Source organism: Lissotriton helveticus, chromosome 3_1 (genome assembly GCF_964261635.1).
Source record: "Lissotriton helveticus chromosome 3_1, aLisHel1.1, whole genome shotgun sequence".
NCBI classification, from domain to species: domain Eukaryota; kingdom Metazoa; phylum Chordata; class Amphibia; order Caudata; family Salamandridae; genus Lissotriton; species Lissotriton helveticus.
This window is the reverse complement of record NC_136061.1, coordinates 756,734,184-756,878,362: the sequence shown is the minus strand read 5'-3', so window position 1 is coordinate 756,878,362 and position 144,179 is coordinate 756,734,184. Positions and strand designations below refer to the sequence as shown.

Genomic DNA, 144,179 nt, shown 5'->3' with positions numbered 1-144,179 from the left:
GTAATAGACATCTTTGCCTTGAAACAACGCTCTGTGCAGAAGTCAGCGTGTTCCATTTATGTATGGATGATTGTGACACTTCATACTACATTTATGTGGAAGAAGGCTAAACCCACCGTTTCTAATTTGGCTTATGCGGTTTACAAGTGTACTCTAACAAAGCTCCAAACTAAACCCATAGGGCTTGACTGCATACCAAAACCATCTCTTGTAAAAAAAAATCGTCATGGCTGGTTCTTTTGATTGTTTATGGGTATTTCTATTTTGTGCACTACTAATGATGGTTAATATTTTCTTTTATACATTAATGCATACATAGGTTGTGTTGATATAAGTGCAAGTAAAATTAATTTCATATGATGTGTAGAAGTGATGTTTATTGATGTGTTTTTAGTTATGCCACATTTTCAAGTAAAACACCATTTTAGACAAGATGGATGCCAAACACTGTTACTCACTCCAGCTTTCTGCACGTCTTCTCCTCACAGGCTCAACAGAGCACAGCCAACTTGATGTGTAGTAGTTTATTTCGACTGGTATGATTACTTTGGTTTCAATTAATGTTTCCCAGTTTTCTATGCATTAAAACATTATTAAGGTCCTTCCCACTGTCTTTCGTTGTGAACATAAGTCTATTTAATCACTGAAAGTCTTATTGTTCAAAAGTTTCATATTAGTTTGAAAATCTCCGGATTACATTATCATTAAGAGTGTTGCATAATTTTTTCAGAAATTAGGTGGTGCCTATGTGTGAAGGTAATGACATATATTTTTTTTATATTCTGATTAGTTAGAGAAATTATACTTTTCCTCAAACCACATTGATTTCACAGATTTTCAGATTTGCTATGAAAGAAAGGTGTTTGAGAACTTCTTGATTTTAGGGCTGAGTATGTATTTTTTGGAACTTTTGAGAAGACTTCCCAATGCTGCTAGGGATGTTGTCCTATTTCTTTCTTATTTTTCTGCTCATTTGGAACTTAGAATAATTTCAGATGTTTACATACTCTGCATAACTTTGCATTTGAGAGCCTTCATGACATTGACCAAAGTGTCAATGTCACTTACTATTTAATTTTGTAACAAAAAAACCCTATTACATGTTTTGATCTAGAACTCAATTGAGTGGGCCACATTACTTAGTTGAACTGGTTTATCCTTCTAATTAATATTTAAGGGGTATCTTAACGCTCAGCTCAATCTAGGGGCCCACCATATGAGGTAACATTTTGGTGTGTCTAAAGTTTGGGGTAGGGTCTTGCTCCCATAGTCACAAGAGCTCATCCCTCTATGAAAGCAACCCACTTATCGGTAGCCACTGGAGAAATGCCAGGTGACCTGTTGCAGAGCACATTATAAGAGATATAAAGTGCGAGCCCTTAACTCTTGAACTATTTTTGAAAAAGCTAACCGAGCTGTTTGAAGCATATTCCAAATTAAAAAATATATATATACACACACGTTTTTGTGTTCATAGTTTACTCAAATAGTTATAATTTCGCACCATTCAAATATTAAAAATCACATAAATGTTTATATTTCCACTAAATTAAATGTCGCAATTACTAAAAAAAATAATGTCACGCGTCTCAGTCAGTTAATTGGAGCCTGGTTCCTTGTCGTCTACGCAGGGTGCAGTTGATGAACCGTTGCTGCCTTCAACTGTCTTTGTATCTTTTGATTCTATCATTGCCTAATTAGAGTCAGAAGCACATCTATTTTTAATTACCTCTGTTGATAAATGCATATGTTGGCCACTTTCTTCCAAATCATTAGTGCTAGTCAGTTAATACTTTTCTCCAGCTTGGCCCAGAAAAATATTCCACAACACCTTGCAGCCCAAGTTTTCCCTCAGTGTGTATTGTAATGTACTAGCATTGGAGCTGAGATATACTGGTACCAATCATTTCTTCAGCTTCTGTTTGGTCTGCTTGTGAGTATTTTTTCTGGTGGCTCGATATTAACTATGGGACCAACGCACCCTTGCTATAATGGTTCCTGGTGACCAAGGAGATACTGGCCTGCATGCTTGCTTAGGAATCTACACATTACTTCCAGAAGCAAGGGACAGTATTATATTTAGGAACAACTGCATGTTTTGTTCACCCTTTTTGTGCTTGATTGCTTCTCTTCTAGTCTACAAAGGTTGTTGCATTGCTTTCTCACGTTGTTTCACAGTAGACAGGAAGTGTCTCTTGTTGCCCAGATCCCATTGGCCTTGCTTGCGACCTGTAGCACTGTAATCAGCGGTAACCAGGGCTGTGGTACTACAAACATAGCCCTTACCTAAGCGCTTTTTTTCAGAGGGTGCTGGATTAATCTCTAGCTGCTCTTCTGCTGGCTCTGTACAGCTGGGTAAGGGGGAAAGACTAGAATACTTTCCATCCTGTCACTTTGAACAACTCTTACAGCTCGTTTCTTGATATGCTGGGTCTGGAAAAACATTGTGGGAATACTCTTGGTATTATGGCAGTGCTGCGGAACAGGGTCAAGACTGATTTGCATGTGGCTGGGTCTAAACTGGAATGGCATAGGGAGCAATAAAAAAGATTGATTTAGGCCCAGATCTCTGTACTGGGGTGAATGTATGACATTGTTCAGCATTCTGTCCATCAATTGTTTTTTTGCATTTGTCACCCGAGTGAGACGGGTATGCCCAGATGTGGGTCCCGAGCTCTCCATGCCACTGGAGTCAAGCTAGTTTGACTGATGTGTGGTTCTGAAAAATCTGGGTTCATATTATAGTTCTGGACTCGAGAATAAAAACTTCGTCGAAATAGGACGAAGTATTTATCAAAAGACCGAGAATGACGAGTACATCAAGTACATGTATTTTCGGCATATTCGAGTGACGATTTCACCTCGAAATCGTCATTTCTAAACCCTTAGCTGCATGTTGCCCTTTACATAGGCCTTAATCCAGTCGAATTTGATTCCACAAGGACACATACTCCTTAATCGACTTCTTCCTGACCCCAGTACAAGTTAGAACCATTGCCCCAGGCCGAGCTCGTTAGGTCAGTTCCCTCCCAGTGGCCGAGCAAGATAGCATCTAAGCCCAACCAGCCATAAAGCCATTTCAGCACGCACACCTGCCATATCTCGCTCACATCTTTCTCCACTCCTTCCTTCACTTGCTTTATGATGGGGAGGTGACCGTTTTTATTAGGGGTCCAGCGATATCTGATGAAATGTTGAGCCTTGCCGGATGATTTGTTATGAGCAGCACGACGTGAAATATGTACATGTCATCATGACTCTGCTTTTCTTTTGTAAACAGTGACCATAAATGAAATACCACGAATCCAAGGAATGTATTGCTCAAGGCTGAATATTAGGTATAAGAACAGAAGCCTGACTTTGTGAAAGTGTGCAGTCTCCTGAATATACTGGTATTGTACTTCTAGGACCCTGTCACCTTGGTTGCAGCCAATAAACTAATCTTTGACTTCACCTGGAAGACTCTGAAGTTTCTGTGGGTCTGACTCAGGAGAACCCGAGGTCTCTGGTGTGTTGATCCCCTGGCACCGCTGGGTTACCGGTTCTGTACCGGTTCTTAAAAACCCAGTACCTCATTTGGCGCCCAGCGTTGGGGCGATTCCAGTGGTACCAATCAGCCTGAAGATCGTGAGGAGCTTCGTGTGAAAATTCCGGAGGAGGGCCCACCACCTCATCGACCCCTGCATGTCGACGTGGTCCGAAGGTCTTTACTGCGAGGTTCCCCGCTTCTCGACGGCTACAAGGACTGCTGCCCTGGCTATCGCCCTGATGTTGGACCCTTGAAATTTTCGGTAGAGCGAAACGCTGAGACGAGTCTTCTGGTGAAGCCATCGATATTTTTCAGTTAAGTATAAGCGGAGCGTCTCCTAGTCCTTAGCTGGACTTACTTTTTGTTATCTTAGAGATACATAAAGGTTTTTATTGGTTCTTGCAAGCACCATAACCGAAGGATTCGTGTTTTCACGAGCAATATCGTAATCGATAACTCCTTCGAAGTTTTGGAACTAGACTAGAGAGAAAGGATGCCTAGTCTTAGACTCTGGAATTTGTTTTGTCTTGGTAATAATAATAGGGACTCCGGATTGGAGGACTCATGTCCGGTTCCTCCAGTTGGAACTCCGACTTACGAGCTATACGTTAAACATGGAGTAGGCCCCATCGTTTACAACAAGGTATGGATTAAATACACTAGGAAAGACAGTGTTTTAAAATGGCCCCAATATGGTAGCTTTGATTCTGAAATTTTAGACAACCTTGAAGTTAAACTCTTCAAAAAGAAAGCCCGGCCGGCGATGTTTGACTCTTTCCGCATATGGCGCAAAGAAGCCAAACAAAAAGAAATTAAATTAGCTAAGAAAAATAAGAGAGAAGAGGGACTTTCAGTAATGCAAGCTGCCGTGCAGTTTAAAGATAATGAGGAAGATCAGATAAATGAACAATTGCGCAGGCAACGTAAAATGGCAATAGATAAATGCTATCCAGTTTTGCCGTCTCTTCAGCAAGGGACAGTAAAAGAGCGTGAAAAAGACCAATTAATGTCGCAATTATTAACTTCACCACCGCCCTATGCGCAGAATGCTACAGCACCCCCGCAACCTTTAGTTGCACAAGCTGCGCCTCTGGCTTTTCCACAGCACCCACCAGCTGTTCTTCAGCTGGCTCCTACTTCTTCGGTGCAGCCTCCTCCAGGCCCACCGACCACTTCTGTTTCACCTGTGTTTTCTACGATTTTGCCTACTGTACTTTCTACAAATGCCCCTTCTATGATTTTGCCTAGTACCACATCTATTATTCCTCATACCTCTTCTGCCATCTCTGCATCCGCTTTATCTCACCCCGTTCTTTCATCTGTTTGTTCTTCCGTTTCACCTTCCTTTCGGCAGAAAATGGCCAGTACTGTTACTAATCTTCTTTTACCACTTTTTGGGTCGCCTGCCACGACCCCTAACATAGGAAGAAGACAGTTGCGAAGTCAACTGCCCGATTATCAGGAGAGAGATTCCCTGAATAGTTTAGCTCGGAAATGGGTCTTGGACACTGCAAAATATGATTTACAGTCTGTCATGGAAGTTTTCCATCAATGGGAAACAGCGACACAGAGATATGTGTTCGAACAAATGTGTGTCTTTTTTGGTGAAGATTTAGAGGACAATGATCAGGATTGCCTCCCACAAGAGATGTGTCGTATAAGGTTTAAGTTTAGTCTGGGCATGATTATAGGTCCCGATGTAGAAGAAGCAGTTGAAATGCTATTATCATATCGAAGTAAGGGAAGTACTTCTGGGTCACCATCGGAATCTAGTGCATCTAGTAGGAAAAAGGCACGACAATACCCTATGAGAGAAGTTCCCCCACAATGGAGAGAGGGTGACGCGACAGCTGTCTCACCTGTCCTGCCCCATTTTCACCGAGTATGGGTACATGTTCCATGGAAGCGAGCTGAAGTTTTAGCACTCAAACAAACACTACCAGATCCGCGTAAAAATCCTGCAGGGTACTATAAAGAATTGTCGCAAACTGCTGGGTCATGTATTATGAATTTAGCCGATATCGATATGTTATTCGGGAACGTTGTTCCACAGCCTTTATGGGGAAAAATTCGTCATGAAGATCATGATCAGGAATTAGGTGACACGTGGGCTAATATTACTACTGCAGACGCACGACAAATTGGTGGTGCCAAGCCTGAGCCTCTGATAGCGGAACTACCTGGTAGAATAGTAGATTACATGAAAACAATAATGCCTGCAATACGCGTAAATTGGGATAAGTTATCTGCATGCAAGCAAAAGAAAGAAGAAACTGTGTCAGATTTCTTCACCAGATTTGAAGAAACATTCATTGACCACAGCGGTCAAGACATGACCACAGAAGGTGGTCAGAGATTGTTTGTCGATAAATTTGTGCACAATCTACTTCCAGACTTGTGTAGAAAATTGAAAGATTCGGAAAGTTCTTGGGCAGTCTCATCTTCAGCCCAGATATTAGCTACCGCACAGTACTACGAGAATAGAGACAAGGATGAGAAAGATAAAGTAGAGAAGAAAACTAGAGAACTCAAAACGAAGGTTTTGCTACAGCAAGCCTATCCGCCACGAGGTGGTGGTAATAAAAATAACAATGGTCAGAATAACTACCGGAACACTTTTCAGCAGCCTCAGAGAAACTTGCAGAGATTCGAGTACGATCAAAACCGCGTAGGTCCCAATCAGTGTTTATACTGCAAACAAGAAGGTCATTACAAGTATGACTGTCCTGCCCTGCCGCAACGTACAAACGAGTTTTCTGGCGTAAGAGGTCGTGGTAGTCAGCAAGCGCCTAGAGGTAGAGGGCGTGGAAACACCCCTCAGGACGCACGTCCCCTTCCACCACAAAACTCTATGAACAGGTTTGACCAGCAAAATAACGTATCTGACAGGACAGCTCAATACTACGTCGATGAGTATTACACAGAAAATGAGCAGTGGGAGAGTAATGATTGCTAGGATAGCCTTAGACAAGGAGAGGGAGTTGTTTCAGTTCCAGTAGATCAGAGTGGACCTTACGTTGAGGTGATTACATCGGGTGTGTCAGAACCTTTTCTGTTGGATACTGGTGCTACAAAGAGTTCTATTATGCACTCCAAACTCCCTGGCGCACCTTTGTCTGGCGAAATGAACGTTTCCGTAGGTTTTTCTGGCGCCCCGGTTAGAAATCCGATTTCTGACCCTTTATCTCTTTCTGTTGGTCCTTGTGAATTCGAAGCACCCCTTATTTTGACAACAGGTTGTGGTGAAAATTTGCTAGGATTAGATTAGCTAAAAAGATTGTATGCGACTTTGTACTGTTCTCCCTCAGGAGTACAACTGACTTTAGGTAAGAAAGTGGTTTCTCCAATGTATTTGTCGAGAAATACGCTTCCAGCAGAATTGGCACTCCTTCCGGATATTCTTTGGGCTACTGGTCCAAATGATGTAGGTCTTTTAGAAATTCCACCATATGTTGTAACATTGAAGTCGAATGTCAAAATGCCACGAATTCCCCAATACAGAATATCCAATGAGGGCGAAAAAGCTTTGCTAGCGATTGTTCACGAGTTGATTGAAAAAGACGTAATTGAAGAAACACGAGGCAATGTTTGCAATAGTCCTGTTCTGCCTGTTTTGAAACGAACTGACCCTTCTCAGCCACCTGTGTATAGATTCGTGATTGATCTTAGGGAAGTAAATAAGATAGTGGTGCCACAATTCCCAGTTGTCCCCGACATTACAACATTATTGACTATGATTCCAGCCTCTGCATCCTGGTTTTCGGTGATTGACCTGAAGAATGCTTTCTTCAGTATCCCGATTGCTGAGGAAAGCAGGGATATTTTTTCCTTTAGTTTAGGTGGTCGCAGTTTCCGCTTTAAACGCGCTCCTCAAGGCTACTGTGAAAGCCCCTCAATATACAGTCAAGCTCTGAAAAGTCAGCTCGACGCAATGATTTTGCCCAAAGGTTCCACCCTCGTACAGTACGTGGACGATTTGCTCATAGCTGCGGATACTGAGAAAATATGTAAAATGGCCACGTTGGCACTACTGCGTCATCTATGTGATCTACATCACAAGGTGTCACTTTCCAAGCTTCAATATTGCCGACAAGAAGTGACCTACTTAGGTCATCTCTTATCGAAGGAGGGAAGGAAACTGACCCCAGAAAGAATTCAGGCAATAGCTAAATTAAATGTGCCAAGAACGCAGAGAGAAGTACGCGCTTTCTTGGGCATTACATCGTACTGTAGACAGTGGATTCCAAATTTTTCGTTATTAGCCAAACCCTTATTGGCACTAACGTGTACAAATACACCCAATCCCATTCCTTGGTCCGATGAGTGTCAGAAAAGTTTTCTCGAATTACGCACAGCATTATGTTCGGCCCCTGTGTTAGGTAACCCCAACTACAGTAAACCTTTCACATTGTATGTCCACGAGAAGGGGGGTTGTGCATTGTCCGTGCTGACTCAGTTATACAGAGATAGACAGCGGCCATGCGCCTATTTTTCGTCAACTTTGGATCCGGTAGCACGAGCATTGCCAAGTTGTCTAAGGGCCACAGCAGCAGCAGCTGTTTCTATTCGACAGTCTGCAGGGCTAGTAATGAATAATACACTAATCGTGATGGTCCCGCATGCAGTAGACACATTGTTAAATAGGACCAAGACACAGCACTTAACTAGTGCTCGACTGTCCAGTTATGAATTGACACTACTAGCAAGCCATGTGCACATCAAAAGGTGCAGTACTCTGAACATAGCCACCTTGTTACCAATTGCTGAGGAATCGGATGCTTCAGAACAGCACGATTGTTTCCTCAGAACGGAGGAGGAGACAAAAGGGAGAGTTGATCTATTCGATACTCCTCTCGCCGAATGTGATGGTACATTATGGGTGGATGGTTCATGCTTTAAACTCCCAAATGGTAACGTGACTACAGCGTATGCTGTCACAACTTTGCACACAATCGTTGAAACTGCGCGAATACCACATGGTTCAGCTCAAGCCGCCGAACTCGTGGCGTTAACGAGAGCGTGTGTGTTATCAAAAGGAATAAAAGTGACTGTCTATACCGACAGTCAGTATGCTTTTGGAGTGGCTCACAGTTTTGGACGACTGTGGAGAGAACGTGGGTTCCTGACGTCGCATGGAGCTAAGATTCAGCATGGTCAGTTGGTGAATGAGCTTCTTGAATCACTGACGTTGCCCCTGAAAGTAGCGGTCGTGAAATGTAGTGCACACAGGAAAGTGATTGATGATGTTGGTCGTGGAAATGCATTTGCTGATGAAACTGCTAAGGAAACGGCAAAGAATATGATGAGCCGAATGTATGTTGCGAGCCCAGAAAGATGGACTGGTGATGTTGGAATATGTGAAGACACGATAGAAAGTGTGAAGTCCATCCAAGCTGAGGCCACGGAGAAAGAGTTAAGCATGTGGAGAGAAAGTACAGGGAGAATGGATGCAAATGGTTGTTGGATTGAATCGACAGAGCAACAGAGATGGTTGTTACCTGATGCATATGTGCCTGCAGTGGTTACAATGGCTCATGGGATGGCCCATATCAGCGCAAAAGGGATTTGCGACTTGTTGGCCCCAGTGTGGAAGAATTCAGGGATTCCCAAGTGTGCAGAGAATGTTGTCAAGAATTGCATGGTATGTCTGAAGCACAATCCTGGTAGGGGGACCCCAACTCCAGCTGGTCATTTTGCACCTCCTACGTATCCGTTCGAGGTTTTGCAGCTAGATTTCATACACATGGAGAGGTGCAACAACTTAAAATATGTGCTCGTGGTTGTTTGCGCCTTCTCAAGGTGGGTAGAAGCCTATCCCCTAAGGGACAATACCGCCTTGTCCACAGCGAAAGCCCTTGTGAAAGAGTTCTTCCCCAGGTTCGGAATGCCTAGAATGGTCTGGTCGGACAACGGAAGTGAATTTGTGGGTTGTGTGATGAAAAGAGTGTGTGAAGGGCTAGGTATTAGTCAGAAGTTCCACGCTGCAAATCACCCCCAATCAGCTGGATTAGTGGAATGTTACAATGGCACGCTTAAACTTAAATTGGCCAAAATCCAAGCGAGCACGGGTCTTAAATGGCCTGACGCTCTACCCTTAGCACTCCTATCCACCAGAACGACTGTGCATTCGCGAATGAAACTCAGCCCCTATGAAATAATCTTTGGTCGGCCAGCCAACATATGGGGAGTGCCTAGGCCCACGAAGTTTAGCGAGCTACAACACCCCATTTTGCTCGACTATCTGTATGAATTGACGGCTAAATTGCGTGTTTTATATCAACAGGTCCACAACACCTTGCCTCCGGTTTCCGAGACACCGGGTCACTCCATTGACCCCGGCTCCTGGGTACTGGTCAAGAATTTCCAGAGGACAAGAAACGACCAGCCCAGATGGACCGGACCACACCTCATTCTCCTGTCTACAAGGTCGACCGTTAGAGTGGAGGGGAAGGCCAATTGGGTCCACGGGATCCATTGTAAGAAAATACCTTTCCCTCTGCCACATGACCAATGGGTCCGGACAGGAGGCACTGACTCAAAGCGCACAACTGATGAACGCGTAAAAGACGCCAAACGTGATTGTGAAAATGGGAACATTTTTCAAGAAACTACGCCGCCATCAGAACAATTGAACTCTGTGGAACCTGAGCTACTCTTTCCGGACCAGACAGCACCCGGGAAAAGACGCTATAATTTGCGACCGAGAAAAACAGACTAAAGTAAAAGTGATTTTTATGATTCGAGAGAAAAACCTGTGGACTAATAGAATACGTTTTTTTTTCCCCAAATCCTATTTTTAAAAGTGCAGATTCTCCCATCTAGGTAACTTGCTTATTTTTGTTTTTCTTGAACCGCCATCCGGGTTCCGCTGCTAGGGTCGCGGTTGATTAAAGACTTTTGGGTGCAGCTGACAACAATAGGTTGCTGGTTCCAGTTGGTCGAAGGGAGCCACCCTAGACTGACGGAAGCGCCCTTTAGCAGAAACAACCTACCGCCGCGGGCAGCACCTTAGAGAGGATGGAGTTTCCTGGTGTGGAGAGAACTGCCAAACAAATGAACTTTAAGCAGAGACTTTTGAAAACAATGAGAAAGAAATTTTTTATAATAATGTGTATTTTTATGCTATTTAGCGTAATGGTGTTTTTGATAAGCTATGTTTTATTCTCTTTTCATGTGACTTTCACGCCTACTGCATCGCCCATACCTCCCCCTACTGTTTCCTCTCATTCTTTCCACTCTTTGCCTGACCACGAATCAAGTAGGAGATTAGAGTTCATTAATAACTCCTTCGTTCAGCTATTACACCAACACCAACTTGTAATGAACACAACCAACTGTTGGGTGTGTGGTCTCATGCCCCACACCACGGATAGAGGTATCCCCTATTTGGTCCTGCCATTTAGTCGCAATGGGTCAGTATGGGCATATAGAACAATGTTCATATATGCACGAGAAATCCAACCCCTACGTTCTGTAAAAGACAACCTCAAGACTAGCGCCCTAGTCAAGGGTATAGTTGACATGATCAAGGAAGTAACTTCTTACGAAGATACCCCGGAGGATGAGATACTTGCATATGTAGGTTGGAATGTGACCGGATATGGCGCTACATTAAGTGAGAAGCAGCAAGCTAAGAGATCGTCCCCTATCTGGATCGTACCCCATCAAGGTCACCTGTGTCTACAAGGTATTGGTAGGAATCCCAGAGCTCAGCTAGGGAAGAGTGTCTGCACAGAAACGTACGTTTTTGGATCTCAGACTTCCCCTGCCTTTTCAGCCGCAAAGGGTACTTACTTTATCTGCCACGATAGAGCCTATACATGGTTGCCCCCTGACTTCTCGGGCTCATGTTTTGTTTCATTTCTGCTACCTCCCACCTACACAGCAGCGGCGGATTACCATCGGACAAGGGTAGTTAGAGGCGTTTTTAGTAAAGAAGACACTGCTGGTCAAGAGTTTGGTGACTTTGCAATGGGTATTCTGCCGTTCTGGGGAGCCATGGTTAACAGCAGAAACATCAGGCAATTGACAAGGGTAGTTGAATCCACCGTGATTGAAACTGCTGGTGCCCTTAGTAACCTGACTGCTGAACTCCAGTCGGATCGACTAATGACCCTTCAGAACCGGGTCGCTTTGGATGTAATACTTGCGGACCGGGGTGGAGTATGCAAATTGATCCAGTCCAGTTGTTGCATTTTTATTCCAGATAATGCTCCAACAGTGTACGGGGCCATCTCCAAACTGCATAAGATTTCTGAATCTATTCATGTGGATAAAGGAGATTGGTCATTAATGGGATGGTTCTGGGGACTGATATCTGCCTGGGGATGGAAAATTCTGATGGTCATTGGGATGGTCTTAGCCATTCTTTTCCTGTTCTGTCTATGTGTACAGTGTGCTCCTACAATATGTGGCCTCTGTGCTACATCATGTGTAAGGAAGCCTGTGTCAAGACACGAGCTCAGCACTAGAATGATGTTGCAGCAACATCTCAATGACTTTAGGAATATAGATCTGGACTCAGATTAACATGAGGATAGATTAATTGCCTATGTAAGGGCAAAAGGAGGGTCTGTGGTTCTGAAAAATCTGGGTTCATATTATAGTTCTGGACTCGAGAATAAAAACTTCGTCGAAATAGGACGAAGTTTTTATCAAAAGACCGAGAATGACGAGTACATCAAGTACATGTATTTTCGGCATATTCGAGTGACGATTTCACCTCGAAATCGTCATTTCTAAACCCTTAGCTGCATGTTGCCCTTTACATAGGCCTTAATCCAGTCGAATTTGATTCCACAAGGACACATACTCCTTAATCGACTTCTTCCTGACCCCAGTACAAGTTAGAACCATTGCCCCAGGCCGAGCTCGTTAGGTCAGTTCCCTCCCAGTGGCCGAGCAAGATAGCATCTGAGCCCAACCAGCCATAAAGCCATTTCAGCACGCACACCTGCCATATCTCGCTCACATCTTTCTCCACTCCTTCCTTCACTTGCTTTATGATGGGGAGGTGACCGTTTTTATTAGGGGTCCAGCGATATCTGATGAAATGTTGAGCCTTGCCGGATGATTTGTTATGAGCAGCACGACGTGAAATATGTACATGTCATCATGACTCTGCTTTTCTTTTGTAAACAGTAACCATAAATGAAATACCACGAATCCAAGGAATGTATTGCTCAAGGCTGAATATTAGGTATAAGAAGAGAAGCCTGACTTTGTGAAAGTGTGCAGTCTCCTGAATATACTGGTATTGTACTTCTAGGACCCTGTCACCTTGGTTGCAGCCAATAAACTAATCTTTGACTTCACCTGGAAGACTCTGAAGTTTCTGTGGGTCTGACTCAGGAGAACCCGAGGTCTCTGGTGTGTTGATCCCCTGGCACCGCTGGGTTACCGGTTCTGTACCGGTTCTTAAAAACCCAGTACCTCAGATGAGGGGTGATACCCTGAAACTGGTCCTAGGATGCTTGTACAGTTCGGGCTGGACGGTTCTCATGGGGAACAGCATAAAGACTGATTTGCATACAACTGGGTCTAAACTGGAATGGCATGGGGAGCAAAAAATTATGGATTTAGACCCAGATCTATTTACGGGGGTGAATGTATGACATTGTTCAGCTTTCTGTCCATCAATTGTTCTTTTTGCATTTGCTTTCTTGAGTGGGATGGTCATGCCCAGACGTGGGTCCCGTGTGCTCCATGCCACTGGAATCAAGCTAGCCTGTTTGATGAGGGGTGAAACTCTGAAACCGGTCCTAGGATGCTTGTTTCCAGTCCAGGGAGGACCTGGCCTGGCAATTCGGACTGGACTGGCTCCATGGGGAACAGGGTCAAGATTAATTTGAATATGGCTGGGTCTAAACTTGAATGGCATGGGGAGTAAAAAAAACTGTGGATTTAGGCCCAGATCTCTGCACTGGGGTGAATGTATGACATTGTTCAGCATTCTGTCCATCAATTGTTCTTTCTGCATTTGTCACCCCGAGTGGGACGGGTATGCTCAGACGTGGGTCCCGTGCTCTCCATGCCACTGGAGTCTACTAGCCTGGCTGATCAGTGGTGATAACCTGAAACCGGTCCTAGGATGCTTGTTTTCAGTCCAAGGAGGAACAGGCCTGGCAGATCTGAGATGGACTGTTCCCATGGGGAACAGGGTCAAGACTGATTTGCATATGGCTGGGTCTAAACTGAAATACCATGGGGAGCAAAATAACCTGTTGATTTAGGCCCAGATCTCTGAACTGGTGTGAATGTATGACATTGTTCAGCATTCTGTCCATCAATTGTTCTTTTTGCATTAGTGCTAATCTTCATAGCCAATGATGGGCTTGCTGTTCTATCTTTTGAAGCTGTTCCAGTTTAGGTTGCTAAGGAGGAGAAGTGTGGCTCACTGGTTCGAGGAGACAGACCCTGAAGCAGAGGTCAGACCCGGGACCAGGGTTCAATTCCCGACGCGGCAGGGTCTTGAGCCCAAATGTCCACGGACTCGATAATTCTCGCTTCGGTGCCCACTCGAATCATGGGTTCACACTCTGCAACTCTGGGCAATAGCTTGCTTAGTCTCCACTTCAGCCTCCCCGCGGCGGGATGCCTGGCTTTCACCTTGGGGATGCCCAGTACAGGTTATCTCACAGGGAAAAGCCAGGACGGGTTCCCAAAACAAGCGCCTTGAGACCTTGCTGTGAAAAGGCGCTATATAAGAACCTTTGACATTGACATTGCTGTAAGCTCCAATGTGTCACATCTAATGGCTCAAACCTAGGCAAGAGAACTGAGAATGCTCTCCCGCCGAGTCTGGCTTTTTTAAAATCCAGGATTCCTAGGAAGATGTTAAAGGACCACAAGGAACCAGATTGACAGAGCAACATTAGGGTTTTGTGCAACATTGGGAATTTTCCAAATAGAATTAGTATGATGTCAAAAAAGCTCTACTGGAAATTGTGACTCTATTAGGGAGCCAGTGTAGACTTTGTTCTCATAATAGGGGACTCGCAACTGAACATGGGAAGGAATTTGGGTGGTCCATCAACAACTCTGGCGGTATGGTTCCATAGAATCTTGAATCAGTTAGGCAAGCCTTTTGTCAAGGCAGTGTACACAGCAATTACACTACCCTGTGTGTATCCTAAGAGAGCTGGTGCTGTCTTACACCCTTTCTCCATAGTTTGACAAATTAAGGTTACTTAACTTACACCTCGATCCAATGGATATCATCAAACTTAACTTCCAAGGGCTTCACCACTCTAATGGGATATAACAGAAACCCTTCTCCGCTTCCATGGGTTAGATCTTTAGAACTCCTCACTTGCACCTGCTACCAGTGTCTCTGGCTTTTCTAAGTTCAGTTTCTACCATTTTACTCTATCCACTATCTTACTTTCGGTAAGCTACATTGGGAAGTGCCTGCAGATGAAGCTTTTACCTCAAGCTGGAAAATAAACTGCAGGAGAAATCGTAATAATGACTCTAGTTGTGCTCTGTTTATATTTAGCTAGATCACAGCAATTTAATTTCGAGCCTAAAGTTGAAAATATCCTTTCTGGCCGCTCCTTACTTGTATGTAAACATAGATAAATTGCAAGAATTTAAAGCCCTGGTTCATTTTTAGGTCCCGCCTTCACAGCACACGCTCTCTTCTGTGTGACGTATCATTTACAATTCAGCGGGTTTAAAACGGGCCCACAGCATTCCATTAGTTGTTTTCATTGTCACGCTCATTTGCAATCTTTGGATTACTTAGTTCCTGTAGGCTTCCCTTCCTTTCTTGAGTTAGTTCCTCACTGGAGCATGGATCACATACATGTGTTCTTCCTTGTCTTTTTGCAAAGCACTATATATTTTTTTAAGCATTTAAAGTATTATTCCTGGACATGCAATGTACTTTCCTACTTTTAACATAGGCATACACCTTTTAATTAATGTTACTTTCAACATATTTGTCATCTCTATTGACACTTTAGCTACTTACACCCACAGTTGTACTACTGTAGTGCACTCTACTCTATAGTACTCTACTCTTTGCCATTCCACTCCACTCTACTTCACTCTACACTATTTCACTCTATGTCATTTTACTCTATGTCACTCCATTCGACTCTATGCCTCTCCACTCTATGCACCTGTACTATGTGCCACTCTAAACTACTCTATACCACTTCCCTCTACTGTACCCCAATCAATGCCACTTCACTCTACTCTAAGCCACTCCACCCTACTATATGCCACCATACTCTATGCCAATACATGCCACATTATGCCACTCCACTCTATGCCACGCTATGGCACTCTATACCATTCTACTCAGTGCCACTCCAGGTTATGCCACTCTACACCACTCCACTTTATGCCACTATACTACCCCATACCTCTCTACTCTATGCATCTCTACGTCACCCAACGCCACACTACTCCACTTCACCCCACTCTGAGAGTCTTCTTTGTGCCACTCTACTTTATGCCACTTTACACCTGTTAGAAAGTGGCTCTATATATACTGGACCAGAATAAGGTACAGTGTGTATAGAGTCCACAAACCCCAGAGGTATAACAGAGGTTAAAGCCAGGTGTGACCTTACTCTCTAAAGTGGTAGCTTGGTCGAGCAGTAAGGCAGTACTAGAGGACAGTGTAAAGCATTTGTTGTACACACTCAGTCAGCAAAAGGTTTCACACACTCAAAGACTGAACTCCAGGCCAATTCTTTTTATATCAAAAGATATAGTTGTTTTGTTTCTAGAACCAACAGGCATCAAGAATATACTGTTCTCAATATGAGAGGTCTCAGATGAGTACTTTGCAGAGAGGCAATAAACTTTGTAGAGACAATAGGTACAGGGGTTGCAGTAGGCAACACAATTCTGCACACAATTTAGCATTGAGCTCAATGGATTTCCTTATATAAACACAGGTGATTACTTTGCAGATTACTTTGGTAATTCCAGGACTGGCTCCTAGGTTCAGTCCTGGGGTCTAAGCTGAAAACAGTTTAGCAAAAACGTTTTAGGTGTTGTAGTGATTTTTCAGGAATAAAAAGCTATTTTAAAAGTTCACACTTAGAAACTTTTCAACAGAAATCTGGCAATGTTATCCAATGGGAGAAAATTCAGGTTGCAGGTAAAGTACGATCTCGTTACTTTTGTAATCCAGTACTGGTCTCCTGGGGTCAGCACTGGGGTCTTAACTCAAAACAGGTAAGTAATTACCTTTCAGTATTTCGTATGATTTTTAAAGAATATTTCTAGTTTTCAAAAGTAGACACTTGGAAGAAATTTCATAGAAAAGCAGACAATGGATTCCTACGGAGAAAATACAAGTTACTTGTAAACCCGCTAGGGATTACTTTTGCGTTTAAGCACTGGGCTACAAGGTACAGTACTGGCTCCTCCCCAGATCACATGTGAGTATTTCGGATTTCGGAATTCGGATGATTTTATATAAATATTTCAAGTTTTCAAAAATAGACAGAAGATTTTTCGAGTCAAACCAGTCAATGTTATTCAATGGCAGGTAAGGGAGTTACCGGTTTCCTGGTGAATACTAGACTGGTGAAGTTGTGGTTCTGGGCATAGACTCAGAGGCCCCCCAGGGTCAGGTAGGTATCGTTGGTTCACCCTCAGCGGCGCAGGGGCCGCCGGGTGCAGAGGTAGGTAGGCCCAATGTTATCCAATAGGAGACGGGGGCCTCCGGTTGGCGGCTGCTGGCTAGCAGGCCACGCGGCTGTGGGAGCTGGGCTCCTGGTCACTTGCTTAGGGCAAAAGGGGAAGCAGGATAGGACAAAGGTGGCACAGCCAGCGGTACTCGGGTGGCTGGGTGCAGGGTGCTTTTGAGCCGTCGGGCGCTCAATGTTATCCAATGGAAAAGGTCAAAAGGGAACAAAGGCTGCTGGCTCAGGGGCGGAGACTCTCCAGGGGCGACTAGCATGTCGAGAGGTAAGTTGGGATCTTGGAGCACAGGTAGGTACCCCAAAAGGAGGCACGGGGGGCTGTAGGGCACCGGGTGCAGGGGTGTCTTTGGGTGTCGGAAAAGCTTACCCTCAGCTGGTCGCGGTTGGGGGGGGCCCTGGTTCTGAGTCTGCAGGCGTCATCTGGTTCATCGAGGAGGGTCTTTGGGCACTGGACTTTGGGTCCCAGTCACTGAGGGGACGTCCTCGTAGTCTTGGATCACTCGGGCACGGGCCGGGCTCAGCATGTGCAGAGTGAGCTGGTCCGGAGCTTCCTGGCTGGCACCAGGGGGGTTGTTGCAGCAGAGCCTCTGCTGATGGGAGTCCCAGTCTTTAAGAGGGTCAAGGCAGGCAGGTCCTCTGGGTGTCCCAAGGTTGCTGTCCGCAGGAGTCGCCGGGATTTAGGCAGGAGCAGATTCCAGGATCGGCAGGCCGGTAGGGCTGGGGCCAAGTCAGTTGTTGTCGTCCTGTTGTTAGCAGCTGCGCGGCGGGTCTTCTTCTTCTTGATCTTCTTTCTTCTTTTGGTATCGGTATCTGAGAAAGGAAGGTTCAGGGAGCCCCTAAATACTGAATTTAGGGGTGTTACAGGTAGGGCAAGGGCAGGGACCAATAGGTCCCTGTCCTGGGGTGGGTACACCCCCAGCCTGCTCCTCTCCTGTGGGAGGGGGCCAGGAGCCTAGCTGTGATTGGGCAGGGCTCCCTATCTTCAAGATGGCCGGAGCCTGGGGTCGTCCTTCAACTCGTCTCCCCCACCTGAGGGGTGGGGTTGGCATAGGCTGGCACACACCCCTTCCTGAGGTAGTTTTTCCCGCCAGTCTTCCCGCCAGAGTGGGGGTCAGAACTGGTGGGGGCCAGTTGCTGGGTACAGCAAATGGTCTGGAGAATCTCACAGAGGTGGCATGCCTTTGAAGCTTCCCCCTGCCCATCCTGGGGGAGGAGACCTAGCACCTTGCCCAGGATGTGCATTGTTGCAGGCCCAGGAGAGCGGGTGGCTCTCCACCCAGGGGTCCAGCAACCTGTCTGCTGTGTGGCAGCCTCTGCAGCCACTCAGCCCAGACATGGATTGTAGGTTAGGTTTTCAGGGGGCATCTCTAAGATGCCCTCGTGCATTTTACATTAAATACCACACTGGCATCAGTGCGTGTTTAATGTGCTGAGAAGTTTGGTACCAAACTTGTCAGTCTGCAGTGTAGCCATTATGGTGCTGTGGGGTTCATAATGAAAACCTCCCAGCACCATATACTCTTAATGGTATCTCTGCACTTACAGTGCCCAGGAATGGCCCTGGGTACTGTAGGGGCACAGGGCTCATGCACCTGTGCCCATACCTCTGGCATAGGGCACCCAGCTAGAGAGGTGACTGAGTATGCCAGGGCAGTGGGTTCTGTGGGCATGGCACACAGGGATGTGTGCCATGTCGACTCTTGGTTTGGTTCTGTACTTAGACACTTAGCCTGCAAAGGCAGTGTGTGGGTATCAGGGTACAGGGCCTCCGAGGGTGGCACAATAAGTGCTGCAGTCCTCATGGGTCTTCTCTGGTCACCATGCCCTGGGTACCTAGGGTACCATTTACTAGGGGCTGATAGGTGGCCAGAGATGTCAATTGGGTTTTAGTTTCAACACAGTTTTAGGGAAGGAACACGGGCCCTGGGTACCTGGTTGGCAGGAACCCAGGGCACACTCAGTCAAAGCACATCAGCAGTTCAGAAAAAAGTGGGGGCATACCAAGGCAAGAAAGGTGGCACTTTCTCACAACACCACTCTACTCTATGCCACTCCATTTCACTGTACTCCACTCTACACCAGTCTATTCCACTGTACTCCACTCTATGCCACTCTGTGCCATTTTATGCCACGCTACACCACTCTACTCTAAGTCACTTGCCGCCACTCCACAGAATGCCACTCTAAGGCGCTCCATGCCACTCCACTCTATTCTAGGTCACTCCATGTCACTCTAGGCCACTCTACTCTAGGTCATTCTGCTCTACTCTACTGCACTCCATGTCACTCTACTCCATGCCACTCTACTCCACTCCACCCCTCTCTCTGCTATTCTACGCCATCCCACACTACTATGTGCCACTTCATTCTGTGCCACTCCAATGTATGCCACTCCATACAATGCGACTCTACTCCATGCAATGCCACTCTACACCAATACATGCCACTGCACTCTACGCATTCTTCACCATTCCACTCTACGCAACGCCACTCTAGCCACTCTATGTCACTCCAGTCTATGATACTCCACTCTATGCCACTCTACTCCACGCCACCCCATCCCACTCTATGCCACCCCACTCTATAACACCCCACTCTATGCCACCCCACTGTACACCACTCTATTCGACACCACTATGCTCTACACCACTCCAGTCTACGCTACTCTGTATCAGTTTACTCTGTATTACTCTACGTCACTTTATGCCACTCCACTCTACTTTATGCCACTTTATTCTACCCACTCCACACAATGCACTCTACGCCTCTCTACTCTACCCCACTCCACTCCATTGTATGCCACTCTACCCTCTGCCACCCCACTCCACTCCACCCTGTACTCTATGACACTCTAATACAATACCACTCCTCTCTGTGCCTCTATATGCCACTCCACTCCACTCTATACCACTCCACTTTATGCCATTTACGCCACTCCAATGTACGCCACTCTACTTTACACCACTGCACTCCACTCTGTGCTAATATGGCACTCCACTCCACACCAATTTACGCCACTCCACTTTACTTTTCTCCACTCTCCTCTGTGTCACTTTCCTCTACACCACTCTTCCTCACACTGCGCCATGCCATTAACTCTTAGCCATGCTGAACAGCAGCTGCGCTGATGTAAAACATGGCGAAAATACATTGGCAAAGCCAATAGCTCACAGAGGTGAGACCTATTGGCTTTGCCAATGCTTGCTTCTGAGGGTGGCCAGGGAACAAGTGCAATCACCAAATATGCTGTCTTTTTCAAACTGTTCCTCCTCCCACCTCCTGAGAAGGAGCCCGATAGATGTTACTCATCCTGAGACAAAGTAACATGCATTTATGTAATTGGACTAATGAACACTGTGTTCTTAGCACCATGCTCATGTGCACGGCGATCCGCCCTTCCATTAATGGGTCCCGTTACGGATTTAAAAGCATTTTCGACATACAAACCATTCATTTTTTCCGATCAATATTATGAATATTCTCAATGGTTCCATTTGTAAGCTGATTTCAGGGAAGTGTATCACTGAACAAAAAAATAACATTACTTCACAGTTTAAAAGTGAGATAAATTGGTCAGTGGCTCTGCCTGTTAATTGACATGCTCTGAAGAGGAGCCATGTTCACGTGTCTGGGATTTTTACAGCGCTGCATATGACTAGATCCTTCAGGGCACAACAGAGAGACATGGTGTGCGCTATGGCAGGGTTACTTGAGGCTTATTCTCAACTTGCTCCAGCATAGCAAAATGTAACTCAGAGTGCGGGTAGACTTAAGAAACATTTCAATCAAGTATGTCAGTAATGCTTTCATGATTGATAGAGCAGAGGCTTTTCCTCTTACTAATTTGAAACAATTTAGAAAGAAAATGATTTGTGACACAACATCACATAGAGGATAACAAACGTGTGTTAAGCTCCACGTGGCTAGAAATGACAAAACGTAATTCTGATTTAGATATTGCATCGAGAAAGCATGCAGAATGCTAGAATGATTTTATATTGTATTTTATATTTACTGAATATGTGTGTATTAAAAAACTTTAATGACATTTGATCATGTGATTTGATAATGTGATAATAAGGATAATTAAGAAATGTATATATGAGCATCGAATGTTCCACGTGTTAGAGATAAATTGTACATTAAAATGTGTAACGTGTGCACCGAAAATGACAAAAGAAAAGTAAGTGCTATACGAGTTTTAGATAAAATGTTATTTTTTTTAATCTTTCTTTTGATGTGTCTTTAAACGTGTTTTGATAATATAAGTGCAAAGAAAACTTATATATCTATATGTGAGTGACAGTGACATTTTCAAAAATGTATGAGTACCCCTATACTTACGTGAATTAATTACGATACGAGTGAAATTATATTAATGCATTTAGTTGAAAGATTAATATTTCATGCTATGCAATGCGAGATTTATATTTTAGCATCATTTTACTGTGAACAAGCTGTGTTCCAAGTAGACCTCAAATCTTGCTTCTTTTTCCAATATGAACTTATGAACTGAATGGTCTGAAGCCTAAAGAACTTTTTGTAAATTTGACATTTGTGTTCTAACTATCATTTGTTTTCTTTGACATCGGTAGCATAGTCTGACTGAACTTTCAACAAAAATAGATACATGCTAGAACAGATGTTTGAGAACTAGCAGACAGAAAGATGAGAGTATAAACTCCCACCAAAGTGTCACATTGTTCATATAACTAAACTTGTAATAGATCAAGGCAGCTGTGTAACCTGGATCAATTAATTATTCTGAATTGTATACTTTTTGCCTACTACATCATCTCATCCTGTCGAAGACGACTAATGGGACAGAGTGGTCTGACAAATTTGATAATGTCAAGGGGTGTCACCCCGGAACTAATGAAGTAAAATTGTTCAAGACTTTAGAACGGGAGAGGAGACTTTTCGTATGATTTTTTGGTTCTCTCGCTCACCCATTTGCAGCATTGAGATTGATGACTTGGACATCTAAAGACAATGCAAACTGTGAAGAAATACTATGATCTGTAGCCAGCTGGCGTGCTAGCATGTGGAACCTTTTTGGCTGAAAGGTTTGTGCCATACTGCTGTGACTCTGATGTTACAGCAACAGCCTGAGACAGATTTCCTGTCTTAATGAACTGGACCTGGTCATTTGGAACACACTGAACTTTCCTAAGGGTTTGTATGAGGCTCAACTGATATCTCATTGATCTAAATATAGTAGATGCCCATGATCTTCCTCGGGTGGGGAAAATTCATACCACTGTCATCTCAGTGTTGGTTTCTTATTAAATCTTAACAATAATTAAGATTTTAGGATTCAAGATTTGTGTCATTTAAATGTTCTTTGCCCTTAAATCTGAAATACTAAACTATGACATTTAACCTAAATCTGCTGGGTTTTTCTCATTATTCCCTTATGGGTAAATCATTTGAGTAACATTTTTCCTTTTCGCTAAATTGAGTTTCTAAACTTTATGAACATAAAATTAGAATGTAGCAATTATCTTATTCCTGGACCCCTCATTTGATAATTGCTTATCCCCCGAATATTCTAGTCCCTTTCAGCACAGAACAAGATCCATCAGAGGACCAAGGAAATTTGACATGTAGCAAGAGGTTTAAGGAGAGAAGAGTAAGATAGTTAAATTATAGAAACTGAAAGGCTCAGCATGCCAACGCTACAACATGACAAAACCTGAATAATTCCTCAGAACATCTCTACTTAGTATGGTCATGTGGGGTAGCCCCCTAGAGAAGTAGCAACTTTCAGACATGTCCTCCTCTCGCCATTAGGAGTCTTTCCAAACCCCTGTATCTGAAGTGTCTTATAGAGCTTGCAGAGAGCACAAAATCTAGCTCTTGGATTTATCTTCAAACATAGGGAAGGAATCCGGCCCATGTTGGCTCTCCATGACTCTCGTCAGTTATCAACTTATTTTTAAACATAGTAACAGTCCTGTGAGTGTTCAATGATGTCATAGAGAAATCCTTCAGAAGATCCCAGTAATTCATATGGTGATCAGCTTGGGTTCATCTTCTCAGGGAAGATCTAGAGGTAAGTGGGCTGTGAATGGCTTGGACTATTGGTCTAAATAGTCTTTGAGGTGAAGTGGCAAGGAGCACCCATGGAGCTTGGCATGAAGGCCAACCACTATGATGTAAAATACCCATAATACCATGAGCCCCTAGAAATACCATCCATAAAAAACATTGTTCTCCGTCAAATCCAATGTCTGAAGACAAGTCATCCATGTACCTTGAGTCACCAACATGCAAAAAGTAGCAGAAGTGACATCAGGTGCACTTTCACTCTGCATGACATCACACAAAGTGACATCATATGACAGGAAATAATGTCACATGATCTTTGAATTCTCTAAACATAAAAAAACTAAAATAAGGATAAGAAAAAAAGGATATTAATATAGATAAAAGTGAAACATAGCCTCAAATGCCAAGTCACATTCTTAAATGCCCATACACAGCCATCATTTGCTAACTATAACCATCATTTCCGTAGTTATAACCACAATATGCCTAGATGTCGCTTCTAATGCACGTACACAGATGTAAAAGCCCAAGCAGAATCTCCACGTGCAAAGACATCATAAACCCAGGGCATAACCCCATATGACCAGTGCTATTCTATAAGAGCCTGTCCTTAAACAAAGGCTGTGGAAACAAACAAGGACCCCCTGAGAAGGATGAACTTCCTGGGTCAGGGTAAAGCAATTTGAAGCAAGAGTAAAAACTCAGGCAAGATATAGTATCTGGCAAAGTATAATACAAACAGGGAAACACAAACGGACTATGATACCAAAAAATGATTTCATTTAAATTGCTAAGAATTGCATAAACATATTCATTAGTACATTTTTCTTGTGATAAAAAGTATTTAAAAAAAGGGGATTTTTCATTCAAGTTGGTACACAAAATTCTGGGAATCTTGGAACATTGTTTCTTCCCAGAATTTGAAGAAGAAGCTGATTTTCGTCTACGCATTTCGACATGTACAATGTGTCTTCATCAGGACAGTGTCAGCATTTTTCTAAAATTGAACAGATAATATATAAAAATGCTATCTTTATATTTCCATAGTACAGTTGGTTTAATACATCATAATTGTATTCCAGTCTCTTGCCAGATGTCTAATAGTTAGTTAAACAAAGGCTGACCTTAGTACACATTTATGCTCTCTTGGTTATTTGGAACCAGGATGCATTCCAATGTCTGATGTACCTAAGTATGTATGGTGTCCTCCACAATGACACTGTTCTTTTCATGTACCGATCATGACAGAAGGAAGAAGAGGAACGTTAGCTTTCAGATAAGCCAAAGAAATAATATCCTTAACCCATTTACTCAAGGTAGAAGTAGAACAACGCTGACTCATATTGACTAAGTCAAAGGTAATAAATGAAAATTGTACCTAACTAAAGGAAGATGTTCAGCCCAGATACACAGAGTGTGCCCTATGGAGAACTAAACAATACCACAGTTTCCTGCTGCCAGGAAGGAGAGGGACAAAAAATCGGCAAGACCAGATCTTGAGAAAGATAAAAAGAAGATGCTACTTTTAGCAAAAAAGAGGGGTCGAGCCTTAAAACCTCCTTGTCCTGAAAAAAACCTAATAAAAGTATCACAGGACAAGAGAGTGCCAATCTCACTCAATGTGTATCCACAGCAAAGTGTCACCAGAAAAATACTTTTACGGTATGGAATTTCAAAGAAACTGATTTCAAGGGCTCAAATGGACCAACCTGCATACTATTTTGAACTAGTGGCAGAAAACAAGAAGGGACAGGAGAGTACAAAAAAACTTATAAGAAGGTGAAAAACAGATAATCAAAGGCTGAAATATTGTTCCTCTGATAGCTCCTATGGCCACCCGCTGACTACAAATGGGCATATTATCAAGCCCCAGCGATAATTATCGGTGAGAGCGCTTAGCGCACTTTTTATTATCGCCGGAATATATCGCCAAGCTAGCGCTGTATTATCAACGCTTAGCGCTATGGCGATAAATATTCCAGTGATAGCGGAAAAATGGCCAAACATCGCTGAAAAACCAATGATGTCCCTTTTAAAATGGTGATAAGCTTGGTGATAAGGCCCTGCGGCCTTAACCCAATAATCCACTGCCCATGTTAGGTATGCTTAGTCAGGAATTTAGCAGGCGTTAAATTCCTGCGTTAAGGCAGAGTTAGCACGATTATGATTATCGCTACACCTCGTTGTTAATATCGCGAAGCTGCCTTTGTGATATTTTCTTGTGTTGTTTTGACAGCCACGCCTACTTTGCATCTCATTATCGATGCGAGTCGTGACAAAAACTGGAGCTAAATCAAGGAAACACACGCTAGCGTGTCCTTGTTAATAATGCGATAAAATTATCGCCGCTTTACTCCCGAAAATGGATGCTAAAGCGGCGATAATTCTATCGCCAGCCCTTAATAATATGCCCCAAAGTGTAGAGAAAGCAATATTGAAAAGAGTGCCTTATCAAACAAATTCCAAGATCTTACCTTTATCACAAGCTTGGGGAGAAACACCTCTAGAACAATACCAAGAACTAAAGTTCCTCTTATGTCCAGCATACAGGCTAAAAATACTCTGTCTCCTGGAATTCTAGATGAACTGAGACACTTCTGAAGAACAACCCAAGGCTTCTAACCTCTGCCTCTGAATTTTTAAATCCCCTGGGACACACGGAGAAAGGACTATTCTGAAAGGGGAGAAAAGCTATGGGGCGATTGTTGAACAGGGTATATACAAGGAGGCTGAACTGCCAACTATTACAATGGAGGAAAACATGGTCTGTGGCATCAGGACTTATATCCTCCCAAACCTGATCATGAAGGAATCTACTCAGTAATGGAAAGGGGAGAAAGACATAAAGAAACACCTTTGGCCACTGGATACTTCCACAACAGAAAAAGACCAGGAAGTTCTGGGGTTCAGTCCTGCCATTATAGGTCATGACGCAGGAAGTGGTCATGAACAGCCACATTGGTGTTGGCAGAACGCTTCTCTTGTTTTCTAACATGGGTGAAAGCTGTGCCTTGTCTGTGACAGAGCTCAGTCTAGTAAGGACCTGAACAAGGAAGAAAGGCGAGGAAGGTGATGGTTTGTGCTTCCATCAATGTTTCAATATGGCAAAGCAGGCACAGTTATTCAGGACACAGCAACCACTGAGATCGTAGATGTCAACCTAACAGGGAATGTTATTAAAAAAAGGTGCATGCAATCAGACTGGGTTGAATGATAAAGGAAGTCCTTCCAGGGTACAGTACTGGTAGAGACACACAGAAGACACCAAGGAAGAGCAGACTGAAACCTAGAGATATTGGAATTTCCAATGTTGTGCCAGGTCTGGACTCGAAGCAAAGCACATCCAGAGTTCTCAGGGTGTACCGTGTCTGCTGCAAACAACTCACCCAATCTTTTGAACTGAGTTAGTGGAAGTCCTGCATTTATACGTGACTGTACAGAAGACAAAGAATAATTAAGTGGATTTGCTTCCTGTCATCTACAAGGGATAGCTTGGGAGCTCCGCATAAAGTGGTATATTGGGGACTGAAAGTTAGTAAGGGAGAGAAAGGGTCTAAGAGAGCCCCAGAAAACAGGGAAAGATTGTCTGGACTAGGATGCTTGGAGGCGTAGATACAGAGAACAAACAAGTCAAGTGAAAAGCAGAGTAGAATAAAGTAGTGTTTCCTGGAATACTACAGAACTCTCATGTTTCCGAGGACAATGCATGGGAGTTGGACTATAATCTATTCTAAAAACAGGACTACATGTCCCAGAATGCAAAGAAAAACTTGGACTGGGGGAGCTAGTTACTTGTGTAGCAGTGAAGCGATGTCTGCTACAAATCGGCTGGATGTAAGAGGTGCTTGTAAAACATGAAAGTGGGTCAAGAGCACAAGGAAAGTGCAGGTTGAGAAACTAGGAAGAATACAGGCTATGTGGAGTACATGGGGTGAACGTAAGCTTAAATGGACAGGGAACAGTTGTAATAGTAGCAGACAGAAGCAGAAGTACCCGGCTAACACAATAACAAAGCAAATTGGCTAGAGGCGAAAGGCAAACTAAAGTATGGTTAAGACCTGGCTTTTCAATAAATAATTCTCTGCAAGCCTTCCTGCGTAACTTCGTCCAGCAACATGTTGTCGGCGCCGGGAAACCCTTTTTGGGTAGCTGTGCGCCATATAAATGTAAAAAATAAATAAATATAAATAATAAATGGTTCCAATGTCTTGATCACGCATGGTGAACCTAGCTAAATAGCAACACAACTGCACCAAGCCAGTCAAGACCCTTTGTCCAGCTCATAGATGCAAGCAAAGAATGCCTGGGAAAATGTGCAGGGCTCTTAGGATGGCAAGATCTTAGCATACAGGACTTCCATTGGTGCCGAGGGCCCCCATGACATTCAGAGTGTGTGCCTCTGATGATTCCCTGACCCCCGGGGACTCAGCACGGGCTGACCAGATCCCATCTGCCTGACCCTAAGATGGCGGCTATTGTGCACAGAGATCATTGTGCCCAGTTACCTGGGTCTTGCCTGACTCTAAATGGTGACCAGCTTTCAACTAATGACTATGAGACCCCATCTAAGCGTGGGGCCTTTTATACTCTACCTTCTTGGACCCCCACAAGGTTTTTTACTCCCACTGCTGATCTGCCAGATATGACCCTCCTACCAGCCCCCTATGTCTGTATACCCTATGCCTCTGAGTCATTGAGAATTTTTTGGACTGACTGAACTTAACACCAAGGTCACAACCCCCTGCCTGAACTCAAGAGGGCTGCCTCAGTTGGTCTCTCCACGATGCTCCACCACTACTGGACAATAGAACTGGTCATCGACCTGATCTTAACCAGATCCCTCACCTGACCTTGATCCTGCTCTCCCTCTAGGACATGTACTCTTCAAACTTTTCCTCGACTGTGGAGACCCTGCCATTTGACCGATGCCCGGTGGAGCTACTTGTTAGCGGAAGAGAAGATGGGCTGTGGATCCCCACTCGGCCGTCACCTACCCAGCCGGACATTGGGCAGACATTACTTCGTCTCTCTTTCATATCTCCCTCCTACCCCTTCACCATACCTCCTTCCCCCTCTACGCTCCCTTCTTCTTGCCTTCTATCCCTTAAATGTTTTTCTGTTGATACCTAGCTATTTGACCGATGCCCGGTGGAGCTACCAGATAGCTGAAGAGGAGATAGGCTGCGGATTCCCCTCGGCCGTCACCTCCCCAGCCGGACCTTGGGCAGACTTTCCCTTCGTCTCTCCGTTGTATCTATACCCTACCCCTTTCTCCTCTACCCCCTTCCCCTTTTCATTCCATTTTCCTTTTCTGCTATGCTCCTTAAATGTTTTTACTGACATCATTGGTAACTCGTAACTGATGTAAGTTTGCAACCATGTGGAACCTTATATAAAGCGCTCTGATACCTTCAGGTCTAGCCAGCGCTATATAAAACTCTTTAAATAAATGATAAATAAATACAGCTAGAGAAGAAGTCCTGTGGTGAATGCTTGTGTATTTCAGAGTTTTCTATTAAAGGAGGTATCTGTTCACAGATGGCAAACTCTGCTAGATTAAGCGTTTTTTGCCCAATAACTAGGACAAGTGTGCTTCATTGGTCGTCGCTGAGATCAGGTGACTTGAAAACTAAGCTCTGCTCGTTAGAACCGCTGGAGGCATATCAGGATTGGACTCATTTGGTAACGGCGGACAGCGCCTGACATCACGTGGGCTGTTGCTAGTATGCCTTTAAAAAGTTCTTCCTGTAGTGACTTGCCCTGGCCTAATTAGCTCTTAAAAACAGGAGTCTACAAATGTAGCCAACTCTGTTTTTAATATTGTGAAATCTTTAGCTAATCCACCCACTCTTCAAATCTAGGTCACCCTGTTGAAGGAACTGTGCAATATGCCATCTGATTTCCAAATAAGATTGAAGCTATTAGTACTTCTATTCCACCTCGCTGACCTCTGCTACCCTTCAAGACCCCCACCTTACTTCTCTTACTTTCTTTACCCCACTGTGCCTCTAAGAGACTTCTGATCTGTGAAATGTTATCAAATCGAGCTGTCCATCGGACCCTTGTCCAGCTCACTTGTTTTTTTTACTCCTATTATTACGCCATCCCAACCCCCAAAAAACAACTAAGTGACCTGCAATGTGTTCCTAACCTCAGCTGAGGTCCCCATGGCCTGTGAAGTGTCTTATGTAGGGCCACTTCTTTAAAAAAAAAAAAGCCTATAGCAGACCCTTTTGTTCTTATCAAATTCAACTTTATCTCCTTTCTCCCATCACCCACTAAAACTCCTAAAAATAAATTAGAAGAAATAACTGTCTCATTTCCTTGAAATCATTAATATAATGTGTTCGATCCTTCCTGATGAGGATTTTGGCCCTTCGAAAGCACTGAATCTGCTTCTAGCAGCCGTCTCAGATGAACTGCGGATGACCATGGATCAGGGTAACATAGATGTTCTGATCCTCTTAGATCTTTCAGTCACATTTCACACAGTGTCCCATTCCACTACCGAATGATCCTCAGTTGGCGTCTAAGGCACTGCACTCAAATGACCCCAATCCCTCCCTCACTCATCGTTTTCAGTCTGTTTCTCTCTCCCATGTATCAGTACCTGCTAAGCTTCTCCTCTATGGTGTCCATCAGGGCTCCTCGCTTAGTCAATCGCTCTCAATGTTTTTGTCATCTACCTGACTCACCTGATTCGCTCTCATTGCCTTTCCCTCTTGTCTTATGCTGGTGATACTTAATTGATCATCAGCTTAGACACCAAGAGCTACAATGCCCCATCCAATTATTTTCCTGTCTTTCTGATGTAGCACGGGTGAGAAGTAATAATTCTTTTAAATTATTAATTAAAGTCAGACAAGAGAGAATTTCAATTTTAGGAGTCCTCCCCTTCTGTCTGGACAAATAGTCTGTACATGAGCCTCTTGCATCTATGACATTCACCTGGTATGGAAAAGCCGTCCTCTCCTCCCCCAAAACTGCAGGAAAATTATTTGTCAATCTATCATCATTTCTTGACTAGATTATGGCATTCACATCACCCGGGCCTCCCGAAGATTTCCAGGTCATTCAGAATGCTGCTCGCTTATTGTTTATCTAGGTGATCATCAGAGTCCCACCTACTGCCCAAAATGCCGTTCGGGAAACTGATCCTATTTATGACTGTCCATACCTTCCACCGAGCCTTCTATAAAACTGGGCCTTTCTACTTCCAGAATATTTTCTATTGTTACACTCCTGCAGCCACCATGGTTCCTCCAATCTCTACCTTCTATGTTTACCTAGTATAAAGAAGACTTGCCTTTGGGACTGCATATTTTCCTAGTTAGTACCCAAAAAATGAAATGTTCTTCCTGTGCCCATTAGGGCTCTTCCCACCCACACACAGTTTTGGACATTTTTAAAAGTCTGGTTGGTCGTCACCCGCTGTTATTAACACATAATTTTACCTCTTTTGTAACTATGTCTGCAAAGCATGAGGACAACCTTTGGGGTGACAGCCATGCTTTACAAATATCTATATACACAGACATAGAAATAATTTGGCCAGCACTAATGCATTATCCCCTTTTACTAGTCCTAACACTATGATTATTTCCTTACAAGGGGGGTCCAGGTGGCCTGGGCCCGTTGGGTACACCATGAGATCTACCATTTGGAAACCAAAAACGTGGTGATCCAGAATGACTGGTGCATCAGAGAAGCCTTCACCACTTCTACAAAATGCACTCATGTTTGTATTCTTTTTGACACTGTAGCAGGCTTTTTAAATATTTTACTCAGCACTCACAATGCAAGCCAGACCTATTTGCTTTGCCAATGATTGTTGGCTGCACATTTGACCGGGCCAACGTTCTAATTAATGTTAAATTCTCTGGCACATCTAGTGTGGGGAGCGGGTTCCTTAAAGGGGCATGGAAATAAACTCTGCCCGCACCCACCGAGACACTCCCCATTATATAGAGTACAACAGGACTGCACAGGTCTATGGGAAGCAGACTGCAGACTACCCTTGGGATGACCCTCTGAGGGAGGACCAGGAGGGCCCGTCGCACCTCTGGGTGGCTTGTTGAGGGTTGAGCTCCTAGGGACCAACACTTTGTCCCACTGCACTGGCGGGCGACGGGAGGCGGGATACCAAGGCCCTGCCCACCTGAACCACCGACTTCACTTCTACCAGCCTAACAGGAAACTTCGCTCAGCACACCTCGCCCTCGCAGAGATACGACGCAGTCGCACCTGGGGACGCTCATTCTCCCACCTCGCCGCCAAAGCCTGGAACACCCTACCTCTCCACCTCCACACTGCGCCTGGAACACCCTACCTCTCCACCTCCACACTGCACCATCGCTGACAGACTTCAGAGGGACTCAAGACCGGGCTCTTCGACTGAGACCAGCAGCAAGCGCCTGGATACCCCCGGGTGAATAGCCAAGCTCTACAAATGCGACTTGATTGATTGTTTCAGAGAAGAACTTTAGCTACCAGTAGGCAGAGAAGTCTCACTTCTGCACTAAGTGCACTTGGGCCTGAGCAGCACCACTAAATGTAACTAGGCGCCTTCCAGCGCTGACCCCTGAGTGCCTGGTGGTGGCTGTGTGGTGCGAAGGTGATGGGCATTGTCACAACATGAGCAGGTGATTGCAATTAGCAGGGCCTCTTGAAGTGCCTGAAATAATGGCTGTGGCACCGACATGTCTGACGGACACTTCTCTGCTCTCGTTGTCTCCCTGGGTGGCAGCTCTCGGCTGATAACGAGCGCATTAAAAGGGAGAGCGGCGTTCTCTCTGGTTTCAGCACTCTGCCGGGCACGCCTCGACGCGCTGCCAGCCTGGCTGGGTGCCCGCGCCACTGAAACCCGAGCTCGGGAGAGGTCCCCGGTGCGGCAGGCAGGGCAGGGCGGGGCGGTGCAGGTGTAACCCGACCCGCGCTGCAGGGGGACGCATTCCACCGAGGCCTGAGTGACTGAAGGAGCGGAGAGATCTCCAGGGGAAATCTACTGGAGAGATCTCGGGGGAAATCTGCAGGATCCCGGGCACGGACATTCAAGGTAAATCTTTCTGAGCAGACAAAGGCACAGCCTTCGAGGCGATCCCAGCGGCATGGAGCACAGGCGCTATTAGTCATGTTAATGATATAATATTAATAAGCTTCGGAAAGGCAGTCTCACAGTAGCAGGTTCCGGGCGCGTTTGTTACAGAAGCTCGCGCAGGTAGTTCATTCCTCGTAGTTAAATGCAATGTCACGTCTGGCATATTTACAATTAATAACAATGAATGCCTTTTTGTCTTCATTCGGCACTGAGGTTGTCGCAGAGGTGGGCCCGTTGATTGTTCGTGTATGTCCTTGGCTGCCAGCCCCTGGCCCTGGCATGATACGTCTCACTTTTGATGTTTACCACTAACACACAAGTACCTCTGTTTTGTTTCCTTGGGACCAAGTTGTAATATGATTCAAAGAAATCTACGGCGCTTCTTTGGCCTCTGAATGGAACTCTGCCGTCATCCGTGTGACGTGCACCGGAACCGGTTCCACCTCACGAGACACCGCATAGATGACGATTCTTCGAATGCCAGGGGAAGCACACGTTTCATCCGGTACCCTTTGACCTCAGATGACGTTAGGGTCGACACCTTGTCCTAGGCGCAGCTCTTCAGGAGTATCCTACTTCTTTCTTAGTGCAGGGGCATCTTAAGGATTTTGGGGGCCCTGTTCGGGGCAGCTTTGAATTAATGATCCAGTTTCAGCTCTTTCATGCCCTCTTTAACCAGGTCCCTGGCAGTGCACTGGCACTTGTCCAATTTCGAAGTGTGTTTACATATAATATTCCGGGATAGTGATGTGTGTTTTCAATATTGTAGCACAGCAGCAGCTCACTACTATTAATGCAAATAGTCTCAGTGACCCCATCCCATTTGTGTTTGGATCTAAAATAAGTTTTGTTTTAATGTTACATAAAAACAAAATTTCTCTGCAAAATGCCTATAAAAAAACTCTCACACATCAACCACATTAAAAATACATTGAGAAAAACAGTATTTAAAAAAACGTTTTAAAGAAGTATTCAAGGACTCCAGGGAAAGACTGCAGAAAAGAGCTGGCTCTATCCGGGGCCGCCCTGAAAGGCTGGGGCCCTGGGCCAGAGCCCACTTTGCCCATGCCTCAAAATGTCTGTGCCTGAGGTTCAGGGGAAGAGCAGTGAGTCGGGTGTAAGCAGGGCTTCTTTCTGTTCCTCCCTCTGGTTTTCTGTCCTCTGAGATCAGTGATACCAAGGCAATGCCAGGGGTGCCAAGCAGCTGCTACTCCTGGCTACCCCTTAATGATGCCCATGAGATCCAGGCACATCATTACCGCCCCAAGACCCCAGACTCTGGTCGCAGTCAGAAGCGCATTAAAACGCCAAGTTTTTGTAGAGAGGTAGCGTGGCACTCTTTGGGGTGTCAATAAGCACAGGGCACCCCAACGTATTTTAGGCGCCCCCCATCATTTTCGTAACGTCGCTGCCATTCCTGAATGTGCTGCTGAGGTTCTGGGTCAGGTGGTCTCTATCAAGATCAAGGGGTGGCCAGCTTGGATTTTCAGCCATAGTAATTGGAAGAGTCAGTGATTTCCCAATGCTTTCCCAAAGCCTTTTGAAAAAAACATGTACTTGTTGAGTGTGTGGAGAGCACACAATTCACAAGGCAACGCCTTGAGTGGGTCTTCATGCTCTTCTCCTCATCAACAATATTCATTAATAGCACATTACTCTCTGCACCTTTTTATATGTGGCTTACTCGATGCTGTTATTTCATGTTGTTATTAAACCAAGTTATTTAACCAAGACACAAGCGAATAAATAAGTGATGTGCGATAACATTATAGTGAATATGCCTAGTGGATATTAGCAGAGTTGTTTCCCTCCACAAAGTCATGATAACACACAACCCATAAGGCATATGAGGTGGTTTCTCACATCAATTAAACTGTACTTTGAGAATAATGCACCAATGCATAGTTATTAATGCACTTGCTCCTAAAAAAATGTTGTTTTGGGTCCTTCCCGTCATGCACAAAGAGTGCCAGCCAAACCCCCTCAAAAATAGTGCCACCCCAATACATATATAGCCTACGTAAAGGGTAACCATGTAATATGGTCAAATATTTCCTTCGAGGGTTTCTTGTGATATCATAAATCGTGAGGTTAAAAGCCAAGTGGTTTGTAAAAATCAGAAGAACTCAGAAATGGGAATATAGGGCTATATTACATGCGTTATCCATTTTGTATTTTTTACATTACCCAAAACGTTTGTGACGGTTGGAGTTGAAACACTGTTTTCCTCAAAGTGCTGCTAATAACTGACATTCATTGGAATTAGAATGTTTTGGTTTACCTTCCGTTAAAACATTGTTGCTAAAATAATCGACAATGGTGTGGCCAGTAGACAGATGCAAGTCTGTGACTGCAGAATTTACTGCACTATTTTAGCCTTATAGCCCGCCATAGTGGGCTATAAGGCTATTAAAGGCCCACTCCAGCGTTAAAGGCTCGAGCCAAAGGCGAGGGACTTTACCAAGGGAGCGGGACTTTAATAGCCAGTATAGCCCAGCTACGAAGGGCTATAAGGCTATAAGAACATTCTTCCACTAGAGGGCAAAATGTTCTAACAAATTGAACAAAGGCCTCTCAGAGTTTGAGAGGTTTTAAATCCCCTCGGGTGCTGAGAGGATTTTGTTTAAACAACATTGGAATGTTTCTCTGCGGGCCTTTACCGGCCTGTAGAACCACGGATCACACAATTGTCTGCAATGGAGTGCTCCACATTCCAATGTTCTAAAATTGATTTAATGCATTTGCCACATCATTTGTACTATTTGTAGATTCCAGAAAACCATGTTTCTAGCTCAAATGGATGGAACTTATACTGCCAGAGAATGTACTACATAACTTGCTTTTTGGTCACATAATTTAGATAACCTTGCTGCATAATTCTATTAGGCTTAATAATGGTAAAACTCTACAGAGTGGTTCAGGGACTGCCATTATGACGATAAAACATGTATTTTGCAGGAATTTGTGAAATATTTTCCACAGTTTAAAGTACCATGAAGGAGGCTCATAGCACAAGCTAAAACGCTTTGGGTATGCTCACTTAAGGAATTACAATAAATGTGATTTGCTTCAGCAGTAGAGTGTGCAAGAGTTACTACTGAGGTGTAATTTTTGTGTATATTTTATATATATATATATATATATATATATATATATATATATATATATATACACACATATATATATGTCTATATATATATACTTGTATATACACACACACACACACACACACACACACAGAGCAACAGTAGCAATAATTACACATTCACACACATATCACTATAGTCCATAGGAGCAATTCCAAGTAGTTACTATGTACAGGAATTGGACGCAAAAAAAGCTTGGTTTCCTCTCTTGCATTGCATTGCATGAAACAATTACTTTACACAGGGAAACAACTCTCCTAAAAGACAGCAGGCTTCTTCAAAGTAATTTTGCCGTTCAGCACAAAATAGACACCCTTGCATCCTGGTTTTGATTGAACACATTTTTTTAAATGTATACACAAAAAATTCCATGGCCTAAACTATACATGGAAATATGTTATTTATTACCATTGTTGAGGTGGGGAGGGGTGTAAAGATCCACTTGAGGCTTTGTCTCTCTTGAGTCATCACCCCTTCCCACCCTGAACAATGGTATAAATAGCATATTACACTCTGCACATCTGTATTTACACCACTTATATGTGACGGGATATCCTCACACACCACCAGGTGCCATGCTTCATCACAGGACTCCCCATGCTCTTCAAAAACCCGTTTTAATGAAGAGCAGCCTACACCTGAAGGCCAGGTAGGCACTTCGCAATAGGAATGAACTTGTGACATAAATAAATTAAAAACCAATATGATATGCCAGACTGGCCTTTATATTTACACGAAATACCACTTGATATTAAAAAGCAACATGGGTTAAAGGGGAGCTGGTACCCCATTACCACCCATACCGTCAACATGTTTCTGCCTGATGGTTCATGCGAGGCTGTGGCATTCTTCAGGATGGTAACACAGAAAGCCTGCTTGGCATACACCCCTGTGCACTCTTCTATCAGTGTAGGGTTGACCTTTGTCGACCCTCTCAATTCTTAGACCCACCCCAGGAACCCAAATGTACGGTCATCTGGGACCCATATAGAAAGGGCTCATGTACCCCTTTAGTCACACATTCGTCAAGGTGCGTTCCTCTCCGTAAACCTACTTCCGTCTGCTCCTTCGTCACAGTGAACGGACCTTGATGAATGTGTGACAAAGATCAGCCCTACACTGATAGTGACATGCACAGGGGAGTATGCCATGCAGGGATCCTGTGTTTCCATCCTGAAGAATGCCACAGACTTGCATGAGCCATCCGGCAGAAGCATGTTGACGGTGTGAGTGGTGATGAGGTACTTGTTCTCCTTTTCCCCACTTGGTTTTTAATATCAAGTGTTATTCCGTGTAAATATAAAGGTCAGTCTGGCATATCATATTGGTTTTTAATTTATCTATGTCACATGTACATTCCTATTTCGAAGTGTCTACCTGACCTTCAGGTGTACGTCTCCTCTTTATCAAACTGGGTTTTTGAAGAGCGCAGTGAGTCCTATTATGACGCATGATACCTGGTGGTGTGTGAGGACATCCATCACATTTTTATGTATGTTCAGAAATAGGCTGCTCCGAGGTGTAGCATTGAGTGAAATACATTCTCAGGTGCCTCAGTTCTGTTTAAAACGTTTGTGACTGGAGGCCAGCTCACCCTTGAGGCTCCATAGCCTCTGGTTCCCTACCGTGGAAAGAGTCCAGGGCTATTTGTGTTTTGATGATATACACCACTTATGCCATGACAGTGAAAATCAATGTGACTTCATAACATATTATGTAGAGCAAACCTAGTAACAAACACACCTCCACAAATGTATTACCACAGTGCAAAGGTCACATTTGAATAATTATCATAGTAGAGCACAATTGAGATTAAATAAAAGACTTTTGACCGTCTTGCAGGTAGCATGTAACAATTACTTTACTCAGGGACACACCTCTCCAAATAGTCACATGGTCTTGTCAATGTGATTTTACCGTAATGCACACATTTAATCCCTTTCATCCTGGCTGTGAATAAATACATTTTATTAAAGCAAGTAAAGACAAATAAAGGTGAAAAATTAGCATTGTGGAAACCATATATGCAGATGTGCTGAGTATATTACAATATTTATTACGAAGGGGAAGGACATCATGAGTCGGGCATCCCCACATTCAACAATGGAAATATATAACATAATGCACATAATATATGGATATATCTCCTACGTGTTTCGGCATTATTTTTTTATTTTTTTATTTATATGTAATACAATTGTTGCTATCCTTTAACCATTTTCAAACACACAAGTGAAATTACATCATTTCCGCTATACGGCCACTGCCACAGGACTTTCTGGAACATGTAGTGTGATACTCAGTGATACAGAATTGCATGGATCTTATTCTGGGGAATATTTACAATACAATTTACGATAAGATTGCGCTAAGATACTGAATTGTATTTGTACCACAATGTCTCGAATTTACATAGCAAACCGTCCCCACTTTTTTCACTTGTTTGTTTGAAAATGGTTAAAGGATAGCACCAATTGTATCACATTACCGTGAACAAGGCATTTGTAATGCCGAAACGCGTAGGAGATATCCAGTGCCTGTCTCCGTACATCTAAAATGATGCTCATTGAAGAAATGGAATAAAGAATTGAATTTTCACCCTGAGACGAGTGTGACCCGTTTACCTGGGAGACCGGGGAGCTTTGTAAAAATAATTATATATATATATATATATCTTCACACGCCGGTTCCTGGTTTCCCAGCCTTGCGAGCGCTCAGTGTGGGTGCGTGCCCTACGGCGGAACCTCGCCGTTCAATATTTCTCACTCCTCCGCAGAAACGAAAGTAATGGGCGCACTTGCGCTGATTTTCCACAATTTGATTTATTGATTATTTCAGCATGAAAACAAACAAACGATCTACGCGTTTCAGTGCTCCTGGCACCTTGCTCACGATCACTTTTCTCACATTTTTTCATGATATTTAAAGTAACCAATAGGATTGGATGTTACCTCACATCCTGTTTTTCTCTAGGCATTGTGGTATTTGTAGTTTTTATTAAAAAGAGTCTTTTAAGTGAAGTTAAACCATACAATTTCACATGGGCAGAAACCAGTGACCCTTCATTTATTCATTGCATCATGAACATCTGTCAGGTTTCTGTATTGGATGTTAATTATTGTCCATTTCTATCCCTCCAGTGGGATTAGTCACTTATGGATCAATTTCTTGGGGTTCAAAATGTTCATCTTTGCACCTTCTTATTTTTTTATATATATATGCTCTTTCCCTCAAGTGGGATTTGTCACTTAGAGTCTATTTGCCACTCCATTTGTTTTCTTGATGGTTATGTTTTTAAATCCAGTTTTGCACTTCACAAGCTCATTTTGATCTATTACAAGAGATGAATATACAACTCCTCCGACTGATTCAGGCCGTGTGGATTTAGGGTTCTGAAGTTTAGAATGTGGCGAGATTCTTTTTTGCGCATGATTTTCTCACGATCTCCTCCACGTATGTTCTTGGGTATCGTTTCTATGCCGAAGAATTTCAATTTCAGCCAGTCTCCATTATGTTTTAGCTCCATGTGTTTTGCCACCGCATTCGCTCTGTCTTTATGTGTTGTGGCTCTGACATGTTCCATTATTCGTTTTTTCAGTTCCCCTTTTGTGCTCCCCACATACATTAGGGGGCAAGGGCATACAATGCCGTAGATTGTAAATTCTGTTGTGCATGAAATTAGTTGTTTTATTTGCCATTTTTTGTTGTTCGGTAGGGGTATCTCCTTAATTGGTTTTGCAATCTGGCACATTTTGCAGTTGTAATATATATATATATAAAATTATCTGTTCATAAATATAAATTGCTGTACATATATATGTGTAGTTCCACTGCAGGTGGTGGAAGTCTCAGGAGCCTTCATCAGAGGGTCCCTTGCACTCTTGAGTTACTCTTGACTCGTAGCCATCAGTGAGAAGGGCCACATCCTGCCCTGAGCTCCCATCATTCCTTGGGCATCCTCGCCCTGGCTCCCAACCCATCCCATCCTCTGCACTCCATGCTGTGACGTCACGCGCTCCCACCCTGGGTGATGGGATGCGGACTGCACCAGCTCTCTACAGTGCAGGCCAGTGCCGAGGATGAGACAGCAGTTAATCTGCTCTAAAAATAACTCCCTTTCCTTGGGAGTGATAGTAATCTGCGCATCCTCGCCAGGACCCGGTGCGCGTGGATGTTCCGGGTGTTTGGGGCATGAGCTGTCCGAGGTGCACATGTGGGAGTGCGCCAGATGAAAACACCCGTCCGCGCTGCAGGGCGAGTTAGTGCACCGAGGCGGAGGAGAGGAGAGCAGAGGAGAGCCGGCTCTGCTGAGAGCTCAGACAAGGCGCGCTCCTGGCCGGCGAGAGAGAGAGAGAGAGAGAGAGAGAGAGAGGGGAGTCTCCTGCGCAGAGCACCGCAGAACCGGGGGATCGCTGCCAGGGATCCAGGGCGTCTCTGACTGATCCCAGCCGGCGCGCACAGGAGAAGCAGCCGCATTTCTTCCAGTCCCAGCCAAGGGCACCATGGCTGTTTCAGGGACCGTAGGTAGGTACCGCAGCCCACTGAGCCTCCATCACTTGACACCTGAAAGCAGCCAGGGCTAACGCTAGCAGTGCACGTAGAATCCTATTCCACTCTATTATATTCTCATTATAGTCTATTCTCATTATATTCCAATCTCATTATATTCCAGTCTCATTATATTCTATTCTCATTATATTCTATTCTCATATTATATTCTCATTCTATTTCAGTGCACCTCTTTGTTGTTATGCCAAATACGTATATTGCACACGTATGCAAGTTTAAACGTTAATGTGATTTGCTGCCTGCACAGTTCATACGTATAATATTAAATCGCTAGAACTTCGGCCGACACGTTACGTTAGGTAAAAGAAAGCGTGCCCGTGACGCGCATCACACTCCTTACACAACCACCAACAGACACGCACTGCTTGAATAGCCGTTTGGCGGGGCCCTTGGTTGTCTCCGGTGCATGTTGGCCTGTGTGTGCGGGCACTGGGACACATCTGTTCTCTGGAGGCTCTGCAGGGTGATGACAGATGCTCAACACTGCCCCGGGAGGCTGCAGTGGTCCTGATGCAGGGGCACGCGTGTCAAGAGCAGTCCATCTCCTCACCCGCAGCAGGGCTCGTGCGTCCAGGGCGCCTCCAGGTGTGTGCGCTGAGGAGACACTCACGCCAGCCGGGTGCGGGCACCCCGTCACTTATCCTAACTCATTTGATGTCGCGCTCCTGAAATAGCCCAGAGGTTAACATCAGATTACGGGGAGCCAATGGCAGCATCGAGTTGTTTTAAAAAAGGTGACCAAATGTCGACTTTTTTCCCTTGATTAACTGTTTGTTGCCTTTGCCTCTCGAATGCGAATCATTCTGTCCCCCACATCCTCTCTCTTCTTCTTTCTGTTTCTTTCCACCATGTCTCCCCGCGCCTAACTCTTCCCCCCACCCCCCACACGCACAGAGTCGCTTTCTCCCACTGTCTCTGTTTGTGTCTCTCTGGACCTTTCTATGTTTCTCTTTCTCTTAATTGCTCTCTCCTGCTTTATGAGTCTCTCCTTCTTTAGCCACCTCTCGCTGTGTTTCTCGCTCCTCTGTTTTTTTCCCACTGTCTCACTTTATTTTGTCTCTTTTATTTGTGTCATCACCGGCTTCTTCTCTCCATCTTTCTCTTTCCATGCTCCCTTGTCTCTGTTTTGCTCTATTTTACTTTTCCTTTCTCCCACCTTTTGTCTCTCCCCCTTGCCCTGTCTTGCTTTATTTTGTTTATCTCTTTCTCTCCACATTTCTCCCTTCCTTCCTCGTTCTTTCTTACTCTATCTCACTATCCGGTCACAGCGTTAGGAGCCATAGCCATGTGGCCCTGCAGCGAAACGTGTCGCAGGTGATTTGCTCGAGCAGCCCAATGTTCTCATTGCCAGCAAACTCTGTAGACATACAGGGAAGTTTGTTTAAGCCACGTGATGAGATGCAGCAACATTCCATCGTGACCGGCACATTAATGTTGCACTAGTCACTTTACTTCTGACGCAATCGTGGAATGTGAAGAAGAAATAAGCATTGCGGTGCACAGTCGTCTTTCGGTTCACTGTGTGCTGATGTGCTGTTCTGTTTACATGCCCTGCTGCAGCTGCTCACAGGACACACAGGTTCAAAAATAACCTTGTAGTTGACAGCACTGCAGAGCTCTAGGCACACTGAGAGGTTACAGAGGGGAAGCCACTCCATCCACTGCCCTCAGAGGCCAGCAGTCCTTGCCAACATGCCATTCAAAGCAAGCTGTGAAGCACTGGAGAGGGGTGATGCAACCCCCGTCAGCGTGGACAGCTCACTCGAGTTCCCGGAGACACCATTCGTCACTTACTCGAAAACCGATCTGATTTATTGACAAGCGTTTTTGTAGGCCTTCTCAGAATAGATATGTTGGTACACAAAGTACACGTCCAGAGAACATCATATTCCATCTCCGAGCAGCTCACTCACTCCTCATCTGAGAAAACTAGACTAAGTGGCTTCAGGTGATGCCATGACTCAACATCCCGCGCTCCAGGTTCTAGTCACTTCCAGAACTTAGGCTTTTACCTATGTTATGTAACGGCAGTGGCACTGTTGTCTACCAAGGTTCTAAATAACCTACAGAAAAGGAATAGCATTGAGCAGGGCGTGTGAGCGCACTCTGAGTGGCAGATGGAGAGCGGTGGTTTAATATCCAATTAAAGGGTGTAACAGAGCTTTAGACTTTGGAGACACTAGTCTGAGGAGTAGGAGGCAGAACCCTGTATCAAATGACAATAGCTTCAGCAGATGCAAAAATACTAAGAATTACCGCTCTTTCTAGGATTTTGGAATTTCAAGGCTTGGAGGTGACAATCTTGATTTTTTTTGTGGTGCAGTCTTTGATGCAGGGCAATAGCAGGCTGGAGACCCAATGCACAGCGGGCGCGTTACCATGAGCCTTGAGGAACACACGGCTGCAAGCCATCCAGGGACAGTGGGAGTGTCCACTGAGCCATCTGAGAGGCCAGAGAGTGGCACATGTCAAGTCCGCAAATGTCAAAGGAGAGCAGTGGAAGATCACAGCGTTGACAGGTGTGAGGAATAAGTGGGGAAAGGAGAAGCAGAAGATTGATGTTTACGGGATTTGGCAACCTGGTGTGATTTCTGAAGCTGCCCTTCAAGACAGACATGGTTTTGTAATCAACGAAGCGATGCAAAGGGTAAACAAGGCCAAATTCCAATGATGAGACCTGTATTTTAGGCTCGCTCTATAACACATTCGATTAAATTTAACTAGGAACTTCAGAGAGGCAGGAGGATTTGAGAATGAAAAGATGAGCCATGAAATGAGAAGAGGCTTGGTAGTTTATGTATAATGGTTGTAAGTGAAAGATGGAGAAGAGATGGGAGCGCTAAAGGTGCGAGGCAGTGGCATGAAAAACAGGAGGAATTGATATCCCTTGGGGATCACTGCCAATGAGTGTATGTCAAAAGACTGATCGCAAAAATGTCAACCTACAACTATATCGACTATTGACTATTGACTTGCTCAACATTATCAAGTTAAGCATACACGCGGGAGTTGAGATTTATCATTCTTTTCCTACCTTGACAATAGTTTGCAAATTGCTATCTTGTAGTTGATACCTTTATTGGTCTTTGTTTTGATCAGTATTTTGGGAGGTCTTCAGAAATATGTGAGGAGAGTCAGACATGGACCATCCCTCCAACCCTGGGGAAGGAGAACAGTCTAAGATGCGAGCTCATTGGGTAGTTTGTAGCCTGGACCGTGAATATTCTGATCTAACCAGAAGCATGACCCGGGCCATTGATCAAATAGCGCCGGTGAGAACGCAGCAAATAAAGCGATCCGGTAAAGGGGCTCCCTGGTTTACGCCAGCTTTAAGGGAAACAAAAAGAAAGCTTAGAGCTCTGGAAAGAGTGTGGAGGAAAACCAAGCAGGATACTGACAGGAAACTCTATAAAGCCTCCCTTCAACAATACAAAAACCTTATGACCCAAGCTAAAGCGGACCACTTTGAGTCCCGTCTAAGTAAGGCAGCAAATATTCAGAAAGAGACCTTTAAAATACTGGCAGAGTTGAGCAAAAAAACAGACAACCCTAAGGCCCTTATTGACTGTAACACCTTTCAGGCCTATTTCTTAGAGAAGGTGAAGATCATCATCCAGGAGATAAAGAACGGGGTGGTATTGGGGACTGCTATAACATCAGCACCTGAGATCATGACCGACTGCTCCCTTGAAAAGTTTCCAGAGATGGATGTATTGATTCTAGAACAGCTGATGAGTAAAATTAAATCTGGCTCACCAGCTGATCCATGCCCACCTGAGATCTTCCGTGTTGCGTGCCCCTTGTTGGAGGAATGTATCATCTCCCTCCTCAATAGATCATTAGATACGGGGTACCTACCGGTTGAGCTTAAGGAGGCGCGTGTAAGACCTCTACTGAAAAAGCCTGGTTCAGATCCTGCGGTGTTAAAGAATTACAGACCAATCTCCCAGCTGCCCTTTCTCTCAAAAGTTCTTGAGCAGCATGTATTAAAGTCCCTGTCCCTCTATTTGGAAACTCATCATCTATTCCATGAGCGACAGGCAGGTTTCCGAGTTCATCACAGCACCGAGTTGGTGATGCTCTCGGTGTTGGATGAACTAAGAGGCATGGCTGACTGCAAGAAATCGAGCGCCCTGATTTTGCTGGACTTATCAGCGGCGTTCGATACTGTCAGCCATGCCTTGCTTTTGGAAAGACTGAAGGACTTTGGGATTAAGGGCCTGGCCTTTCAGTGGTTGCAATCATTCCTTACAGGAAGGACCCACAAGATAAAACTGGGGGACGAAACATCTGAGATAGGGATTTTAGAGTGCGGGGTGCCACAGGGGTCCGCCCTGTCCCCGCTTCTATTTAATCTCTACCTGCAACCATTGATCTCTTCTTTGGCCACCATGGGCTGTAAAGTCTTTAACTACGCAGATGACACGCAATTGCTGATAAGTGTCGATGATACTATGGCCGCACAACTCCAAGCCCAGAACATCTTGCTGTTTACAGTGCAATGGATGACGGACAACCTGTTAAAAATTAACCCTGACAAGACCGAGGTACTAGTGATTCCATCCACTGCCTTACCTTGGGGTGATCTCTATTGGCCCACAGAGTTAGGCCCTGCTCCAAGACCAAGCCCGTTTGTAAAGAGCCTGGGGATCAAGCTGGATGATGATCTGTCAATGGCCCCTCAGATCTCTGCGGTTGTGGGAAGTTGCACAAACATCATTCGGCAACTACGGAAGTTAATTCCTGTCCTCTCACAATCCATGATGCGATCAATAGTAGCGGCCACCATCATCTCCAGAATTGATTACGGTAATGCCCTTTACCTTCGCTTACCTAAAACTCTGACCAGTAGACTTCAGGTCTTAATGAATGACGCTGCCCGGTTGATCTTCAGGCTACCGAGGAGATCTAAAGCTACTCCCCTACTACAAAGTCTGCACTGGCTCCCCATTAAAGAAAGAGTGGAATTTAAGAACTTATGCACGGCCCATAGGGCAATCTATGGCAAAGCCCCAGCCTACATCAAAGATCGTCTGCAACTTTATTGCCCTATGAGAACACTTCGATCTTCAGACGCCCAATTACTGGTCTGTCCTCGCTATAGGTTAGTGACCAAGGGAGGGAGAGCCTTTTCAGTGCTAGTTCCTCAGCTATGGAACAGGCTGCCGGAGGTGCTGCGCCGGGAAGGGAATCTATTACGATTCAGGAAGAGCCTAAAAACATTTCTGTTCAGCAAAACCATGAGCACTGTATAATCCAGCTATGACCTCAGCTTCCATCTTGCTAAGTTATTGTCTGTTACCATCTTTCCGGGCGCTTAGAGACCTGCAGGTGATTAGGCGCGATACAAAACCTCACTAACAATAACAATAGTTTGTGCATGGGAGAAAGTAGGTGAGAACAATGTGGTTATCTGCTGTTTAATACAGCACCGGCATTTGTGAGACACGTTTGCAGTGTAGAGAGAGTTAAGAAGGTTCCCTACGAAAGAGAGAAGCAATGACTCTAAACCTAAATGTGGGTTTTTGGTTTAAGTCTGGGGAACAGCACTGGGTGGGATGCACAGGGGGGTTAGGGGTTGAGATCTAGTGTTTCATGAATAAGGCTTTACGTTGTAGTGTCTCCAGGGAGACAGAAAAAAGTGAATATCTCATGAGATTATGCTTACTGACCTGACTATAAACAAGGAAGCGTATGCCCTCAGAGAAGAACATGGTATTATGGATAGCTCCATCTGTGTTTCTCTGTGTATTGGGGAATTTGTTTATGAGATCCTTCCTGTCATTGTATCCACAATAGGTTTGTTTTCACTGTGCAATCACTATGACTATGTGGTATGTGATACATGGGAGATGGTCTGTTTAATTTAGATTAGCACCTGATTGTCATTGTTTAGTTAGCCTTTTCATTAAACTTTGCAAGTCTAGGTGTCACTCTACATTGGGCATTCTCCGCTTCCCAGCATTATTATTCTGCTCCTTTCTTTGTGTCAAAGTCATGTCTTATGGTCGGTTTCTAAGAGCTTTCTGTACAAATATTGGAATCCCACTGAGCAGGGCACGACAGACAAGGTCTCCAAAATTATTTCCATCCCATGGATATTTCTAGAGAGAGGTGCTCACTTGGGGCCAGATGTACATAGTTTTTTTTAGGTCACAAATGGCCAGATTTAAAGAAAGGGCCGTTTATGACTGGATAAAATAATTTTTCAATGTACAAAGCTCTATTTTGCATTTTGGTAACCTATAACCGAATCCCAAAATGAGTATGAGATCTGTATTTGGAGGGGCATGTCAAGGGCGACCCTTCCCAATAGCGACTCACAATGAAATGTGAGAACATTTTGCGACCGAAATGCGGGTGCAAAACATTTGCATTTTACCACCTACTTCAACTAGGGGGTAACCCATTCACAAAGGGGAAAGGGTCCCCAAGGGACCTCTTCATCTTTGTGAATGATTGTAAAAAAAATTTTAAGAGCAGGAAGTGGTCACATGGACCGCTGCCTACTCCTAAAGAATACAAAGTTTACATTTTTGATTTGAAACGAGCTTCATTAAAAAAAAACGAAAAACGAAAAATATTGCTTTATTTAAAAGCAATCACATACATGGTGGTCTGCTGATCCCAACAGGCCACCATCCCTGTGATTTTAGCGATTCCTAATGGGTCACAAATTGCAATCTACCTCATGAATATTAATGAGGTAGGCCTAATTGTGACCCACTGGGAATCACAAAATGTGTCAAAGACACATCAGTACATGGGTGTTTGTGATTGTCAATTAGTGAATCGCAAAAATCCAACATTTTGGAATCGCAAAGCCAACCCTATGTACTTCTGGACCTTCATTCCTTCCCAAACCCAATCCCCTTGACTCCTAAGTGGCAAGCTGTAGAGTGAGTTGGTTTGAAGGAAACCATATGTGGATGACAAGGGTAGGTTTTATATAACTGAAGCAGACCTCTTCCATTTGTACTCCGAAAAAGGGAAGGCAGCTTTCCAGCTTGGTAAGAAAGAGTTGTCTTAGGAAGAGTATAAAAGAGTACACAATTGATCAAGCTATGGTGCCCTTCCAGATTCACATCAAAAGTGTGCAGCACTGAGTTCTGCAATTCTTAGATCTCATTTTTATGATAACTTGCCTATTAAACACTTGACTTATCAGTTGGGCCAGTTAAAAAAAAATCACGGTGGAAGAGCTTAAAAACATTTGCCATTGTTTACAAATGTATAGGGACTATTCTAAGCATTCTGCAAATGCAAATTAATCTTTCTTTGAATTGTTTTTACATTTTATTGCTTTTCACTATTAATGAACAACATTTTGTCCAGAAAAACGTTAATACGTTTGAGTGAAGCAAGGTTGGGATGATTATGTAGAGTTCTTAGAAAGTTAGGGTGATTTTGCTCTGCTGCCGCACTATATAGGAATAAGTCACAACCCCTTTCCAGGCTCATGGCTTAGAGCAGGCTTCTACAACGACTAGTCTGTGAGCTACAGGTAGCTGTCCAGCTATGTGTAAGTAGCTCTCCTATGTACAATTCAGCCTAACAAATTAGATGTTTTTACTTGGCTTAATTAATATATGTATAACTAGATTGAAAACTGTGTATTCAAGATGAAAATGTGTGTTTTCAGAATTTGGAGAGAAATCGTTGAATTTCTTAATAACATTTAAAGCTGATACGTGAGTGATAAATCATGTGAAATTGGGGAAACGTATTAATAATATTACTTAGGTGGCTGGGGCATTACATACATGTTATGTATAAGCAATATAAAGCATGCCAAATTGACGAAGCCTTTTTTACATTATTGCAGGCAACCCTGCTTGATGCACTGAGATGATCACTGCTGGTAATATTGCATGTGGTGGCCACTAATATAATTGTCTGATGTCACCACTACTACAACACTAATGATATTAGTAGCTCAGGATGATTTTAATTGATCATAAGTAGCTCTTAATAAAGAAAAGGTTGGAGACCCTTGGCTTAGAGTGTATTATATATACAGTATGATAAACCTTACACAAACACACAAGATGAATAGATGACAGAGAAAAGCAGAGAGGTGGTTTGAGTGGTAAGAGACAATAGCGGGACAATGGCATAATTGACAAACACAATACAGATGATAGAGAATGGAGGAGAACACTGAGATCAACTCGCAATTATTTTAATAGTCTTTTTGATATATTGGAAGACTGGGATTACTTGCCCTGTGGCACGATCCGGAAAGGTGCTGCCACGAGGTTTCGCGCAAGTCCCTTACTAGGATTTTTATGGATAAGAAACTTAATTCCGTTCTGTATGACTCTCATGCTGGCACCCTGATTAATTCTTTTTTAGTATTCAAAGTTTCCTATTCCTTTGAGGATTTTATGGATGTTATTTACCCGATTGTATCTAGGAACCTTTCATACAATGGAGATATGGTACTTTACCCTTAAGAGCTTTCACAAGCAAATGGTCAGTCTCCACTAATAAGTCCTGTCCAGGATGTAGCTGTGACGCAGAGGATGAACTTCACGTTCTCTTCTTCTGTCCAGCTTACAGTAAATCCAGGAAGTATTGGCTAGTACCTTTATGCAAAAATATGGATTTTGTACACTGCACACATGCTTTTAGAATTCTAAAAACTGACACTTCTAGACACATAGGGGCCAATTACAATGTCGGGCGGATTGCCTCCGCCAGGCTGGCGGTAGCCACCGCCTGCCTGGCGGAGGCAATCCGCCCGACACTGTTTCCCTAATCCCCCCCGCCATATTAGTATGGCGGTGAGGACCGCGGCGGACGGTAAGACAGTCCGCCGGTTTTCTTCCCCGGTCGCCTTGCGACCGCGGCGGAAAGGGCATAATATGGTGGGGGGTTTCCAATGGACACCGCCAGCCATATCATGATGCGTGCACATAGGTGCCTTTCCACGGTGGCGATGCTGCCACGGAAAGGCAGGCGTCTTTGCTTTGGGGGGCCCCTGTGGGCCCCCCTGGTGAAGGCCGAGGTGGGGGTGCACAGGGGGGGTACCTATGGTACCCCCCTTAATTTGCGTGTACAAAGCGGCAGGCACCGCGCGGTGCCTGCCGCTTTGTATATGCAAATGCGTAAATGCATTTTTAGCATTGTGGGGGGCGGTGCAGAGTGCACCGCCCGCCACAATGCTAAAAATGAAGGATGTTCCCGCCACTGTGGCGGGCACATCCTAATTCCCCCAACGGGACCCCCGCCCTTATGGTGGGCGGTCCCGAATACCAATAGGGTGGCGGGTGGACAAAGTCCGCCCGTCATCCTAATGAGGCCCTACGTATTTGCACTTTCTAAGTATTTGCTAGCCATGTGGATTAAGCGACGGCACTTAATCGCTAATGAATGCTAAGGACTAAATATTCATAGAGTTGTTGTACTGTAAATACGTGCATTACACTTTGTATGAATTTTATCATTAATTGTGTCTATTTCAATGAATTCTATGCATTATCTCCTTTTAAGTCATTGTTTTACTTCAGTACTCTTTTACGGCAAAAAAAAGCCGAAATAAAGATTTTATGAATGAATGAATGATATATTTGGTAGAGCAAATTTGTTTTGTTTGTCACTGGATTCAGGTGTATGGGAGGATCGTAACGGTCTAGGCAAAACAAACATTTTGTGTATGTACTTGATCATGGTAATTGTAACATATGTTTTACTTGCAATATATTATGAGGGAACGTGGGGTAGGGTTTGATCACAGATTTTGAGCATTTGTTGAATATAGAGCCAATGAGGTGACTGAGGTTGTAGTTTCACTAATAGATCATATGTTTTGTTCGGATGTTTTGAGGAAGTTTAGCTGCCATGTGAACTTTTGATGTAGTAACTATTGAGCTGGAATTGGGAGAGAGGTGAAGAAGCTGATAAAAAAAGCAAAGTACACCTGTGGTAATGGCCTCCGGTGGAAGGGAGAGCCTTGTAGTGTTGAGACGCGGCATCCAGTAAGTTAATATAAAGTTATAGTAAAGCCATAGGGTTGGTAAAATAAGATACCTACAACATTTGTTATAAGAAGATGTGAGAGGTAAGTGTTGAGCAGAAGCAGGAGAGCCAGCACTGATATTAAAGCCTGCTCAGATGGTTCAAGAACAGTAAGGATGGTTGACATTGGTAAATGAGCTTCAGAGTTTGGTAAGAAGCTTGTAAAAAGTGTAATGGAAAACTATGTACAATTTCCCTTCACAATCATTGTAGGAAAGTAGGATCTGCTTTCATGGTTGCCCCCACTTTTTGCTAGTGTCATTCTGTATCTCTGATTAGTCTGACTGGTCCTACTAATCAGGACCCCAGTCTCTGTGCTTCCTCCCTCAGATTGGCTACTGGTGTGCCCTTGTAAGCCCCTAGTGTTTGGTACTAAGGTACACCAGGGGTCACCCATGGGCTGAAGCATGTATTATACCACCTATGGGAGACAACTCAAATTGTGACTACAGGCCTGCAGGCCTTTGAATCCTGAAAGAAGGGTGCTTGGTTATAAGTGTAAGGGTGCCACTGCATGAGCAGGACACCCCTACAATCCTCAGAGTCCACTCTCAGGGTTATAAGTGCATAAACTATTACGATACATAAAGTGGCCATGCATTATTACGCAATGGCTAATTCTAAACTGGCTGTAATAAACCTTGGCGTGTTTGGTATCAAACATGTTGGAATCATACCCCAACACCGCAAATAGTGTTAGGGTATGATTCCATACATTATGCCCTCCTGCTGCTAAGCCAAGTTCAAGCAGGGGAAGGCAGGAAAATAGGTTTTCTGTCAAAGGGAAGTGCAACAAAACTCCCAGACAGAACATAGTGTTTTGGTGGGGGGGGGGTTCTTACCAGCGCCACTAGACTGCTTTGAAGGGCACATTTGGTGCCCTCCTTGCATACTCCAGTTGGAACCAGTTCAGGGCGATATTGGCTCCCACTCTGCAACGAAACTGGACAAAGGACGTGGAAGTATCCTCCCCACTGTCCAGCCCCTCCTCTGAGAGGAACGCCTGAATCGGCCCAACCCTCTCTTTAGGGTACTTAAAAGCTTACCTGTGGGTGGTTCTAGAGATTCGTTGTGGGAAAAGATTCAGATCTGAAACCACTTCATCTTCAATCGTCTGGGCACTTTAGACTTCGTTGGACTTCACTTTGGGAACCGAGACTGCACAAGGAAGGCTCCTGCTGTTCCTGGTCTTGTTGTCCTGACAGTCTTCTGCATTGTCTGTGCCTGTGCTTTATACAGGTACACAACCAGGCCTGTGGTGATCCAAGAAACCCAAAGGAATCTCCTTTGGAGTGAAGTTGTCACCACCCTGCATCAGGAAGCACCGCAACAAAGCTGACTGGTCTGCTCTTCCTGAGCTCCCACAGACTCCGAAAAGTTCAGCAACACAGGTCATAGCTCTGGAACTCAATCCAAGCCTGCACTGTCTTCACAGCAAGTTTGAAGCCAATATCCCTCGTCAGAACGGCTGGAGAAGAACCCCTGTGTATTGCATTGACTTGCCATTGCCAAGGTTTGTTGACTCTCTTCTCCAGAGATATTCAGGCTCCAAGAAGCTCCAACCTCAAGCATCTCTTGCTACCAAGATCCTTGTCGTCATCACATACCCTGCACCGTGGTCCTCTTGCGACGCCTCTGCCTTCGACCCGTGGGTGCTCTTGAGGGTCTTCTTTGGCTCCAGTGGGCTACCCTATTTGCTCGAGGCCTACTCTGACTTACCTGCACTTGGTGAGTCCCTTGGACCTTGCTGGTCCCGACACTGGGCCTTTTTCATTTGCCACATTTGTTGCTGCTGCCAAGGCTTGTTGGTGCTCACGCTGTACACCGACCCCCTGGCTCTTGAAATCCAATGTGGTACAGCTTGTGAATGGCTTCTGGTCTTCCACAGTGTTGCCTGTCTGCACAGATAGAGCGCCCATGCCATCGTCAACTCCTGCTTTTTCCATTGGTAGGCATTCATCTTCCCTGCCTCCTGGTCACTCAGGAGTGGCATAGACTCTGTCCCCTCAGCTTGCAGGTACCTCTCAGCCCGAATCCATCCTTGGGTTCCACTGGACTCTTTCAGCTTCTTTGCCAGTGGCATGAAGTTGTTCTACGGCGGTTTCCAACGTCACTTCACACCCATGCAGCCGGCTTTCCTGGTGTAGGTATCCTGGGGTGACTCTCCAACCTCCCATATTCCACGGGCTTTCTTCAGGGTCCTCTGGGAAGGGTCCTTCTTCTTAAAAACTGCAACCGCAACTTCCCCATTGACCTGTGTTGATCATGCGGTCGTTTTCCCACTCAGCACAGGGCCTCCGTGGTGTTCCTGGGAACATACCTTGTGTAGTTCCTTGGGTCCCCAACTCTTCAATGTCCTCTGCGTCCAGTCTCGACTTAGGTCACATTCCACTTTCTTAGTATATGGTCTGGTCTCGCCTTGAGACCGCTGTGTATTTATGCTACTTACGTGTTCTATTACTGAAGTATAGTGTGTATTCTGATTATAACTCAGTGAAGGAGATATTGCAATGTTTTAGTGAGTGTTTATAATAAATACATATTTTTATATCTACACTGTGTAGTTCTTTTTCACTTAACCTGCACTACACAATTAGTTCTGGTAAACACAAGCAGCTTTACACTCCTTCTGGACTAAGCCTGAAGGTTGCTCTCCACAGCTAACACTTGGAGAGCTTTCTAATGTTGTCTAAGACTACTAAAATCACCATGAGGGTTGTCTGGATTAGTGCTGGGTGATCCACATACACGAGTAAGCACCATATACTAAGCCAGCCTCCTATAATAGTATTAAAAGGAACAGGTATCAAAGAGATATTAGTGGGTGAGGTAAGTGTTCCAAGGGCTACCCCAAGGACTGCACTCACTTGCAATTCTGATGTTTGCCACAGTGGTGATTTGAAGCATCTCTGTAGCACAAATTTCAAGCAGTGTGCAAGCAGTAAAAATGATTGATAACCCAATTACCGCACATTGTCCAGTTTGTGCACAATTTGAGTTATGCAGTATGACTGCATCAAAGGAAGGATCCATGTGTTGTCCTCTGATCAACATACAAAAGGCTAGTGGAAACAAGATTGAAAAAATGCAATAACATGAGAATTAACCATATTACACCTCATATTTTCAGTGAGATGTGAAATCAGGAGATAATACCAGGTGATAACATGCCTAACATAAAATTTTTATAACATTTCACTATTTCCAGTAGGACAGAGATTTTTATGATAAATGTAACCAATATTTACTTTCGATGAAATAGCTAATGCTATTTCTTTATGTGCCCCTTTATCCTTTTTGTAGCTTCTTTTTTGGTAGTAGTCTACAACATTTTTCCTTTTAGGAAAGTGAAATCAACCTAAAACTGTGCATTCCTCACTCTTTTAATTATGTGGTTTTTATCAATGCAATCCTTGCACACCCCCAGCAACTCCCTTGAATAGAACTTGAACTGTGCCCACTCTATTTAAAGGTGAGACAAGGAGTCTGCCTCGGCTACATCTGACTGAACAGGTTATGAACTGTAACACTTGAAGGGTCTTTTGCCACTCTCTCAATTCAGCCTGGTGGTTAGATTTCTTACATGTCTCATGAGAATGCCCACTCCCAGCACCCACATCCTCATTTGTTACAAGCCATGCACAGGGACAATACCTTCAGTTCGGCCTGTTCGGTGGCGCAGGGCAGACAAGTGTTACTGGGCCCTAACTGTTCTAGTAGAGTTTGTCTCTGGTCTGCCCTACTGTGGATCTACAAACTCTCAGAGTAGAGAGCAGTCACAGACTTCCCAGAGAGGTGGTGTGGGAGCAAGAGCTCAGAACTCAACCGTCAACCAACAGACAGTATAATGTAAGGTTCAGTCCAGGGCTTCTCTTTTATGACAAAATAAAACACTTTTTCACACAGCAGAACTAAATTCACACACAATTAATGTAATGTAACAAACATACAGTATGTTGTGATGGACAGTGAGGTACTACACCCACTGCTTCTCTGTGTCTTAATGCAATCCCCTGTTTTGTATCTCTAAGGGTTCTAGGCAAGGATAAGGCACATGCACCGGTAGCTTAACTTCTCTCACTGGTTAATTGCACAGCTTCATTTCAATGTCTCTTTACCCATTCATGGCAAAAAACTATTAGCAAGATCAAGAGACCCATCTGCACATGTTCCGCCTTTAGTCCCTCATGCAGGCTAGGCTCCATGTTGTCACAGTTAGGCTTCTACAGCAGGTCGTGCAATGCAGTTGGTGCGATCTGGCTCCTGCCCTCATGGGAACTCTCCAGTGTGGACCATGCCAGTAGCCCCGCTCAGGATGATGGTCTTGGCAGTAACCAGGAGCAAGCCTGTGTAGCAATATTCATCCTGAGCAGTGGCAGGTGGCCTGACATATCCATGGCAGCACCATGCCCTTACAGTTGTAGCCACAGGGTCGATTAGCGATTCTCACTCAACAGCGCTGTGTTCCTTTGTTACCACGCCAATAGAGGCAGCACCAGTCTGTCAGTCTGCAGCATCTGACAGGTGGCACAAGTTGGTGTAACTTACACAGAGACGGGCCAAAGCAACCAGATGATCCTTTCATGACACAGCTGACTCCTTGCTCCATGCGCTAGTGAGAGTTAACTTTCCCTGGGCCATTCTCATGTTGGGAAACCTCTGGGCTTCTCCTCCTGGCCAGTCTCTGTTCCTGCAGGGCCAGACACACTTCTTCCCTCTCTCAGTAGACAGGAATACTTCTGGACACTTCAGTTCCTCCAGCATAAAAGGTACACATTAGGGTATGTGCCCTCACTTCTAGGAGACTGGCTGGGGGACAGACTCTGCAAGCACTCTGTGGAGCACTCCCTTCCTTGGTCAAGAAGAACTAGTGAGGTAAGTAAGGTGGGATGGTTTGTATCCCACTTTTATACACATTTCCTAGACAGGGGATGTGGATCCACTGTCTCAGGCTTCAGAATCGGTTTGGGTTGATTCACTTTCAAATTTCATTTTCAGGTTGCTCTACACATACAGCCTTTGTGCAAAGAGATGGTTCACACAACTGGTAGCAATGGGGCTGACTGCAACCAAGAGTATCCAAAACAGGGGCATACTTATTAAAGATGAGATCTCTTCACTTGGCCTGAAGCTGTAATCAGAGACAGACAAAAAGTCAGACCTTCTGTAGAAATGTCTTCATGTTGACTAACATCTTTTATGGTTTTTTATAACCGAAATAAAGATTATTGACTTGACTTGAATAACAGATGCTGCTTTTTCACTCCTCACTCCAAACATCTTCCAAATGGCAGGGCTCAGGAGGAAGTACTCAGCAGTCTTTTGCTAGCAACAGCCTCATTAATTTTCTAATGGTGGCTCTGTCTTCATCCTCCTTACCTCAGCATCTGAGTCTCTACCCTCCAGCCCCAGGAATGCAGGCAACGGACTCCCCTTGTCTGGGGAAGGTAACATTATCCTCCAACTTCTGCCAATATAAATGAGCATCTTCAAAAATGGATCCCTCTTGCACCAGTATTCAGGCTAACATACACACAGTTGTACACCCAAACATGTGCTACACACAAACTTCACATACTCCCACCAAACATGTACCAGGTATGTCAGGGTTTCACATAACAGCAGAACTTTATACAAGAGTGGTCATTAGGCTGTCCACTCCCTCGCACAAAGAAAAAGTTCTGGTCACACAACAGATTTCGAAAACCTGGTATTCTGCTACCACTGCATTATATAATGTACCCAGGGCATGAACAGCTGCTTACTGCCTACTGTGAGTGAACACTCTCTGTACCTCTACAAATTACAGGTCTGGTCCTCTAGCTCGCCTTGCCAGTGACAGACCCAGGCATCTATGCACATGCTAAGTTAGCATGATGCTAGAGCCAAAATAAGTCAGGATGAGCTGCCCCTACCCTTAAGACAGTGTTCAGACCACTTACAATTCAGGAAGGTGCTTAAAACTACTCTTTTCGGTACCTGTTAGCTTGCTGGGGCCACACACTTACTCATGTTCCCCTTAAGCGCAGAGATACCCCTTCGGGGGTCGATTCTAGCGCTATATAAGCATATAAATAAATACAAGATTCTCATAGGTCGTGCACTCAGGGCTGGTCACCATTTATCACGCAGGTGACATTTCTGTGCCAACACCTCCCCTAGAGAACATCACGCTGAAAAGCTGGTAAAAGAAACAAAGTTAAATGTGATTGTTGTGAATTTCATAAATGAATGAATTTTGAATTGTTTTCATCAGTGAGTCTTTTTAAGATGTGTTGTCAGACAGAGCCACCACTCCCTTAAGGATGCATCTTCCTATTCGAATGCCTTTTGGTAAGGTACTGGTGCTAAGAAACATATTTTCTATACATTAAAGTAAGTTGTTGAATCTGTTCCTAGGCGAGATGCCTCGACAGTTTCCAAGGCACAGTATTTCTGAAGCAGACGAGCACGTGCGGCTTCTGGCGGAGAAAGTGTTTGCCAAAGTTCTCCGGGAGGAAGACAGCAAAGATGCCTTTTCTTTGTTCAGCGTGCCCGAGGACTGCCCCATCGGCCAGAAAGAGGCCAAGGAAAGGGAGCTGGAGAAGGAGATCTCCGGACAGAAGTCTGAGGAGACAACCAAAAGGTAGGTTTGATAATCCACAGTGGGAAGTATGAACATCCTTTTCACATCTCCACAGTTAGCATAGGAGGCTCATAAATTAAAGATACAATGAATGTCTATTCCATGCCTCAAACTGTGCCAAATTCAGATTGCAGTAAAAGTTGACATCTTCATTATGAAGTGAAACTCTTTAGAAATAGCATACTTGGTGGATAGAAGCTGAGGTACTGTGAGCGCCTTGGTTGAGGTTGACATCGAAGACAGTTTTGATGTGAATCAAGGGTGTACTCCACTTCATGTCATCATCAAAGAGTGCACAGTGAGCACTGGACTTGTATGGTCCCCTGAGAGACTGAAAGAATGCTTACCATTGTGTGAGAGATGGGACTGGTGAAGGTACTTGTGCATTGGCAAATGCAAGTCCTAACTCTAGGTGACATTGTAAATTGCCAAACTACATTAACTGGCTACTTAGACATAAGTGCTCTCCTCTCAAGCTTGACCTTTTGCATGTAAGTGCATAGATAATAACAAAGCCATGAACTATGGTTTTACATCATCCAGTAACGTAAAAAGGTCTGAGCAGGGCAATCAGAGACACCACCCTTTTGTATACTAATTACTTTATACCATAATAATTACAGCTTTCAAGCTTTCGATCAAAAGAAGCGGAGAGATGTGGGTCACAACAAACATTCAAGGCATAGAATACAAAGGCTCTTATTTCAAAACATGTTATTAATGAACAAAAAGTTCAGATTGGTTTTTACTATTTTACTAAGGAAATGAGCCTCTATTTGCCTTTATATACCCCAAATCCTTTTTTGTACCTTGGTTTTATGACAATCTAAGCACATTACACTGTCATGCTCCTTTTTTAGTACCTTCATACGGACGGAGTAAAATCAAATACATTTGCAGCCCGGGCACTAAGTATAAAATGCACACAGGGTGTTATCTCAGTGGCCCAATGCATAATACTTCATGGATTTATGCACATCTTCCAGCACTACTCCTCACATAGCACATAACCTAAGGATGATATCCTCTGTCCTTTCTATATCATCAATCAAAAGTGGTATATTAATGAATGATGTCAGTTATTGCAAAATTCTGTGTCGTTTGTATTACTTCGTAATTGAGGACTGCAAGAAACGCTTACCCAAATATAATGTGTAGAATCTGTGACTAAATCTAGGTTGAAAATCTGTCCAAGTTCATTTAATTTTTCCTATTTCACTGGTGGAAATAGTAGTGTCCTATGTTGCCAAAATCTAACCATGTACCCATATGCTTTTCGTTTGTTTGCTATTACAAAGAACTAAAAGGGCATATTATCAAGAACGGCGTCAAAATTATCGCCGCTTTAGCAGCAGGAAACTGCCGGGAAAGCGGCGATAATGGGCTTGATAATATGCCCTTGAGAATTCAAATAGAAGCCCATGTTCACACCAGAGCATAGGTTTCAATGGGAATTCACAAGGGCATATTATCAAGCCCATTATCACCGCTTTAGCGGCAGGAAACTGCCGCTAAAGCAGCGATATATTTTTTTTTTTGATAATCAATTTTTATTGAAATTTCCAGAACAAACAAATTCATTGGTAGCACATCACACAGCAATGTTAAAAAAAAACTTCCCCACCTTGGCAACAAAACTGGCGTAATAAGACCCCCCTGAGTGGTTACATTAACTTCCATATAACAGGTTTGCATAGTGAGGCTTGGACCCTCAAGAAGGCAGTAGACCGAACCATTTGCCCCACACCCTGTTAAACATTTCCGGGCAACCCCGGGCTTCAAAGAGGGACTCTTCCTGCTCCCCACACCAGTCTACGCCCCTCCTCCATTTCCACAGCGTCGGGGCTGCAGCCTGGGACCAAACGGCCGCTATGTTCCGCTTCGCCACCGCCAGGGCCGTTCCCAGAAAGCGCTTGTCAGCCCTGGAGCCATCAAGAGCAGCAATAATTTTAATGCTGTTTCTTGATAATATGCCCCTGGATTCCTCAGATGACACTTAAATAAAACACAGATGACCTGAGTCCAGCATTTTTCCCTGCCATTCCCTGAACATACACTCTGACGCTGAGTCTCATTTGTAAACACCCTGATTGGTATTTATATTTCTAACTGACCTCCTGGAGCCCACAATTTAATTCTTTGGGTCACTGACTTGGAGAACATCACGTTTTATTGATAGAAGCTTTGACATTGTCTTTTTTCACGGTTTCTGTTACTTCCCACAAGAAAACACACATTAAATGATACTGTAGAAGAATGGGCAAATTTGGTAAGAAATGAAAACTAGGCCAGAAATTCATGGCCAATAAATTAATTCTGATGCTTATAATGACATGGTATGAATGTCACTGTAAAATGTTGTCTCTTTAATCGCTCGTAGGCTATCAGAAAGGGGTGGCATTGAGCTCATCACAAAGTCTGGCTTATAGGTACTCGGTTCAGAAAGCTATTCAAAAATACAATTTATGTAGGCCTTACAAAATAGAGGTAACATACCTTTTTACTTTTCTCTTCCTTCATTTGTGTTCGAATGAGATGGGTATGGTAATTCAGGCAAAGTCAACTAACAACATTCACTCATTAAAAAGAAGATTTCTTCCTGAGTTGAAGAAACAGGGCAAATCATGTTTTACAAAAATTGTCAGGCTCTAGCCTAGAATCCAATCCATCACTGTCTGATTAAAAGTGCAAAACTTAATACACCTTATTTATGAAGCATGTAAAGGAGCAGATAATCAAAGTAGGGTTAACTGGAGATGTAATAAAATAACAGATCCATCCCAAACATTCCACAAGTATGTTCTCTTAGTGGCATAATTGTTACTGTTAATCTGTTGATCATAGAAAGGTGTTTTACACCTCAAATTTATCTCTGCTGTAGATGTGCTGTTTTCTTGTCACTTATTACTTTTTTTGCAAGGATAAACATTTGAGTTGAGTAACAGATCTTTGGGGAAATGTAAGTGACTACCCCACTTGTAATTTACTTCTACTCCTGTTTGTTACTTTTACTAATTCATATCATCTTGAGCTAGATGTGTAAATAGCACATGATTTTGTGTGGACAGTTTAAGGGATTTCATAAAAAGAAAACATCTTTGAAATCCTGAACAGTTATCTAATTGCCTGTGGCCAAGGAAACCAATGTGGATTAATTTATTAACTTTCCACAAGAACACTCCTTATTTAAATAGCGCACTTTTGCAAATGCTGCAAAAAATGAATATTTTATCTTTCCGAGACGAAAGAAAAATGACTCTCCTCTCCAGTTGGAAACTCTGGGGAAGTATGAATATAAGCAGAATCAAATTGTGAGCTGTGGAATTTCTTCCTTAATGGGCGTAGATCTCCATTATTACTGGATACCCTTTACCACTCATTTGCCCCGTCTTTCGCCGTAAGAGACAGAAATTAATCCTTTTAGTCTCAAAAACTTCGGAAACACAGACAAGCATAAATAAGTGCCTACAACTTACGTACATGTGTGCTTTAAAAAAAAGATTTACAACATGCCAGGCAAATGTATGAGTTTTGTATGCCTTTCTCATTTAGCCACTGGAAATACACAGACGCAGGCCTTAGGTAAATTTGCATTTTCCCATGAGTCCTCTTTTTCTTCACATGGAAAATATTTTTATGAAATCCATTCTCCTGCACAACTTACACCTGTTGTTGGAAGAGCAGGTTTGGAAATGCAGTTAGCATTGTAAACTCACTTTTACTGTTTGTGAATACTGACTAAGATACAACTTTGTGGCTGTTCGCCATATTCTCATGCCACATGACCCTTCGATGTAGCACCTTCCATTTTCCCACCTCTGCCTGAGACAACTGAAGACAAATCTGCGTATTTTGGGTGTATATTTTAATGCCTCACTGTCATCTGTGCAATGAAACACAGTGCATCTTGGTTTTGAGAATTTGAATCGTGGATTTCTGCTTTAGGTGACTCCTACCGCTGGTCAATATTTTGCCTATTGGTTTAAGGCATTCATACATGCTCAAGGAATTTGCACTCCTAGTTGGTTTGTCAATTGGGTGGTGTAAATCCATTTGACAGCAATTTTTCCTCCTGTGAATCAGCCCAAGAGTATTTAGTGGCGTTACTGTGAATCTGCATAAAGTAACTTTTATATCCACATAGGTAACCATCTTTCGAATACTTGGTGACCCATCAGCATATGTTAAATGATAACAATATCAATTATTTCACATCAACACCAAATCATACAAGGTATAAATAACAGATGCAACAACAGTACTAATCGAAGTAGAGACCGATCTATTTGTGCTTTGGTGAGGCTTTGAAAGGCATGCAGTGCAATACAAGCACTGTGCACCATAACACGGCGCCGTGGTGTCTAAACCAGAGTATCCACAGGACAAAACACCTACATGTAAAATGGTACAAGTATAATCAAATGCACAATCAAAATAAGTTGTTGTAGTCCTACATTTTAAATACTTCTCCATGAAAGTTGTTCAAAGATCACATTTCTCGTTCAAGCCAATTGTTCCTTCCAGAGACCTTTGCTTTGGCAGTTCAGTCAGATCAAATCAGAAGCCTAAAGGTCTTATACGCGTATTATTTCAACACATTTACTTATTGCTCACTAATTATGCTTACTCTTTTCATGTAGAAATCTGTCAAAGGGCCACCTGCATCAAATGCTGTTTTGATCCGAAATTACAGACAGATATTCAATTGAAGTACTTCAAACACCCACCTTACCTTTAGGACAATTAAAGGTCAAACAAGAAGGCCAATTAAGCGAGTTATCTAAGTGCAGAGGCTGCGTAATGGAGTGTAGCTGATAGACATCAACATTTACAGAAACTCAACTCCTTCTACTCTATGCTCTGGCCACCGTAGTTTCAATTCATTGATAATGGGAAGTTAAGGAATTTTAAAATTCATCCTTACAGCAAGCAGTTATTGCAGAATGCATGGGCATGCTACTCGTCTGCACAGATGCCAACAACATGACGAGGTGTCAGGGCGTTTCCTGTCTATGCACCAAGATCACATACAATGTCCCTGTATCCACCAGGACTGCCCTAACCCTGCTCCGATGATTCTTGAAAGAGTTGAAGAGGCATCTCTTTAAAGAGCAGTACATCATGATGCAGTAACAGTCCACAAAGCAGCTACCTCTCATATGACTTGTTGACTGTATCTTTGCCTCTGACACTGTGCAGCGTTGGGCTGCCTTCAGCTAGATTCGCTCAATACGGATATCACATACATACATACAGGCATACATGACCTGTTGGCAGGATTTCTTCCCATTGTCTTTTCATTGCTGATTGGCGAGAGGGCACAGATCATACTGGACACAAACACCAGTGGCATTAACCAAGCAACAAGCCCAAATGAAGGGTGACAATTCCATTTAATCACAACTAGATTTGCAGTTTTAGAGGGCTCTTCGAGAGAAATGTCTGTTTTCCAAACAGCTGAGTCACAGTGGTTTGACTCTAGAAGAATGTGTGCATGTCTGTTGACATTTTTGTGTCAATTTCAGAGTCAAAGTTACATTTAGTGTAGTAAAGGAGAACAGACTACCTTTCGTTTTCACATACAGTCTCATTATTTACACAAACAGGTTTTCTCCAGCAGATTACTCTGGTATTGGCTTTTGAAAGTATAAAACAGGCAGTGTTCCTTAACTGGTCAACCGATATTATTATAACAGATTTCTTCCCATATCTGAATGGGAGAGCTTTTGTGAGCATCTGCTGTTCTTTTTTTTTTTTTTTTTTAAACCTTTATTGATATCAAAAGAAGACAAATCGAGGCCCACAACCAAGCCGGCCGGCCGCAGGGTATAAAACAGTCAGGAGTCATCAGGCAAATAGTACATATTCAATCAATACAAAGCAGAGGCCGTACAATCGTAATAGGGGAGAAGAAATACAGAAACTAAAGGGCCAAAACACAGGAGTAAATAAGGCTTAATTTTACAATAAGGGGAGAGGACATATGACAGGCACACTCGCAATACGGAGGCATCCGACATCCCATAATCAACCACAACAGTAAGAAGGGGGCATGGGGCAAAATATCAGGGGGACAACACAACGCAGTCAAAAAATCAGGATATGTGAGATACAGTCAGCCCCTGAGCATTACCCTCGTAACACGCCCACCACTCGGGACACCACCAAGCCAGAACAGAGGGATCGGAAGACAATGCATGAAAACCTGCCCGTCACAGTACCCCCTGGGACGCAGGAAGGAAAAAGGGAAGGGGGACTAGGTAGGGGGGGGAAGAGGAAGGGAAAGGAAAATGGAGGGAAGAAAAACCAAACAATAAAAGGGGATAAGGAAATAAGAAAAAAGAAGGTAAAAGACACGCCGACACGGCTCCCCGTGGTGGGAGGACAGGAGACAAAAGGATTAGCGGTCCAAGTGGGGCATGGCAATCGGAAGGAAGGACAGCCGAAATGTAGCAGGAGGAGTAACGATGCCATACCCCCACCCGAAACACACCATCGGAGGTCGGGACAGACGCGGCCTCACGAAAAAGAGATACAAAAGGGCCATAGAACCAGAAGACAAACAAAAAACAGAACCCAACCCACCCGTCCCACCCTGCACCCCTGTAGAAGGCTACGGCCTACCCTTCAAACAGCGTGCCTGTCGCCCTAAACCAGAACCCGAAATATAGCAAGAAGAAAGAAAGAAAAACAAGACAAAAAGGCCACAAAGGCGGAGAAAGAAAACAGGAGGGAGGAGCAGAATAACTATAATACAAACGGTAGGCCACAGCCCTCCGCCCAACCCGACAAGTACAATCAAAAACGGACCAGGACGACACCCCATCACATGCCACAAAATATTAGGAGAAGGGGACCCCCCACCCCTCTACGATCAGAGACAATTGTGCAACGAAATCGCATACCAGGAATCAAGCAGAAGTCGTACATTTCACCCCCAGCCCTTCCGAGCAACAAACCCCACCCACCACATGGAAATGTACAACCACATACTAAATATGAAGTCCGCATATAATCGAGTGGAATGGTGACTAGCATAGTTACGTGGGGGGTAGATAGATCGACAAGTGAGCAGTAGTCCAAATTGAAAGTATCGATGCATCAACAATCGAAGCACGAGCCATGAGAAACAGGAGTTCAGTTGCGCCACTAAAGCGGGCGAGGTGGTCCCAATTTTAAACACAGGCAAAGTCATCGAAGCAGGCGCAGGAGGAAGTCCGTCCACAATTCCAGGCAACAATGTCGAACAGAGTCGCAGTACAGCATCCGAGTCCCCGGGGTCCGAACCTTGAAAAGCAGGGCGCCCCAAAGTCACCAGCACACTACACGATCTTCGATCAGTGGTGGAGACACTCAGGTCAATCGAGGGGGGTGAGGCAATGGAGGCATCGAAACAAGAGGGCGACAAGAAGAAACGGCCGCCCAAAATGGCGGCGGATCGTGGCGGACCCACCGAGACGCCCAGGGCGAGGGAAGCGTGCAGGGATCTGAGAGCTTCCAGGACATCTCTGACTGTCGGCTCACGCCCACCAGATCCGATCCCCACACAATCAGGCAACTCGGGCCCGCCGCCACAGGGTGACTCTCGTTCCAGAGGGCCGGCCGCCATTTCGTGAATCAGCCCAATCGCCGCCCACGAGGACCCCCGGAAATAACAGTTCTCAAATGTAGGACTTTACAAGCGCCGGGGGTCCCAGCAAGGGCGGCTTCGATGCCAAAAGGATGTCCGCCCAAAACGGGTCTCCGCCCGCACCAGCACCGGTGCCCCAAACAAGCGGAGTCCGGGCCCCGAGGACCAGGGCCGCCGGACAAAGCAGCGGCGGGGGGACCCCCTCTCAGAATCAGGTCCCGGGGCTTCTCACCCACGTCGGCCACGCGACCACCAGGGCAGGTCCGGGTCAGGATCGCCGGGATCCTCGCACATCGGCTCCCAACACTGGTTCTCGCTCTCGGCCGGGGCCGAGAGCCGTCGGATCCCACCGGCCAGGTCCCGGTCCAAGTCTCGCAGAGGCCCCGATCTCTCGGAAGCCAGAACTCCGGAGCCACTGCACGTCGAGACCCCGGGGTCAGATGGTAAGTACAAACAAGCCGTAATGTTTCCAATTCCCCAAAAGTGTGCCGTCCCGGGGCAGGATAAAAGACAGGATAGGCAGTCAGGATGGAGGGCTGCGGGACCCGAGCTAAAGGGCGACCATCACCGCATCTGCTGTTCTTGATCAGTAAACCGGAAAAACTTTAAGCACCTAATTGTTTTTCTTTTAGGAATGCTGCATGGAGAACCTACTCCATAGATTTCTATGTACGTAAAAGATCCTACACATTTATCACTTGTACTGTACTCATGACTGCTTCCCTATTTCATTGAATCCTAGGAAGAAAAGTTTCAAGATGATCCGCTCCCAGTCGCTGTCGCTGTCGCTGCAGATTCCTACGCATGAATGGAAGGCTCCGTCCATCTCTCCAATTCGCTCTCCTGAGTCTGCAGATCAGCCAGTCATTGCTGATGTCCCCGATTCAGCACAGGCCCCGGCAGCAGAGAATGAAGTGCCAGAGTTTCAGAGAGTCACAATTAGTGGAGACTACTGTGCAGGGGTTAGTATATGGATCAGCAGCTCTCAACAAACAGGATTATACTCTTGAAAGCATAATATATATGTGTATGTGTGTGGTAGCTGTGTCTGTGTTTTGAGTGAACAGGTTATCTGTTTGTGAGACCTGTGCCATGCGTGTCTGTGTAAGTTATTATTACCATGAGGGTGTACACATTTTGTTTTTGCTGCGTAAGCCCTTTAGAACTATTAGAAGGTGGAGAGGATTGCAAAACTCTTTCTGAAAGTTATGCCCATATTATAGGCCAATGCCTCAGACCCAGTAACGAGTCTTGAATTTCTGGATACAACAGAACGACTCTATTCAGAAGAAAATGCTCAGTCAGTCTTACACTTGCATTTATTGTTTGGAAGGATATCTTTCACTTCAAAATGGTACTGCAGAAGCTTTTCATATCTATGTAATGCATGCAAAGACATATACTGGTTGGCAATGATAATGCAGTCCTTAGCCTCCATGCAATCTCAAGATAGCTGACTACTGGATCTGTATGCATGCCTCTCTAAATACGTTTGTGAGAGCATGAAGCTGCAAGCCTGCATGCATCTTTACTACTTTGGAAGGTTTGTACATTTGCGAAACATATCCAATGTGATGTATGATCAAATTGCTTTTCCAAGGACTAACCGACTTAGTCATAACTGTAGTCACTAACACTTAGGGCCAGATGTAGGTAATTCCATTTTACCGACTCTAAAATACCGAATCATACCGATTCGGTATTTTAAATTCGGAAAATGGTATGTAGGTGAAAAATTACCGAATCGTTAAGATTCGGTAATTACCGAATCGGTAAATACCGATTCGGTAATTGCCATTCATTCCTATGGGCCTGGAGGCCCATAGGAATGAATGCCAATTACCGAATCGGTATTTACCGATTCGGTAAAAGGGGGAAACATTGAAGGGTGGCAGGGTGTCACTTTGACACCGTGTTGCACCCCTCAATTGTGTATGGGTGCACATGTTGCAGGCATACATGCCCTAAGGGCATGTATGTCTGCAACATGGCACTGTTGGAAAAGCAAAAAAAATGCTTTTTCCAAGGTTTTCATTATTTACCACCAACTTGTAGTTGGTGGTAAATAACGAATCCTTAAAGCCCTGTGGCACTGTTTACAGTGCTACCTACATTTCAAAATACAGATTCGGTAAAATTACCGATTAGGTAAAATTACCAAATCTGTATTTTGAAATGCCCTACATCTCAGTATCCAAATACCGGTCGGTAACGGCCGAAAATCGGTATTTTCGTCCGTTACCGACCGGTATTTGGATACCTACATCAGGCCCTTGGTCTCTATGCTCAGTAATACATATTGATATGATGTTTGAACATACTAACTCTGGGTGTTTGAGCGAATGAGTCTCAAATTGCATTGTAAGCTCATTGGATATAATATGAACATTGAGAAGGAAGGCCTCTATCGTTGGGATTTTTTTTGATGAAAGAAGCTGTATAGGTGTAGAAAGTTTTCGATGGATCAGATGGCCTTGAATCCTATGTGTTAAAGAATTTTCTCTAGGGACTAAAACAGATGGAAGATTTTCATCCTATGAATATTCCTAGATGAAAAAAGACGTGTGACAAGACACATTAATATGATGGAGGAGGTATTATTGCTGTTTGAGGACCACATCATTGGGATTTTCCTTCACAAGGAGGCCTTCAGGCACCCTTTTAACCTAGAATGTTCCTTTGAACTTTAAAAATCTACCAGATAAACATACAGGTTTGTCTTTCAGCCAGTTCTTACTATAGAGACACTCTTGAAAAGATTTGAAGTCAACCTCTACACTGTGCTTTGCAACAATGAAGCCTCTCAAACAACCATGAACCATTTTAGAATTAGTTCTTTTACATCGCCTCAAGTGAAACAGGCTTTTCATGCTGCTGGTTGATGCTCTGAGGTGAAAGTGTGTGATGAGTAGTATAGCTGTGTGATGCTCTTGACTGATATTGAAATTCATGGTATGCCGTGAGAGAGTATTTAGTTAGTTGGAAGTGGCATGTGAACTTTGGTGATATCCTTCCATTTCACATGAGTGTAACAGAGGAGATGGTCCTGGGCTGTTCTCTAGTCTGTCAGAGGTCTGTCGGTTGACACTAAAAGACATCCTCCTGATTGGTTAGGGAATTGTGTGTGGGTGTGACCAGGTAGAACATTTTAGGCTAGTATTTCCCAAAGTGTTCCTCCTGGATTTCTTTACTTTTTCTTTGTTTTACATATGCTTGTTTGTTAATTTGTGTTGTTGTCATTGCTTGACTATAAGTTTCTGTATTTCTCAATTTTCTAAGGGTAAAATATGTGTTGTAGCTTAAAGAAGAAGCTACATAATGTAAATTCCATTTGCTTTGTTATCCCTTGTGATGATGTAAGCTGACAGTTTCAAGCTGCTGACAGGCCTGAGAGGATCATTATATGGCTGCAGTCCTATAAAATATATAGTTCACTGCTGTGGCTGCTAAGTTTATTTACACAACACACACAAATCGGATGGAAGAGGTATGACAGGTGCTTGAATGCCCCATCATTGTGATTTGTTACATCTCAAGGAAGCCTTGTGTACTAGAGACCTCCATCCTTGGGATATCCCCAAGTAATTAATAACCAATGTATTCTGGAGGACTCCGTATTAATGGTTGCTCTGGAGGTCCAATGAATCATCAACTTCTGTAACTTAAAACTCAGTCAATGATCAGAGGTTTGGGACAGCTTTTAAAGTTTTATTTTTCATGAAGAGATTAGTATTTGTTTTGTTGTTTTTATTTAGATTAATACTTTTACAGAAATATCCAGAAAAGGTTTTGTTAGAATCAGCATAATATAGACTGCATGTTCCACAAAGGAAATAGTCCCTATCTTAATCTAAAAGTCCTAACCAATATAAGCACCTATAAAGAGTTCTCTTGGAAAAGCGCAAGATTCTGGAGCATTTACTTAGCTACAGAATGAACTACCCATAAAGAGCTGTTGAGGAAACTCAGCCGAGTCCCTAATGAGTTGCAGTAGTAACTGTTAATTAAATCAAAGAGAAGTAATCACAGCAGTAGCGATGATCGGCTGTAAGAGAAAATCTCCCCACCAAAAGATCAGGATAATAGGAAATCGTTGTTAGCAGCAGCACACAGAAAGCTGGGCAAAAGTAAGAGGAAGATAATGCATAAAGCATCGAGGGTAAGGGAGATAACAACGGTAGAATGGCATTAATCCTCTCTCAGTAGGAACACATAAAACATAAAGCATTTGAAAACATAAAACATTTGCAATATTGGCCATAGTTCGTCCAATGGAAACGGATCTTCCGATGGTCTGTCGCCTCTTCCCCCATTTCCCATGGTAAACATTCACCGCAGTGAGCAATGATCTGAAAGTTTTTTATATGTATTGCACTAGATACATGAGGGAAGGTTCTCGTGAGACCTATTGCAGGCCTATTCTGTTAGCTGTTGTCAGTATTCCATTGTATGGACAAAGGGATAGTCTAAAGCAATGAAACATTTCTATCAGTAAGTCTTGATGAGAGCATGCAAACCAATATCTTCAGAAAGTTCATAATTGCTAATACTATATTCTTTATAAAATATAGCAGAATACATTGCTTTGTGAAATGAGGAAATCATATGGTGTGAGGAAGCAAAATAAATACATTTCTCTTAGAACAGCACATTTTAAAATGATGAACAATTTAACAGTTAGAGGATTAGGCCAGCAATTGCTCAAAGACATCTTACTCTAATGTCAAGCGAAGGCCACAAAAAAAGTTGGGAGCATAGTCGGTAGTAGAACATTAGGTATGAGAGCCTACTACTTATTTAAACTGCACGTTTAAGAAATCATCTTCTCCTATGGTTAAAGCTTTAATATTTATTTATCACATTTTAAAGAATTATTTTTCTATGTTTTTCATTTTCTCTTCTACAAATATGATACAGTTAAATGCATTTTCTTATGTCAAACACATTTTCTTCATTTTTATAAAAAATTTAGACTATAACAGTCCTTAATTGAACTGTTTAGCTTTTGTCTGGACTTTTTATGTCAGGTGAAGAAAGCCATGCCTTAACACTAAATAAAATATGTTACTTAGACATGTGTTGCAACCCAAAAGAAGCCTCATGCGTACTATAGCTTCCATTTTAGGGATTGTCCATGATGAGGGAACATCATGCAAGTTAAAGACCTCTATCATGTTGAATTCTCAAAAGGAGTGCAGCTATCTGCTGCTTAATAAACTAGGCTGGAAAGACATGAGATTCGATTCAGAACTGGGTGGAAGTGCCAAATCTGGAGGAGATGCTACCGCTGGAATTTCCTCCACTATAATAGCGCCATGGTAGCTGGATTCTCTACCAAATATGCCATTTCCTACACAAATCAGTGAATCTGCCGGTATCTCAACTCCAACTTAGATAACATATATCTTTACAATACCTAGGCTTTCTTTGAAAAACAAAATCCTGCACTTGTACTAGGTTCTTTATTCATATTTCTGTGAAGGATAAAATACAGACAATGTTTCACTTATTATGACATATGCTTTGACAAGGCACAGGTTGAAATACGCAGTTTTCATGAGTAACATATTGACTATTGGTTGCCTGGAAACGTGCTTTATGTTTTTTACTCTTGTTAATGTTTAATAGATTTGAGAACATTTACATCAGAATTAGGAGCATTAAGGAGTCGCAATTATACTAAACGTTACCTTTTCACCTTTTATTCATTTGTTCTACCAGAAAAAAATTGCATGGTTTAGTACATCATTATGTGGAAAGTACATAGTGACCTCGGAAAGAGTTTATGAAAACACATCTGGCTTACCAAGTATTTACAGAGAATCAGAGGAGCCCAGGATGTCTAAATGTTCTGTTAGTGCCATTTCACATCTCACACCCCTTTTCCTTTTGCTGATGTATTTTACTCCATCTATGTGATTGTCAGGATTCATTATTATAATCAACTTGCTCTCACCATAAGCCTGATTATACTGTGCTGTAACTAATGGCCTGCTTCCAACTCTAATTCTGTCGCCACCACTCCGCTGCCTTTCGACTAGGTCTGCAGTATGTAAATACAACAAACGTGTGCCCCCTAATTAACGAATTAACAATATCGATGAGACAGAATAGCGAGGACAGAAAATCAAAAATAAATATTGACAGGTAAATAAGTATAGATTTGCTATACCTAACTCAAGATAGATGTACCTATGCTGTACCTATGCTGTACATATATCTTCAAGGTACATAGATGTGGAGTTAGGAATAATACATCTTTACTTCTCTATATGAACCTACATTTTGATATTTTGTTCCTCTATATTTTAATTACTATTAGTATGCCACAATATTGTTGCTGTCGATATTTAGTAATACCATCCCACATCATAGGTATTAAGCGTCTCTGGCAGTGATTAACACATGGTTGCAAATTAGCCAGATATCGTTATCGTGTGATGCACCTGTGCTCCCATCACGTTAGCCTCAACATGCTTTCAAGTGTCATATCTCCTCTTGGTTTAGAGCACGAAGGTGATATGCTATGATCATACGAGATGTGAATGCTCCTCCATTGACAGGCATGCTTATCTATAGTCAGCACAGCGGAAAACCACTTCTAAGTTCATTTACATTAGAAAATTAATGATGCTAAGTTACTGTCTTGGAAAGAGGGGTGGGTCTTTTGTCATGGTATCAGAGTTTGTGTTAATGTACGAACAGTCAGAGACCTGCTCCCCACTGCCCCCTAATGTAATTGGACAGTCATGTTTTGACTGTATGTCACGTTCAGAAGCAGCATCTTTCAGCCCTACCATTATCCCTGTGTAGCAACAAATTCTTCTGGGGAACCATGTTTGTCATTCAATCTCCAGCTGAATCGCGTGCCCACTATCTCTGAATGCGTGTCTATTGTATTCCCGTAGGTGACAGTGGATGATTACGAACAGGCTGCCATTGGCCTGGCCAAAGCTCTGCTCATCCGTGAGAAGTACACACGACTGGCTTACCATCGCTTTCCAAGAACCACAGCACGATATCTGTCCACCATGAGTGATGAGAGCTGGAAAGTTGAAGATGAAGTATTACCAGGTGAGCAGTTTTTTGTAGCTGAACAAGTGAAAAAAGGAAAACACCTTAGCAGATACAAACTTTCACTGCAAGGACTTTCTCCATTCTGGGCTTGTCTCTCAAACAGTGGATTTTTTCTTAACCCCTTAATTGCTGCCGTCGGCCAACGGTCGTCACGGCCACTACCTCCCCAGTGCTGCGCACGACCGTTGGACGTCCATTCAGCACTAGTTCCAATGGACAGCGCAGCACTGGGGAGGTTTATTTACAAGCTCTAAAGGGGTTAATACACAAGTAAATGATACCTTTCAAACATTGAAACCCTGAGAGCTGTGTAGTCAACAGTTCCCATCATGTGTGAGCAAATCTATTAAATTGGGTAAAAATACAATGATTTAAGAGAAACTGAATCTTATAGTTCATTTATGTGATTTGCTATAACCTCTATCATGCTGAGGGCTGTACACATACAGGTGAATGGGTCACATGGCCTTTTCTAAGCAACCTGCTACAAGATATATTTGTGTGCTTGGCAAGTAAGCAGCCAAGAAAAAATTATCAGCAAATGCTGTCTTCTAGGGGTTTGTTAAGGTGAATAAAAATAGTGGGGTGCAGTTTAGAGGATATTCTTTTCTAAACCTTGCATATAAGGGGGTGTGGTATCCTCTGTCCTAAGGGGGGAACCTTTACCCTTCTCCTCACCCCTTCTTGGCACGCCTCATGGTCTTCACCACTGTGACATCATACAGAATGCCGCAGTAGTGAACGTTCTATGCGAGGCGCCTCAGGTGAGAGAGAACGAACGCACTCGGGGACGAGCTGTGGCTGGGGTCTTTGTTCTTGCTCTTGTATTTTAGATAAAGACTCTTTGTTATTTGTAACTTACCTGCGTGTCCTTGGATTCTACATATTTCACACTGGCGACGAGGACTGGACGTAGGAGGAAGAGTGACCCCAACACGCTATCTTTGGGAAGGAAACCGGTCATCGCGCAGAAAGTTAAAGGAGATTAAGAAAAGAAAACTGTCAGCGGGTGAGAGCGATTTTGGGACTGGAACCGGAATACTTATCAGAGCGTCAAAAGAAGTACACGGGCAGTAACCGCTGAATGCACAAGTTTCTGAGGAGATCGCCGTGTCGTTCTTGCACTGGATCAGCTGCTGGTGAGTCAGGAAGCGGCATCGGTGTGGCATAGCATGAGGAGTAACCGCTGGATGCACCCGTTTCTGAGGATATCGCTGAGTCGTCTCGCACCAGATCGGCTGCTGGTGAGTCAGGAAGCGGCACCGGTGTAAGCATAGCGTGAGGAGTGTCATGAGAGACGAAGCACGGTGGCTCGATCCTGGCAGCGCAGAGTAAGTCGGCGGAGGGAGAGCGGTTCCACTTTGAAGCATTGTGCCGATGTGCTACCCTTAATACAATCACGGTGAGGAGCTGTGGGGCTGGGACACCTAGTAGTGTGTTGTCATTTGGATTTCGGGTCTCATGCTTATCGGAGGTGGCAGCGGTGTTGATATTAAGTACCAAGGGCATTTCTGTGTGAAACTAACTGTGCGAGCCCCTACATCGTCAACAGTGCGGTCCTGTCAGAATAGTGCTGACAGAGCAGCAAAGATAGGGCTGCGTGGGTTTTATAAATGTGGGCGCATATACCTCGGTGTGGCAGTGAATATGCGCAAAGAGCCGCTGGCGTTCCTGTGTGTGGAGTGACAGTGCAAGTAATAGAGGAGCATCGCACCATCAGAACTGTGGTCCAGTCAGGAATTTGAGCACGGGGCATCAGGGAGAGCATGGAGGAGACGCAGGGAGAAATTACTGGCCAAATTTACAACTTAGAGACTGTTGCTGTCATCGCTGAGGTGACCTTTGTGTTTGGAATATCAGAACCTGGGCCGCATTTGGACAGAACACTTACACCACATATAGACCCGGTGGTATCGGAGCTTGTCGCTGCTCTAGGCTTGGGTGCAGGTCATTTTGAACGGGTCTCTTAAGGCCAGGATCTTCGCCTTAATCGAGTGGGAGCGCACAGCAGAAAAGGAAAAGGAAATAATCGCACTGGAGGGTGGGGAGCCTTTGCATTCCCACAGTGGATACCTTAGGATCTCAGCACCATCTACAGGAAACAAGAGAGAATCTGTTCGTGAAACATTCAATGCTGTTGTGCGTCACCACTACATTTTTTCCATGTTTTTTGGTGTGTGTTAGTATTTCTGCAAGGGAGGAGAAAGTTCATAGTATGAAAGGTAAAACTGTGCTGGGGTAGGCTTTATTTGCAAGTGACCAATAAGTATCTTATAGCCTCCCACCCTTGCCACCTGGAACTTTGAGCTGCCATGCAAAACGTAACTCCTCCTCCGTTTGTCTTGCCCACCCCTGGGGAACCGACACTCAAATGGAACAAATGGAAGAAAGTCTTCCAAAACTATGCGGTGGTGTGTGGACCAAATTTAGGACTAGAAAGAAAAGTTGCCCTGCTAATGCATTACCTAGGCACAGAAGGACAAGAGGTTAAATTTACACTACCTACCGAAGTTAAGCACCATTATGGAGCGTTGTCACTTTGGAAAGAGAGGGCAAAAAGAAGGGGAGACGGTAGAAGAATTTGTCTCTGAGTTGCGTAAACTAACAGCTACCTGTAAGTTTGGGGGAGCGTGTGAAGAGAGGATCCGTGACCAATTTGTCTTAACGTGTAAGATCGAACGCATAAGGGAGGAACTATGGCTAAAGGACGGAGGTGCTCATTGTTGCGAAACAGGTCGAACACATGATGCAGTGTGTGAATGAGATAAGGCAGGATGGGGAGAGTAAGGTCAAAGTGAATGAAGTGTCAGTGGAAGATGAGAAGGTACTCGCAGTAAAGGAGCGGAAAAAGGTACAGATGGAGGTGAAAGGGAGTTGGAGCTTCAAAGGGAATTGTTACCGGTGTGGCAAGCAAGGTCAAATGGCGAGTGATAGAGAGTGTCCTGCCCTGAAGTCTATGTGCAATAAGTGTGGGAAAAGAGGACAAAGAGGACATTTCAGACAATGTTGCAGAAGAATTAACAATTATAAGAAACCGTGTAAGGAAAGATCCACACAGAGTTATAATGAAATTGTGTTGCAAGTAGAGGGATAACCAGTTTGCAGTCCAAACGATGAAATAACTGTGGAAGGGACTGAGCTAGAAGCGATGTTTGATTCTTGTTCTAAAATCACAATCATATCTGCAGTAGAATTTGAAAGAGTGTCTAATAGAAAAATCAGTCTCAGGAAAATGGACGTAAGGCCAGGGGGGTATGGCGGACAACCTATAGGCATGAAAGGTTACTTTTGGGGTACTGTGGGCTATTTAGACAGGGTAACGGATACTAAGATCTACATGTCTAAGAAGGGGGATAACATTCCGGGGTGGCAAGCACTAAAAGAACTGGGCATATATCTCAGCCCCAACAAGGATCCCTAGATTCTAGTACAGGAGGTGGGAAGAGCAAGAGTGGGGTTAGAGGAGGAATTCAAAGAGGTTTTTACGGAGGACTTGGTTTGTCTCAGAAACTACTCTCATAAAATAAGGCTCAAGGAGAATGCCAAACCAGTCGTAGTCAGAGTCAGAAACCTCCCCATTGCCATACAAGAAGCAGTGAAGGAAGAAATAGAGAGACTATGCAGGTTGAAGCTGATAGAACCTATTGAAGCCACAGAGTGGTTGGCACCAATAGTTGCAGCCAAGAAGACGGCTGGGTCTGTTCGGTTGTGCATTGACCTCAGGGCACTTAACAAGGAGGTTATCGTGGACAAGTTCCCACTTCCAAACATCTCACAAATGATGTGTACGCTGGAGGGAGCGAGAATATTCACTACATTAGACCTGGCATCAGCCTATCACCAGGTTAGGCTCCACCCGGACTCCCAAGAAGTCACGGCTTTCATCACGCCCATGGGGGCGTTCAAGTTTTAGCGAATGCCTTTCGGGTTGGTTTCTGCCGTGGCAGTGTTCCAACGGATAATGAATAACTTGCTTAAGGGCATTCCTGGGGTCATGTGCTACCAGGATGATGTGTTGATTTTTGCGAAGAATGAAGAACAACATGAAGGCAGGTTAAGAAAAGTATTGGAAAGATTCAAGGAACAAGGACTTACTGTTAGGAAAGCGAAGTGCAAGATTGGTTGTGCAGAAATAGATTTCCTGGGTCACAAAGTGACGGCAGAGGGCATTCGTCCAAAGACAGAGTTGGAAAACACCATCATCAACCTCTCTCCACCTAAGAACAAAGAGGAGATAAAATCATTCATGGGGATGATAGAATTTTATAGCAAGTTTGTGCAAAACTTTGCCACGCGCACGTTTGCCATACGCAATCTGCTGAAGAAAGGAGTAGTTTTTGAGTGGAGCGAGGAGTATCAAAGGGAATTTGAGGACACGAAAAGGGCACTGGCAGAAGCTCCCAGTCTCAAATCATTCATACCAAGGAGGAAGACTGTGCTGACCACCGATGCAAGTTCGAAAGGACTAGGAGCAGTTATCACACAGATGGGCGAGGAAGGTGAGGAGACCATAGCGTTTGCGTAAAGATCACTCTGGAAGGCTGAAGTAAACTACTTGGTGATCGAGAAGGAGGCACTGGCGATAAATTGGGCCATGAACAAATTCAGAGATTTTGTGTGGGGAACGAGGTTTCACCTGAGGACGGACCACAAGCCACTGGTTGAGGTATTCAGTAGGAAAGGGCTGGACTCCATTTCAAGCAGGATAAGACGTTGGGTGGTGAACCTCCAGGAATACACGTTCGATGTTGAGTATGTACCGGGGGCAAGGAATCGAGCAGCCGACTGTCTTTCACACCTGGTGAAGGAGTCAAATGAAGATCCGGTTGGCACAGAAGAGGAGAGTGAGGACGAGAAGGAGATACAGATGGAAAATGTGTGCATCGTTACTCAAGGAGCCATTGAAGAAGAGAACTAGAAAGAGAACCTAAGAAATGATGTACTACTAAAGGAAGTGTGCGTGAGAACGAGGGGAAGTTGGAGAGACAGAGACAAACAAGATGAGGCATTGAGACCCTTTTGGATGGTCAGGAATGAATTATTAGTCACCGACGATTGTCTATTCAGAGGGACGATCTTGGTTCCACCTGAGGTCCTAAGAAAACGTCTAGTCAACTTGGCACACGAAGGGCACTTAGGGATAACCAAAACTAAGCAAAGGTTGCGTTCTGACTACTGGTAGCCCAATATGGATTTAGAGATTGAGAGGGAAGTAAGAGACTGCATACCGTGTTCCACCAGTGACAATATTCTAAAGCAACACACACCTCCAATGCAGAACAGGGAACTCCCTGTAGGTCCATGGGTGGATGTGGCATTGGATACAGTGTGCCCTCTAACAGGGGAACATCGGACACCTTACATCCTGGACTGGTAAATTTGTACTCGAGGTGGCCTGAGGTAAAATTTGTGTCGGAGATCACGACTAGGGTGGTGATTGACTTCTTGCAAGAAGTGTTCCCTAGAGAAGGGCCGCCAAGCACCTTATTGACTGACAATGGCATGCAACTTTGCTCCAAAGAAATGCAAGACTTCCTAGGGAGTAGTGGGATTGCACACAAGAGGTGTGCGTTATATCACCCTGAGATCAATGGGATGGTTGAATGATTTAATAGAACCATCAAAGAAGGGATCCAACTAGCAAGGGCCAGTGGGCTGAGTTGGAAAGATGAAGTGGGGAGACGTTTGGAAGCCTACAGCCTTACCCCTCATCAAACCACGGGTGTCACCCCGTTTGAATTATTGCGAGTGAGAAGACCCAACTCAAGGGTAGTACCAGGGTGGATGAGGTGGCACAAAGGTTGGACGAGTCACTGTAGAGAGTCCAGGTGACGTGACAGGGAATGCAAGGCGGTGAGGGACAGAAAAACCAGGTTTGACAAACTACACGCAGTCAAAGATGTTAAGTTCAAAGTTGGCGATGTGGTCACAATTAAAGCACCTACGGGCAGAGCAAACTGGTCAGAAATCTCTAGACGCACAAAGGTTGTGAAGATATTTAATAATGCTGTAAAGACACAGGAGGGGAAGATTTGGAATTTTGGGAGGGTGGTAAGATACCTCGCTCCCACACAACATGATGATGACAGACCTAGGAGTGAATATGATTCGCGCTCTAAAGGAGACACATCAGAGCCGAGCGGCTCAGGTTGGGCCAATCTTACTCGGCGGTCAAGCTGTAGGGAGGTTGTTCGCCCTAAGTACTTGGAGCAATATGTCACAGAATGAACTCTTGCTTTTACAAAATGTTGTATCAACATCTTTCCCCTGCAACCTTTGGTATTTTATTGCATATTACTGTATAATGGTAAATGTTTGATCTCAAGCTATAGGGAGGGGGATGTGTGGTATCCTCTGGCCTAAAGGGGGAACCTTTACCCTTCTCCTCACCCCTGCTCCTCACCCCTGTTTGGCACGCCTCTTGGTCTTCACCATTGTGACATCATACAGAATGCCGCAGTGGTGAACGTTCTATGCGAGGCGCCTCAGGTGTGAGAGAACGAACGCACTCGGGGACGAGCTGTGGCTGGGGTCTTTGTTCTTGCTCTTGTATTTTAAATAAAAGACTCTTTCTTATTTGTAACTTACCTGCGTGTCCTTGGATTCTACATATTTCACAGGGGGCAATTGCATATTAGTTTGAAAATAAATACATATCTATGTATTAGTACATTTAGATATGTATTGATTAAAATAGTGTTCATTAAGTGTTATCTGCATTATACGTATGTTGATGCATTCTGCTAATAAGACTCTTGTTGTTATGGTTGTTATTTGGTATAACTTTGGTCTTTACTGTCGTTGCACTGCTCTATTTGTCCTAAGTGGCATGTATTTCACTATAAAATATGTTGTGATTAATTTTTAAGGCATGAGTATGCCCCCCCTTAAAAAAGAACAGATCATTTAAAATTATATGCAGAAATCATCAGACTCATTAAGTGAAAGCTGAATGACAAAGAAAAGTTTCAAGGTGCGATGGAGCTAAGCAGCTATTACACTTGCCTGCCCTGTTTCCTAATCTTTTACTTTCCACCCCTGGGTGAAGTAGTCAAACATAACTATAAGTAGGCAAAAAAAGTATATTTAAATATATTCAGGTTTGAGGTCTTCACCAAAAATCATCCTCTGTGTCCCGGATTGCTTCTAGGTTTGGACCAGGGGATCACAGAGTGAGGTTCTTTTAGGCACTGATGTTTAAGTCTCCAGCGTGCATGCATTGTTGCTGCAATGGGCATTGTATACAGCAAAGAGCTTGGAGCTTGCCCATTACTTACCATTTGCTGGCTTAAGTGTCATTCTATTTAGCTGGCTCCTAATTGGCAGCCACATGCCTCACATCGATTCCTTTTATTTCTCCGAAGCATGGACCAAGTACTAGTTGATTTTGTATTATTTGTTTTCTTCCGCTGTTCTTTCGCTGCTTGTGCTGTGATTTAAGGTACTTAGGGTTATTTCTGATTGACATTTTTTCTACAGTTTTTTTGATGTTTGTTGGAATTTGGTGATTGTTTTTACAGAAACAAACAAATGCCAGGGAGTCTTAAAGCAGTTTGTGTCTTACAGTCTGGTGCTTCCTTTGACCAGCATTTTTTTTTTGGTTGGAATTTGGCGATTTCTTTTACAGCAACTAGCAAATGCCACAGATTATTGAAACAGTTCCTAAAAGCGTGATTAACCCTTTTTTATCAAAAAACCTTAAACGTGTCCTGTTTTGTCTTGGCGTATATTGCCATGCAGCAAGATTAATTGAAGTGTTGAGCTACACATCAGATAATAATTGTTTTGAAGTAAGCATAATAATTGTAATATGTTGTAAATTGAATATCAACCAACCATCTTAGATTGTACATTAAATTAGCACCAGGTAAATTTTCTAAACTCCTCATTAGAAGTAGTCAGCGCTATATAAATACAATTACACAAACTGTTGGAGAGAAAAACAAAAAGCTTTGCCAAAACCAATAGTTTTAGCTTATGCGAAAGCTATTGGCTTTTCCAAAGTGTATTGTATACATGTTGTACCCCAGCTTGACTGTGCAGAATGGCTGAAAGTAAAGTTAGAAAAAAGCACTGGCCCTGCCATAGCACTTTTCTTTCTAACAAAAGTTACCAAACATCAGAATATTTTATGTAAAAAGTGGTTGAAAGACGAATCACATACAAATCTTTGATGGTTAAAGGAAATGTTGTTGTTTTACTCTCGTTCATAGCAGTGAGATCAGCAACATTTTAGAAAGCTATTGATCTTTTCATTATAGATAAATTGAGCACTGTGCCTTTTCCAAATATCATACTCACTCATTTAAATCAAGGTCTTACTCGTGGGTTAAAAATGCAATATATAATTGGGGCTAGTAAGGCATTGACTTGGCTTAGTACGGAATTTTATTATGGATAAGACAAATAAGGCAGAATTATGGATACCGCGCATTGGCACACCGCCGCACTGTACACTGCACTTCGCTATGGAACACTCTGAACTCTGAGGACTGTGACAGTGTGCCGTGTCACAGCTGGGACAGTGTGCCCTATGACAGCAAGTCCCAGACCTGCACTGGGAATAACATACTTGTTGCAGTACAATTGGCGGTTTCAATCTGACAGTCTACGTTTCACTGTGCAGGCAGCAACTAACCTGACTTTCAAAGGGGGCACATATGCCCCTGCAGATGGGTGCTATGAGTGACATCACGTGTCTGCAGGGGGATGCTCGGGGGTCACTGAGACTCCGTTTCCCCTCTTCTAAAGAGCACCATCATCCACCTCTTTGAAATAACCAGGCAATGTCCCTCCTGGCTGCCTCTTTGCCTCTGCATAACCCTAAGTAATATGGCGCAGGCGCAAACGTAAAGTATCTCTGTTTAGTAAAGGGTCATTCCCCATAAAAATGGCCACTTGAGATCACACACTGGCCCACATTTGACGCTGGGGCAACTTGTAAGGCTCAAGGAGCTGCGCAAACGTCTGTGGCCTCTTCTGTAAAGCCAAAGTGCCTTGCAGACCCATAAAGTGGGCACAAAGGGATCACGAATTGCCTCACCCTATCATTTGGGTCATAGGTGAAAAATTGATTTGTAGAGTTTAAGTGAAAACATATATTAAAACGAGCAGTGCTAATGGTGAAACAGCAATTGGACATTCCAATGTCCTACAGGATAATGGATCCTATGAGGGCGGTGTACCGAGGCCTAGTCCAGACAGAGTTTGAAGACTACTCATCAGTCTAGAAACAAGGGAACGGTTTTGTATGCACAGTCTGCCATACAGCCCCTCATTTCAAATGTGCCCTCAATACAGAATATGGGATCAATTCGAAAGCGAGCAAATATGTTGCTGAAAACTTGCACTCACATGTTCACAGGTGAAATACAGTGTAGAATGCTTGGTATGAGGACACAATCTCACCTCGCTGTGTGTTTTGTTCCTCTCTTTGCACAGAGTTCCATTTCCCACCAGGTGAAGGACAGGACCCCTTCAACCTTGAGGATGAGCACCAAAACCTGAATTACATCGTGGACATGAAGGGGGGCATTCCCTTTGTATACGACAACAAAGAAATGTTGGAGAAGGATGAGCCGCGGAGTCTGCCCTACCCACACCTGGAGACGTACAGCGTGGACCTCAGCCACATCCTGGCTCTCATCACGGATGGCCCAACGTAGGTCATGCTTTGATGAATCCAGCTTTTTTTGGAAGAAATTTCCTTCCCTTAGACATTTATGATTCAATTATTTTAATGTCTTTTCTGCTCTTATGGTCATTTTGTAGGATGTTCTACAGTGCTGTATGTGAGGTATTGTATCCACGCTGTGCGAGGGGTGCATGATACTGGTTAGATGATGATCACACCCCTCACACTGGGCTGGCGGGTGAAATTGAAGGCTTGCTCCATATTGTGTAACAAGGGATGAGTCGCTGTCTGCTGGGAACCCTCATTAAACCACCCACACCCACTTATCCAAACACAATTAATGGCTCCTGTAAGTCAGACAACAACATTGCTATGCCGCAGTCCTGGGCTGGGTCGTTCCACTGGTGAACTAAAAAAGGCAAACACTACAAGAGAGTCAGACGTGCACTACAGAGATGACACAGCCACAGGAGCACACTTCAATGGCTTCCTTTAGGCTTTCATTTCTGGCATGACTAATCACGATTATATATGGCATTTATTGTTTGAGAATTAATTGAAAGCCCTCGCATATGGACTCCACCTTGACATTGTAATTGTTTTATCAGGGATATTTTATTTAGGGAAGTGTAAGGTATTCTGCTTTTGAAATGGTGCCAGAATATATCAGGTTTTTATGTTCTTTATCTAACTTTTGAGTAAATTTTTCACAATGCCTTCAGTAGCTTAATGGAGGGGTGTCTAATGTAGGTTCTGATAGCTATGCCCATGCCAGATTTTAAACAAAACCACTGACCATCTAAATCGGTTCAATTTTCATACCGCGCTATGTTACTATTTGTGTCGCTCCTGATGTTCCGGCATTGATTCAGCCAGCCTGACCTTGCCCCGGCTGAACGTCAACTGCTCTCTTTTCTGCTTTGCGTCGATGCCATGTCCCCTCTCACATGCCCCCGACATTGGAAGACCACTTTACCCTAGTGCCTTGGTTGAAGGACAGAATAGAACTGCAGTGATTGGATACATTTATGAACTCATCATAGAATATATTAAAACAAACTTGTAAAGGACGGGGAAGGACTCAACTGCTCTTTCTACCAACTCATGAGGGTGCAAGTGGTCATATTTAATACCCATTGATCTCATAATGAGATGAATAACTTTAGTTGTGGTAACTCATGTCATGTCTTATTTTTTCATTTAGTCTTGGTAAAGACTGCCCTAACACTTTTTTACTACTATATCGCAGCTTAACACATTTAAAATATAATATGGTGATGACTTGGGGTGCAGTTATTATATACCTTCGAATCCCTCCCGTAAGACTTCATAGACTGCCATCAGCTGTTACATGTGTAGCCATTAAGAATAACGGCAGCGCTATTATATGCTGGTGGACATTTACGTAGCATGAGACATAGAATATGAGACGCCATTTTATAAAAGAAAGATGCACCGCTGAAATCACCAGTGGTGCAACAGAACAGTCATAAGTGTGCCTTTGTATGAAACACATTTTCCTATGTGTGTTTGTTATTCACACTGATCTTTGAATTTTGATTTGTAGAAAAACCTATTGTCACCGCCGGCTGAACTTCTTAGGATCGAAGTTCAAGCTCCATGAGATGTTGAATGAAATGTCAGAGCTGAAAGAGTTGAAGTGCGTCCCCCATCGGGATTTCTACAATGTTAGAAAGGTACGGTATGTCGAAGATTGGTTGATGATGTTGTGGCTCTGGTGGAAGTTTGCCAATTGCTGAGACGCCATTTTGAAGCTTACTAGAGGACAGGGTTAGCTCCATGTCCTGGCACGGGAAACATCCTTTACAACGCAACTTTTACCACGCAATGCTTTTACATCGCAACTTTTACAACGCAAACCATTACAACGCATTGTGCTGGGGGGCGCTCTAGGATAGGGAATAGATTTAATTTACTATCCAACACCTTCCCTACTATCCACGGGGACTGGAGTTGGAATAGTAAATTAAACTATTCACTATCCAGCACCCCAAAGCGCTATGAGTTGTAAAGGCATGCGTTGTAAAAGTTGCGATGTAAAAGCATGCGTGGTAAAAGCATGCGTTGTAATGTCATACATCCCCTGGCACTGCCTGGAAGGCAATAGTAACAATATGGAGGGTGCCTATTACGATGACATCCAGTTAGGGCCTCTGTAGCATCGCTGCCAGTAGCCCCACGTGAAGGCTCGTGTTGGTAAACAACATTTTCCTCCATTTGGCATACAACCACCTTAGGCTTCTTAGAATCAGTACTCCCTGGTCACTGATACATAAATTAGATCAGGATTTAAAGCTGAGGAGAACCCATCAAAAGTTTTTATTTTAGCACATTTTGTCCCCAGGGGTTAATTACTAATGCATCAATTCTACACTTTGTGATACAAGCTATGCCAGATTTTGACGCACTCCAGAAGGATCAGGGAGACTGAGGACTAGTTGGACACTTTACTCAAGTGTTTATCTATCCTGTGAGAAGACATCTCTGCATAGGATAGTGCCACATCGAGGGACTGTTGTGAGATGTTTAGTGTGGTCGGCTGTAATTGACCGTGGCTACATATTTGTTTGGTCGGGCACTGTTGATTGGCCAAGTATTTATTGTGGCGTTTTTGTCAGTCCTTTATCTGTCAAGAAAAGTATGGATTTTACAAAAATGAAAATGATATGGTACTGCTATGGTAATACCTAGAACAACTCTAAGGACACATAATATGTGGGCTTTAATACTAGTGATTTCTAGAACATGAGGTCTAATATTTTATATTCTTAAAATATCTTATTGGAGTTTTTATTAAATTGTTTGCTGGGTTAAGTGATGTAGTTGTGAGAAGACTGTCTAGTTCTTAGTGAAGTTCTTAGTGACAAGTGTGGACCTCTAGATGTTCTATGAGTATTATTCGAATACACAAAAACCCTCACAGAAGTTATCTGCATGTGGGAGTTATGTGTTAAAGACATAGCAAAAATACAACAAGGAATGAAGGAATCCTAATTGGCGAAGTATATTTGCAATAGTAATAAAGTGAGTTTTACATTGTGCTTAAAATCTGGCCATTCCAAGGGCTCGAATAACAAATGTTACTGTTAATCAGTTCCTTGCTACACATTTCATAGACTCTGGAAATACGAAAGGCGGACTAATTCCTGCTGGAATTGTTGTCTGTGGAATGCAAGATACATATAGATCTGCCTACTTGGTGGATTAGCCAATTGATGTTTTCAGTACTGGTTTTTGGGGAAATCAAAAATAATGTTTGGACTACAAGGCTCACTGTCTTCTTTTAACATACTGGCATACCTTGCTACTTACTTGTACACACACATATATCTATTGTTTTAAACAGACATATAAAGCCACATACATTGCTAAGGCGATGAATATTTACACATGCATGCATAACAAATTGCATAGCTAAATACATACATAGCTACACATATCTATACATACACAGCTCGCTACAAAAGCCAGCTACTCACATACCTGCATACAATCATAAATCCCGGCATCCATTTACACATACCCCTTTTAATAAATTTCACAGCACCTAGTGATACTCCCCTTATCACTATCCTAAATCCAAAATGTTATAAATCCCTGAAACGCCCATGTTGCCTTCGCCATTGGGGCTGCAAGAGACGTATTGAGTCAAACACTTTAAAGAGCGAATCAACCCCATGGAAAATTGCTCTAAATCTAGTTATATGAAATCTTACTAGCAACGCTCGGGCAAGGGGTCCCTGAACTGACTTACAGTTAATGTATTCATGATAGTTCATTATATGCAGGGCCATATTGCCCAGCCGTGCTATGTGCCGCTCCATGCCTAGAGATAGTCTATAACAAATTCCCTGATCTTATCGCAGTACCAAGGGATATGTGCCAGGCTCAATTATAACCCCAACGCCATGGCATCTAGCTTCATAATCACCCACAGCAACACCCATGGAACGCCCCTTCAACGCAAACTGCTGCGTGTGAAGGGGCCGTATTTAAGAAGAGGAAAAGTCACGCAGGGTGGCTTTTCCTCTCCTTGTAAATATGAAAGAGCCCCCTGCGCCACCAGTACGTCACGAAAAGTGACGTACTGATGGCGCAGGGGGCTTGTAAATCTGCCCCGGCATATCAAGTGATGTGCCTCAGGAGACCTACTGTATTGAGTCTTGAGACACAGGAAATGCCCAGGTTAGGATATTATGCAATGGGGCTGTGCATGTTCTGTTCCCATTGGTATAAGATTGAGCCAGCTTAAATCGGACCATGGGAGAGCAGCCCCTGCCACCAGACTTCCATGCAAGGAGGTGGGCGAAAGAAGCAGGGTTCTGCATCCTGCTGCCAACATGCTTGCATTGGCTTTCTGATTTGTGGTGTCTGGCTGTGACGTCAGCCTCAGGTCAGGTGATAACAGTACAAATAAAGGAATTCATGGCACCGCCAAGTGCAAATATAGGAACTTTGAATCAAGATCGAAAGATAAAACACAAAGGGCGGCTTTAGGAATCACTGATCATGCCCTGACATTTTGAAAATATGTTTATGTATTACTATGAGCAGATAGTTGCTAGGCTAATATGTATTATTTCTGCTTTTAATACTTTGGGGCTTTTATAAAGTGTAGCACTCGCCTCATGAATCAGTGGAGAGCTGCTCATAGAACAGAAGAGATGTACAGAGCAAATAAAGAAGGGATGAGGGCAAAGCAAGACACATTATGTACCTATAACAACAGTAGGGGGAAGGGAGACAAGCGCAATTGGGTTTAGAATGGCGAGTGGTTCTAGAAGCATGAAGAGCGGGAGATATTTATATATTGTTATATTGATATTTTATTTCTAAAACACTCATGTAGAAACAGTTGCTTCTAAGCACACAGTGGTAGGGGAGGAAGCAAAGATTAAACCAAACATAAGGTGCAATGCCGAGGGGAAGCAAAAGGGTTTAATGAAGATGGATGAATGTGCAAGTCTTGACAATCATGTCATATTCAACTTGGAGTTTCAGTGTCAAGAATCATGCCTCATTTGGGCTGGAGCAGGGATTGCTCGATAGGAGGGGAATGAGCCATTTATTAAATTGGGGAACAATGTGAGTACCAAATGAAACTTATACTAGTGCTCTAATTGGGTACTTACAGATGCAGAGAAAAACATCCCCGGTATGAGGGTACCATATCCAGTTCTGCGGAATGGGCAGAAGATAGTGGTGGTCGAATCTTGGCAGTGATGTAAAATCATGCTCTATATATAAATTTTCTAATGTGCATGCTAAAATAGCCCCTGTGCTAGGGGCAAGACATATTTAACATATCAATGAAGTCCAGCATCCACGCCCGCAGTCCGATTGGTGGGGATACTGCACCGTTGTCTTGGGTCACACACTGAGAAGGCAGGCCAGCAGGTGTGTTTGTTGTTGCAGTTTTCTAGTAGTGGTCTGGTAAGGTATTGCCTTCTGGGGCCCGATTCACAGAACTAACTTAAGACAAAATCCTAAACTTACTACCATTTTGGTATTCATAGAAGGCACTTACTCATTTTAGTATTCACAGAAGGCACTAACTCATTTCGGTATTCACAGAAGTTAGGAGTCCTAACTTTAGAACTCCTAAATGCTTTCTGTGATTACCGAAAGTCTTAAAGTTAGGATCTTTCCTAGTTTAGGAGTAGTAAGACTCCTAAATGCCTCCTGTGAATACCGAAAGTCTTAAAGTTAGGATTTTTCTCAGTTTAGGAGTAGTAAAGTTAGGAGTCCTGACTTTTCTACTCCTAAACTTAGAAAAATCCTAACTTTAAGACTTTCGGTATTCACAAAAGGCATTCAGGAGTCCTAAAGTTCGGACTCCTAACTTCTGTGAATACCGAAATGAGTAAGTGCCTTCTGTGAATACCAAAATGGTAGTAAGTTTAGGATTTTGTCTTAAGTTAGTTCTCCTAATCGGATCCCTGGTATTTTTACTGGTAGGAGTTTCAGATACTTTGCATGTACGGTGACCAGAGGGTCCGTGTTAGAAAGCACTGGAAAAAGAAAGTGGTATAGTGTCAAAGATATTTAAATGCATTCACGGCCAGGCAGTAACTTAATAGATACGGTATAGAGATATCTTTGCTGGACTGTGCCCACAGTATGTGCTACACGTGATGTATATTGCTCTATGAGTGTCTTCTATTTCGGTTCAACATATTCTATGATAACATTGAAATATTGTCTACTAGCTTCTCATCAAGTATGAGTTATTCCCCAGCTTAGTAACCTATTCTCTCAAGGTCGGTTACTAATCAGGGGGACATGATTGAATGTGTCAGCTTTTGGAAATAGAGAAGCACCACAGGCAGCCCCCCAGTATGGACTGAAGTAAATGAGGGACACTGTGGCTGTTGATAAATAGTTAAATAGCAGGGATTTCTTGCACCCCCAGGGCTAGCTCAAATGTTTAACACACCAAGGGGAAAAAACGTTAAGTCAGGTGTTGGTGATGTTCCAGTTTCGCCCAATTGTGGTGAAGGGTGAGTATCAACCAACTGAAAGGCCTGATCCTTAATATATGTCACTCATACGTCGATCGCTTGGCCTAGGTGTGGTGTAGGACGTTTGTAGAAGTCAGAATGAGTGTGGTGCAGTGAAGGATGAAAAAAAGTGCTCTTAACTGAAAATGCGAGAAGAGGTGATGACTGGGTTTTAAACAAATGGCAACCATAGCTTGAACATTAAAGTCATGTAAAATTGTGGAACTATATAGGAGTGAAAATGATTGGTTCTTGGACCAGAAGAGGGTGCAGCAAAAAGGATACAGGAAGTACCTTAAATCAATTAAAGTACTAGAGCAAAGTGATTAATCCGTTTCATGTGATGAGGAAAAGAAGATTAGTGCAGACCGAACATTCCTCATGTAAAAGCAGATCTTTACATAAAAACAAGAGGTCCACCACCATTTTTTCCTAATGTATGTGGCACTATTTATGCACATGACAACTACGTTAGCACCAAGTGGAACTAATTCTAGTGCAATAGTTGAGTATTTGGAGGGGCAGAAATATAACTTCTGCTGCATGTTGTTGCCACATATACTGCTACTGAATGGCCATTACTATCATCTCCGTGTTTGTTCACACGAGGAGTCCTTGTTAAATCAATTACCATTACTAGTCTATATCAGGGCCTTCCTCAGGGATAGGAATCTCTATTCCAATAAAACTACAATCCAATTCAACATAGAGTTATATAAAGTGTTGAAGCAATGATTATCACGGGATGCTGACACATCAGAATGGCAGTGACGCCTCTGAGATGAATATTTACTTTCATTACGGAGTCGAAAAACAGGTTGGTTCACCAAGCCACCCGGCATACCTGAGGTGTGTTTACATTGCCCGTGACCTGCATCACTACAGGCAGGTGATCAAAAATCAGGACAGAACCTGCCAAACCAGCTGTTGCTAATCAGAGAATGTGTACTTTGGGAGCTTAGTAGAAGACATGCACTGCACTTATTACAAGTTTTTTCTTACTTCCTGATGCTGAGAAGTTTAGTTTTACAACCATCTGATATTAAAAAGGACAATTCATTGAGGGACCGTCTAAAAGTTCATGGTTGTACACAAGTAAACTTACACTGAGCACAGACCCTGCAGCACATCAGTGCAGTGCAGCTCGGCAAAAGGGAACAATAAGTGGCAGTAATGGCCGTGGTTCTGTTTGCAGGTGGACACTCACATCCACGCGGCTGCATGCATGAACCAGAAGCACCTGCTGCGCTTCATTAAGCACACCCACCGCACCGAAGCCGACAGGGTGGTGGTGGAGAAGAATGGCAAGAAGATGACCCTGAAGGAGATGTTTGAAAGTCTTCACATGGATCCCTATGATCTGACGGTCGACTCGCTAGACGTCCATGCTGTGAGTATTGTCCTCCATTTTGTCATTCAAATATACTGGGAATACAGAGCTTACTGGGGAATCTTTAATGTATTGGAGGAGGGTTTAAACTCGAAAGAATTATAAACAAAATCATTTCTACTGTTTCCTGGATGGTACCAAATAATGGAAAGTGAGGGGGAGAAACGGACCACACTGGCACTTAGTGGAGGAATTATATGTATTATGCCAACATTCACCCTCGTACGCATGGTATTGCTTATGAACAGTTTGTAAAGTTGACCTGAAAAATATGAAAATGCAGTCCTTAAGGATGTTTACTGATGTGTGCCACCAGAGTTTGAATATACAAGAGTTTTTCTTAAGACTCAGGTGTGCAGTTGGAATGAGCCTGATAGTCCCAGTATCATCAGGTCCTCTCTGGTTATCAACAAATAGACCAAAGTGTCCAAGAGAAAAAGTGTGTGTGTGTGTGTTTGTGTCCCACCCAAGCTGAAATTAGCCATTATGATTCTTGTTCAACTGAGCACAATACATATGTTATCAATGCACCTGCAAGATCGGGAAATGAGAGAAATATGAAACCATTGCCAGGGGAGGTTCGTGCCCCTGAAGCATAATAGAGTGTTTTCATAAACTGTAATCTGAGGTGGTGTAAGGGGGAACCCGATTTGACAGCCCTCTTTTAATTGGAAATATACAGCGACACAGCAAAACCTCAAGGTTACCGAACAGCTGTGATAAAATGATAATCCATGCATAGAACACCCACAGCTGTGTCACGGTACTAAGCCATTTACTCGCAATCCTAGCTATTTGTTTGAAGTAGATCATGTACTGACATCCAGTCTCTAAATATGAAATCATAACACAACCTTCGTATCAAGAAGTCTCTGCTTCCTAGAGCTAAAACGCCAGCTGAGGAATCAAGGAGGGGACGTCTAAAGCCCACTGTCCAGACTGATTTGTAAAACAATCTGCTCCAATGAAGTAAGAAACAAAGAAAAGTGCATTTTTAAAACATTTGGCAGAATGTAGGATGATGAGATGCAGTAAACGTGGAAACTGCAAAAAAGCTTCCCTAAAAGTGATGAAACCTAGGCTCTTTGCTCTCTCATTCATCACTGCTGTATCCATTACAAATCTGTCCAATACCATGTTGGATGGTTAGTGTAACATGAGCTTGGAGCCCAGTGACTTGTGGTTGTGAGTTGTGTGTGTGTGTGTGTGTGTATGTGAGGAGCGAAGGAGAACATTGTTGTGACCCGACTAACCTTCTAGAATCTACCAACAACCCTGTAGCCACCTCCATTTACGCCAATAAAGACGTTTCTTCCACAATGAAAGAACTGGCTTCATCTTGCATACTTTCTGAGTTTCCAGATCTTTTCTTCATTACAGGGGCGTCAGACATTTCATCGATTTGATAAGTTTAACGCCAAGTACAACCCAGTTGGTGCCAGTGAGCTGAGGGACCTGTATCTGAAAACAGAGAACTACCTCAATGGTGAATACTTTGCGCGAATTATCAAGGTAAATATAGTTTCTGACTTTTCGTATCGATGACATATCTTATGTGAGCCTTGCTAGTTCACTTCACCTACAGAGCTGCAATAGTGCACTGGTCTCCCTCCATGTTGCTGCACACATCTCACACTCTGATAGATACTAATAAGGAGGTTTTTGATATTTTTTGCTCTGAGTCCACCTGCCCTCAAGGAAATATTTTGACGTTGGGCCCCCTCCAAAACTTTATGGCAAGGATTTGGGGAGCGGGAGAGACAGGGTTGGTCGTGGGGGGATTAGGAGATCATTTCAGGGGGGCTTTTCTGTCGCTTGAAAACAACAGTAAGGGAAAGACTTATAAAGGAGCAACAGTATCAAACAAAAACAGAACTGACCAAAAACACTGCTCCCCATAATTGGGATGCTGAGGCCGAAACGCAACTCCATCTGCTGCACTAATGATAGCTGAGGCCCTGAGAAGCCGGCTATCTCCTTTTCTTCTTTGACTCCTTCCCCATCATGCCTGACCATCACTTCAATATTGAAACTAGCTCTGACCCTTTCTGAATAAAGAAATGAGCTACCGCTTGTTGGGCCCTTTTTGTGGCAAGAGTGCCATTTACTCTAATGTTAACAAGGTAACTGATCCCCGATGCCCTTAAAGTAAGACATTCATAATTGTGACAAATCGGCCCATCAGACCTCTGGTCCCAATGCCACTGCACCTGCATCACTAATGATAGCCACTGCCTTCCAAAGCGGGAAGTCTCCTCCGACCTCCTTTAACAACATGGGCTCCCATTTCACGCCATCCCTCTCCCTCCCTTCTCTCTGATATTCAAACCAAGGTGTGTCCCATAGTTTATCATGAATTTAAGTTTCATTTGAGGTGTGTGTTACTTTATATGCAGTTACCTGAAGGTGAAAAAAACAATAACATGTAGAATATGTTGTTCTTTTCAGCTACGCTTTCGTCCCCGTCTCCATGCTCATTCACCCTGCCCCAAGGCAATCAGTAGTACTGTCCCACACTCTTTTTATGCACTTTAACTGTTGCACCAGTAGCGCTTTCAGGGCGGTTCTCTGAGTGCACATCCACGGACCCCAGGTGGTGGGTGCACCTTAGTTTGAAGGCCTCTTTTCTTTATGTCCATTTGTGTGAGCTCTGTGACAGACCACTTTTCTGTTGTGAAATGAATACCCACATTCCACAAGTCTCTAATAAGTAGCCCCTTTCTTTTTGTCCTTTGATACGCAAGTGCCCACTTCCTGCTTGTCTCGAGTAAATATAAATGTAATAATTTCTGCTTCCTGCTTGTCTCTGGTAAAAAGTAAGTCTGTCTCCTGCTTGCCTGTTGTGACATTAGAAGTCACTTTGTTTATGTGTCTGCTTTCAGAAGCATGTGAACTGTACATCTACTGCTTGCTAGTTTGTTGAGAGGTATACCACATTTCTTTTGGTCTTTATTTACATAAATGCTACATTCCTACTTCCCTTTTTGTTATCAGTATCCAAAGTCTCTCTTCTAAATATGCAAAAATCTGTTAATATGTACATGAGTACCAATCAACATTAGAACATATTTCAGATTTCTCTCAACATACAGTGTTAGCTTGCAATCACTAAAGTGGCTCTCTAGATCATCTACACCACATCAAGCATGGTTATGCACCTTCACAGTGATGTCCCCAGGCATGGTGTGCATGGAGGGAAGGTTATTATATGTAGTGATTTCTTAATACGATTAATATTATATGAATAGCCGGGTAGGATCCACGCTTCAGTTGACATACTTTGAATTCAGATTACCTGGAGTTATTTTGGAGAGAGTGTAAATGTTTCTGAGATGTACTTACAAAATGGTGTCACCACAACCTAGGATAATTATCACATATTATCTTCAGTGCATGCAACAAACCAACAGGGGCCATTTGGTGACGCGTCCTGTTATTTGCCCATGCCACTCGTGTGTGGTGCTCATCCGGTCTTGAAGCCCGCAGTGGGAGCCAGTGCCCCTTTTGTTGGCCTTTTTGGTGACGGGACTGTCATGCGACCAACGTAATGTCAATGCCTGTTACCGCATATATTGTCTGTTAATTCTTCATTTCTTCATGCTGAGGTAACTCATCTTCAACCCCAGAAAGGCAACAAGAATCTCTCTCAAGTGTCACACTCTGCCTAATATCTCTATCTCTCAGAATACATGTTAGAGCTCCTGTGCACATCATGTGGTCGCTCGTTAGACTTCTTTATTGCAATTAATGTCATAAGTGGTTGTTGTGCTCTTCGATCAGGCAGTTAGCGGTAGAAAAGGATGAACATCTGCAGCAAAATGTGCTCCTTTCTGGCTGTGCACTCTATATTTAGGTGAGAGTTCAGAATTGTAAGTGCTTTTTATGCTGTGAAATAAAAGCAATTAATAGTCTACCTGACTGTGCAGCTGCTTTTGATTTTCCACCTTCTGATTCCTATTTCAAGTGTTTTTTTCATGATGAAAATGCATCTTCTATCTCTCTTGCTCCATTTCTTCATTGAATAGCTAAGCCAATCCTTTTCAATCTTGGCATTACATTAGTACGCCCCTCTGTCATTGCCCTATGCATATATGTCAAAAACAGTTGTAAATGGTCTGCTGTGACCTTAGGCCAGCCACGAGTAGTCTCAATATGCAGCTGATCCCTCTTGGACTAGTTCCTTATTGCTTTGCTACAGGTTGACTTTGAAAGGTTGATGTAGTTTTCATGTTTCCTCTAGCCCCACTGTCCCAATATTCTGCTTTAATTGGCAGACTGATAATTTTCAATCTTCCAGCTTCCAAGTCACAGAGGATTCCACTAGCCAAAACAATTCTCTTGGACGGATATCATTTGTTTCAGACGTCCACGTCAGAGAGTTTCTCTTAAGGTGACCAGCTCACTTAATGTCATCACGTACACCTGGGCGTTGATGAGACCACCTAATGCATTCTATGTATTGTAGTCTTTGTTTGCTTCCATTGACCTAATTAGACTAACACACCCTATAGGAAAAATTGGAATCATGGAAGCAGACTCCATGATGAGAGGGTGTGAGATGATTGCTCTGGTTTCTGTTTATAATCTCATAGAGCACTGTGCATTGTAAATGCATTCGCTATTGGCCCTGTTGGTTTTTGCGGCACTCATGTATGTGGCAAACCAGCTGCAGTGGCCAATACTAAGCATAAGTTCTCTTCTGCTCTATTAACTGGTGTATTATGTTCACACAGGAGGTGGGAAAGGAGCTGGAAGAAAGCAAATATCAATACACAGAACCACGGTTGTCTATCTATGGACGTTCGGCGAACGAGTGGGACATTCTGGCCAAATGGTTCATCAATCAAAAGGTTTATTCCCCCAACATGCGATGGGTTATTCAAGTTCCAAGAATCTTGTAAGTTTCAAGCACATAAATTACAGTGTCATTGAATTTATTCAGAAATGGGCCATTTTCACGAGTGCTTTTGGTTTTCCTACTGGTTCTTCCTGCTCCCTAAAACCTATTTCCTGGAAATGCTTTGCATTTCTTGAGCCATATTTACCTCTACTCCCTCCTTCCTCATGGAGTACTGAGAAGAAAAAAGTATGTGCAATCACTGGCAAAAACAAGGACAGATAGGAAACAAAGGATGGGGCTAAATCAAACCACAAATCTTCTGCTTCCACTGAATGCAGATCAAGAAAATATAAATATGCCTCATAGAGCAGCTGACCTGAATTCTATAGTGCTGCCTCACTAAAAAACTATTCTCCGAGAGGAGACTGTTTGGTGCAGGTGGACCACTGACCTGATGGTTTTGCTCACACCTGTTATTGTCTCCGTTCATGTGAAGGATTTCCTGAAAAATATATTTTTTCTTATCCCAGGGGCAACCCTTTATACAGAACGTATAAATATAATGTGTTAGAATCCTTAGATCTGAATGTAAAAATCATTGTTCTTTCCCTGAAAACGAGAATGGAGAAGATTCTGTATGACCAAGTGGCGGATCTGCAAACTGTGTGATTGAGCATCGATCACCATATCCCAGCTCCCCTACTTGATCACATTGGTGATCCTTGGCACACCACCTTACCTCACTGTGATTCATTTGCCTTTGCTACCAAACTTGGAAATACCTAGAATTTAGTGGAGAGACAGCATTAAAATGACCTCACTCGTGTGTGGCTTAATAGACCACCATTTTGCCCGGTATGTAATACTGATATAGATTTTCTGTGTAATGGAAACCACAAGGTAAAGAGTCGCTTAGTTCACGTTTGGAATCACTGGTGTGGCTTTCTGAGGAGTATGCTTTCTAAGATGCCTCTATTTTCTGTTTAGGTATTATGAATTATAAACATGTAACTCAATTCAGTAACAGCATCTAATGTATATAATGTAAACAGAAGAGCAAAAATACCCTGATTTTTTAAAACTTGCCATAATCCTACATGACATGTTGCATGTTTTACATTCCTTTCCATACAAGACTTGCCTTTGCTTGTGCTTTGTGTCTCAGGGCCTGGACACACTTCTGTCTCTGACTGTAGCTCTTCACTGCCTATGAAATGACTAGTTTACCCAGACCTTTAGTACACAGAAAATACCATTAGCACTCTCTGCCAACCTGTTTGAAAAGACACTTACATGTTCTATATTTTAGGGAAATCTCTACAACATAAACATGGTACTCATAGAGTCATATGAATTTTCCAAGAAAATCTTAACCATGATATGGAGAGCCTGGGGGTTCATGGATACAAAGTCAACTATATATGTACATGGGGGTGTGGAGTGTTTATATGTAATATGGTCGAGGTAGTGGATTTCAATATTTTCACTGAAATCTAGAAAAAGGCATAAACCCAGTCTCAATGGCTTCCGGTTTGTATGGACGTGATGAGTTAGAGTGAAAGATGGCAGTTTTTAGCTCTTAAAACGCAACTAAGTTCATTTTGTCCATTTATGGAAATTGTTTCTGTTGAATAACAGAGCTACACGCACTGGAAAAAGTTAAAAAAAGGAACAGCCTATTAATGCTGAACTGATGACAGGGCTCCATTAGAACACACTCTTTGAGATATGAACATTAACGTAAGTTGTTTATTTTTCCTTTTTTCCAGTGATATATTTCGCTCAAAAAAGATTTTGCCTAGCTTTGGGAAGATGTTGGAGAACATATTTCTGCCGTTGTTCGAGGCTTCGATCAACCCCAAGGACCACAAGGAGCTCAATCTGTTCCTGAAATACGTAAGTGCTCATGGATCTCAGATTTGCGCTGATGTTTGAAGCTGTCTATGCCTTTGCCACCAAACTTCAACTGGAAAGAGGCACCACTTAATGCTGTACAATCTAACACGGGTTCCATATCCCAGTCTTCCAACCACAATCATGGTTTCCAAGAAATATAATTTGTCCTTTCCCTTTTTAATCACAATTGCCATATTATCAGTCAATGTCTATGTTGTTTATTTCATCCTCTGAAATGTTTGCCAAGAGTCCACTGAGCAATCCTGAGATTCGTGTAAGATCACAATTTAGTTCTGAGTAGTGTGTATTGTTAAAAGACTGAGCTGAGATAGTTACTTATTAACATTGTCATTAATAACCTTATGTGTTTTTGGTTGTGCAGGGAGACTGATAATCTCGAGGGGAAGGAAAAACAATTGCAAAATGGATTGTGGAACTTGCCCCTTCCAACTCATCCAATTGTTGTAGGGTGTGTGCCCTGGCAAACTGTGCCCGCTCACAGATTTTCTACAACGGAGTGTCTGGAGAGTGAAGATTCAGATGCATTGACAAAGCTATGTTGGTTCCACTGCTGAAAGAGAAGGGTGTTATACTGAGGCATGCACGTCTGGCATATGACATCAAACCCATTGCAAGCAATGTATGCTGTTAGTCTTTAAGAAAAAGAGAAGTGTCCTTTAAAGGCTGCCATCAAAACTGGAATTGCATTAATGCATTTTCAAGACACATTAGGCATCATTTTAGTCCTTCATAAACAGATTAAGAATTACAGTTAAAGGAGTCTGCTAATGGGTTGCTTAATCATACCATAAGGACTTATGACAATCCTCTCGAGCAGGCAGATCTTTGGACGTTCAGTAGCCTCGGTTTCTTATAGATGGGACATGAATCCTCCTTTCAACGTGCTATTCTTGGCCCAGAAACACACTTTGATGGTCTTACAGTCAGTCGTCAAAGTCACAGGACTCCCCTCAGTGATATTCATAGATGCTCATCAAGTTTACTTCTGTCTAAGGTAGGGGACTGATGGCCAGATGGCATCTTGCCACCTGCCTTGCGTAGCAGCATGATCTGAAAGATGCACCCCAGACAGGGCTGGACACTTCTAGCTCAAGTTCATTGGTTTGACTATATCTTTATTTCTACCGTGCCAAGCTGCATAGGTCAGTGGCACACCTAAAACAAGGGGAACCTAAAGTCATCGACTAGAGGTTGTGTTGTTTGCCAAGCTGAAACAGAGGTCCAATAGATGGCTCGTTGGGGTTGCTGAAGGGAAGTTATTTACTTCTTAAGGTCCCTGCTTGCACCAGAAGTGAAAAGAGTCGAAAAAGTGGGATTTGCCTCTTCTCTAGCAGCCTATTTTCAGACCAGCCATACTCCCTTCTGTCCCATTGAGATTTCAGTAACAACACTCTGAAAAGACTGAACAAAACAAAATACCATTGGAGAAGGAAAGTGTATTTACTTAAAAGTTTTCATACAAAATGTGCTCCAGATAGAACTCAAAAATCCGCCCTTGAAAAGGAATCCTGAAAGTTGTTGAAATCCCTTATCAGAACAAATGTGATTTCATGATTTGTGGTATATGAAGAATTACACACAATAGTGAGGTGCATTCAGGCCAAGCAAAGCAAGAAAACAAAGCAGGGAGGGTGATCAAGGCCTGCCAAGTAGTACTAAAAAGAAGGTGGTGAAGACGCTGGATGAAGGCTTGATGAAAGAGGCGAGCCTCCAGCTTTGAAGAGAGGCATTCCAGAGAAGAGATCCTTGGGTAGCCAGACTCTGTCCACTTTGATAGCTTGGACAGCATTTTGAGTGTCACTTCAGTCATTCAAAGTGCCTTGTCAACATCACGGTTGGCTGCCAGTAGGAGCCGGCCACTGGTGATTCCCTTGCCCCAAGCCTGTAAACAATGCTGTTGATTGAAAGCTGTGCTATATTCGAGTTATATCACATTTCAGGCGCGGCTCATCTGCTATGGCGGTGGAGTCTCGCCCCATTGGTGAAATGCTGCAGACAGAAGAAAAATAAAATGCCAATAAAAAGATGTTAATGTAATTTTATTTTTCACGTACAGTCCGCTAGTCTGAGGCAGGGAGGGGCCATGTCTCGGCTACAGCAGCAGGGGGAGGAGTGGTTTTAGGCACTGAAAGTGCGCGTGTCGGTTTGGGCAGCCATCCACGGCCAGCCAAACTGACATGCGCACTTTGATATCTGCAAGGCTGTCCCTGAGAGATATCATCAGTGCTCAGGAGCACAGGCTCCCAGTCCCTGCTGGGGCATTAAACTGGCCCGCTCCACCGAATCCCAGCGCTTCTCTCCTGCTGGGAGTTATTGCATGAGAGAAGCGCTGCGATTGCGTAGGGAGTCTTGGAGCCTGTGCTCCTGTAGATTGTAGTGACACGGATCTGAGAGAGCAGAAGATCAGGCAGCTGGCAGCTAAAGGTAAGTGTATTTGTGTTTGTTTGTTATTTTTTACCCATGCTGCCCACCCCAAGTCAGATTGGCAGCAGCCGCCGCTGTTACATTAGACCTTTTTCAGCGGGCACTGCTTTAACTTCCCCTTGTATATCCAAGGTTTCTCTCAAAGGCCAATGTGCCGGTATCAAAGGTGAAGCTGAAAGCAAAAATCCCATATCTAATTCAAGTGTACTTGTCATCCTTCCTGCAGATCAGCTGTAGAAGAGCTGAGGGAGCCTTCTATTGATTAGAAGATATTTTCACTGAGCCCAAGATTTCAGACAGATCCCCGATTATACCAAATAACCTAGTGGTTCTGCCTGTCCTTGAGAATTATGATTGAAAATTGTTTTCCAGCACTTTGGTGGTAGCACGCGGGAACACAGAAGTACTGTCCCCAAATGCACTGAGTGATGCAAGCCTACTGCCGGATAACATCTTGTAAGAGAAGCTAATCCTTTATAGGGCCTTCCAGTAGTGCAGCTGCTCTAAAGTCATAGTAAGGGTCATGCTTAAAAATACCAAACATGGCTACTTTATTGTCAGCCCGAGGCACTTACATCTGCAGTCCTTTGGATGTGATCGCCAGGTCAACGCAGTACTGTTTATATTATAAGTAAACTATTAAAGTCTGTTTACAGCACTTTTTCTGAATTTCCCATGCCGTAAATGTGAATAATTCGATGGGATAGGCTTTGGTTTGCTTTGTTTTTGTTATTCATAAGCTGGCCCGGCGTCATTGAACGAGGAGTGCATTGGGTGTAGAGCAGTTTGTGATTTCCACTTCCTGCTTGATTTTCCCACACCCCCCCATGCCAGAGTAGGAACTTCAGCGATTCCATCTCCTTTCTCCTGCGGCTACGGGTGCCTCTTTAATTGCTGGTGTTTCTTTCTCACATACTTAGTGCCGCCTGTTGTGACATTGCGGAGGGGCAGCTGAGTCTCACCCTTTCTTAACTCTGTCCACTGCTTCTAAAAATCTCTTCATTCATTACCGATGTCCCTCTATGTCACCCCTACCCTCCTCCCCAGGAAAATATTTCTTTCAGCCCCTGGTTATTTTGCATGTGGTGAGAGTTTTGGCGACTTCTATTAACGTCTACAAAATGTATCTGGTACTTCTGTTTCATATTGTGATTCCAATTCAAGTATGACATATTTAATAATAATTAAAATCTCCATTTTATTGACCATTCTAACAAAATACAGTTATAAAGAGAGCTGGATTATTTTCTTTATTTCACTTGGTCAGTGGCGTGATTTCATCGAAGTCACACAGCATGTAAAAGTAATGTCATGCCAATGACCTCACAGGAAGTGACATCCCACAACCATTTTTAAAGAATCAGTTGCTAAATAGTCTGGGCTGCAGTATGGTAATTTTAATTTGATAACTGGCACAACTACTAATTTTCCAAAAGTAGGGACTTCTAAATTAGCACTTTAAAAACCCCATCTGTCAGACCCAACAAATTGTAGAGCTTGCAAAGCAACCCACTGGGTTTACAAGCAACAGCGAAGTGGTAGGGTTTGCTACCCTTGGCAAGTCTTGAGCGATGCCCCATCAGATGACTGTATGTATCGGCACTGCACGCTGGCCTGCACTTATGCCATCTGCTCTTTCAATTGCACTCGCTTGTGGCTCAGCTAAGGCTCGGTGCCTGCAAGGGGGACATCTCTGGGCATGCTCTCCTTCCGGCTGCTTCGAGTTAGCAGCAGTATTTCCCCCTCTGGTTCTTGCTGTTTTTTCACTGCCAGTTGCCACTCAATATCACCCCTGAACGGATCTGTCCTTGTTCTGCAGACATTTGCACTGAAGATGAGCTGAGATGTGCACTTAAGATGAGCTGTTCCTATTATTCTTTAGGCATCAAAGTGGTGGGATTCCTTTCTCCCTTCATCTTCCTGATGTGCCAGATCAAAACCCGATCTTGAACTGTATTAACACATGATAGACCTGAAGTCCACATTATCTCTCATCTTGATAGCTTCATATATGACTGACTCTTCGCCAGCCCTACTTGACCATGGGAGACCCACATAGATCCAAAAGTGCAGGATCCATGCCACATTTGTGGGCACTCCACATTAATGTAAATTGTACTCAGTTGAATAGTCAATGGTTATCCTGAGAGTCTGACATGCATCTACCCTCATGAGCTTATGTTAGACCACCCTGTGCCAAACTCTCTTACTTGTGTAGGCTGTTTTAGCTAGTCAGCCTGTCTCTATACACTAATGGTTAACCATTGATTGTACCCATTCTAACACAGACAGTAACCCTACTATTTCACGCACTGCCATTTTCTTTGTTGACTTCTGATTGTAGTAAAGTCAGTGCTCTTTCGTTGCAGGTGACCGGCTTCGACAGCGTAGATGACGAATCCAAGCACAGCGACCATATGTTCTCTGACAAGAGCCCAAACCCTGACCTATGGACGCACGAGCAGAATCCGCCCTACAGTTACTATCTATACTACATGTACGTCAACATCATGGTGCTCAACAACCTGAGGAAGTAAGTGAACAAGGGCGCATGCAGTGGATCACTTCCTGCCTGATTATTTTTTGATCAGGTATCATGTTGGATGTAATCGACTTTGCACACAGTTCAGTCAACCTGACTGTTAACTCAGCAGCATTAATTTGGAAGTGGAGATTTGGAATGGCCTATTTTGTTCCAAAATTCTTTAGGGCCACTGAGTGGTCAACAGGAGCAGTCAATTACCATTTCGTTCTCCATCCCTTGAGTGGCCTCTGGTAAAGGGAAATAGTGCAGATTAGCTATTCATCTTAAGACAATCGGGCGAATAGACATACCCAATCATTCTTCAATTATTGATATCTTTCTAAATCAACGATTTCTAGCAATTGACTGGACTTATCTCATCCGTTCTTTGGGTTAAAATCAATATTACACTGAGGTAGAACTTTCCAAAGTCAACATCATTCAGGTCCCAATGATCTTTAGACCTTTTTTATTTCTTATAATTGATTTTGAATGCTGTAAATTCCCTTTATTCAGATGCCTCGCAACATGGTTAAACTATATGTATGGTTACATATCGACGAGGTAATGGCAGTGTACCCAGGAGAAGCAAAGTCAATTTTCTTTTATTCTGGGAGCTTATAAATTCTTTAAAGGAAGGATTCTCAAGTGTATCACCTTGCTTGGCAGCATAAATGTGTAATGACATTGTTCCGAAATGCATTTAATGAGTATGGTTAAGCCTTATGCACAGCACTGATTAGTTCCATTATTGAACAGAGAGTAGTGATGGTTACAAAATAATCAGATAATTACATTTTTCGGTATTTATTAGCTGATGATAAAGGCTTGCGTAAAAAATTTGGTGTGAATAAAAAAACAATTTGACAGAAACAGGATTTAACAAAAAAGTATTAGAAATGGAAACGCTATACAGGTAATTATTATGGCTTCTTAGAATTTGAATTCAGGGCACTATGACTTTGTGATTCTGGGCAAAACATTTAAGTTCCCTGTACCTAAAAAAAATTCTGACAATGTGTGATGTCATCGGGTGCCCATGTAAGGTGCTTTGGCGTCTTTGGCCAAGTTCACACCACATAAAACTGCAGAAAACCCTGTTGTGAATCAGGTTCTGAAACAACGCTTCATGTAACACTCAGCACTCAGTGCTTCTTGGTGATGTTTAAGCTTTGATCTGAAACAATATACACTCTATACAACTATTCTGTTGTCCTATGACAAGTCTTCTATTGCTTAATGTTATATGAATACTTTAGAGGTGCCGTGGGCTCTTTTCCTCACCCCAGCCCATATCTGCAAGTCCCCTTCAACACCCGCAGCACACTTGCTCTGAGCAGAGCAAGAAAGCAAAGAGGTTTATAAATAGAAGCCTGCACCCCCTGCGGAGCCCTTTTTTCTTAACCCTGTGCCTTGTATCTGTCCTTCCTGAATTCACAAAATCAAAATACTGCCCAAAAAAGGGTTGTTAGAAATTATTTCATAAACAGCCGTCAATGCAATTCTATGGGTCTGTGCACAAACCTCCATACTAGACTCACAGACTGAAAACAGTTATGATATAAACAAACAGTTTCCATGCCAGCACGGTGTCCTCTTTAACAGACGGAAGTCATTTTTAATCCACTTTCCCCGGAAGTAAATAAAAGTATGTACAAGGGAGAACCCAAATAGGGTCTGTGTGAGCCCTGTACTTCTCTACATGGCAGGAAGCAGTAAATAGGGCCCCACCTGTCCTGTACTTTCTGCAGAAATATTGGGGCATATTTACAAGCCCCTTGCGCCGCTTTTGCACCGCCGTTGTGTCACTTTTGTGACGCACAGGTGGCGCAAAAGATGCACCCTGGTGCGGGGTACTTACAACGTGACGCATCTGGGAGATGTGTCACGTTGTAAAGCTCTGCGCCAGAAGGAGGCGTTCCTGCGCAGGGGAGGGGCGTTCCGGTGCAGGAACACCTCCTGAAAGTGGCTGAGTGAAATCTACTAGATTTCACTCAGTCATTTTGGGGCCTATGCTGCGTCAAAACCCTGCGCCTGCTTGAAGCAGGCGTAAGGATTGACGCAGCATTGGAAGAATAGGGCACCCCGAGCATTGCTGGAGCTGCGTCGTGCTTGCGACGCAACTCCAGCAATGCAACACTTTTACAGCACAGATGCGTGACGCATCTGTGCTGTTTTTGCCCCATGGTGCGCCGCATTGTAAATGCAGCGCAACCATGTTGGCATAGGCATGGCGCACAATAAGTGGCGCATCCCTGCTGGTATGCAGGGATGCGCCACTTATTGTAAATATACCCCTAAATGTTATTCGTAAGTGCGTTTGCAAAAATGAAAAATGTCAAAGTGTGCCCTGCATCTACCTCCATCAAGGGAGACAGCAAATATTGAACATCCATGCACTGCATCCTGCTCTAGGAGGGAAGACAGCAAATCATGGCCATGGGTGTCCCGCATCTTGTAGTAGGGTAGAACGCAGATAACATCCACGTGATCCCTGTATCAGCTGAGACAGTGAATCATGTCCATGGGTGACCTGCATCCCCAGGTATCATGGGAGACAGTACATACTGCCCAAGTGTTTTTTACATCACTCTGTGTTAGAGGAGGCAGTAAATAACGTTCATGTGTACCGTACATCCTCAATCAATCAATCACCGACATTTATAAAGCGCACATCTACTCGGATAGAGTGTCCCGGCGCTACAGGACTGTGGCAGCAGATGCAAATCAGACAGCATGAAATGCTGAGTTGAAAAGTCAGCTTATGTTGAAAGATCCTGCATCTTTAATCAACCGAAGATGCTTGGGCAGAGAGTTCCATCCCCTCGTTGCCAGCACAGCAAAAGGGGAATCACTCCATCTTCTCTCGCTTAGTTTTAAGCACAACTGTCAACAGACCATCTGAGTAGCAAAGAGCAGTATAAGGCTGATATTGCAGGAGCCTCTTACTAAGATATTCCGGTCCACGTCTGTAATTTGCTCTGTGTGCTAACATCAGTCCTTTCAGCAGCACTCTCGCCTTAATGAGCTGCCAGTGCAGTTCCCTAACACGTCTTCGAATAGAAGTATACTTAGGAATCTTAAGCAGAAGCCGAGCGGCCGCATTCTGTACCAATTGGAGACTCTTTAAGAGATAATCCAGGAGATCCCAGTAAAGAACATTGGAGTAATCCAGCCGTGAAGTTATAATGGCATGGACCACCAGCTTTTGGCAGACAGTAGCTAAAACAAACAAAAACGTCCTCACCATCAGCAGAAAGGCAATGCATTTCCTAACCACACTCTCCATTGGCAGTTTAAAGGAGAGATCACTGTCAAATTTTACACCTAAATTCCTAACAACTCTCGAAGGCGATGGTGGGGCGATCACCTCCCCCCATTGGTGGTGGAGCTCCAAAAAACAGAATCTCTGTCTTACTTGTATTACATTGGAGATTGCTCTGGGACATCCACTGGAACACTGACAACGTCCTGGGAAGATGAGATATTCCTGTTCCACGTCAGGATCATCGAGTAAAAAATTCCATTTGTGTCTTCTGTTTTTCCTGGTGTCACTGAGACAGTAAATAATGTCCATGTGTGTGTTCTGCGTTCCCCGATGTCACTGTGACAGTAAATAAGGTTCATGTGCAGGGCTGGACTGGCCGTTGCGGGCACCGGACAATCCCCCGGTGCGCCGCAAGGGTGGGCGCCGGTTTTGGGACCCTGGGGGCCGTTTTTGTCACAGGGCCGTTTTTGCAGCATACTGCTAAATCGACCCTGTCACAAAATCGGCCGAAAACCGGCCCCGGCAAAGAGCTGGGTCGCATCCCCCACGCCCCCCCCCCCTCCCGGGGGGTGGAGAGGGGAGGGGGGGGCGGCCGAGCACTTTGCCAGGGCCGGTTTTCGTTACCAGTCCAGCCCTGTTCATGTGTGCCCTGCATTCTCAAGAGGTAAGGGGGAGTAAATATTGGTCTTATATGTCCTGCTCGTTCCTCCGTCAGAGAAGACAGTAAGTAATGTCTGTTAGACCTAGCAGTTTCTGGCAGGCTGGGACGCATCGAAGCCGTACGGAATCCACTATCCTAGATAGGATGAGTATGATACACTTGTCTGATAACCTGTGCTAACCCTGTGGGTAACTGGGCACAGAGCTGTCAGGCTTATCCTCAAGGTCAAAATGTTAAGTATTGTCACAACCCCCCCCCCCTTTGCAACACACTATGTACGCTACAAAAAGACTCCACACTGTATGTATAAAACACTGGTCTTTGTATCACACACATTCAAATCAAAATGACATACACATTGAATATATACTTTACAGGTATATACAATTGCCGAACTCTTCCATTAGCAGAGAATGGTATGAACATATATGTACTAGTTATAGGTATTCACTTGCCCTGTTATCCCCCCCACCTCATAAGCAACATAAACCCATGTGCGTACGTCCCCAGGTGTTCCCAATCAAAGCAATCCCATCCATATCAAAAGCGAAAGAAACATATATGCTGGCTGTTCAGAGGTGCTCCCCTTTACAGCTAACACATTAGCAGAAAACACGACATTCCCAATATTTCATATGCCGTACTGTTGCGATGGTCAGGAAATCACAGGTTTTGACTACCCCTCATTACCCAGCCATCAACCACTCAAACTACACCAGCCAACGATACATGTTACACCCACTGGCGACACTTTGATTAGATTGCTAGGCCCACCAAAAACAGAATGAAACAGTTAAGTGTTCTCGTCTATTCAGATGAGGTCTTCAGGCACCCAGCAGCACCTTCATGAGTGCGGGATCACTATAACCATCCCCCATAGGCAAAAGACTGTGAGACCGGAAGTTGGTGTGCTTCCGATTTGGAAAATGGTTTCACATCCGGCAGAGGTGCAAGCTGCAGTTGCTCCAGGCTGCCAGCCATGGGTGCACACAAGACACAACGAGAACCCTTGGGTCCAGTCATGGAATTCTGAACAACAGAGTACCTTGTGGCATGAGTGTGGGGAGAGGAAGCCAGTGACCTTGGACAGAGGCCGCAATGTCAGGAACTGTCGGTCTCCCAATCCAGAGGTTCGGAGACAGTCTATGCTTCCAGCTTAGGTCCCGTGGACTCTGCATCTTCCCCAAACACCCCTCGGACACCACACACTATGGAGTGCGAGACACAGCAAACATTCCTCCAACTCCTCTTGTACAGCACCCCCAAGTAGACTGCTGGTTGTTATGAACACACTCCTCGGCAAAGTGTAATTACTGCACACGTTGGAACAGTCCTTGTCCCAACTAACAATTACTTCCACCCATGTCCGCCACATCCTGCGCGGTCCTTACAATCTCGTGGAAATGGGGAGAACCTTTCTGTTCCTGGAATCTCGTGGAGGCTATTGGAGAGTGCCTAGTGACCCGGGCTACGACCTTTGGCAATTAGATGCAGGCCATCAATATCCAGGCAGAATCCAACAAGTGATAGCCCCCTTCCTATAGCACAACAAGCCCCAAGCCACCACAAGTCTTCAGATAATCCAGTTGCAGTCACTTCTGCCCCAATAGTTCCTCATATCAATGTCCCACTGTTGAATCAGTGTAGTATGGTTGCAATCCCACAAGCATCTCTAACTCCTGAGGGCAGAACAGTGACCCTCTCTAAATTTTGTCCTGTCTGCCATCCTACCCCAGGAGTCTTGATCAATATCTTCTGTGGGGCCAAAACCCTGCCCGCTGGAATACCGGTGCCAATTCCACCCCCTCTTATCCGTCCCCAGAAGGCCCCTTAGAGTCAGAGGTCTGCAGTTTCCGTTGAGCCCTTTATGGAGTTTATGGATATCTTAATAGGAATGCACAGATGTATCTGTCCCCCCAGCACCCAGATGTGGATTGGATACACGCACAGAAATGCCCACTTTCCCAAAGTAGGATTTCCACATTAGTAATGTTGGATCCACTTGCAGCACTGGAGAGGATTTGCCATTACTAACTCATCGATATCAAACACTATTATGTAGCTCTTCTGCACGTCGGAAATACAGCTCAATATCCTTGGCCACAAATCTCTCATGTCAGTCCAATGCGAGAAGCAGGCCCTACCGTACTGAAGTTACCATCCAGTGCCATTCACTACTAGTGCATGTAGTGCACAGGCACATATTCCCTACCCCTTCCCAACAGCACACTCTGCCCCAGGGAGCACTCCGATGTAGAAAGAGACATTCAGAACCTTGGCAAGTACTTTTTTAAATGCCAAGCCAAGTAACAGTAACTTGCACACACTGGCCCTTCGATGGCAAACCTGTGAAATGATTGAAGAGCTAACTCCATGGGTAGCACAACCAGTGCTGTAGGCCAACAGAGGAGCATATGAATTACATGCCCTAGGTATATGTCTTACCCTTAGACAAGGGACTTACAGCTAACTCAGATCAGCCAATCATGTATACATCAATCACCAGTATGTAAATGACAAACACAAATGACAAACACAGCGCTTTTGCACTGATTGGCAGTGTCAACAACACTCAAAATCCTAAGGCTAACACAAAGATCAGCAGAAACCCGGGAGGGAAAAAAGCAAAAAGTTGAGGGAAATCATCCTAGAAATGGTCATTTCCAACAATGCCCATGTGTGTTTTCTGCATTCCTCGGTGTCACTAAGACAGTAAATCACATCCATTTGTGCGTTCTGCATTCCCAGGTGTCCCTCAGACAGAAAATAACATCCATGGGCGTCTCCTTAATTCCCCGGTGCCACCTTGCATTCCCTGGTGTCCAGTGAGACAGTAAACAACATCAATGTGTGTTTTTTGCAATCCCTGTTGTCACTGAGACAGTAAATAATGTCCATATATGTGTTCTGCGCACTCTGGTGTCCCTTCATACAGTTACTAATGTCCATGTGTGTGTATGTGTAGCATCCCCACAGTGTCAGGGAAAGACAGTAAATAATTTTCATTTGTGCGTAGCATTTTCCACCCCTCGGTGTCAGCTTAGACAGTAAAAATTGTCCATGTGAGTATTCTGCAATCCCTGGTGTCGCAGAAACAGTAAATAATGTCCATGTGCGCCCTACATGCTTGGGAAGGAAGGGGCAGTAAACATAGGTCTTTTAAGTCCTGCATGACTCGGGGAAAACAGCAAATAATGTCCATGTATGTGTTCTGCATTTCACAATATCACTGAGACAGTAAATCCATATCTGTGTTTTGCATTCTCTGGTGTCCCATGAAACAGTAAGTAATGTCCATGTGTGTGTTCTGCATTCCCTGGTGTCCCGTGAGACAGTAAATAACATCCATGTGTGTGTTCTGCATTCCCTGGAGTCAGAGAGAAAGTAAATAACATCCATGTGTGTGTTCTGCATTCCCTGGTGTCCCGTGAGACAGTAAATAACATCCATGTGTGTGTTCTGCATTCCCTGGAGTCAGACAGAAAGTAAATAATATCCATGTGTGTGTTGTGCATTCCCTGGTGTCCCGTGCGCCGGTAAATGACATCCATGTGTCTGTTCTGCAATTCCTGGTGTCACAGAGAAAGTCAATAATGCCTATGTGTGTGTTCTGCATTCCCTGGTGTCACAGAGAAAGTCAATAATGCCTATGTGTGTGTTCTGCATTCCCTGGTGTCCCGTGAGACAGTAAATAACATCCATGTGTCTGTTCTGCATTCCCTGGTGTCACAGAGAAAGTCAATAATGCCAGTGTGTGTGTTCTGCATTCCCTGGTGTCCCGTGAGGCAGTAAATAACATCCATGTGTCTGTTCTGCATTCCCTGGTGTCACAGAGAAAGTCAATGATGCCTGTGTGTGTGTTCTGCATTCCCTGGTGTCACAGAGAAAGTCAATTATGCCTGTGTGTGTGTTCTGCATTCTCTGATGTCATGTGAGACAGCACATTTTGTCCATGTGTGCGTTCTGCATTCCCTGGTGTCCCGTGAGACAGTAAATAATATTCATGTGTGTGTTCTACATTCCCTGGTGTCACTGAGACGACAAATAATGTCAGTGTGTGTGTTCTGCATTCCCTGTTGCCACTGAGACGACAAAATAATGCCAGTGTGTGTGTTCTGCATTCCCTGGTGTCACTGAGACGACAAATAATGTCAGTGTGTGTGTTCTGCATTCCCTGTTGCCACTGAGACGACAAAATAATGCCAGTGTGTGTGTTCTGCATTCCCTGGTGTCACTGAGACGACAAATAATGTCAGTGTGTGTGTTCTGCATTCCCTCTTGTCACTGATACAGCACATTTTGTCCATGTGTGTGTTCTCCATTCCCCGCTGTCACTGAGACGACAAATAATGTCAGTGTGTGTGTGTTCTGCATTCCCCGCTGTCACTGAGACGACAAATAATGTCAGTGTGTGTGTGTTCTGCATTCTCCGCTGTCACTGAGACAACAAATAATGTAAGTGTGTGTGTGTTCTGCATTCCCTGGTGTCACTGAGACAGCACATTTTGTCCATGTGTGTGTTCTTCATTCCTGCCGTCACTGAGACGACAAATAATGCCTGAGTGTGTGTTCTTTGATCCCATACAGCAAATTAGTTCTGCAGGGTCACCTATTTTATTTTAGTTATTTTATATTTTTAGAAAAACATTATACAATCCCATTTGTATATGTCATGAAAAGAACACTCATCAAACAGTGAAAATATATATACAAACACGTGAAATGTGCATAAATATACAAGTGCTATACAAGTGTTTAAAAAGTATTGTCAATTGGTACAAACAACACCAAACACAATGAATCAAGTAGTTAATAATCAATTCACATTGGAAACCAGTCCTTGACGTTAAATACAGTGAAACAGGCGGAAAAAAAACAATACAACAACGTTTCCTGCCTGTCTATCTAAGCCAAGGGAAAAAGTAAACAAATTGATGGGTTGCGAAACTAGGGAACACACTGTGTATATTTTAGCAGCCCTAGTGGCACCCTTGTTCTGTTTCCGAGGCTCAGGGTCAACGCGTTTCGAACCACGACGTTGTTACGGGTTCTCCTCAGGACATGGACTGGAAGGAGTCCAAACTGAAAATGATAATAGTGAAAAGGGAGGTGTAAGATTTGTGCACCGCTGTACATAAACATTGACTAAAAAGGTTCAAAACATACTCAGACTCTACACTGAGGATCGGAGAGTGAGTGGTACCTGAAGGTTGTTTGGAGTATTCACTCAGGAATGGTAGAGATGGAGTGAGGTGTCTCTCACGTGCCGCAGTTCTGTCAGCGGACAAAAGTATATGTCAGACTAGTGACCCCAATGGCAGCATCTAGATTACAGGCATATACCAAGGCTATGCAGAGGTAAAACAGGAGTTGACGCCTACCTGTATGAAGGGATGTTGGAGACTCTGGTGAATGAGATGGAATCACACGGGGCAATGATTTAAAAGAGTCTGCGGGGGCCAACCTGGCAAATGGAGTAGGAGATATATTTGTAAAACCATTCGCTGAATCTGTTGAAATGCATGCGTGGTTTTATTTTCCATTCAGTACTCACAAATTAATGAGGCGCCCGCAGCGTGACTCAGGCGTCTACCATACGTGTCAGGGATCAATACATCAGTCAGCGGGGTTAGTGTCAAAAAGACTTTTGTGCTGATAGTTCGGCACCAACCTGGAAAGAATCCGGAAACAGCGTTTAGTAATCCGCTCTGTCTCCTGGAAGCGGGATACACTATTCCTGGTAAAACACTAACGTGACTTACTGTTCGCCTGGAACTGTCTGTTCTCCTCAAGGGCGGGCGGCGTGTAGCAAGAATAAGCCGCGCCCGTGAGGAACTGAGTCAAAGAAGCAGCTGGGCGTCACGTGCTGGTTTGGGAATTGTGGGACATGTAGTCCACATTCCCTGCGCCAGTAGAATTTACAATTATGAACGCTGAGGGCTTGTGGGGGGCATGCAGGCGACCTGCAAGTTGGCATAACGACTGAGGCATGTAGCATGAATAAGCCGCACCCGTGAGGGACTGATTCAAAGAAGCTGCGGGGCGTCACGTGCTGGTTTAGGGGTTATGGGACATATAGTCCGCAGTCCCTGCGCCAGTGGTATTTACAATTATGAAAAGGTGAGGTCTTTTGGGGGCATGCAGGCAATCTGCAAATTGGCATAAAGACTGAGAAACATGTCAGAAGCGAAACCCAGGGGAGTAATAATCCTAGGAGGAGGTTACAGAACGGATATGGGGAGGTGGAAGCAAAAGGCTCACAGATTCCGTATTTCAGACAGATCGTTGAGTCCAATGTTTGCTGTGTCAAATTTGAGTTTAAGGTAGGCTTCCTTCTGGGATAATCTCATTTCAGGGTCACCACCCCCACCCATTTTGATCACTGACAGTACTGTCCATTTCAGTTCTTCCGCCTTGTGATTCTTTTGTAAGAAATGCTCCACCAATGGAGCGGTCAGAGTCTTGTTGTTAATTCTGGACCGATGTTGGATAATTCTTTGTCTGATTTCTTGAGTTGTTTTGCCAATATACACCTTTTGGCAAGGACATTGGATGGCATAGACGACGAACTTTGTTTTACAGTTAGTGTGATCTTCATGCCGCCAACTTTGCCTGCCGTCTGTGAATAGCGAACCCTCGATTGTCAGGTTGCACACCGAACAGGTTCCGCAGCGCCTATGACCCTTGACTGGAGTTGCACCAAATATGGTGCTCTGAGAGTCGCGCTTCTTTTGGGGTCGTGTTGATGTGATCTGTTCCCCTATACTGCGATTCTTCTTCAATGCGAACAAGGGTGACCCCACATCGGGAAGAACCTCCTCGACTAGGTGCCATGAATTGCGGATGATTTTCTGTAGCAAGCAACTGATGGTAACGATGGACGTGGCTTCATTGTATACACAAATTCCCCAACAAGACGGACTTGATGTTATCGAGATATATCTGGAAAAAAGACCACGCCCACATCGAGTTCCCACCGAGTTGATTGTAGCTTTCGCCAGACTAGCACTAAAAAGAAATTACTTTTCATTTGAGGATGAACTCTTCCTACAAGTCAAAGGCTCAGCTATGGGCTGTCCGTTTGCCCCTGAAATGGCCATCTTGTACATGGGACAGTATGAGGAGAAATTCATTTATAATAATAATCCATTCAAGGCACATATCCAGCAGTGGCTGCGATATATTGATGACGTGTGGTGCATCTGGAGTGGAACTATTGAATCCCTGGAGGCGTTTCATCTATGGCTCAACAACCGCAGCCCAGACATCAAATTCAGCTTGACCTATGATTCGAAAACATTGCCGTTTCTGGATGTAGAAGTTAAAACATCGCCCGATGGATTGATTTGCTCTTTGTACCAAAAAAAGACAGACAAAAACAATGCCTTACATTATAAAAGCTATCACCCTCGCAGTCTCAGAAACAATCTTCCCTATGGGCAATTTCTTAGGGTGAGAAGAAATTGTTCTAGAGTCCAAGATTTCGACATTCACGGCCAAGCACTAGTCAAAAAACTACAGGATAGAGGCTACCCAAAAAAGCTTCTTAAGCATTCGATGAAAAGAGCCAGGTGGACCCCCAGAGAGCATCTACTCGAGAAGAGACCTAAACAACAGACTCAACGTTTGGTGTGTGTATCCACGTTTGGACCACATACGTATCCACTACAGAAAATCATCCGCAATTCATGGCACCTAGTCGAGGAGGTTCTTCCCGATGTGGGGTCACCCTTGTTCGCATTGAAGAAGAATCACAGTATAGGGGAACAGATCACATCAACACGACCCCAAAAGAAGCGCGACTCTCAGAGCACCATATTTGGTGCAACTCCAGTCAAGGGTCATAGGCGCTGCGGAACCTGTTCGGTGTGCAACCTGACAATCGAGGGTTCGCTATTCACAGACGGCAGGCAAAGTTGGCGGCATGAAGATCACACTAACTGTAAAACAAAGTTCGTCGTATATGCCATCCAATGTCCTTGCCAAAAGGTGTATATTGGCAAAACAACTCAAGAAATCAGACAAAGAATTATCCAACATCGGTCCAGAATTAACAACAAGACTCTGACCGCTCCATTGGTGGAGCATTTCTTACAAAAGAATCACAAGGCGGAAGAACTGAAATGGACAGTACTGTCAGTGATCAAAATGGGTGGGGGTGGTGACCCTGAAATGAGATTATCCCAGAAGGAAGCCTACCTTATACTCAAATTTGACACAGCAAACATTGGACTCAACGATCTGTCTGAAATACGGAATCTGTGAGCCTTTTGCTTCCACCTCCCCATATCCGTTCTGTAACCTCCTCCTAGGATTATTACTCCCCTGGGTTTCGCTTCTGACATGTTTCTCAGTCTTTATGCCAATTTGCAGATTGCCTGCATGCCCCCAAAAGACCTCACCTTTTCATAATTGTAAATACCACTGGCGCAGGGACTGCGGACTATATGTCCCATAACCCCTAAACCAGCACGTGACGCCCCGCAGCTTCTTTGACTCAGTCCCTCACGGGTGCGGCTTATTCATGCTACATGCCTCAGTCGTTATGCCAACTTGCAGGTCGCCTGCATGCCCCCCACAAGCCCTCAGCGTTCATAATTGTAAATTCTACTGGCGCAGGGAATGTGGACTACATGTCCCACAATTCCCAAACCAGCACGTGACGCCCAGCTGCTTCTTTGACTCAGTTCCTCACGGGCGCGGCTTATTCTTGCTACATGCCGCCCGCCCTTGAGGAGAACAGACAGTTCCAGGCGAACAGTAAGTCACGTTAGTGTTTTACCAGGAATAGTGTATCCCGCTTCCAGGAGACAGAGCGGATTACTAAATGCTGTTTCCGGATTCTTTCCAGGTTGGTGCCGAACTATCAGCACAAAAGTCTTTTTGACACTAACCCCGCTGACTGATGTATTGATCCCTGACACGTATGGTAGACGCCTGAGTCACGCTGCGGGCGCCTCATTAATTTGTGAGTACTGAATGGAAAATAAAACCACGCATGCATTTCAACAGATTCAGCGAATGGTTTTACAAATATATCTCCTACTCCATTTGCCAGGTTGGCCCCCGCAGACTCTTTTAAATCATTGCCCCGTGTGATTCCATCTCATTCACCAGAGTCTCCAACATCCCTTCATACAGGTAGGCGTCAACTCCTGTTTTACCTCTGCATAGCCTTGGTATATGCCTGTAATCTAGATGCTGCCATTGGGGTCACTAGTCTGACATATACTTTTGTCCGCTGACAGAACTGCGGCACGTGAGAGACACCTCACTCCATCTCTACCATTCCTGAGTGAATACTCCAAACAACCTTCAGGTACCACTCACTCTCCGATCCTCAGTGTAGAGTCTGAGTATGTTTTGAACCTTTTTAGTCAATGTTTATGTACAGCGGTGCACAAATCTTACACCTCCCTTTTCACTATTATCATTTTCAGTTTGGACTCCTTCCAGTCCATGTCCTGAGGAGAACCCGTAACAACGTCGTGGTTCGAAACGCGTTGACCCTGAGCCTCGGAAACAGAACAAGGGTGCCACTAGGGCTGCTAAAATATACACAGTGTGTTCCCTAGTTTCGCAACCCATCAATTTGTTTACTTTTTCCCTTGGCTTAGATAGACAGGCAGGAAACGTTGTTGTATTGTTTTTTTTCCGCCTGTTTCACTGTATTTAACGTCAAGGACTGGTTTCCAATGTGAATTGATTATTAACTACTTGATTCATTGTGTTTGGTGTTGTTTGTACCAATTGACAATACTTTTTAAACACTTGTATAGCACTTGTATATTTATGCACATTTCACGTGTTTGTATATATATTTTCACTGTTTGATGAGTGTTCTTTTCATGACATATACAAATGGGATTGTATAATGTTTTTCTAAAAATATAAAATAACTAAAATAAAATAGGTGACCCTGCAGAACTAATTTGCTGTATGGGATCAAAAATCCAAATAAGTAATCTGTCTGGCTATCTTGTTGTGTTTTGCATATTTGTGTGGTCCAAGCCAGTTCGGATACAGGACCCCAACCCTGCTTTTTGCTCCTGAGTGTGTGTTCTGCATTCCCTGGTGTCACTGAGACAGTCAATAAAACCCATCTATGTGTGTGCACTGCATCCTCCGGAAGGAGGGGGCAGTAGTAAATATTGGTCCAGTAAGAGAGTAAATAACAATCCTTTTGTGTGTCCTGCGTCCCCTCGGTGTCAGGGGACGACTAAATCATTTCCATTTTTACCCTGGATTTCCCTCCCTTTTGTGTCAGGTTATGCAGTAAAAATGTCCATGTGTGTATCCCGCCCCCTCTTCCTCCTGGGTTCCGGGTAGACAGTAAACAAAGTCCACCTCTCCTGTTGCACCCATTGAATTGAGACTCCAAATGTAACCAGTGGCCTCTTTTGTTTCTGCAGGGAGCGGGGCATGAGCACCTTCCTCTTCCGGCCTCACTGCGGGGAAGCTGGCTCCATCACTCACCTGGTGTCCTCCTTCCTTACTGCTGACAACATCTCCCATGGCTTGAACCTGAAGAAGGTAACGCTGCATCTCTGGTGTTTTTGCAAACACATCTCTCACTCCTTCACTCTTTTTGTCCTCCCAACCTGTGCTGGTAAGCACCCATGAGAAGATGTACACAGAGGAGTGCCGAATGACAGGCCCAATGAATGAAGTCCATGTGCCCAGGTGCCAAGTGCTCTCCTCTGTGGTTGGTAGACAATTACAAAGTGATGGAGAATTGAGCAGGTCAAGTGGAAATTTATGTGGAATAAACAATGATTTGTATTTAGTGGGACTTAAGTGAAATCATGGGAGTCAGTGTGCAATCACTTTCTCTGCCCAAGTACGTGCGCATCTCCCAGGACCAGGCAAAAGTTATTCGTCCCACGATCAAGGCTGGATCGTGATTATTCAGTCTTTTACCGACTAATGTGCTCTGACAAATAAGACGTCACAAGCTGTAACATAACAGCCACACTTTGGAAATATGTATATATGCTAAGGTCTAAATGGAAGGACGGGTGGATGGATCGAAGAATTCAAGGATTGATGAATGGAATGAAGCATGGGTGGATGAATGGACAGTGGGTGAAAGGATGGATGGGTGTCTAGATGAACGACGACTGGATGGAAAGAAGGATGCAAAGATGGATTGTTTGATGGATGGTGGATGGAGGGATTGATGGACGGATTGAAGGATGGGTGGGTGAATGGGCAATGGATGGATGATGCATGGCCGAATTAATGGATGGGTTGAGGAATGGGTGGATGGATGGATGAGGCCTGGTTTGGAAGATGCAAAGATGGATGGTTTGAAGGATGGATGGATGGATATAATATAAGCAATAAGCAGACCTACAGACAGGGAGCTAGCTCATTTGTATGTTTTTGTATGATGATAAAGGCCTTAAAACGATGAGAATCTACAGTAATTCCACAGTTAGAAGACTAATGAGGGAACTGATGTTGCTAGGTTTGAATTTGAATTTGAATTTAAAAGCATTTGTTCAGCGCACTTCTACCTAGCGGTTTCATGGCGCTGTTGCGATAACAGAGGATGAGAGCAAAGGGGGGGAGTTTAAACAGAATAGGCTTTAATGAAAAGAAAAGTTTTAAGGTCCCTCCGGAACTGGGTATAGGAGGGCACAGTGCGGAGGGCAACAGGGAGGGAGTTCCAAAAGGTAGGGGCCAAAACAGCGAACCTCGCGCCGCCAGCTCTCAGTTTCTTAAATCGGGGGATGGCTAGGAGGGCCGCGTGGGAAGAGCGGAGCTCTCTGCCGGGGAGATAAGGAGTGACAGCGGAACAAAGAAATTTAGGGGCAGTCCCGGCTCTTGCCTGAAAAGTAAGGCAGCCGAGCTTAAAGAGAGCACGCTCCCGCACCGGCAGCCAGTGCAGCGCCTTTAGTAGTGGACTGGCCCGATGGTATTTGGGGAGGCCATGAATCAGGCGCGCAGCCTGGTTCATTACCAGCTGCAAGCGGTGGATTGCGTAAGCGGGAGCCCCGTTATAGACTACGTTGCCGTAATCAATACGGGACAATACCAAGGCTAGCACGATGATTTTCAAGGCGGGGAGAGAAAAGAAACGGGAAACCTTCCTAATTGTTCTCAAAGAAAAAAAACAAGAGGAGACGACTGAGCTAACGTGTGAGTGAACAGAAAGTTGTGAATCCAGAAAAATCCCAAGGGTTTTAACTTTAGGCACAGGAGAAGGAGGGACACCGAGTGAGGGGGGCCAGAAAGAAGGGGACCATGGACTGCAACCACCTCCAGTCAAGACCAGCTCGGTTTTGTCTGGATTAAGTTTGAGGTGATTGCAGTTCATCCAGTCCTGGATGAGTCTCATCACTGACTGGACGTTCTCGGCAGATGAAGGGGAGTTGGAGAGGTTAAAAATTAGTTGGAGGTCATCGGCGTAATTGAACACCGTGACCTCCAGCTGCTGTAACATAAAAATGAGGGGGAAGATGTACAAATTAAATAAAAGGGGGGAGAGTGACGAGCCTTGGGGGACCCCACACTCAACCCTACGAGAGGCCGCGGAGAAGCCGGTGAGATGGACCGCCTGGGTTCTCCCGGCTAAAAATGACTCAAGCCACGAGAAGGCCAAGCCCTCAATGCCCGCCGCCCTGACACGGCAGAGAAGAATGGAATGATCCACCGTGTCAAAAGCGGCGGATAGATCTAAAAGTATCAGGGCTTGAGGGATCTTGATGTCAATGCCTTCCCGTAGCCTGTCCATCACCGAGATCACCACTTTCTCCGTAGAGTGCAGGGGTCTGAACCCGGCTTGATGGGAGGAGAGGCAGTCATTGGCTTCTACGTGAGCGCTCAGAGTGGTCGTAACATGAGTCTCAAGGACTTTTGCTAGGTAGGGTAGAAGGGAGATGGGGCGGTAATTGGCAGGGGAGGTTGGGTCAGCACCCGATTTTTTTATAATTGGGACAACCACTGCTGATTTGTGAAAACTGGGAACAGAGCCCAGTGTAAGTGAGTCGTTGAGGAGGGTCAGAGCCGGTGTGGGACACGCTACATAAATTTCCCTAAGGATGTAAGCTGGGGCGAAGTCCAGAGGGGAGCCAGACTTGACTCGGACCAGCAGCGGAAGAAGAGACTCGGTGGTTAACGGAGGGAAGGTAGTCAATTTAGGACCCATGTAGGGAGGGGAAGGGTTGACAAATGTGGGGGAGGGAGGTGGGATGTTGAGTTTGATTTTAACGACCTTGTCAATAAAAAACTCATTGAGTGAGTTACAGAGGGACTGGGATGGAGGGATGGTAGGCGCAGTTCTGCCAGATGAAGCCAGTTCGTGAATCGTAGCAAATATCTCCTTGGGTTGAGACTCTGCTGCCATCACCCTGTTCGTATAGAACTCAGTTTTAGCTACAAGGATACCCTTTTTGTAGACTTGTAACACGGACAAGTAGGCTGTCTTCTGCTCAGGGCTATAAGATCTTCGCCAGACTCGCTCCGCCCGCCGTGCGGCCAACTTCAGTTTTTTTAGTTCCGGGGTGAACCAGCGGTTGGCGGCATGGGCTCGTTTGACCGTAAGACGTTTTAAAGGGGCAAATTCGTCACCTGCCACGGTCAGCCAGTTGTCGATGGCGGCCAGTTGCGAGGCGGCTGTGAGGCCCGATAACTCTGGACTGGTGTTCGCCAAAGTCGAGCAGAGAGAGGGCATGTTGGCTTTGCCCCATTTCCTAACCCAGGTGTTTTTGGGGAGTTGGGGCTTAGTTATCGGGGCTAGGGCAAGAGAGAAGGTGATGATAAAATGATCTGACCAAGGGCAGGGAACTATTGTGGGGGATGTTGACGGAATGTTTAGTACCCAGATTTGATCTAACGTGTGGCCGTGGGTATGTGTCGGGCCATGAACTATTGGTATAAAATTAAGGCTAAGCATGAGGTTGGTGAAATCCCTGGACTGAGGGCTCTCAGCAGGGTCATCCGGCCAAAAATTGAGATCTCCCAAAACTAGTACGGAGGAGTTATTGATCACCAGTGTGGCTAGGAGGGACTGAATGTCGGAAAGAAAAGAGGGGGTAGACTGAGGGGGACGATAAATTAAAGCAAAAGTGAAAGGAACCAGGTGCGAGGTCGAACGAGCTAACAGATAGTCCACGTCAGGAATTGGGGGGGAAGGGAGAAGCTGGAAGTTGAAAGTTGCTCGAGCTATTAGAGGTGGATCCCAAAGGAGAACACAATGAAACTGGTGGAAATACTGAATGGGCGGAGCCTGTGAACACAAGGAAGGCTGTTTCAGAGAGAGTGAGGAAAATGTTTGAGAGAGAAAAGGGGACGGACGGTGAACGACTTTTAAGATTGAGAGTTCTCCTTTGAAATATTAATGTGTGCACGGCATTGATTATGTTGACCAATAAAGCAGTCTTTAACCAATCCAATCTCTCTGTTTCATAAGAAATTCAAAATTGCCTTAACTGCTCTGGTGCGTCTTCATTGGTCCCTAGAAGATTAATAACAATGTACGTACATATACCCTTCCTAGGAAGAATTTTATAGATGAGATCTTACACATGTTATGCTGCTTGCTGGGAACCTTTTATGTACAAGGCACTGGAGGGTACTTCTTGTTCTTGGCCGCTTGCCCATGGCTTCCGACACTATGAGAAGTTATTTGCCGTTAGCTTTGTCTCTGTTAATAAGCTGGCTTGTTTTTTCTGCTTGCAGAGTCCTGTTCTCCAGTACCTGTACTACCTCGCACAGATCCCAATTGCCATGTCTCCACTCAGCAACAACAGCCTTTTCCTAGAGTACTCTAAAAATCCGCTGCGGGAATTCTTGCACAAAGGTCTGATGGTCTCGCTTTCCACAGATGACCCCATGCAGTTCCACTACACCAAGGTAGGTCTCAAAACTCCTCCCTAACTTCCGGTCACCTGTTCTTATTCACCTAACCTCAGAATATACACTTTCCCTTGAAATTAGGTTAATGCAAGATTTGTGGCATTTCCAGGGATAAAGGAACCAGAAATCCCCACTGCATTCACATGTTTTATACTGTGTGACTTGTTATATCTAACAAGAAAATCTTACGCAGTGTAAGATAGAAATCTCGAATCCTCCTGACGCGTAGATACGCATTTAAACAGTCAAGTTCAAAAGTAGTCTCAAGTGTTCTTCAAAGAAAGTGGTTTATTTTGAACCAATCTTCAGAATATTATTTCAAATGCTGAATGATTTCAAACAAATCGCAACATTGCTGCATTTCAAGCAAGGTATATTTGTACACGTCATTCATAAATGCATCCCCTATGCATTTCGGGCGGTGCTCTTCATCAGGGGGAATGTCCGAGATGTCAGAATAAATGACGTTTTCATGCTTGTAGTTGTGTGCAAAACTCTGGAAAAGAGTAAAAAAAAAAAAAAAAAAAAGGTTTTTGCACACAACTACAAGCGTGAAAACTTCATTTATTCTGGCATCTCGGACATTCCCCCTGATGAAGAGCACAGCTCGAAATAAGGGCCATATTTATGTGGGGAGTTGCATCGCTCGAGCACCACACAATGTGGTGCAAGTGCGACGCAAGCCTAAAATGCGATTTATGAAGCCATGCAAGGCCTTGAGTGGACCTGAGTGGATTATTAAATTTGGAGTAAGACAATGCAGCACAAATATCTGTTTTGCCTTACTCTGCACTGGGAAGGCATTCCATTAGCGGTGCTTGGGTGTTCCCATGCAACTCCCATGATTTTTGACGCATTCCCAGATTTACCAAAAGTGGTAGAACTGGGAATGTGTCAAAAGGTACGCCTTTCCAAGGGAGGCATAAAGAGGAGAAATATCTTTATTTCTGCTTGTTAATTCCTCTATCAATGTGTGCAGCATTCTGCAGCACACATAGAAAGAGGAATATGCCTCTAAGGACTGTTTTTGTGCAGGGCATCCCTGCACCATGGTGTAAGGGTGCCTGCGTCGGCGGTAGGCAGCTAAAATGGCACCAGCGCAGGGACAAAGGCAAGAGTGCACTGTATTCTTTTAAATACGGTGCATTCCTGCCCCTTCGCTGTAACACAGCACAGAGCAAGAGCTTTTACTGGTTACAGAGCATCCGTTTAAGGAAGCACAGGCCCTCACCCACCGAGGTGGCATGCTTCATAATCGGGCTGTGCTCCTCGTTGGGCGGGTGCTGCAATGCCCAACTGTTCCCTCAAAGGGGGCGCTTTGCAGGAGATCTTTTCTCGTACTGTTTGCGGGGCTGAGACTCCTCAGTCAACAATCGTATGCCCTCTAGAGTTCTCTAGGCATGATGAAAGTAGACTGGAGGGTTAGATAGTGATAGTGATAGGTTAACTAAGTGGCTCGAAACTAATTTTAATATCTTTAGATGTCCTTGTTAAGGTTAAAAACATGTGACTGAAGCCAACTGGAGATAATGTACCAAAGATTTACCAAGAATAAAAGAACAATATTCTGCTTTAATTATTTTTAGAGAAATCTAGAAGGAATACATAGTTGACTGAGGACTATCAGCCATGCAAACAGTACAAAGTCATGGTGTGGGAGTCATTTTGCAGTTTGTTCTGCTCCTTACTGCCAGGTTTTACCTGGTGTTGATGGGAAGTGAAAACTTGCAATTTTTCTGCCCAATCTGAAAAGGGTTGGCAGACAGATGACAAACCCTCTGATGGTCATTACTCTTTTGGGCCTGCAAATGTGTCTGTTGGCGGCGGAGACAGAATATTCTCCTTTTTTGACATACTAAAGGTCCACCAGATTCAAAATTTAGCCGGTGGACCTCGGGTTTGGCGGAGAGGATACATCATCTCCGCTGCGATGGAATACTTTCTCCATCAAACTTTAAAATGGTCTTGAAGTTCTGATAAATTTTGCCAACATAGTACATTCCCAAAATCATCTAATGGGGCAAAGGAATCCAAACAAACACTGCATTTATGTAAACAAAGACAGAAAAAAATCAAAATGTCTGTGACAATGCCATCTTTGTACTCTTTAATATGTTACTAAAGTAGATAAACAATAGTCAGTTCTGAGATCTTGTTTGTGTCTAAAAATGGATTAGGCAGTTGTGTTGGCTGCATTAGCATGTGAGCAAGAGTATAAAAGGAATGAACTATGGAGATTAAAGAACTAAAGCAACGAGAAAATGAACTAGAGGCAGTGTGGATAGATGATATACTAAGGTAATCAAAATTAATGGTAGAATTACAGGCTGATGGTGATGAGGAAATTAAAAAGATAGGGGGGCAATGGCTAAGAGGAGTGGTGAAGTGCCACGAAGTAGAGGCTTTCTGTTTACCAAGCAACGAACTGGATAGAATGAGGAGACATTCACAATTGAAGAGCAGAAGGGCATCCAGAGAACTAACGATGAAAGGGTGAGACTGACCTGTGAATTATCAGCACAGAGATGAGGAGATCGTGATAATCAAAAAGAAGGATGTGCTGAGGATTGACAAGAGAAGTTGTCAAAACACAGACATCATAAAGCAGAGGCAAGGATAGAGAAGATGGGCCACACCAGTCTACCCAACAGATATGGCTAGAAATATGTATAGTCATCAAAGAACAGTTCAGAGATGGAGGAATATCAAAGTTAAACACCTACTTCAAAAGAACAGGAGAGGTAGAGAAGAATCAGAACAGAGGAGAGAAGAGTTTATATTAGCGCCTGGAAGAGGGTTTAATAATAGATGAGACAGCAGTTCCACATAATGAACCAAATAAAATCCATATTGGGTGGGGGGTAGGGTTAATAAGCTAAAAAGAGGGCTTGAAATAAACCAAGCATTTATGGAGCTTAGAAAGAAAGAACAGAGTAATTTGAGATAAATGAGCAGGGTGAGATGGGTCATACAGATATTCTCTGTGGAGTGGGTGAATGGAAGTTTATTTACGAGAATGTGGGATGAAGCCAAAACTCACCAAAAGATGAAACTGAAGGAAAGTTGCAATGTTGAGATGAATGAGAAGGTATAGAGGACATGCCCCGACCAGGCAGCTGATGATCCAGGCAACCATCATCTCTCGCCTGGATTATGCTAGCTCTCTTCTGGCCGGGGCCAACCAGGCCGAGCTAACTCGTCTGCAGCGGGTTCAGAATGCTGCGGCGAGGGCGATTGTCGGCCTGCCCAGATTCTGTTCGGTGACAAATGTTTTGCGCTCGCTACATTGGCTTCCGGTAAGGAAGCGGATCCTCTTTAAGGTGCTGTGTCTTGCTTTCAAGATCTTGAGAGGTACAGGCCCGGAAATTTTATCCAGCTGTCTTTCCTTCTATGTTCCCACCCGCACCCTCCGCTCCCAGGGTCTGGCCCTTGCTGTGGTCCCCAGATTCAGGCTTAGTCGTATGGGTGGCCGCTCTTTCAGTGTAAAAGCTGCAGTAGCGTGGAACTCCCTCCCTGTGGAAATTCGCTTATTGGAGGATCTTTTGACCTTTCGGAGGGCTATAAAAACATTCCTGTTTTAAATTGTTTCTTTATGTAATATTATTCTCTCGTTGTGTTATGTACTACCTTGTCTCTGCGCCGGGACGCTCCTTGGCTGGAGTATCTGTGCGCATAAGAAATTAATATAACATAACATAACATAACATGCATGTTTGGCTGAAGGAGATTCCAAAGTGAGGCTTAGTGGTTTGTAGGAGAAAGTAAGCAATGCAACTCAGCCTCAGGTGCCATGGCACATTTTAACAAGCATTGGCAATGCCAATACGTCTGGCTTTAATAGAATGTTATGCAGTAATGTGAAGCATTGCAAAAAAAAATAGCCCAGGAATAAATATGTATTTGTGTGGAAGCAAAGAACCGTAGTATAATATTGGTGTGTGTTAAAAGGTCAAGTGAAAGTTACACTTTCAAGCTAGACCTAAACATCTATGTAGGTAGATAATAACCCTCCTCCCATCTGTGCTGCTGGCAGAGAAAAACACCTTAAAATCTAAGACACTTTGATAGCAGTTCAATGCCATGTGTGTCCCTGAAAATTCAAGCTCAGACAGCTGGATAAATACATAAAATGAACACAGCTGTGTAGAAGGCAAACACTCTCTTTATGGAAGCACACAACTCCTGCCCAATCAAACATATAGTCCGGGGTCCCAACAAGTGGGCAGAGCCAAAGCCCCTCTCTAGCGAAGCTCACATAATTGTCTGACGACTGCTGCTCTGTCAACCCGGACAAGAAAAAGGAAAGGAGGGGCTTAGGAGTTGGCCGGGCCGGACTGGCCGTAGCGGGCACCGGGCAATACCCCGGTGCGCTGCACGGGTGGGTGGCCGAGCACTTTCCAGGGCCGGTTTTGGTTCCCAGTCCGGCCCTGGGGGTCGGGAGTAGGAGAGGACGGTGGAAGTATACATGAAGATCATTAAATAAATGCCATACCAATGTAGTGTGACTTAACTGATTGATACTATGTGCTGATAAAAAACATTATGGATATATGTTTGACATTTTCACCTATGTTGTGACTTTGCGGATTCACAGGAAGCCCTGATGGAGGAATTTGCAATAGCAGCTCAAGTGTGGAAGCTAAGCACCTGTGACTTGTGTGAACTTGCCAGAAACAGTGTGCTGCAAAGTGGATTATCGGATAAGGTAAGAGCTTTCCTTTATGAAAGTGTAGATATTAAGTTATTAATACTCAAAGTAAAATTTCTGTAGAGGAGGTAGAAAACATGTCGTTTAAAGCACTTGTTAACGTCAATAAAAATATATTACCTTCACCACTTTCGTGAAGCTTTTCTAAAACATCCCACACGTTGCCAGTTTCATGAAAACACAGGCAAGAATTCCTGCACGAAGTAGGTTTTTCAAGGAAAAAAAGGCTTGTACAGGACCATCTCCTTCCTTTCACGGGGAAGCAGACTTTAGCAATGGCATCAACTTTAAAATTTAGCAAAATTGAAATGAACGTTGTCTCCGAAATTATAATTTCATTCGCCCCTATTGATTATGAAGTTGATTATGATGTGATGAAAGTTCAGTGAAAGGAGTGACATTTCAAAACAAACTGAGTCTACATACTGCTCCCGTATGGATTGAGGAACACTATTTTGGCCGGATTCAAAAAGCCATTTCTCGTAGTAAACATACATGTAAGGTGTAAAATGGTACCATTAGTGCCTGTCATGGATCCACAAAAAAATACTTAGCAGGCATAAATGCAGACAGTACTGCATAATATGTTATTCCAGGACTGCGTATAATTATGTAGTAGCAAATCTTGTGAAAGTAGAGAGAATTGGAAGGAGTAGGGTGTGGATTGCCTTGAAACTTTGTGAACACGCACCATTTTGTAAGTTTGTTCCCTTTAAAAATTCCTTTCTGACCCCTTAGCACACAGGAGATAGTAAGATGTACTCCAGCAAAGGGCTGTTGTAACTTCTCTACCAGGGTGGGAAAGGGTGCAGAATAACCCCAAATTTTGTAGCAGTTTAAATAAAGGGGATTCTACAGGAGCAAACATTATTTACCAATGGAAAAAAGAAATACCAAAAAAAGTGCAGGTGCACAGCATGGCAGCCTGTTCCACAATGTGTAATTGCACTGTGTCTACAACTTTGCACCGGGGAAGTAGCACTGTGAATAAATGTAATTTGACATTACCACTAGTGTGTCTGATATAGTTTTCCAGGCATGCATGTGTGTGACTCCCAAAAAGTAGTAAATCTGCACTCCTCCATAGGAGTACTACTACGAGTGCAAATGGATTCCTTTTTTGTGAATCTGGGTTCTGGTACCTAGTGGACGAATCAAAAACGTTTACAAGGCTTTAATTTCTTTGTAAGAATCATGTTTTATCATTTCATGGAATTAATCTTAATTATGGAATTAATCTTAATTTATGCACAGAAAGGAAAGAATGAGGCTCTAGAGTAGGCTAAAGTACTCTAAGCTAAGATACAGAAAGCTAGGGAGAGTGGAGAAGTCACCCAATTAGAAATAAATAGGTAGGTTTGTAGAGCTTTACCCAAGGCCAGTTTGTATTGGATCTTTCGCAGTGCGGTGGGTAGATGGTTTCACGCAGCCCTGGCCCGCATAGAGAACAGGAACGTCCGCCACATCTTGCCCGACGGAATCTGGGGACAGGGAGAAGCCAAGCAGAGTTAGAGCACAGGTTTCTCTCTGGTAGTTAATGTTGGAATTGTGAGACACAGCAAAAAACCTAGATGAGCTGGGGGGTGGCGGATGCTCCTTCAGCCTGTCCAGACACCGCTCTCCCCTCAGGGCACTGCGCCAGTACATGAAATATTTAAATATTTTATATGTGTTTCTTTAGGCATGACTGTAAAACCAATAGCTTTCTAGCCACTGTATTTGGAAATTTGGACTGTAAAATTAATCCTTGGACCCCATGTTTAAAAAACATTGCTTCCCACCTTCCAGTACCCTGAATCATTCCCTCTTACAGTACAATAATGAAATATTTGACATGATTCGTTTGAACTCATGATGTAGTCCTAAGATCCAGCCTTGTGTTGTTTTACTCACCCTGTGCATTTCAGGGCCTTGGTGAAGCCTCACTGTGGCACACATAGAGGGGAGATCAAGCTTGCCACACAACGTGCTGTGTGAAAGTGGTTTTTGTGCAATATGTAGGTGGCTAATGAGTAATCAACATCTATATCAATTCAGTTTCCTCTTATGAGATGTTAGAGAAGTATAAATTAAACACTCTTCTATAGTTAGCATTTACTGCAACTATCCTACGACTGCTGATTCTGAACATGCAGGGTTAAAGTAATGTTATAGTTAGGTGAAATGCTCAGTACCAACATAACATTTGAAACTCTAAAAACCACTGAAATTGACCATTTATAGTTATCCCAAGTAACTATACCTTGTGTCCTTAGGTAACTATTACTCGTGCCCCCACACCCTCCCTTTTACTTAGTTTTGCAGTTCCCAGGGATGGAGACTTTGTGCCCCACTTACCCTTAATAAATATGATGGGCCCCAGGGGATGGGGTCCCCGGGGCCAAAAGTGGCCTATAGAGTTCGGGATGCCTGTCCCCTTCCCCCTCAAAAAGATATTAAGACCCGGCGATGGGGTCACTGGGGCCACAAATGGACTGGGGAAGGGGGCCCTATTCCCCCTCCACCTGAAAAAGACAATGGGCCCAGGGGATGGGATCCGGGGGCAAAAATCGGCCCACGGAGACGTGTGCCCACTCCCCCTAAATTATATGTCGGGCTATGTGGGATTGAGTTCCCAAGGCTGAAATCGGCCTGGGAAGGGGGCCACTCATGCCCCCTCCCTCATAAAAATAAACCCTTCTTCCCTCTCTGGCCCTGGCCTACGGGGGAGGTGGGAGGTTAAAAACGAACAGAGGAGCCTGTGAATGTTTTTTATTTTTTATTTTACCACAAATATGGGCCTTCACCACCAGGTTAAGGGGGTGACATGGGAATCCTACCCTGGCCCCTTATGTCTTGTTTTTTTTACTTTTTAAAAAGTTTTGTGGAGATTCGCCAAACAGCACCAAACTTATTAGCCACACAAAAAACTAATTTCCTACATGATCAAAGGTTTATTATGCACATTTGTTACATTTCCCAGAAGCCAGCAGTGGTTTAACAAATACCAATGTGGAGTATGTTTGCATCAAAATAATTTACAGTTTGCAAAAAAATCGTTTGCTGATTGTGTGGATTTTCTATAACAGATACATGTAGCAGTAAAGGATGCTAACATTATTTTTTTTATATCAAACCTTTATTTGCCAACAGGAAAAGCGACACTTCTTGGGAGTGAATTACCTGAAAGAGGGTCCCGAAGGAAATGACATTACCAGGACCAATGTTGCACAGATCCGCATGGCTTACAGGCACGAGACACTATGCAACGAACTTAGTTTCCTGAGTGATGCCATGAAATCGGAGCAGGTTGTAGATGCGATATCCAAGTGAGCGGCACGTAACAGGAGCAGCGCCATCTCACCGGGGACCCTTCACTTCCTGTTCGAAAGCTTGTTCACCTGATAGAGATCAAAACCTCTAAGCTGGGACTTCTGGACAACATACTTCGGTGGAGCGCTCTTCAGTGACCGTACATCATGTGGTTTCAGGTGCTGAGACCACACACCTCACATGAGCCCAACCCTGAAGGCCTGAGGACTAACTGAGTCAAGGTTGCCATCCTGCTGGCCTTCCACACAGACTAAGGTGCTCATTAGGTTTTCAGTTGTTCCATGTACAAAGCCTCTATTGAAAGAGTGCTCTGTGACATATTCTATTTATAACTAATAGTCATTGCCAGGAGAACAGGAAGTGGTGCACAACTCCAACACTATCTCCTTTTGTTGTGACTGAGGTTGTTGAAAGGTGTTGACAGCATAGGAATCCTCATTATTAGCCACTTCAGGTCTTGACTTCAAATGACGCTTCATTAAAAGCCACTTCAATATGCTGGGCCAGGGGACAGATTACTTTTCCATCTCAACAATATCACTCACACCTCATAGGCTGTGCCCTGGAATGTGTTCAGAGATTCCTTGTGCGCTGCGCTGACATATGACTGATTCTCTAGGTGACTTAGAGGTCATAGTAGAGCAATGCATGCCCCGCACCACCAATGACAACCTACAGAGTCCACAAAACCCCATCCACAGCCAACCAGCCACATAGCTCTGTTGAAGCGATTGCCCCCCTCCAGAAGTCATTCTCCTGGGGAACCTTGACCTGTATGTTTAAATGGTGACTATAGGGGCAAAGGGGAAAGAACCTAACTATGGGGTCCCCCTTCCTCGGGAGGGTATGCTGATGCACAAGACTGGCTGTAACAGAGTAGAATGATTAAAAGTGAAAGCACTTATGTTTGCTTATTTGCACGTAGCCACATGCCACCAAGAGACGCTTCAGGGCAAGCGGTGCAGGAGAATAACCCTTCTATTCTCTGCAATCAGCCATTTATCTAATCTTTCTGAAGTGCTTTGCTTTCATTGCCTTCTTTTCTAAAGTTATATTTCCATGCCACATTTCATTATGTTGTCACTTCACTGAGATCACGACATTTCCAGCACGCATGCCAAGCTCTGCCAGCAATTTAATACAGTGCCACTGCTCCTTAGATGTTCTGGAAAACGTATTTTCATTTTAAAAATGAAAATATTAAATGTTGAACTCCTATGCTGTAAATTTGCATACGTCTCTGTAAGCATCGTTTTTTCTTCCTTCTTTCCAATTCAAAGAAAGATAATCACAGTCACCCAAGACAATGATTAGGTACATTTTGGCACTCCATTTGACATTCAAGGTCAAAATGTAAATTCTCGAAGTCTTTGTAGAACAGGGACATTGTATGATTGTACTTACGAGGTCACACAGCAGATTATTTGCCTAATATTTGAACAGTGGCTGCTGCTGGTCTCTTGAATGTCTGCAAAACCTGTCAGCACTGAGCAGCTCCAGTTACAGCTTTGTGCTTATCCTCAGAAGGATACCTGCCTTCTGAGGCTGTGGTGCTTAAACCATAGGCTTTTATTTGAGGCTCAGTAGGACTATATTTAAACTATTGTAGGCAGCACCGCCACTACAAAAGTCCACCAGGGGTCATCAGATTTCAACTAAAGGCATAAACCATGGTTTTGATGGGACTGAGCAGGCCCACAGCACAAGATAAATTTTGCAGAGGCTCTGGGAATTCTCACAAAGGATATCATTTCAACACTGCCCTCTGCTTCCCAAGTAATGGCTTCATCTCAACCAAGTTTGCCCCCCGACTCTACAGACGCCGCTTCTATATTTCCCTGGGTTTCCAGCAAAGTAGCTCCCTACTCTTTTTTAAGTCCCACAGTAATTGCTTGAACTCACTCCAACTCAAGGTCTACAAGCTGAAATTCAAAGCCACCTTCACAGCCTCCACTGAGCAGCGCAGCCTCCTGATGGACCACACTTACTTGCACCGCTGTCATGCCACCATCCTCAGAATGTCGCTGTGTGCATGCCCTGTTACCCGTCCGCGAACCCTGCTGGATGATCACTGCGCACCCCTCCATGCAGTCATGCTGGGCATGGTGGGCTGGGCCCAGATTCCTCTTCTGCACCGTGACTGTACCCTCCTGCATGACTGTATTGTTAAAGATGACCTCACTTAAATAACAAAGTGCTGCATGAAGCACACTCAAGGCACTTTACGGATATATACAACAGAAGTTCAGATGTATATAGTCAAATGTATACTAAGGAAGCCATATATTGGCATTGGGTGTTACTTAGAGCTGTGTATGTTTAATTTAAATAATAAGCACTGTGCACCAACAACCTATTTTATCAAATAGAGAATTTATTTCTTTAATATATATGATGTACATTGTATGGTTGGGAGTTGTGTTGCTGATTTGCACATTTAATCAAGAACAGTTTCTCAGTGTAATTGAGTGTGTGCTTCCGCTGCACGAGGACCGGAGAGCGTGGCACCTTTGCTAATGCTACTGGTGGACCTACACGATTTAGGGGGTCCTGGCACCTTACAGGTGGTCCCATTCAGTGGCAGTACAGACCATACGGGGACCTAGACCTGCTTAGAACTTAGTTTGCTTGAACAGAGCTGCTCTCTTGTCCCCCTAGTGGTGATGGAGGGTCCTACTCTTGAAGGACCATTTGTGGCCATCGATGCCTGGTGGAACCTTGTCCAAGTCTAGGGACCCTGGCATGTGAAACCAAAGCACTGAGAGGAGTTCTCTTGGAATAAACCACTGTGTGAGCAAGGTGTGCCCCGAGGATACCCGCGGCATGCCATGTCTATCGTATTTATGTTGGATTCATTCTTACCATGCTCATAGAGCCGCAAAGGCTATATAACCTTTAACTTTGAAGAGTTTTTTCTATATTGTGCACTGGCTGTTCAAACAAATGCCCTTCCTGCTTGGGAAATGCAATTTGCATAATACACTGTGTAACGGTATATCGTTCTTCCATAGTTTGCATCCATTTCAAGCTTTATGTGGAAACTTAATTCTTTAATACTTTTTGTATTGTTTTTTCTAAATACCTTTTAAAATGTTTTAAACGAACATACTGTGAGCGGAATAATATTGTTTATGTTATCTTTATTATAATGTGTTTTTGAATAGCACTTGTTATGGCACTTTTACAGCAATGTAAATTTGGGGTATTACCGTTAGCCAAGTCAATGATACTCATTTCATCAACCTTTGAAACCTTTGGAGAAGTGTGGCTCACTGGTTAGAGGAGGCAGACCTGGAAGCAGAGGTCAGCCCGGGACCAGGGTTCAATTCCCGGCTCGGCGGGGTCTTGAGTCCTAAAATGTCCATGGACTCGACAATTCTCGCTCTGGTGCCTACTCGATTCACGGGTTCACACTCTGCGACTCTGGGCAATAGCTTGCTTAATCTCCACAACGGCCCCTGGCTTTCACCTTGCGGATACCCTGCCGGGGTTATCTCACAGGGGAATACCAGGACGGGTTCCCTAAGCAAGCGGTTAGAAACCGCTTGGTGATTTGCGCTATATAAATTCCTGTACATTTGAAAGATGAAAGGCAGATTCAGCCATGCAGGGTGCACACAGGTATCAGTGTGAAACACTTAACACACTTAACTACTCATTCATGTTTCTCACCGCGCTGTCAGAGTGAGTGATTGAAAAGCGCTTATGTAGCAGAAAGCCGTTTTAAAGCACATGCTAAAAAGTCAAAGAAAGACTTGGACATAGGAGAGGCACATAATATATTTATAAAGGTTGATAATAAGATGTGCCCTAAGGCAGAGGGAGGGTAAAATAACTAATGTTTTATTCACTATGTTTAACCTCAGAGTTTATTTTGTTGGCGATGTAAATCCATGCGTAGATTTTGTTTATTTTTTGACAAACACAACGTGCAATGTAACGACTAATTGCGTATGTATTTGATGTTTGGAAGTTGCTGCCAATAAACACTGTTCTACCCGGTATCAGGGTCAAGGTGGATGACGTGTCGCCTTTGGAAAATGTCTACTTTTTGTGCTGTGTACAGTTAATGGCGCAGACTTTGTTTTCCAAGTTTCTGTGCCACTAGCATCCCACCGGAAGCCTGATTTCATGCCCTACCCATGATTAACCGACTGCAAATAATTACATTCAAACTGAACAGTGCACAGTGTACGCTTGAAAAAACACACTTTTCTTTATTGATTTTATTACACTGCAACGAGATAGCAGTGATCACATGGCATTACAATCACCTTAAACATGAAATCCCTCCAAGGTACATCTAAAAACAAGCATTGGCATTGCCAATAGGTCTCGCTTTTGGGACCTTATAATTATTTAGTTATGCAGCACAATATCTTTGGTGCAACAACATTCACTGTTGCATGGTTAAACACTTATAAGGCTCCAAAGGCGAGACCTATTGGCTATGCCAATGCTTGTTACTTCTGTTATTTTGTACACACGGACAAAGGTCTGGTCTACCGACCATCTGCCAGACTACCTTCAGCTGAGGCAACAGTCAGCCCACAGTTCTTCAAGGCGGGCAATGATAGGAACTTAAAATGTGGAACACCTGTACGGACACACACATATTAAGATAAAGGACCATGACAAGATGGCAAAAAAGAAGGAGGAAGGATCTATAGTTTGTCATAAAATTGTGGTCTTGTAGTCCTGGTGCATCACAGGGAGCCCGTGGTAAGAGCCAGCATGTAGGACAGACAATGACACAATCCAATGGCAAACATGGGTTGAGAGTGGGCGGGGCTTCTATTCGCCACTCTTCTACAATAATTCTCGCAGAACAATGCATGCGCGCTGGCTCAGGCTCAACCTAAAAATTGCATTTAAACTTGAAGTAGGCTGATTCAAGGCAAGGGTTCACGCTTGCAAAGCCATTCAGTAGACATTCACAACTGTGTAACAGCATAAAACTGGTTGCATTATTCAGTAGCAAGTATTTATTATACTTCACAGCCACAAAATACAAAGGAACTAGGGAGCAGAAGATAGTGTTTAGTTACTCCCTGAACCATAAACCTTTACAAAATGTAGTTCTTGAAAAGAACGGAAAGAATGTGGCAAGGACCCTGGGGCAGCATTCCGACATTATGCCGCTGCTTATTGCCAAGAAGAAAAAGCAGCAAAACTGCATTCACAAAATGTGAGGTGCTACCAATAGGTCTCGCCTTTGGGACCTTGTAATTGTTTAGCCATGCAGCACACTATCCGAGGTGCTGTGCCACCAGGGATTGAACAGCTATACAATTACTACACACTGGGTCATGCAGTCTGACTCAGGAATACATATTTGCTTGATATACAGAATGGAAAGTGTGTCAACTAAACTGCACAGTTTAAAATATTTTGCAAAGGATGCCCTGCTGCTCCTTAGCCTTTTAATGAGGTAGAATAGTGGCAAACAGAGAAAGGGGGGGGGTGCAAAAAAGGAACTTACAACAATGAAATGGAGAGAGAGAGAGAGAGAGAAAAAGAGAAAGAGAGAGAGATAGATATGGGGTGTTGTGTTAAATTAAATGTCCTGTTCCCCAGCCATCTAATTGAAGAGGTTACTTTATTTCAGATCCCTAGTTCAGCGCTATTTTCAAAAAAGTGTATCACACACAAATTAAAATTGTCCTATTTCAAATGCCGGCAAACATACTGTAACTTTGTTATTCAGCTCTCCCATGTCATGTTATGTCTGTATGTTGTGATTTTTTCATCAGCTTTCCAATGTTATGTTTTCGCCGTATTTCGTGAATTTTTTATTCAACACTCTCATGTCTTTTGTTTGCTGTATATTGTCTTTGCCAGATCAGATTTTAAACTCTGTGGGTGCTAATTCACTTTACGAGGTCATGTCTTTTGTCTGCACTTTTACCGACAGGGTGATATGTTGAAAAGTGAACTGCACAGCTGTGTTATATTTTATGTAGAGGTGCCAAAACCAACCCCTGCAATCTCACACAGGTCAATGTAGGTGTGCTGAAATGAAACCCAACTTGAAGATGCCAGCCCCCAAGAGACGCCATATCTGTCAGTGCACTGAGTAGTGTTAGGGCCACACACGTGGAAGGAGCAGGCTAGACAAATGTCAAGTAACAATAACAACCTGTCCTGAAGCTAAGTGAAGGGTGCCCAGAGACATAAACCAAGGGGGTTTAAAGGCAGCGCACGGCGACCATACAACCTGACAGCAGAGACGGATTAGAAAATGCCAAGGTAAACATTTACAACTAGCCTTCACTTATTCAGATTCACAGTGTCACGGCCATGTAACAGTAAAAAGCAATGTGAGGTTGTTTTTCAATGTTTCAAAATTGTTATTTTATTTGTTGAAAATATAACATGTATTCTTCTGTCGCAGTCCTACTCCTGCTACTGTCTCTAAATGTAAACAAGCGTGAAAGTGAATTAGCCCGCGAGTGGTGCGCGTGCACGCGCTGGGGAGAGCAGTCTTCTCTTTTTCTAAGCCCACACTCGTGCTTGTGGTGCGCCACTGCGCGCTCCCGCAAGCTGTATGCCACCACAAGCATGAGTATGTGCTTGGAAAAAGAGCTGTAGGACGGTTAAAGGTCTCCCATGCAGCGCATGCATGCTGCATAGGCGAGACCTAAGAAACAATGGAGGTGCGAGCTACCTATCCCCTCCCTCCTCATGCACCCAAGATGCACACCTTTGCCTCCCTGGTGGATCCAGAGTGGCAAGACTACAATTCTACTTCCAGAGCACCTCCCGTGGGTGTGACAGAATGGACTGCGGCTCTCCCGCTGCATGAGGGACTCTCTCCTTCAGTGAGACTTAACATTCCCTCATCCTCACCCACAAATCTGTCCAAACGTCCTGCCCATATTCGCAAGTCCTACTGTACCTTGTCATCATGCCTATTCAATTTAATATGAGTTCCGTCTGCAAAGGCACATTCCATCAAGTCTCTGTGCCATAGGTGCACGTGGGGGCTTCTGTTACCCATCCAACATTTTGTAACTCTTCTACATGCAGGTTTAGCAATCTGTGGAGCATTTTTTTCGTTTTTTTCTTGGGAATAACTCCTAGTATGGTCTGCAGTGGTGCAGGTTTTAAGAGGATCCAAGTTACTGTCTCCATAGTGAAAAGATGGAGTCCCAATAATACCTCACAGGGGTCAGTCTCAGACCAGGTGCAGAAATGGAGGGTATAGAGTCAAAATATCGACTCCAGAATATCGACTAGACACAATATCGAGTTAAAAATTTAGTATGGACATAATATCGACTAGACATAATATAGACAACAAAAATATCGACTAGAAAAAGTTAATATCGAATAGAATGGACATAATATCGAATCAAAAATATAGAATGGACATAATATCGACTAGACATAATACAGGCAACAAAAATATCGAATTTAAGGTAAGTTAATATTATTTTTAATTGTTTGTGTAATATAATTCTGTAGCGGGTTGTGGGTTTATAGGAGAATAGGGTGGGAAGTAATTTAATTATAATTAATTAAACATGTTAATTTATTTATTGATATTTATTTAGAATTAATTGTTAAATAATTATTAATTGGTATTTAATTAAAATATAATTGGTAATTAATTATAATTGATTAATTGATAAATATTTTAAATTTAGTAATTTATTTTCTGTAGCGGTTTGTGGGTTTATAGGGGAATAGGGTGGGAAGTAATTTAATTATAATTAATTAAACTTGTAAATTTATTTATTGATATTTATTTAGAAATAATTGTTACATAATTATTAATTGGTAATTAATTAAAATATAATTTGTAATTAATTATAATTGATTAATTGATAAATATTTTAATTTTAGTAATTTATTTTCTGTAGCGGGTTGTGGGTTTATAGGGGAATAGGGTGGGAAGTAATTTAATTATAATTAATTACATTTGTTAATTTATTTATTGATATTTATTTAGAAATAATTGTTAATTAATTATTAATTGGTAATTAATTAAAATTTTATTGGTAATTAATTATAATTGATAAATATTTTAATTTTAGTAATTTATTTTCTGTAGCGGGTTGTGGGTTTATAGGGGAATAGGGTGGGAAGTAATTTATTTATAAATAATTAAATATGGTAATGTATTTATTGATATTTAGTTAGAATTAATCGTTAATTAATTACTAATTGGTAATTAATTAAAATATAATTGGTAATTAATTATAATTGATTAATTGATAAATATTTTAATTTTAGTAATTTATTTTCTGTAGCGGGTTGTGGGTTTATAGGCGAATAGGGTGGGAAGTAATTTAATTATAATTAATTAAATTCGTAAATTTATTTATTGATATTTATTTAGAAATAATTGTAACATAATTATTAATTGGTAATTAATTAAAATATAATTGGTAATTAAAATTAATAGATTAATTTTGAAATTGTAAATTAATTTATTGTTAATAGTTAATTAGTATTAGTAGGTAATTTTTATAATTAAATAATTTTAATTTGTATTTATAAATAATTATTTAATATGTTTTATCCAATTGTTAAATATTTTAATTAATTTGTAATTGGTATTACTATTTATGTTATTTATATTTATATATAAAGTATTTACTTTCCCTACTATTGCACTCTCTGAAGTTGGAATAGTAATTTTAACCCCTACGCTATCCAACTCTTTCCCTACTGTTGAACTCTCTGGAGTTGGAATAGTAATTTTAACCCCTACGCTATCCAACGCTGAAATGAAATGAAAAAAAGTACTTCATTAAGCGCACTGCGGCCAAGCGGCTTCCTGGCGCTTTCCCTACTGTTGCACTCTCTGGAGTGGGAATAGTAATTTTTACCCCTACGCTATTCAACGCTTTCCCTACTGTTGCACTCTCTGGAGTTGGAATAGTAATTTTAACCCCTACGCTATCCAACGCTTTCCCTACTGTTGCACTCTCTGGAGTGGGAATAGTAATTTTTACCCCTACGCTATCCAACGCTTTCCCTACTGTTGTACTTTCTGGAGTTGGAATAGTAATTTTTACCCCTACGCTATCCAACGCTTTCCCTACTGTTGCACTTGCTGAAGTGGGAATAGTAATTTTTACCCCTACGCTATCCAACGCTTTCCCTACTGTTGCACTATCTGGAGTTGGAATAGTAATTTTAACCCCTACGCTATCCAACGCTTTCCCTACTGTTGCACTCACTGGAGTGGGAATAGTCATTTTTACACCTACGCTATCCAACTCTTTCACTACTGTTGCACTCTCTGGAGTGGGAATAGTAACTTTAACCCCTACGCTATCCAACGCTTTCCCTTCTGTTGCACTCGCTGGAGTGGGAATAGTAATTTTTACCCCTACGCTATCCAACTTTTTCCCTACTGTTGCACTCTCTGGAGTTGGAATAGTAATTTTAACCCCTACGCTATCCAACGCTTTTCCTACTGTTGCACTCTCTGGAGTGGGAATAGTAATTATTACCCCTACGCTATCCAACTCTTTCCCTACTGTTGCACTCTCTGGAGTGGGAATAGTAATTTTTACCCCTATGCTATCCAACGTTTTCCCTACTGTTGCACTCTCTGGAGTGGGAATAGTAATTTTTACCTCTATGCTATCCAACGCTTTCCCTACTGTTGCACTCTCTGGAGTGGGAATAGTAATTTTAACCCCTACGCTATCCAACGTTTTCCCTACTGTTGCACTCTCTGGAGTGGGAATAGTAATTTTTACCCCTACGCTATCCAACGCTTTCCCTTCTGTTGCACTCACTGGAGTCGTTACAGTACATTTAAACCTCTTGCTATCCTACGGTAAAAATATTGTATATGTTTTGTTAATAATATGTATATATATATATATATATATGTATTCAAAATGAATTACTATTTTTAAAGTTATATTTGTTTTTTTAATGTTATGTTTATTTAAGTATTTTAAATAAGTTAAAATTAATTTTATTTGTAATTATATTACTTTTAAATTACTTTTAAGACATTTAAAAAAAACGATATTTTGACAGTCTATATTTTTTACACTCGATATTTTAAAGTCGATATTTTTGTACTTACCTGTTTGAAGATAGGAAGTCGATATTTTGTCAGTCGATATTTTTACCTCGATATTTTGACATCTCGATATTATGACAGTCGATATTATGTCAGTGATCCGAAATGGAGCCCTCTGCCAGTCACCTGGGGTAGGCAGCACGACTCATGTGGTAGATTTAACTTAGGACCACTGGCATAAGGTAAGGGCAGTCAGGGCTGGCTTTAGGGCAGTGCAGCCAGTGCAGCCCCTGGGCACTGACTTGGAGGGGTGGCACTGACCTCAGGGGGGGCACCATGTTAAGCAATAACTTACGATTTAAATGCACCTGCTTCAGAGTTCCTTGTGCACTCAGTTTTCAGGCAGCAATAAAAATGTCAATGTTCCTGCTGGAGAGAGAGTTGGGAGTTCTGTCTAGTGGCAGTGTTAACTTACCATCAAGTAGCACAGAGGGTTAATATGCCTCCTGCAAAAAATAATCTGTATTTTACGTGGATATCTGAGTGGATTAGTAAACCAGTGCTTTAAAACAGAGGAAATGTGTTGGTCCTCTGGACACAGGATCTCATCACAGGACACAGCAGGTAAGTTTTTAAACTTTATTCGTGGGAACAACGAGCCACCGCTCCTCTCACGACAGGCAAGAGGCACCAACTGAAAATTTGTGGAATACCCAACACAAGAGTACTATGGCAACACATGAAGGTTCTAAGTAGAACAATAAATAAGCATATCTAAGCACAACATATTATCTCTTTTTTTGTATGAAAAAGGAGCAAAAGAACAACTACCCTGATGAAGAGCAACAGCAGGGCAAACAAAAACAACAAATATAAAGAAAAACGTACAAGTGAGAAAAAATAACAGTATGAATACAAAAGTAGTATCCAAGAAAATACAAGAATTGCAGACGAGAATTAAAAACTATAATCAAGTATCGTAGCTTCCAAGGAACATGTCTAACTCGACTAGACCTCCTTGGCACTTCACTTGGTACAGAGGATTCAGAAATTGGATAAAAAGCCAAATCAACATTTCTCCAAGAACCGTTCGAAGAGCCAGGATCTCTATTGGCTGCTGCTTTAATTCTCACTACTTTGGATGCATTCCACCAATGCCCACCTCTTACCATAACAGCACCACCAGATACTTTTTCAACACAAACAGGATCACCAAAGGACGCACCACCCTTTTTTACAAAATTGGTGTTTCTTAAACAAACCATGTCACCAGGGTGCAAATAAACATGCTTCGCCGACTTCTTTTGATTATACCCGTCGGACATCTTCCTTTGTGCCACTTGAACCCTGGATTCAAAGGCAGCGTGATCTACCCAGCACAACACTTTGCCACAAACAGTTCTTAAAAGCCAAAAGTATAAAGCAGAAGTGGGTACCCGACCTCTGAGTGACACAAAGGGTGCCACCTTGGTGAGAGAATGTGGCGTTGTGCAGTAAAACCACAGCATGGATCTGACTGCACCTTCCACATCGCATCCATTGTGTTTTGCCCACTTTATGCATTCCACAACAACACTGTTCATCCTCTCAACCAAACCATTGGTTTGAGGATGTCCGACCGAGCTTCTTAAATTTTTTACACCAGATTCATTCAAAAACTCGCCTATTTCCTGATTCACAAACTGCACACTATTATCAGAAACAAGCGCTTCTGGAAATCCTTCCCTCATAAAAATCTCTTTAAGATAAAGAATCGTACTGCTTGCCGTGGGAGAGGCACAAAAACGGACATCAGGCCACTTGCTGTGAAAGTCCATCAATACAAACGCAAAACGTAATTTGTGCGGAAAAAAATTGAACGGTCCCACCAAATCCATCCCCACCTTAAGCCACGGCTTTTCTGGAAAAGGAATGGGTTGTAAAGGAGGTGTGACAACTTAAAAACCCTTCTCAGCTCTACAACAGACAACACACTCCTTGACTCTTAACTCAATGTCTTTGTCCATAGAAGGCCCCAATATTGTAGTCTGACACGCCTTTTTGCCATGGTTGCTCCTAAATGTCCATCATGTGCACAGTCAACCAACTTTGTACGTACATTAAGAGGAGGAATGCACCTACCATCCCTCATGATGACCCCATCTTCAATGGACAGTTCGTCTGCAGCTTTCCAGAAAGGTTGAATTTCAGGAGGCACACACCTCTCTCTAGACCAACCTTTCACAATATATTCTTTAACTCTTTCAATAACAGAATCTTCACACAACGCCTTTTTCCATTCACTCTCACTCCAAGCCTTATTTTCTACCGGACAAAAGCAATAAAACAGTCTCCTTGTCCTCATCGACATCAAGTACACCATCCTCACTTATGGGAAGTCTGGACAGCAAATCTGCTCTGACATTTTCCTTTCCTGGGATATGTTTAACTACAAAATCATACTGTAGAAGTTTAGTAGTCAGCCGTGCAATATGAGGTGTGGCATATTTGAGACGTTCCTGCCCCCTGAATGTATACAAGGGGCTTGTGGTCAGTTTGAATGACAAATTTCCTGACCCAAATGTAAGTCCTGAACTTTTTACATGCCCAATAACATGTCAAAAGCTCCTTTTCAATCACAGAGTAATTTAGCTCTGGATCGCGCAGTACTCTGGAAGCGTAGCTGATGGTAACTGTAATGTAATGTAATGTCATTTGGCACTTGTAAAGCACGTCTGTCACTCCGTGAGGAGTATTCTGGCGCTGACTTGGTTGGAGGTGAGAGTGGGCCATGAAGATACCAAATAAAAGAGAGGCACAATTCGTCTGGGGCAATAAATACCCAAGTCTTCAGAGCCTTCCTGAATTGAATTTCTGATTTAAGTAGCCTTAGATGAGGTGGAAGTAAATTCCAGGCTTTGGTCCCGAGGAAGGCTACTCTCTTTCCTCCTTTCAATTTATATCTGAAAGTGGGGGGTTTGAGCAGGCTCGCTGATGATGACCTGAGAGACCTGGTTGTAGTGTATGGAGCAAATTGTGCTGCAAGATACTTAAGTCCCAAGTTGAGCCTGGCTCTATACGTGATCAGGAGAATTTAAAAAAAGATTCTCTTGTGCACCGGAAGCTAGTGAAGACTTTTTAATGCTGCAGATGCTGAGGATCTTCGTGGGAGTTTGAGCACTAGCCGAGCCACCGCGTGTTGCACCACCTGTAACTTCTTTAGAATTGCTTTATTAGCTCCCGCGAGAAGGCTGTTACAATAATCTAAGCGCGAGAGAATTAGGGCCACTGACACTAATTTCCTTGCGGCTAGTGGGAGAAAATTAAAAAAAATTATTAGAGATTTGATAAGGCTGAAGCATGTCCCTGCTACAGCTGTGGCATGTGGGAGGAAAGAGAGTGTTGCATCAAATTGTACTCCCAAATTCTTAGCCACCTTGACCACATCTGGCATAGGAGTGGTTCCCTCGGGCCACCATTTACAAGGCTGGAACAGAACATCTTTCCCTATCGGGAGGATTTCCGTTTTGTCCGTGTTGCATCTGAGGTGGTTGTTCCTCATCCACTGGAGGACAGCAGATAGGCAACTTTTAAAATTGGATTCAGCATCTGAGGTAATATTATCTACTGAAAGGATCATTTGGGTATCGTCTGCCGGTGATGTAACTTCTATCCCAAATTATCCAATCAGAGAGATGAGCGGGGTCATATAAATGTTAAACAGCAATGGGCTCAATGAAGAGCCCTGAGAGCCACTTGTTGTTATGTTGCGCTCTGCTGAAAGGAACGTACCCAGAGTAACCGCTTGTCGGTTAGTGAGACATGATTTAATCCATTCCAACACAATGCCCGAGATGCCGCTGCATTCGAGACGCTTCAGAAGAATGTTGTGTGAAATGGTATCGAACGCAGCCGACAAGCCTAAAAGGATCAAAACCGCTTTCCTGCCTTTGTCGGCAATCGTTTTTTACAGTGTCAGTTATCTCCAGGAGTGCCGATTCTGTGGAGTGCTTTGGGCGAAATCCAGATTGTTGTGGGTGAATGATATTATAATCTTCAATGAATTTGGTTAGTTCCTTATGGATGAATTTCTGTTATTTTACCTTATAGGGGAAGTAGAGAAATAGGGCGGATGTTTGAAAGCACTGAAGGGTCGATGCTTTGTTTTTACTAGTGCAAGCTTCCACTCGTCTGGTACAATGCCTGTTCTTAAGGAGGAATTAACTATATGATTTATAATAGGATTGACCGTATCTATGATTTTATGAAGAATCATCGGGGGCAGGCATCCAACGGTGAGCCTGATTTGCATATTCCTAAGGCCTCCTGTGTCTGCTCTAGTGAAACTGGTTCAAAGATTCGAATAGAGCAGGCGACGTCCATTGGAACTTGATCTGGAATGAAATCCTGATCATGAGCAGGAGTAACTGGAAATTCTTTTTTAATTTTTTAAATTTTTTCCTCGAAAAATACTGAAATATTATCACACAGTTTTTGCGAGTAGGGAAGCTCTTTCTGTTGCGCATTGGGGTTTGTAAATGACTTCACTACAGAAAAGATAACTTTTTGGACTTGATTAGCTTCCTCTATTTTATTAATGAAATATAATTTTTTAGCCAATTTAATCTGATGATGATAGAGCTTTCTACTCTTTTTGAACGCTATTTTTTGTTCAGCGTTATACTATTTTCTCCATTGACGCTCGTGTTGGTTACATACCAAATGTGCTTGTGCCAACGTGTGCGTGAACCATGGGGCCTTCTGACCCCCTTTCCCTCCAGTGATTTAATCGTCATTGTCTCCACTATCTGTTTAAATGGTTAAACCACCTATAAAGTCCCTGGAAAGTGGCAGTCTCCAGGAGCACCCTGTAATAAAGTCAGTTCTCAGGAATGAAGATGTACCACCAAACCAAAGCTCTTGCTTAACATATTTATTAAGTACATGTCATGGGAGAAACATCCCAGCCATCTGTCCAGGCTAGGCTCCAGTTACAATTCCCACCAATACATTGTAATGGAACATACGCAAGTAGAGGTTTCAAAGGAATGTTTGACATAGTTACACTACGTAGGGAAATTAATCCCTTGCATGCAAATACCAGATACCACACACCCATTTTATGATATGATCCTAAATTCCTTGGGTCTGCCTGATAATGTAAGGTTATTTTGCCAGGATGTGGTAGTCCCTCATTAGGATCTCCACCACCTTGTCGTCCCCATGCGTACCTATTAATAATCTCTGTTTCCAGGTATACTCATCATGTGTTCTTTTTCCCTCTGTATGCTGCTTGTTTTTCGCCCTTGCCCCCTGTGCCCCCACGCTCCCCGCCGCTGCTCCCCTGTGGCCCCGCCCCCTTTTGCCTTCTGTGCCTACTGCCCTCGCCCATTGGCCGCCCCGATCCCGCCTCCCAGCTGCTCCTCCCTCCCACTTCCCCTCTTATGGAGGGCGCCGCGCGGAAGAACAGCGGACACGCGCAGGTTGCGTGCCAAAGGCAAGCCTGTCTGCCCCCGTCTGCGCCTGTACCACGCCCAGTGCCAGAACCCCTGGACCCCGCCCCACCCGCAACACCAGACCGCGCTACGACTCCAGCACCCTCCACGCACTCAACACCGAACGAGACCACCCCTGCTACCGAGCCACCCCGAAGCGCACCCAAGGGCCCTTCGCCTGCCGGAACTGAAGCTACACCAGCATCCAGCCCACCAAAGCACCAGCCAAAGAATCCAACCACCTCCGCTGCATCCTCCTCAACACTCGCCCCGCTCGCAAACACGCCATCGAACTCTGGGACCTCCTAGACTTCACTGACCCCAACGTTGCCTTCCTGACGGAGACCTGGCTGAACACCACCTCAGCACCAGACATCGCCATAGCCATCCTACAGGGCTACAAGATCTCCCGCAGAGACCGCACCAACGGAATGGGAGGCGGAATCGCCATCGTCCACAAAGACTCCATCAGAATCTCAACTAACACCGACGACACCATCACCACCGCCGAGAACATGCACTTCCAGATTCACACCGACCCCAACATGACCCTCAGAGGAACACTCATCTACAGACCTCCCGGACCACGACCACAGTTCAGTGACACCATCACCGACCTCATCAGCACCCACGCCCTCGCCTCCACGGACTACATCCTCCTCGGGGACCTGAACTTCCACCTCGAGAACAACAACGATGCCAACTCCACCACCCTGATCGACAACCTAGCCAACCTCGGACTCAAACAGCTCGTGACGACACCCACCCACGCTGCTGGTCACACACTTGACCCCATCTTCTCCGCAAGTCCCCATGTCTCCTTCAACTACACCTCCCAACCCCACTGGACCGACCACAGATGCGTCCACTTCACCTTCAGGAAACCCACCACACACCACAGCACCCAACAGCTGCTGCGCCGCTGCTGGGGCAAGGTCACCGAGGACCAACTAACGACCACCCTCGCCCGGAGACCACCCACCGACCCCACCGACTCAGACACGGCCGCAACCAACCTCACACAGTGGATCTACGACTGTGCCAACACCCTCGCCCCTCTCAAGACCGCCACAACCAGCCACACCAACAAGAAAGCCACCTGGTTCACGGAAGACCTCCGGATCTCCAAACACACCTGTCAGAAGCTGGAGAAGAAATGGCTTCACGACCGAACACCAGACAGCCACACAGCCCTCAAAAGCGCCACCCGCACGCACCACCAACTCATCAGGACCGGCA

The 144,179-nt window shown here is 43.8% G+C and overlaps 1 protein-coding gene across 2 annotated transcripts; it reads left to right on the top strand.

Annotated features, from left to right (window-relative positions):
- The first annotated feature begins 32,163 nt into the window (after nucleotides 1–32,163).
- Nucleotides 32,164–127,667, top strand: AMPD3 (adenosine monophosphate deaminase 3). Of its 2 annotated transcripts, none has more exons than XM_078680958.1 (15): nucleotides 32,164–32,302; nucleotides 56,479–56,704; nucleotides 65,077–65,296; nucleotides 71,243–71,408; nucleotides 80,853–81,072; nucleotides 82,613–82,742; nucleotides 88,762–88,956; nucleotides 90,337–90,468; nucleotides 93,690–93,853; nucleotides 95,566–95,692; nucleotides 100,507–100,670; nucleotides 115,003–115,123; nucleotides 119,276–119,449; nucleotides 124,047–124,157; nucleotides 127,293–127,612. In XM_078680958.1, the coding sequence occupies exons 2-15, from the start codon at nucleotides 56,484–56,486 to the stop codon at nucleotides 127,470–127,472; spliced, it is 2,325 nt and encodes a 774-aa protein (XP_078537084.1). In that variant the 5' UTR covers nucleotides 32,164–32,302; nucleotides 56,479–56,483; the 3' UTR covers nucleotides 127,473–127,612. The 2 variants fall into 2 exon arrangements, with proteins under 2 accessions (XP_078537084.1, XP_078537083.1); XM_078680957.1 differs by lacking the exon at nucleotides 32,164–32,302 and adding an exon at nucleotides 39,689–40,014 and having other exon boundaries at nucleotides 127,293–127,667.
- Nucleotides 127,668–144,179: the final 16,512 nt, after the last annotated feature.

Bases quoted from the DNA above. Each gene is read 5' to 3' on its own strand.
- AMPD3 (XM_078680957.1), top strand. From the start codon at position 39,993: ATGGCTGTTTCAGGGACCGTAG. The intron at 56,705-65,076 runs GTAGGTTTGATA...ATTGAATCCTAG, and splicing joins TCTGAGGAGACAACCAAAAG to GAAGAAAAGTTTCAAGATGA. The intron at 88,957-90,336 runs GTGAGTATTGTC...TCTTCATTACAG, and splicing joins ACTCGCTAGACGTCCATGCT to GGGCGTCAGACATTTCATCG.